The sequence below is a fragment of the Bemisia tabaci genome, chromosome 1 (assembly GCF_918797505.1).
Source record: "Bemisia tabaci chromosome 1, PGI_BMITA_v3".
Lineage (NCBI taxonomy): Eukaryota > Metazoa > Arthropoda > Insecta > Hemiptera > Aleyrodidae > Bemisia > Bemisia tabaci.
Genome location: NC_092793.1, coordinates 20,726,405 through 20,868,775, shown reverse-complemented (window position 1 = coordinate 20,868,775; position 142,371 = coordinate 20,726,405). Strand labels below are relative to the sequence as shown.

The following is a 142,371-nucleotide window of genomic DNA, read 5'->3' as shown; positions in this document are numbered from 1 at the left end:
CTTTATTAACTGAAAAGCCGTCAGGAAGTTAGAACACGGGATGTTCTCGGATATTTCCAATCCAAAGAGAGTAAAGGAAATGAATTTGAAAAAAAAAAAAAAAAAAAAAAAAAAAAAACCTGAAAATCGAGTTACTTTAATTAATTTTTTGATGTGGAGAGGGATTGGAATTATACTTAGACCACTTCACTTGGATATGACGAGAGCCTAAAATGTTAGTTCCAAAAGAGAAAAAAGAAATAAAAAAAAATCGGAAAATATAGTCCAATTGTTCAATCTTCTTCGCTTAACCGCATACCATTGTGCTTTCGATTTGTTTGTTGCATTACGTTTCTTCATGATTTCTCGATACTTCACATTAGACACTAATCCCCGTACGTTTGACCGCAGAGCAGGCGAAAGGCGGACCCTCTGGTATTCTACTGTACTTAATAGCGAAGAGATAGTGACTGCAAACATGAAATTTTGATAGAACGGGCTCAGAAGCGTCTGACCAGAAAACTGTACTGAAAGAGGCCTCCGTTCTTTCTCAAATATCACTAATCGTCCGAAAGACTCCCAGAAATTGTTTGGATGATTAAAAATTGACCGATTTTATTTCAAATTCATAATAATAGGGTTTTATTTATTTTCATGTTCGGCTAGTTTTAGGCAAGAAAGCCGTAAGTGCTATGCGGAATTAATAACCGTGTTTTCCCCACGCACGGGAGCGTTGAACATCTACTGGGTTCCTCCCTACATTATGGATGTTGATAACCGCGGAACACCGAGGTAAAAACATTAAATAGCTCAACAATTTCCTGGTACACGTGCACCCCTAAAACCGTAGTATAATCACGAAATACACTCGACCAGCTGTCAAAGTTGCATTTAAAACTGAGAAAAATTGAAAAACTGCGACATGACAAACCCTTTAGTAAACCATTTCTATTCACCGTGGTTCATTTTTTCTATACATAGACATAATAGACTTTCTGATCATCATTGCGAATTTTACGAAAATGGTGGGCTCATTAATGAAATGTTCCGTTTAAACAGCACTAGGCCCATTTCCTTGATAACATTCAACATTTGGACTAACTGCTCTCTCCGGTGATCCAAAATAGCTCCTTGCTGGTACCTTTCCCAACCCAACAATACACTCACTTCCTCAAGCCATATCATCTCCCAGACTTGGATCCATTTTAGGCGTTGTGGTGGCAGGACAAAAAAAAATGGCAGCTTTAGTTCTGATAATTAATTGATTTGCTCTCCTCATAAATATTCAGAATACCAAACATTTTTCTCCTGGGTGAATAATTGACTTTTTGGATTTTTTTTTATATCACTTTGATTGAAATTTTATGCAGAATCCGAATACATTGAGAAAAGTTAATCCCAGAAAATGAGAAACAAAAAATTTTCCTTGAGCTTATACTTTAGTTACCCCGGTGCAAGGAGCAGTTCTGGGAACGGGAAGCGACGCAGGCTGAATGGAGCCTTGCCGCGGTGCGAATGCGAAGGGTATCGGCGAGGAGCCTGCCGTGTTGCCATTCACATTGTTCGCACATTACTTTCATCCCCTAATGACTGATGAGAGGATGTCGATTGGAAACTCCATCTTCATCCAATTCCAAATCTCTGGCTAGACCGTTGCCGTTGCTGTTTTTTGATATTGGGCTAGTGACAATTGATAAGTCCTTTAGAGGCATGAGTTCCATTTACAATGTCTCACCACTGTTGTATTGACCAACTTTTGGGTTGTTTATAGCGTCGCTTCTTTGACGTTAGGGTGTACCTCGGTTTCTATATGAGCCCCAGAAAGCATGAACTTATATGTGAACCGCAGCTCACGAGGAAATTGAGTTACGCCCTTCCGCCCGAGGAGCGGCAATATCTTCCACTTACTCAAATTTTCTAATTTTCCCCTTGAATTGATGTCTTTTCCGGAGGACCTCACAGAAAAAGAATGGTTTTAACATCATTTTTGAGAGTCTCAGGGTTTTTTTTTGGGGGGGGGGGAATGTTGGCTCATTGCGATTCCGCAAATTATGATTTCTTTACGATTTGCTATCGTCTGTTATGTGCCTACGACGCTGATTAGACAGACACAATTGCGTGTTCGGGCAAAACTTTTTTTGATTAATCTTACTGGAAGGCGACCAAAAAATTCTCAAATTGTTGACAAAACCTCGACCAATGAAGTAGGCTGAAAATTCTATGCGTTCAACGTGATTCGCAAAATTAAGCAATTTTTCGCTTTTGGTGCTCACTCTGAGTGATGATTCAAAATTCCCACGAAAACAGAGAATTGTGTTCCGGTGCACTTCTTTACGAACTTTTACGTGACGGCAACGAAAAATTTCTCAGATTTTTAACGAGCCTAGTGTATAATCTCTCAATTGGGCTCACAACAAAATAGGTAAGCCCAACAAGCTAGGTAGCATTCATGATTTTCCGTCATTCGGTGCCTACTTTCAGTAATGATAAACATCACCTCAAGAGAGGAATTTTTTCAGCATTTTCTCACGTACATTGACGCACACGGAAGCTACAAAATATCTTCATGATTTTTGAAAATCCCTTTTTTTTCGAGAACCAAGAGCAACTTTGACTTTTGTAGTGGGGGAACTTCTCTCCATAATCTTTAACAGGTTGCATTGAAAATACCCACCATCCTCACTTGAAATTCACTTTTAGTCTTCAATGACCTTAACACCTCGTTTTGCAACGTCATTGGGTTTTTTCAAATGGGAAAGAAAGCACTTAAAAAAGTGCCCTGATCTGTTAGTATCGGGAATCTAGAATAGTGCATTGTAGATTAGCACTGGGCCCATACTATTCTGCATGGATATATATCAAAGTCAAATGGACTACATTTTGCAATTTGGAACTATAAATTCTAGCCCGGTTTAAAAATAACGTATGTGCCAGTAGTTTCCCTAAGCACATACGTGTTTTTCCAGAAGAGGCAGAATTTATAGTTCCAAATTGCAAAATGCAGTCCAAATATTCGACAACATTTTCATTAAAGAGAACCTTTAATATGAGTATCAGTGTACGACTGAGACGGTGAATATTCAGCTCTGGCTGATACATTGGAATACAAAGCAAAGGTCACGCCGAGGGATCCATATTCGGGCCAGATTCCATATCGATTTGAGTTTTGTTATACTTCATCAGTTGGCCAGCTTAAGAGCCATAAATTGGGCTTCTCAATAATCTGTGAATTTGCCTTCTGTTATCGCGCTAGGGTCCACAAAACCTGTACCGAAACTTACGTATCCCTGTCCTTAGGCATTAATGATCATCACTTACAGCAAGCATCAAAGTGAAAAACTGCTTTCTTCGCGAATCAAGTTGGGCGCATAGGGGTTTTGGCTTTGGCCCATTTTGCCCGCCGCCGGATGCCGGGCTTTTCAAAATTTTTAGAATTTGTTGCAGTCTTGCCTGTCAATTTAGCATACTTGTCATATACATACAAAATACTGCGGTATATTTTTGAGGAATCAGCCAGTGATTTTTTAAGCAAAAATTAACAGCCAAACAATAGCCAAAACATATCTGCATATTAATCGACAGCCAAAACAAATCTTCGATTCATATAACAGACTATGGCAAATTCTCAAGAAACATACTTTGCGGAAACGAAAAATACAAAAATTGCTTGTAAGATACTCCTCAGACACCGCTAATAATCATTTTTCTCCATGAAACCATCTTCCCGAAAATTACTTATCATCAGTCATCGATTCAGCGGGTAATACCATGAGATTTTACACAACATGTGAATGAGAGTCACTAATACTTCCACGTGATGTAATTTAATAAAATGAGTCACGCACCGCGCCCCCTCCATTCCCTGAGAAGTTGTCAAAATTATTAAAATGAAATAAACTATCTTTATAATAACCAAGATCTGTCGCAAATGATTATCAGTAAAATATTTCTTTAAACTTAGATAACTGAATTCCTGATCTCTCGATCATGCGATGCAAAATCCGTCGCTCTGTCGCAGGCCCCTTGACTTGACCAACCAAGTCGCCAAATTGAGCCCAAAGATTGAACATACTATAAAATCGAGGATGGTCCACGAGCGCGTCGTCAATTAGAGGAGAGGCAGGACTTCATACTGCTTCGCGGCCGTCATTTCATCAAGATCGACGGAAACACGGAAAGGAAAAGTTAAAAGTGAAAGAGGAATGTATGCGGGATCGGTGCCACGGGCCACGGAGAAAGGGTCGCGACAAAGATCATTTGACTCAATTGCCCACCGCGCGTACGGGTTTTCCAGGGTGGCGTCTGACCAGATTTCGGCCAAGTCTAGCTCTCGTTCAGCAATCGAGGGCTGGTGGCTGTTCGCCTGGAATTAAAAGGCCAAACTGGCCGGTTGAATGCGGAATTAAATGCACAAACTGACACATGAGCAGCCGGCCACTGTCATTTGTTGAAGGGATGCATATCGTCACCTACCTGACATATGGGCGTAATTGCACTCTACAATGAACCCTGTCTTCCATACATTTCAAAGCTTTTTCGGGCTCATTTCAATGTGCAGTTACGCACCTATGTTAGCCAAGCGATGCATCGTCCTTGCATAGCCAAATCGTGCATTTTAATCCAAATTTGAACTGCCATTTTAGCTGTCGGGGAATATACCTAAAAATCTTTCTGTCGCAGAAAATATGCTGCCTCCTCAAGCTCTTGAGCTATAATATAGAGTAAAATAACAAGAAAAAAATATTTGAATAATTGTGTGATCCAGTACCGGCAAAAACTTCAAATTAAGCGCAAGAAGAAAATATGAACAGAAAAAGCTCTCGAAAAAAAGAGTTGCCTCAAATTATTGTTTAAAAAAACTGTCGAAAAAGAGGAAAATCCACGAATTTGTGTCATGTGCTGACGTGTATTCTAATTTCTAATAGGCAGCTCACGTTGAACTCGATGGTTTAAGAAAAATCAACCAAGGACTGGCTGTGCGATCAACCACAAATTTTGTATATTTTAGTCGTTTGCCAGACATAAATTAAGTTAAGATTTGTTATTGTTCTGTGTTCACCTGCTCAGAGACTACATATCGATGCCTAAAGTGCGAGACCGCATATATCTGTTTGCGAGATTCTAGACTCTCAGTCATACATTATTTTTTTCTTGTAAACTTATAGTCAACGTAATTTTAACAAAACTTCTTTAATTTTTTTCTCTGTTGTTTGGATATTCTGTATGGATATCAAGCTATGAAGCTGACTTGTTCCTCCTTAAAAAAATAAATTATAAGCGAAGACACCGCGATGGAGATACGTGCTGTCACACTTTAGCCGTCGATATGATATGCCTCGATATTTCAGAGATAAGTGCATCACGTCCGGTAATGGGGGCGGAGGGCTGATCTGATGGAGGACCCGTCTGATAGATTTTTTGTGAAGCGAAAAATTCGATCAAAATACTACACCATGAGAAAATAAAGAGAAAATGTCATAATCTACGATTTAATACGCTTTTGCTGATTTATTTAATATGGTATCGCCGTCGAGAGGGAAGTGCGTCTACAGTTTCTCTTGCACATTTCTTGGGCCATGAAATAGTCTCAGTGGTACTATTAACGCCAAAATTGTGTGTATTTGATCACTGTGCGATTAGGGATTGTTCAGAAAATACGTAACGCTGAACTCGGAGTTTCCGAACCTCCCCCTCCCCGCTTACCTAGCTTTAGTGACGTGGGCCCCAATCCTTTAAGATGTAAAAACAAAATTGTCTAACGCTCTCCTCACTGCTGTCATAGCGTAGAGAGCAGTAAGGGTCAAATTTTCGAAATCAAGGCTCCTTAAAAATTCGTCTAATCCATTTTAGATGAAATCACAGAAATAGCTAAAATAGCAAAATTCATCTTACTTTCATGGAAACGAGACATATGAGAAAGCCGCAAGTGCGCAAAAAATGACGTAGTTTCAGGCAAGGTAGCAGTTCTGCCGTGATAGCGAAGAGAGCCGTAAGTGCAACATTTTCGAAATCGAGTTTTCTTCAAAATTCGTCTAAATTCTTTTAGATGAAATTACTGAGACAGCTAAAACAGCAAAATTCATCCTAATTTAATGAAAACGAGACGTATGTAAAAGCCGTAAGTGCACAAAAAATGACACAGTTTTTTTTCAAGACAGCCGTAGATGCATGAGAGCCAATGAGAACAGTGCTTTCCAGTAAAGTGCCGCCCTCTTCTGCCAATTTCTAACCTGAAAATGTGTTTGTTGTGCGTCCAAAACGCAACCACGAAAGCATGCAGAAGATAGCACTTACGGCTGTCTTGCCTAACAATAACCTAGCATGAAAATGAAAAATACCCTTTTTATGTAATGGAAATTAAATCAGTCGATTTTTAATCATCCAAACGATCTCTAGGAATCTTTCGGACGATTCGTGATAATTTGAGAAAAAACGGAGGCTTCTGTAATAAAATTTTCCGGTAACATGCCTCCGAGCCCGTTTTACCAAAACTTCATTTTGGCACTTACTGCCCTCTTTGCTGTCAACGGCCCATCACGTTGACACACATTAATCACCGCACCTGTGGGTACTGAAAAGCAATATCGTGATCTATTAACTCAAAGGCTCCAATGAATCATCATTTTCGGAAGTGGCTGAAATCTCGGGGATGGTACTTAATATATTAAAGGGAGTAGTACTATTATTGTGGGTATAATTAGGCCGGGGAAATAACCCGAAAATGACGCGAGGTAACAGTGACAAGGAGCGTATTGAGAAAGGTGATTAAGTGATGGAGGTGTAAGGTTTTATTCCTCCGCGCACTTCATTGTAAAAGAAAACTTTTAATTTCTGTGTTCGCAACGAAAGTTTTGTTTCACATGTATGTGAATCTACAAGTCGGGAGAAAGAAGAAACGCAAACCTACCGGTATCTTTTCTAAAACAAGAATTTTTTTTCCCCTAGGCTCTGTCAAATTTTTCGCAGGAAATATCGATGAGACTTTTCTTCCCAATAAATTAAAACCAATAATTCCGAAATGCGGTCAGGGTAGAGAGGAGGGTTCTACACTTCTACAATCAAAAGTATAAACAACACTATGAAGATGATTTGACCTAGTAAAAGCGAATACGTGAAGCTTTTTTCACAAACTCTTAAAAAATTTGTCAAGAAGTATTAATTAGAATAACACTTTTGGTATATTTTTAAAGGAAAAATGCTTCAGGACTTTTACATAATAGATCTCTGAAAAAGAAGCCTCCCGTGTTTGAAGCATTATTATGATTTTTTTCTTTCAATTCTTTCAATTCTGGTTAAAACCAGATTAAGTAAAAAGTTACAGTAAAGTCACATGTTTCAATTTCTTTACTGATGTAATTTCAATTATTGATATAATGGTTCAAAATTGCACACTAAAAAGGGCTTTATTAGAACTACTTTTAAACAATTTTTCTTGTAATTGTCTGTTTAAAATTTACGAGTTTCTCGATGCGAAGATCATTTGAGAAGAAGAGAAGGAGGAGGAAGAAGAAGAAGAAGGAGAAGAAGGAGAAAAATAGTAGGATTGTAATAATAGTTAGAATAGATAACGCAGTAGGAATGGAAGCGCCGCGCAGCGAGGTAGCGGTAGTCTGATTTACGCGGGAAATTCAAATATCGGATAGGTTGAGCGAACTTGCCGGGGCCGGCTAGTTAACTCCAAAGACTGGATTTCGTATATCATTGCCGGGCAATGGTATTTAACTCAGGATCTAATGATCACCCCCGGATCGATCCCTCAAATGTCAAGATTTCAACCGCATTGCCGGCCCGTCCCATCCGACTACCTGAATTCTGATCGCAGAACAAAAGAAAGGGAATCCCATTCAGATTTGAAGCCAGTGCCCGCGATGAATCGATCCGGCCTCTCGACACTTGACGTGATACGTGCCTTTATGAGCTATCGAAGCATATCATATGCAGTCTCTGCCCCTAGGGGCGAACCTCCCTCATACTTAGCCCTCCGCAAACTGAAAAAAAAATGAAAAATTCGCTTAAAAAAAATATGTTTAAAAAAAAAAAAAATATAAAAAAAATAATCTGGAAAAAAATGAAAATTTCTCTTTTCCAACCCCCCGAAAACCTACTTAAACCTCTCTTGCCACCCGCTCGCTACTCAAGCGTCCGACCCGCACCCGCTACGTCAATCCGGCCCACTCTAAGGCCACGTCCGACTCGAGTGATCTACTCACAGACACATAATAACGACTATTTTAAAAAAAAAGAAGTAAACAGAGCAGTCTACGCGGCAGACCCCGCTCCGCGGATGGACGTGGGAGCATCTTCCGGGGGGTTTTATATTATCACGATAGAGTCTTGTAGAAGGGATTTCCAAAGTGTCGACCCCGAGAAATTGTCCGACCGATAATTACGGGGTTGGATCGGATCCCACCGCGTATACGCGTAGACAGGTATCCCTCCTCGATAACGGAGCTTACGCCATTTTTTAAAATTCGCCCCTAGGGGCGAACCTCCCTCATACTTAGCCCTCCGCAAACTGAAAAAAAAATGAAAAATTCGCTTAAAAAAAATATGTTTAAAAAAAAAAAAAATATAAAAAAAATAATCTGGAAAAAAATGAAAATTTCTCTTTTCCAACCCCCCGAAAACCTACTTAAACCTCTCTTGCCACCCGCTCGCTACTCAAGCGTCCGACCCGCACCCGCTACGTCAATCCGGCCCACTCTAAGGCCACGTCCGACTCGAGTGATCTACTCACAGACACATAATAACGACTATTTTAAAAAAAAAGAAGTAAACAGAGCAGTCTACGCGGCAGACCCCGCTCCGCGGATGGACGTGGGAGCATCTTCCGGGGGGTTTTATATTATCACGATAGAGTCTTGTAGAAGGGATTTCCAAAGTGTCGACCCCGAGAAATTGTCCGACCGATAATTACGGGGTTGGATCGGATCCCACCGCGTATACGCGTAGACAGGTATCCCTCCTCGATAACGGAGCTTACGCCATTTTTTAAAATTCGCCCCTAGGGGCGAACCTCCCTCATACTTAGCCCTCCGCAAACTGAAAAAAAAATGAAAAATTCGCTTAAAAAAAATATGTTTAAAAAAAAAAAAATATAAAAAAAATAATCTGGAAAAAAATGAAAATTTCTCTTTTCCAACCCCCCGAAAACCTACTTAAACCTCTCTTGCCACCCGCTCGCTACTCAAGCGTCCGACCCGCACCCGCTACGTCAATCCGGCCCACTCTAAGGCCACGTCCGACTCGAGTGATCTACTCACAGACACATAATAACGACTATTTTAAAAAAAAAGAAGTAAACAGAGCAGTCTACGCGGCAGACCCCGCTCCGCGGATGGACGTGGGAGCATCTTCCGGGGGGTTTTATATTATCACGATAGAGTCTTGTAGAAGGGATTTCCAAAGTGTCGACCCCGAGAAATTGTCCGACCGATAATTACGGGGTTGGATCGGATCCCACCGCGTATACGCGTAGACAGGTATCCCTCCTCGATAACGGAGCTTACGCCATTTTTTAAAATTCGCCCCTAGGGGCGAACCTCCCTCATACTTAGCCCTCCGCAAACTGAAAAAAAAATGAAAAATTCGCTTAAAAAAAATATGTTTAAAAAAAAAAAAAATATAAAAAAAATAATCTGGAAAAAAATGAAAATTTCTCTTTTCCAACCCCCCGAAAACCTACTTAAACCTCTCTTGCCACCCGCTCGCTACTCAAGCGTCCGACCCGCACCCGCTACGTCAATCCGGCCCACTCTAAGGCCACGTCCGACTCGAGTGATCTACTCACAGACACATAATAACGACTATTTTAAAAAAAAAGAAGTAAACAGAGCAGTCTACGCGGCAGACCCCGCTCCGCGGATGGACGTGGGAGCATCTTCCGGGGGGTTTTATATTATCACGATAGAGTCTTGTAGAAGGGATTTCCAAAGTGTCGACCCCGAGAAATTGTCCGACCGATAATTACGGGGTTGGATCGGATCCCACCGCGTATACGCGTAGACAGGTATCCCTCCTCGATAACGGAGCTTACGCCATTTTTTAAAATTCGCCCCTAGGGGCGAACCTCCCTCATACTTAGCCCTCCGCAAACTGAAAAAAAAATGAAAAATTCGCTTAAAAAAAATATGTTTAAAAAAAAAAAAAATATAAAAAAAATAATCTGGAAAAAAATGAAAATTTCTCTTTTCCAACCCCCCGAAAACCTACTTAAACCTCTCTTGCCACCCGCTCGCTACTCAAGCGTCCGACCCGCACCCGCTACGTCAATCCGGCCCACTCTAAGGCCACGTCCGACTCGAGTGATCTACTCACAGACACATAATAACGACTATTTAAAAAAAAAAGAAGTAAACAGAGAAGTCTACGTCGCAGACCCCGCTCCGCGGATGGACGTGGGAGCATCTTCCGGGGGGTTTTATATTATCACGATAGAGTCTTGTAGAAGGGATTTCCAAAGTGTCGACCCCGAGAAATTGTCCGACCGATAATTACGGGGTTGGATCGGATCCCACCGCGTATACGCGTAGACAGGTATCCCTCCTCGATAACGGAGCTTAAGCCATTTTTTAAAATTCGCCCCTAGGGGCGAACCTCCCTCATACTTAGCCCTCCGCAAACTGAAAAAAAAATGAAAAATTCGCTTAAAAAAAATATGTTAAAAAAAAAAAAAAAAAAAAAAAAAGAGTCCACAAAATTTTTCAATAGTTTGACCTCCTCTACAAACTGGCACAGATTGGGCTCCCCCCGACCACTCTATCAAAAGTTCCACTTTTTTTTCAAAATCACCGCTTCACCGTGCCAGCTTTTCAAAATCGTTCCGCGACCTCTAGATACCTTCCCAAGGGTCCCCTCTACCCTCCATTGGCCGAATCTTCCGCCTTCTGACCCCTACTCCCATCGCAAACTACTCCCGAAGTCGACTACCTCGCAAAGTGCCCTCCAGGGTGATTACAGCGCCGTAAATTCGCGCCCGAAGTTTTTTCCAAAATAGAAACGCCTCCCAGCCCTTCGGCTCCGGGCCCGCTGGATACCCCTACCGGTCCCCTAAAAAAACTCAAAAGGGACATCCCTCCGCAGACCGACGCAAAAGCCCCTACGGCTTAAAATAAAAAAATCCCACGCAAAATTGTTCCTCCGCCCTCGCCCTCCATCTTACCTTCCCCAAATAGCGCCCGCGCCCACCTAGCGCCCGCGCCCACTTAGCGCCCGTGTATCGCGAATGCCGCCGCAAGCCTTCCCCGAAAACCTTTCACTACCTCATACTTAGCCCTCCACAAACTGAAAAAAAATGAAAAATTCGATTAAAAAAAAAATATCTTAAAAAAAAAAAAAAAAAAAGTAAACAGAGTAGTCTACGCGGCAGACCCCGCTCCGCGGATGGACGTGGGAGCATCTTCCGGGGGGTTTTATATTATCACGATAGAGTCTTGTAGAAGGGATTTCCAAAGTGTCGACCCCGAGAAATTGTCCGACCGATAATTACGGGGTTGGATCGGATCCCACCGCGTATACGCGTAGACAGGTATCCCTCCTCGATAACGGAGCTTACGCCATTTTTTAAAATTCGCCCCTAGGGGCGAACCTCCCTCATACTTAGCCCTCCGCAAACTGAAAAAAAAATGAAAAATTCGCTTAAAAAAAATATGTTTAAAAAAAAAAAAAATATAAAAAAAATAATCTGGAAAAAAATGAAAATTTCTCTTTTCCAACCCCCCGAAAACCTACTTAAACCTCTCTTGCCACCCGCTCGCTACTCAAGCGTCCGACCCGCACCCGCTACGTCAATCCGGCCCACTCTAAGGCCACGTCCGACTCGAGTGATCTACTCACAGACACATAATAACGACTATTTTAAAAAAAAAGAAGTAAACAGAGCAGTCTACGCGGCAGACCCCGCTCCGCGGATGGACGTGGGAGCATCTTCCGGGGGGTTTTATATTATCACGATAGAGTCTTGTAGAAGGGATTTCCAAAGTGTCGACCCCGAGAAATTGTCCGACCGATAATTACGGGGTTGGATCGGATCCCACCGCGTATACGCGTAGACAGGTATCCCTCCTCGATAACGGAGCTTACGCCATTTTTTAAAATTCGCCCCTAGGGGCGAACCTCCCTCATACTTAGCCCTCCGCAAACTGAAAAAAAAATGAAAAATTCGCTTAAAAAAAATATGTTTAAAAAAAAAAAAATATAAAAAAAATAATCTGGAAAAAAATGAAAATTTCTCTTTTCCAACCCCCCGAAAACCTACTTAAACCTCTCTTGCCACCCGCTCGCTACTCAAGCGTCCGACCCGCACCCGCTACGTCAATCCGGCCCACTCTAAGGCCACGTCCGACTCGAGTGATCTACTCACAGACACATAATAACGACTATTTTAAAAAAAAAGAAGTAAACAGAGCAGTCTACGCGGCAGACCCCGCTCCGCGGATGGACGTGGGAGCATCTTCCGGGGGGTTTTATATTATCACGATAGAGTCTTGTAGAAGGGATTTCCAAAGTGTCGACCCCGAGAAATTGTCCGACCGATAATTACGGGGTTGGATCGGATCCCACCGCGTATACGCGTAGACAGGTATCCCTCCTCGATAACGGAGCTTACGCCATTTTTTAAAATTCGCCCCTAGGGGCGAACCTCCCTCATACTTAGCCCTCCGCAAACTGAAAAAAAAATGAAAAATTCGCTTAAAAAAAATATGTTTAAAAAAAAAAAAAATATAAAAAAAATAATCTGGAAAAAAATGAAAATTTCTCTTTTCCAACCCCCCGAAAACCTACTTAAACCTCTCTTGCCACCCGCTCGCTACTCAAGCGTCCGACCCGCACCCGCTACGTCAATCCGGCCCACTCTAAGGCCACGTCCGACTCGAGTGATCTACTCACAGACACATAATAACGACTATTTAAAAAAAAAAGAAGTAAACAGAGAAGTCTACGTCGCAGACCCCGCTCCGCGGATGGACGTGGGAGCATCTTCCGGGGGGTTTTATATTATCACGATAGAGTCTTGTAGAAGGGATTTCCAAAGTGTCGACCCCGAGAAATTGTCCGACCGATAATTACGGGGTTGGATCGGATCCCACCGCGTATACGCGTAGACAGGTATCCCTCCTCGATAACGGAGCTTAAGCCATTTTTTAAAATTCACCCCTAGGGGCGAACCTCCCTCATACTTAGCCCTCCGCAAACTGAAAAAAAAATGAAAAATTCGCTTAAAAAAAATATGTTAAAAAAAAAAAAAAAAAAAAAAAAAAGAGTCCACAAAATTTTTCAATAGTTTGACCTCCTCTACAAACTGGCACAGATTGGGCTCCCCCCGACCACTCTATCAAAAGTTCCACTTTTTTTTCAAAATCCCCGCTTCACCGTGCCAGCTTTTCAAAATCGTTCCGCGACCTCTAGATACCTTCCCAAGGGTCCCCTCTACCCTCCATTGGCCGAATCTTCCGCCTTCTGACCCCTACTCCCATCGCAAACTACTCCCGAAGTCGACTACCTCGCAAAGTGCCCTCCAGGGTGATTACAGCGCCGTAAATTCGCGCCCGAAGTTTTTTCCAAAATAGAAACGCCTCCCAGCCCTTCGGCTCCGGGCCCGCTGGATACCCCTACCGGTCCCCTAAAAAAACTCAAAAGGGACATCCCTCCGCAGACCGACGCAAAAGCCCCTACGGCTTAAAATAAAAAAATCCCACGCAAAATTGTTCCTCCGCCCTCGCCCTCCATCTTACCTTCCCCAAATAGCGCCCGCGCCCACCTAGCGCCCGCGCCCACTTAGCGCCCGTGTATCGCGAATGCCGCCGCAAGCCTTCCCCGAAAACCTTTCACTACCTCATACTTAGCCCTCCACAAACTGAAAAAAAATGAAAAATTCGATTAAAAAAAAAATATCTTAAAAAAAAAAAAAAAAAAAGTAAACAGAGTAGTCTACGCGGCAGACCCCGCTCCGCGGATGGACGTGGGAGCATCTTCCGGGGGGTTTTATATTATCACGATAGAGTCTTGTAGAAGGGATTTCCAAAGTGTCGACCCCGAGAAATTGTCCGACCGATAATTACGGGGTTGGATCGGATCCCACCGCGTATACGCGTAGACAGGTATCCCTCCTCGATAACGGAGCTTACGCCATTTTTTAAAATTCGCCCCTAGGGGCGAACCTCCCTCATACTTAGCCCTCCGCAAACTGAAAAAAAAATGAAAAATTCGCTTAAAAAAAATATGTTTAAAAAAAAAAAAAATATAAAAAAAATAATCTGGAAAAAAATGAAAATTTCTCTTTTCCAACCCCCCGAAAACCTACTTAAACCTCTCTTGCCACCCGCTCGCTACTCAAGCGTCCGACCCGCACCCGCTACGTCAATCCGGCCCACTCTAAGGCCACGTCCGACTCGAGTGATCTACTCACAGACACATAATAACGACTATTTTAAAAAAAAAGAAGTAAACAGAGCAGTCTACGCGGCAGACCCCGCTCCGCGGATGGACGTGGGAGCATCTTCCGGGGGGTTTTATATTATCACGATAGAGTCTTGTAGAAGGGATTTCCAAAGTGTCGACCCCGAGAAATTGTCCGACCGATAATTACGGGGTTGGATCGGATCCCACCGCGTATACGCGTAGACAGGTATCCCTCCTCGATAACGGAGCTTACGCCATTTTTTAAAATTCGCCCCTAGGGGCGAACCTCCCTCATACTTAGCCCTCCGCAAACTGAAAAAAAAATGAAAAATTCGCTTAAAAAAAATATGTTTAAAAAAAAAAAAAATATAAAAAAAATAATCTGGAAAAAAATGAAAATTTCTCTTTTCCAACCCCCCGAAAACCTACTTAAACCTCTCTTGCCACCCGCTCGCTACTCAAGCGTCCGACCCGCACCCGCTACGTCAATCCGGCCCACTCTAAGGCCACGTCCGACTCGAGTGATCTACTCACAGACACATAATAACGACTATTTTAAAAAAAAAGAAGTAAACAGAGCAGTCTACGCGGCAGACCCCGCTCCGCGGATGGACGTGGGAGCATCTTCCGGGGGGTTTTATATTATCACGATAGAGTCTTGTAGAAGGGATTTCCAAAGTGTCGACCCCGAGAAATTGTCCGACCGATAATTACGGGGTTGGATCGGATCCCACCGCGTATACGCGTAGACAGGTATCCCTCCTCGATAACGGAGCTTACGCCATTTTTTAAAATTCGCCCCTAGGGTGAATACCTGGTGAACATTTTTTCTCCTGTTAAACTTGGTGCAGATTTTGCAGTGCTGAAAGTCCTTAAGATATTTTCTGTGATGATTATGTACTCTCTCTAGGCAGCCGATGAATTTGTTAATGAGGAACAAGAAGTTTCATTAACTTTCAGCAGACCTCAACTGGTAAATTCTCCTTTTTATTATCAACGATTTCCATTCGAACAAATTTTCATCTGCAGTTATCTCTTCTAAATGACTCAAATTCCTGTAATAATAGGATCTTTTAAGCAATGGACCGCTGGAAGGAACCCGTGGTGGGCCCCTGGCCCTCTTCATGTGTTTAATGTTTACATTCCGGCAATCTTTAATGTCTCTATCAAAAATCCTTTTCCAGATTACAGGATTCTAAATTAGATACTGTACCTGAGTTGTGAAGTAAGACCGATATCGCATAGTAACAGATTTTTCCAGCCTCATGCTCATTATGGATGTAAAAGTTAGCATTAGGTAATCAAACGTATTCATACCTAGTGGGCAACGTTGTTCTTCCCATATAGAACTTTACTTAATTTTTGGTAAATGACGTCTATACTGAACCGGTTAAGGAGTCAAGTACAGAATTTTTTTAAGGCTAAAATTGACGAACAGGTCGCATTTTGAATCAAGGCCAGTTAACTTGAATCATGATGCCAGAATAGTGTATTAATGATATGATATTTACTTCTTCCAAATAGATGACTTACAGAATCAAATGATATCATGAAGCAACTCCCATGAGTTTTGCTTGTGTGGTAGTTCTACAGGCATGCACAGGAAATTAATGTACAAAAGAACATGAATCTGATTATCAAAATGAGCTCCTACAGGCAAAGCATGGCGACGGTGAAACTACCAAACCACGTATCTCGGTTTGCGACGTCGCAGACTTCCTGTCATACTTTATTTTTTAAATGAAAAACTACTTAACATCCAGTCTTGAAAATTCCTGTGATTTTTCCTCTTTGTGCGGAAAAAATTCCGTGAAAATTTCAAGGAATGATATTGATTTGGTCTATTTAAAAAAAAATGAAATGTGAGCGTAGATTTTTAAACACCGCAAACGAGATACGTGGTTTAGTAGTTTCACCGTCGATGGGTAACATCCCCTATGTTACTGGTTATTATTTGACTGTAGAGATGAATCTTTTTATTTAAAAGTTTGATGATAAAGGATTCAGTCTTTGTAAGCCAGTTCTACCATATCATAAGTAAAAATCTACTATCTATCTTATTTCCAGGGTGTTCGTTTGCTCTTGTTTAGGAAATACTGAAGCAGACAACTTGATGTGTCATAAATTGGAATTATCAATTTTGCTACAATGAGCTTTCCTATTGACGCTGAGAATTTGATTGAAGAGTTAGAGGAGGACGCATGTGAAACAGATGAGGCTCAAAATTATGGAGTCATTGAAGAAATCTCAACTGTGGAAACTCTTACTCTTGAGGACAAAGCAGCGCCTGCCTCCGAATCTGAATCCAATGCTAAACTTGAGACCAAAGTTGTAGATAAACCAATCACTCCTGAACTTAACTCCACCTCAGAAGAAGCGGTAGCTCCCAGCACCGAAGTGGAGGAGCAAATATCTGACATCCCTGACCACAAAGAAGGTTAGTGTTAATAACTTCAGTAGTTGTATCCATATTCTTATTTCAATGCGGGTTAAGTATGTGTTTCACAATCCAAATAAAAAAATGTGCATTAGAAACCTTGAGTAGACGCTGTCATAACACGTCCCTTTAACTGGAATAATCCCTCAAGTGTACTGAATTACATTCCATGCCAAATAAATTTACACATTTTTAGACAGCAATAGAAGATCCACCATCTAGATTCTTGCAATTACCTTCAATTCTAAACTGAAGACACCTGATCTTCTGTCCTACACTAAAAGTGCGTCAACTCATTTGGAATGGACTCTAAGCAGAGAGCCTCCATGTCCTGCATTTGAAAGAGAAAAAATAGGTAAGAAGTAGTTTTGAGCCCAAGGAGTTGCACAATTTTTCCTTGGAAAAATTCAAAGTTGAGAGAAAATAATTTGAATATGAAAATAAGTATGGAACCTCGTCTGTAACATTGAGCCTTATAGAGGAATGAAGCTTCATACCTCTTTTTTCTGGTTTGATCTTAATGTGAATCAGCTCCTTTCTGTTTAGACTTTGTCCAAGTTATTCGCCAACTTGCGCAATTGTGTTTCAATTTTTCTCCTCTTTGTAATCTACTATCTTTTCATTTTGGATACAAAATTAAATTGAAAAGTAAGTGTTCATGTTTTCTCCCTTTACTCAATCCCAGTAAAATCAAAGTGAAATAGGATTTGAAGCATTTGTGATGCTGGAATGTGAGAAACTCAGGAATTGAAAGCAGTAAAAATCTTAAGTAAAGGTTGCTATTATGACCAATTAAATTTTGTTTATTTGATTCAGAAGACGAGCAGACACCAAATCTTGGCGCAAACACCTCGACTGACAATGAAGAAAAATCAGAGTGTCAGGAGGACAATGAGAAGATGGTGGACACATCGGAAACTATGTCTGCACCTAGTTCACCACCTGTTCCAGAAATTGTACCAAACTCCGAAACTCATGTGAGCAACGTTACTAGAGATGATGATTGTAGCATAGTCTCAACAAGCTCCACAGTTCAAAATCAAGAGTTAGAAGCCCTTCACACTGTATTAATCAAGGAGGAGGAAGAAGAAGATGATGCTTCACATGTTGTGGATTCAGAAATGACCTTCAATGTTTATCCAGAATTTGAAGAAAACTTGGACCCTAAATTTAAGCCAACAATTCGTCTGGAAAAACTTGAAATGCCTAGTGGCACAATCAAGGTGGCAACTGATGCTCAAGAATCAGGTGATGAAGATTCAACCGCACCTCGACCTAAGCGGTCATTAAAAACACCCTCCCGCCTAGCCAGTGGAGGTTTTATATTAGACCCTAAAGCACCAAATGCAAAGACATTACAAAAAACGCCAGCAGATAAGGTAGTCAAAAACTTTATACCCATTCGTCCAAAACCCGCTAACCCTAATGACAAGGGTACAACAGTAACCTTGATCAAGTCAGGACAAACTCCAGTTGCCAAGAAAGGTGTGCCAAGTGAAACAGCGAAAGAAATTGTTCGTAAACTGAATGCTGATTCAGTTCCCTCAATTTTGAAAAGAAAATTGCAAAAGCAAAGCGATGAAGGTGACTCAACATCAAGCAATACAAGCAGCTCAACTCCTGCTAAGAAAGCAAAGGTTGTGCCCCCCAAAAAACCAACCAGGAAACATCGGAAGGTCTTTGACTATGAATCCTACTTAAGAGATCATTTGGAGGCAGAGGTAATTGATTTATGCTAATTCCAAACATCTTTTTAAAGCTTATTAGTTTCTCATGAATATTAAAAACAAACATCTTTTCATTGGCTCTGAATGCTTTAAAAATTATAACTAATGCTACCTAATTTTCGGTTTTTCATCTAATACGTAAAGTGCAGGACCATTTAAAATTATGAGAACATGAAAAAATGAGGAAGAATTCAGGCAAAAGCTTTCAATTACAGCATATTTTAAGTTTCTCAGAACTACATATGATATTAAAAAACGAACCCTCTTTTCAGCAAAATTCAGAATTCCCGTGATTTCCCACTGCGGGAACTTAAAAATCCGGACGGACAGCTGTCATAAAAATGTGTAAGAAGAGTGCAAAGAATGACTGTCTCTCATCAAACTGAGCATTTTAAATCATTGTAAATGATATTAAAAAAATGTACATATGTGATTCGCCTGACTTTTTTATTCATTTAGAATGATTTGCCGGACCTATTTTGGGCTTGTAGCTCATAATCAGCAATAAGCGCGACTCCATTTATTGCTGAAGATGGAGTGCATGTCCAAAACCAGCCAGGAAAATTTTTCTGAAAATGTGCATGGGTGTCGATTCATACATAATTTTTTCCTTGCTAATTTAATTTATCTTGTGCAGCCCATATGTTGTCACGTTTTCATAATGATCAGAACTTTGTATTGAAGAAAACACATCTGCACCATAATTATAATCATTATATCATAAAGATGAAACTTTTTATTAAACTTTCCATAGGTATGCTCACATTTAGGTACCTAAATGCTTAAGCCTTAAACTTCTCTGGATTCCAAGTGAATTAAAGTGTACCACTATTTCATTTTTTCTTTTTAGGTGAAAGACAAGAGACCTAAGAGCAACCGTTCAGAAACTCTTACGCGGTCTTCACTAGTTGGAATCAACGTCGCCCCATCAAAAATTAAAGTTGTTCCCTTTAACCTTCAAGCAAAGTCCACACTTTTAAGGAAGAGCAATGAAAATGATACAAACAATGTTGTTCGACCTGGAGAAAGAACATTGTATGACTTGATGCAGGATGTGTCTCGCTTACTGCCAAGCTGGAATTTGCATGTCTTACCAGATTCCAACTCTTTTTGCATAGCGCAAGTTTGCCGCGGAAGGTAAGGGTCTATTTCCTCCCTTGTAATGAAACGCTCTGAAGGTTTATGGTTTCAAATTTTTTGTTTTTTTATTTCGTATTATATTTGTGTCAATCCTTAAGATTTCTCTGAAGTTAAATACTTTGACTGTTTTTGACGATTTTGGATGGGAAGAAGGAGCAACCTTCAACCTCCAAAGTAATTGCCTTTGCTTGGCATATTTTTGTCACCATGTGGGAGAGCTAGGTATGTCTGCCAAATTAATAGTCGTAATATTTAACTGTCTGAGAGCCATTTTGAAAGTAATCAGTTTCACAAGTTTCTGAACTTTAATTCTTACTGAAATTTAATGAAGACTTTGATTTGAACCTTTATGTCTAAGGTTCAAATTTATCAAAGGAGATTAAATTTTGGGCATCAAATTCTCTGTTTCAAACTCTTTAAAAGCATGCTTATACTTCCTTTTAGGAAGAGTGGTGGGGGACAAAATATTTTCCCTTTTGGGTTCATGTGCTGAATTCAGGGAGAGAAAAGTTAGGTTTGAAAACTCGATGTATATCTTTTGATTACAATCTTAATAAAATTGGTTTTACTTTTCTTTACCAGGTCTGGAATCCCAACATTGAAAACCAGCATCGAATTGGATGAGGAATTCAATGCCAAAGTGTTCATCCACCAGTTGCATTGTAAACGCTATGATGGCATATATGATAGCGAAGAAAGTATATGTGCACTAATTCAAGAGATAGACACCCTATCAAAGTGAAAGGTTATTGTAAAATGTTTTCATATTTACATAATTATTTTTTCCCCCTCTGCTTCTTACCTTATTTTTTCTTTATCTAAAAGCTTTTTTTTGCCCACGAGATAAATTTTTTCAATTCAAATTTTTTTAACATCCTGATCGAGGGTACCAGAATTTGTTTTCAAGTGAGATCAGACAAAAATACTGTACAGAAATTTTAAAATTTCTCTCCGATAGGTTAAAGTATCTAATTGTTTATACATTTTAATTAAAAAGGTAAGGACAGTTAACGACCCAAATTTTACAAACTGTTTATTTTAAGAATTTTATTGTCTTTTGTATTCTCTGAATTCCAAGACATTCTTAGCATGGTGATAGTTTGTATTTACCAACACACCTTCATGTCACCTACTACCTTCAGCTTTTTTCTACATAAAAAGAGGTTAAATTTAATTCAAGTATTAATTACGATAAGTATCAATAAATCAACAACAATTTTTGTTTTCAGCCAAAAAAAGTTGTATATTTTAATATAACATCGACTAGTTCTCAAAAAGTATGGAAATATGGTATGTGTGTTAATGAAATCTTTTAAGAAAATCATTAAGAACGCTGAGTGTTTTCATGAACATTCTTCTTGTGTCAGTTAAAAAATATGTCTCTTTAGAAAGGTGTGCAAAAATTGCTTTTCATGTTCCTAACAAAAATAACTAACTTCTCTCTCTTTTTGAAATCAATAGTCTTAATTTTTAGATGTTTCAAAAAAAATTGAACGGATTTTGATCAGTGAATTCCATTAATTGGTTCTCCCACTAGAATTAAAAATATTGACAAAAATTTTAAAATGTTGCAATGTGTGGAATTGGTATCCTTTGTTTCTGTGACCTTTAGCCAATGGTAACATATGATTGATGGTTTTTATTTGTGAGTGTAATTATAGGTCCGTTTCAATCTTAGAGTAGAGCAAACAATTCGCTCTTTACCTTTTACTCTGCTTGCCAAATTTGCGCATTTCTAAGTCTCTTGCTTTAAAAAGTATAAATAAGAGAAGACCTGATTTGATATCAATGATACACCTCGATTTCATGATTCTGTGCTAAACTCAAAAAGACCCCTGTCATGTACAGTCCCTCAAAGTAAAACAAACAAAAATATCTCTTTTTATTTTTAAATTCAACTTGGAAAGCAGCAAAGTAAAGCTGTTGGTTGTGAGAAGTTTGACATGCTATGTACTTTTACTTGAGGAGGTGCAACACATGACAGCGATCATTTTAAGGTTCGCATGGAGTCATGAGGTTAGAGTGACTCGTGTACGTCACATTAAAAATTTCGATGTTGCTGCTCTCTACTTTTTGAAGTGGGAAGCTTCAAAATAAGCAAATTTGAATTTGAAGGAAGAGGTAAATTTTAGAGCATGCTTAACATGATTTTTAAGATATTTTCTTTCAAAAATAGTTCTTGCTGTGTCCGTAGGCATAAGCTTTCAACAGACCCATCGTTTTTAGAATGCTTTTAATTTCTATCATGATAATGTTACAATATGTCAAAGGACCCTACAACAAAACGGCCAAATCGGCCTAAACACGGAATCGTACGATTTTCTCAGGGATGAAAGAGGGTCTCCCCGGACACTCAAAACTGGTCATATTTTTTGCCTAACCCCCAGGGAAAAGGGGGGATGGGGGGTCAAAGTCAAAAACTTTAAAGTAGCATAACTTCTCAACGGTTTGTCGTAGAAAGATGATCTTGGTGTCAAAATTTCCAAAAAAATGAGAGCTTTCAGAATATATGTATGAAATTAATAAAATTTTAAATTGTGACCCACTTTTGGGGGAATTATACAAGGTCCCCCTTTCGTAAATTTTCGTTTTTCGATATTTTCGGTCGTTCGGTTCGCACGGAGCAAAACAAAAATAACCCTAAATGAAAGTAGAGGGCATAAGGTTTAAAACAAGCCCAAGTTCATCTTGGGGAAACGAATAGAAGCGGAGTTATGAGTCTTCAAAGTTGACGCGGCGCGCGGGAACCTTGTACGTTCCGAGTCTCAAGGTCACCTGCGCCCCCCGGATTGCCTGCGGGTTGCAAGTTTTTGTGTTTTTATGCTTCGGTAGGTCGCTTTTCATGTAAATCATTCAATGAAGATAGTATAATCTGAATTTTTTAATTTTACGGAAGGAGCGAGAGGGGGCTTAGAGTATCAACCATTATGTCCATCATACCTCATTAAACATTTGCTGACGATGACGATTCTGCTCTTATAATTTAGAAAAAACCATGGACCCTCATTTCAAATATACATATGATCCATACAGAACTGAACCATCTAGAAATTATAACCCATTGATGCCAAATTTTGGGGTACCCCTAATTTTAAATTTTTTAATGGAGCTATAAGCTACAGCGCTTCACGGAACTCACTTAGTAAAGCCAAATAGTTTCTCGTAGAAGCTTTGACAAGCTTTGAGCTTCAAAACAAGTCTCAGTTATTCTTGAGGGGGCAATTTGAAACGCAGTTAAAATTTTTTAACGTTAATGTGGTGTACCTCACCGAAGGCCCATTGTGTAAAATTAAAAAATTCAGTTTATACTATCTTCATTGAATGATTTACATGAAAAGCGACCTATCGAAGCATAAAAACACAAAAACTTGCAACCCGCAGGCAATCCGGGGGGCGCAGGTGACCTTGAGACTCGGAACGTACAAGGTTCCCGCGCGCCGCGTCAACTTTGAAGACTCATAACTCCGCTTCTATTCGTTTCCCCAAGATGAACTTGGGCTTGTTTTAAACCTTATGCCCTCTACTTTCATTTAGGGTTATTTTTGTTTTGCTCCGTGCGAACCGAACGACCGAACATATCGAAAAAACGAAAATTTACGAAAGGGGGGCCTTGTATAATTCCCCCAAAAGTGGGTCACAATTTAAAATTTTATTAATTTCATACATATATTCTGAAAGCTCTCATTTTTTTGGAAATTTTGACACCAAGATCATCTTTCTACGACAAACCGTTGAGAAGTTATGCTACTTTAAAGTTTTTGACTTTGACCCCCCATCCCCCCCTTTTCCCTGGGGGTTAGGCAAAAAATATGACCAGTTTTGAGTGTCCGGGGAGACCCTCTTTCATCCCTGAGAAAATCGTACGATTCCGTGTTTAGGCCGATTTGGCCGTTTTGTTGTAGGGTCCTTTTATCTTAATTCATAATTGAATGGATATAATGAATCCCAATAGTTCTGTGGGCAGTACCTGTTCATCAATGAGTTATTTTTTAGGATTTACTTTTTAATCTTATCTCTCAAGAGATACAGTACATGTATTTTTTCTCACTTTGAAAAGAAAGCATTACACTTACAATAAAATTTAAACAAATAGAATGTAATACAAAAATAAATCAGGTATACAAGAACAGGAAAGAATGCTGGACGTTCTGTCTGTTTTTTCTCTCCAAAAATAGGAAGAACAAGAATTCTTTTTACTTTTTATTTATCTATTCACTTATTTATTTATTTATTTATTAAATATGATTATTTGCGACCTCGAGGTAAGGAGAAATCCTCCCACCTAAATATAACTAAAAGTTCCGTCTCTGGTATCCTTTATGTGTCATATTTTTTGTAAGTTTTTCTTTGTAAAAAATTGATTGTAGTGATTTCTTTAAGAGCTTTTATCCTCTGTTTAAGACTATGACAGCTCTTTTTGTTTGCTTAATACTATTTTCCTTTTGGAAGTATTTTATACCTCCTTGGCCCTTACCTTTGTACATTATATTAAATATATTTTATCCTTTGCGGAGAACTTTTTACAATTTTGAAACCTCCCCCACCCTTTTACTTTTGTACATAAATCAAATAAATTTCATCTATTGCTATTAAGTTTTTACATTTTTCTATTTGAATCGTAAGTAGTACCGAAAAACCTGGAAATATAGCTGTCGTTAAAATCAACCATAAACAAAAAACAATAAAAAAATATCCATTTATGATATGCATAAATATTAATGTAAGACGAATATGGAATGAGTAACCTTCACTTTACTTTTGCCTGTGCCAGGACGCACTATGGTCCACAGACTGGATTTAACGGAACTTCATTCGAAAATGCACTGCACCGTTATAAAAGGTGTTGGATCTTATGTTTTTTGGGTCGCTGATTTCATTTTACATCTTAGTTTAACAAAATAGTAACATCCTGACCGAGACACTTAACTTCAAATGTGATTTCTGGCGCTTTCAAGACTGAAGATTTTTTCCACCCTATTTTGACATGTATAAAAATAATAACAAAAGTGTCTCTCGGTCGAGATCAGATAATTCTCATGTATTTTTAGGCGATAAATCCGAATATGACCTCCGTCTTGGTCCATCGCCCTTAAATTTTCCGGAAAAGCCGATTTTACCCGGAAAAATGGACATTTTTGGTGTTTTTGCGACCGTTGACCTCTGCAACATGCAGGTAAAAAATTTTTCAGGTACTAAATAGTACTATTTCGATGTATTTTGTTCTACTGAGTCCGAAAATGACCTTTGTTTTTTCTTATCACCTCTCACTTTTCCGAAAAAGCGACTTTTTCCCGGGAAAATGAGCAAATTTGACGTTTTTTTGTCATAATTGCAATTCATGTTGATAAATTATACTGGACCCGTGGTAAAGCGATTCTGTCATGTATATTAGGCTGCTAAATCCGAATATGACATAGATTTTAGTTTATCACCCTCCAGATCTCCGATAATGCCGATTTTTCCGCGCCTTTTGAGTAAAACCTTTTCCGGACTCTTGTGATAAAAATACGGTTTAAAATTGATTTCTATGTTTGATATATCGATTCTTATGTATTTTGACTTGATAAACCCGAATATGACCTTAGATTTTTCCTATCACCCCTCAAGATCCCGGAAAATTCAATTTTCCTTGGAGAACGAGCTTTTTCGGTATTTTTGCGCCAATTTTCCTATTCTATGGAGTTGTAGCGATTTTCCAAGATTTAGGTCTTCTCTGACGTCTTAAGAAACATTCAACCGGAGTTCAACCTCAAATTGCCTCTTACAACCCCCCGTTTTCCTCAGAATACGGAAAATCGTCGCAAAAATACCAAAAAAGCTCGTTCTCCGAGGAAAATTGAATTTTCCGGGATAATGAGGGGTGATAGGAAAAATCTAAGGTCATATTCGGGTTTAGCAAGTCAAAATACATAAGAATCGATATATCAAACATCGAAATCAATTTTAAACCGTATTTTTAACACACTTAGAGTCCGGGAAAGGTTTTACCCAAAAGGCGCGGAAAAAATCGGCGTTATCGGAGAACTGGAGGGTGATAAACCAAAACCTATGTCATATTCGGATTTAGCAGCTTAATATACATGACAGAATCTCTTTATCACGGGTCCAGTATAATTTATCAATATGAATTGCAATTATGACAAAAATACGTCAAAATTGCTCATTTTCCCGGGAAAAAGTCGCTTTTTCGGAAAAGTGAGAGGTGATAAGAAAAAACAAAGGTCATTTTCGGACTCAGTAGATCAAAATATATCGGAATACTTTCATTTTGTACCTAGAAAAAATTTAACAGCCGCAAAAACGCCAAAAATGCATGGAATATTCCACATTTTGATGTACAGAGGAGCACTCCGAAAAAAATTGATTTCGACCGTTAGGCGCAAAAAGGCGCAATTTAAATTGGCATCATTTTAAACTTAAGGATATGTTGAACAAGATTTTTCAATCCGCAAAGCATTAACTAGAATTAAAAAAAAGTTAGAGCTTCCTAAAAATTACGAATTTCACTGATTTCTAGCATTTTTTGGCGTATATTTGGAGCGTTCAAAAGCATACAAATTTCGGTTCAAAATTAATGAAACGGGGTGAAAAGGAAGTCACTTGCCATCAGGTGGATCCATGTTGCCCAAAAATTTACATAGATGAGGCGTAACTCGGTAAAATAAACACCCTGTAACGCACCACCGAATGCGGCTTAGAATCAGCTAATGAAGACCTGTCGCGCGCTCTGTTGTTAGGGTCCGTCACAATCTTATAAATCATTATTAGTCGATGAAAACTTAGGTGACGATCCATGAGAGTGTGTAGTATAAAACTGTAGTGCCAAACTTTAATTTTTTCCACCCTCAAAATTTGACTAAAGTTCCGTTAAATAGGGTCTGTGGACCATAGTGGGACGTTAGTATGACATTGAAGCCTTGCTGCAGAATCGCCCCCATCAAGAAAAAAATAAGGAGGAAAAGAAGAATACTAAAGAAGTGGATATTTATGTGGTGCCATTTTGCACAGAGCTTCAAATCATCTTTCATCGAATGTTACAGCCTTAGTTTGCTTGGGAGGTCAGAAATTGAAGTAAAATTCAAATTAATTTGTTCAGAGTCCTTGCAGGGCAGAAGATTCCCACACTTGGAATTCTTCTACTCTGAAACATTTTCAGAGACGCCTATGAAATCTCTCGTTGATTTAAAACGACACGAAATTCCTGTTCGAGTAGTAGGAGTCAGATGTATTTTGTTGTATCTGTACAGGTGCTTGCTCGCCGAGTTTAAAACAGAAAATATTCAACCTCCTCTTCTCCGAGGAGTGTGATTCTCAGAAAATGCTGTGCCTTTATATTAACTGTCTCTCGCCCGTCTCTACTTTCTCTTCAGTTATTCTCGTTTTGGATCCCAAGCTTAGAATCAAACACAGAACGGTATCCCTCTAGTGGCGCATAGAGGGACGAGAGGGTTATGCAAAAGGCCGAACATAAAATTTTTGACTGAAACTGCGAATAATGATGTTAATTTTTCCACACTTTACATTAAAAGGGGTGGTTCGTACAGAATATTGTATGAGAAAACCAATGGAACCTCTTAAAAACCATTACGTTTTGTATTAACGAGGATACAAGTTTTTAAACTTTCTACATCACGTCCAACCTCTCTTATCGACTCACTACACTGTGAATCTCCGTAGCTTCACACTGACATTGCGTTAGCCTTCGATTCGATGTTTATGCAATTTGAGTTACCTACGCTAAAATTTTATCACAGCGCGGAGTGAGGACCTACTCTAGTGTTGTTTCATCAGCGTCCTAGTACAGGGCCGGATTAATGGGGTGGCCACATGGGACGCGGGGGCAAAATGTAGGGGGCGGCAAATTTTGCAATCTTTTTGAATGTAGGTATCAAAACAATGAAGAAAAAATCGGATTCAGAAAATAAATTACAAACAAGAAAGGGCGACAAAATCTCTCGTTTCCTGAGAGTAAGAATATAGTAATTTCTAATTTTGTTTTTCGGTGATACAAGAGACAACACATTTAATTAATCGAGTTAAGAGAGAAACCAAACACGCAATTTGACCTTGAGCGGGAGCGGCGCAGAGAGCAATGATAACGAGGACTGAGATAAAAAGGAGAAGCCCGCGGCGCGCGGCGGTCGGCATGGAACACATAGCGCCTACAAGACTGCATGAATACTTCACGCATTGCGGCAAACACACTGCGGTCAGCAGCAATCGGATTGAAATGCATAGCGCCTACAAGACTGCATGAATACTTCACGCATTGCGCCAAACACAATGCGGTCGGCGCAGCGGCGGAAGTTAAAATTAATAAAGCACATTTATTTTGGTTCTTTCATAATTTTTTCGTTCGTTTGTTGGAAATAGAAGGCCCTGTCCAAACAGGGATGGGTTTACGGAACTTAACTTTGGCGTAAAGTTCCGTGAACTTTTGTTAGTGTTGACAGGGCTTTCACAAGAAATGTGCCCAACACGAGTAAACGCGTCTCATACACCCCTCCCCCAACGGGAAGTTCACTTAACGAATGAGAAGGGGGCGAAAAAATACAGGCAGCCCATGGGCGGCAAGTAGGTAAATCCGGCCCTGTCCTAGTAAATAGCTTCTCTCCTCATATTAGAATGGGCATGCCCACAATAACCCCTCAATAGGTTCTTAAAAAGTTATTTCTCCCCAAACAAGAATGAAAGGCATCTTTTTTCGTGTTGTTACTATCACACCAAAAACACTTCCGTGTAAAAATGACCCGCCAAGCTAAAAATATAAATATTCGTCGCCTCAAAAGCAATGATATCAAATGAAGTAGACGCCAAGCAAATTTCCTGAATATAAATTGTAAGTTTCTCCTCCCTTCAACATTATTACCGGAAAAACGAAAATTATAGACAAAAAAAAATAATTTAAAAAAGGGATACAAATTTATCACCTTTTTTTGTAGTACAATTGTACAAAAAAAGGTGATAAATTTGTATCGGTTTTTTTAAATTATTTTTTTTTGTCTATAATTTTCGTTTTTCCGGTAATAATGTTGAAGGGAGGAGAAACTTACAATTTATATTCAGGAAATTTGCTTGGCGTCTACTTCATTTGATATCATTGCTTTTGAGGCGACGAATATTTATATTTTTAGCTTGGCGGGTCATTTTTACACGGAAGTGTTTTTGGTGTGATATCATGAAGTTTTTCGTATAAATGATCACAAACAAATAAAAGGAGCAGAATAGTCTGATTTTTATACCTACTTTTATTTCGTTTTCAATCTAAGAGAGATTTGAAAACTTCTGCAGTGTCTGATAGGGTATAGGTATTGATGAGCACTTGAAAGGTACCTAATTAATGAAATATAATGTAATTTCTTGACATTTTTAAAGCAAATTTTTAATAAAAATATTGGCCCGAATTTTAGCATCTTCCTCGATTCGAGACCTCGTTTGGATCACCTCCAACTTTCACCTCCAACTTTCCTCAAGGGACTATCGCTGGAGGAAGTCTCGAGATTTTCGTAAGGGAGGTCCTGACGCCCCTTTAGGGAGATCTGAGGAAACTTTAAAAAAAGTGATGATTCTTTTTTCTGGCTGTAATTTTTTCACCAGGTGGGCGAGAAAAAAAAGCGTAGAAGGAAATTTTTTCTCATTGTCTTGATTCTCCTTCTTTTTCTAGAAACATTTCCATAAATTTATGCTATATTTCCCTTTAAAGAGAGACTAGAGGTCATGGATGTCCACTTTTATCCGAGCTGTCGATCATTCATCAAGTCATACTGAGCTGCTGTGTTCTTATTTCTTTTTCAAAAAAGACTTAAGAGAACTCCAGTCTTGCTTCTGAAATGACTTGAGTGACACGCTTTTGGAGACGACATAATTATGCCTTCATTGTCATTTACGCACTTATTTCGTCAAAAAGGATGTGAGCGGCCTGAGGCTTTTTGCCTCATAAACCTATGTACATTCTGACAAGAAAAGACGTACGTGGCTTTCGGTTAATGTTCTAGAATGGCTTAAGGGGCATTTTTTTTTAAATGAGCTAAGTCATCCGATCCTGTATTTTTATTGTTCAAGTAAGATTTACAAACTAGGTTTTTTTTTTTTTTTTTTTTTTTTTTACATGACTTGAGAGCCACGCTATTCCAAAACGACGTAAGTTCTGATTGGTCTGTGGTTAAACTACCCAACACTGAATTTTCGGTTTTTTAGTGAGAAAAATTTCTGAGTAACTCATTATTCCTCCATCCTTTCCTCTCATCTCTAGGTGCCTCTCTACAAAATAAACACAAAAATTAACACATCGGATCAAACGTGGCCATACTTTTTCAGTCAAATGAAGCCAAGAAAGGATAAATAATGGATCTCAGATTCCCAACAACTGAGAAATGAGTCTTACAGGAACATACTTAAAAATAATTTCCACTGGTTAGGCCTCCAAAGAAATGAACTCCTTGAGAAAATTAGAATTTATGTATCAGGCAAAATCCAGTGATAGCATGGGTACCTGGTATTGCTAAAACAGTGATGAACTATTTGAAAGCATGCACAAGGACACTAACAAAAATATGGACACGCATCCTTTGACATTGTGCACCTTGACCCTCAAAAAATAAAATAAAATTACCATAAAAACTAGAAAAGAAACGAATTAATGAGAAATGTTTTTAAGGCAGGGTAGAATTAAATGAAAAAATAAGTATTACCTACTTGAGTAGTCTATTCACAGATCCTGAAGTAACATAGATCAATTTTGTATGTCAAAAAAAATTATTTGATTGAGGAATTCAAATGTTACTGAGGAGAGGGAAAGAGATCACTTTTAACTTATGCGCACCTTCACCAAACTTATTATAGCAAAGCAGGTACTCAAACGAAAATGCATGTTTCAAGTCAAGGTTGACAAGGAGCTTAAAAGAAAAACTCTGTGCTCTGGAAGAGGGAAAGTTGAAAAGCATGATGTCATAAATACTCACAGGAAATTGAACTCTTTCCACGCGATATTGTAGAAGATTTGAAGGATGAGAGCGTATATGGATAAGAGAATTCAGAGGCTGATGTGTTGCGTTGAAATTGACAGCTGTGGACAATCAATCCATGGTCTCCGCAAATTTTTGAATATCAAATCAGCGGAGAACCATGATTTTTGAATGAGACAGCCATTAGCTACCTATGCAAACTGACAAGGTAAATTGCTTTCTGAAAAGGCAGCTAAGAATTGGCGATCTTGGTAATTTCTTGAATATGACGCTTGATGAGAATAGCATTCAAACCATGTCCCTTTGCTGCGACGAGATAGGATTAGCGAATATGACTCAGCAAGTACAGATTCTGGGTTCACTTTAATAACTTAGGGCCGGGATCAAACCACGCACATCTTGATTTCAAAGAAGTTTAAGCACTTAACATACCAACCCAAAGAAAAGCATCATGATAACAAAGTCCTTGATTATGCAATCAGTTCGGCGCCTGATGCTGTTAGAGCTTGCTCATCGCATGTTGAGACTAATGTCAATTTTCTGATCAGCTCTGAATCAGCACCACTTAATAACACGTTAATACATGATAACAGATGGCACCATTGGCGAGTTGTGACAAGAACAATACAAGAGCTTTATAGAAACATTACACTCAGCGAGCTCAACAACGCAACGCTTACTAGAATAAGACAGATTTTCATGAGCGATACGAAACACTTTCAATGCAGACAATGATCATGATTTTAGAGGCCACGTTGAAAACTAATAGTAAATCATGTTCAGTATCTGGAAGACGAAGAAGAATATCATCGTCATAGTCACAAATCAGTTTAATACAGTGTCGAGTGCTTAACATTGACTCGATAGAACTTGCGCTTGTGGAAACCAGCTGCCAACTCGGCGAATCACAATCAAGTGAGGGTATCGTTTATAATGCTTGATAAGTTACCTGAGAGAAAGAGATATTCCTTTCCTATAAATCACATGTAGATAGTACAGTAGGAATGAAATAATAAACCATGGGGTTTTATGGCTAGTACCTAGTTGAGATTGAGACGCGGATGTTTGGATGTGGCTACACCATCAACTTTTTCCGAAGAATAGGTAAACCACGCACTTCCGAAAATTTCCACTCAGAATTCATGATGGTATAAAGGTACATGATGATGATGAAAATAAGTAAGAGAAAACAAAGGCTTAGTCAAAGCATAGCAACAGTATAGGTAAAGGGGCTCTAGGTTTGTAGTCTGTATCAGCTGTTTCCTCAAAGACGATTGGGGTCCGGTGGAAGCTTCAAGTGCTTGAACTATGATTATTTAGGACTAAATCACATTTAGCAACATATGAACTACAGAGAAAAAGAATTAATAACTTTAAAACGATTACAATTCACACGTTTTTTGACAATAATTGACACTTGACACTGAACACCTGTGATAACAATAACAAAACCACGAATGGCCGCCGTGCCGTAATGGCATGCGAACTCTAGCGTCAGAAATAACTTACGACCCGGGAACTTATGAAAGAAGCCGCTAAACTTTAATATATTCCGAATAAATTCCCAAATTGTTCTTTTATTGACACTGAATGAGTTTATTCAAGTGTTTTTGTTTTGGTTTGATAAAAAAAGCGCGCTAACAATGAGAATCGGCAGCTATAACCAGGCCAGGAGTTCTAGAAAACGAAGGAAGTCCGGTAGCGTTTTATAATCTTTAAAACGTCATATCTCCGTTAATAATAAGTTTTGAAACATCAGACACCAAAAGATTGTGACCTTTGAATCTTGAAGAATCATCATGCCAAATTTCAACATGATCCTTCGAGTAGTTTTTTTGCTACGGGGTGATAAAAGTTAAAAAGCAGCGAAAATCGGCAATTAACGAAGGAAGTCCGGTGGCGTTTTATAATCTTTAAAACGTCATATCTCCGTTAATAATAAGTTTTGAAACATCAGACACCAAAAGGTATGGCCTTTGAATCGTGAGGAATCATCATGCCAAATTTAAACATGATCCTTTGAGTAGTTTTTTTGCTACGGGGTGATAAAAGTTAAAAAGCAGCGAAAATCGGCAATTCCTAATATTTTCTGTAATGTATACCGTCGACCGACGGTTATCGGGTTATCGCCCCGCGTGTGTGTGGTTGCTGCAGAGTCGTTTGAAGGCGTTTTCCGGTCTTACTCTGGGAGGTTTTATTTGGTTGTTCTCCTTATATTTATATTTTTAGCTTGGCGGGGAGATCTACCGATCTCCGTGATCTCGCTAAGACCAGTTCGCCTTCAATATTTCGCTAGGCAATGTGAGCGGCTTGGGAGCAGTAAAAACTGCTTCAAGCAGTTTTGCCATGTTTGTTCATTGGTACCACGCATAACATTAACAACCCGCAAAAAAAGCGGGCGAGTTTCATCCGGTTTTTACGATGTTCAGCACTCATTCTGATAAAGTTTCCGTTGATGATTAGTCTATAGATAATTCAAGAGGCCGGGAATAAAAGCGGCATCGCACTAAAATTAAGATGCAATTTTCTCAGCATTGCCAATTGCTTGTCTTTCTAATACATGCACCTAACCCATCTTATTGATTATTGTTTGAGCTCGGCATTTGTTGAACAAATGATGTACCTAATAATATTGCAATTTAATGGTAAAATAATGCAATTTGATCGCATTAAATCATAATTTAATCGCAATATTTTCATTTGCTTTGTTCTACTCGGGTCAGGGGTCTAGGGTCCATCCCTTTGACCTCACTCTTTCGCTTGACTATGACTGTCTTTTTACAATATGTTAAATGAAAACCCGGGGGATAGCATACTCTGACAAGATTTGAGGATGGAGGCTTTGGTGAGGTTTGAGGGTGGACAGCCTCTTCGACTTCGAATTCGGGGAGAGGGGAGGGACCTTGTAAAGTTGGGGGGGGGGGGGCGTCCAGTAAATTTGAAGAGGGGGTTTTACACAACTTGGAGGCAGGAGCTTCTGTCAACCGAAGTTTCGGTCAAAGAAACCGAATTTTGGACAGAGATAGGCAACCGTTCGGTTTCTGTGACAGATAAATTTGATTACTTGAACTTATAATACTGAAAGATTGGTATTTTCAGGCCCAAGAATTGATAAGCAATATAGTTAAGGGGACTTTTGGAAGCTCAAGCCACTGTTTCATCGCAAGTGACAGCCTTCATGTCAGATTCTAACTCCTTTTTGGACATCTCGTCGTTTTTGATTGGCCTGAAGTTCCTATATTTGTACCGCACCGACAATAATATGAGCAGTATAACGTCCAGAAGCATGAGGCCAGCATAAAATAAGAATTCGAGGGACTGAAACAAAAAACAAGTCTCTTTATCATTGCATTGCATGCGAAGTCTTAAAACTTTGGTTAATACGCTTATTTCGATGGTGAAACTCCCAAACCAGGTTTCTCGGTTTGCAATGTTGCAGACATTTTATATTACTTATCTTTTAAATGAAAGACTACCTACTCAAAGTAAAATCTTTATAACTTCCGTGATTTTCCTTCTTTGTGCGAGAAAATGTATGTAAATTTCAAAAAATGATGTTCATTGGTTTCTCCCCATAAAAATAAAATAAGAGTGGAAATTTTGAAACACTACAAACGAGACACGTGGTTTAGAAGTTTTATCGTCGGCATGTGACTGTGTATAAGGAAGAAGGGTCCGCTCAGTTCACGAAAACTGAAAACTGAGATGTTTATACCGAGGCATATAGGAGTTATCTACAGACATTTTGGAACACAAAACGCTAAAAAAATTCCAAGGAAAAACACCGTATGAACCTTCAGGCGTGGCCGAATTTCCTTTGATAAAATACGAATAATCAGGGAAATCTGTGAATATTCTTCCTCCAATTTTCCACAGAATTTCATTCGCTATGAGATCTAAAAATTAGAACGGTATCTGAAAATTAGAACGGTTAATATTCATTACTCTCCTTAAAAATACTTATTTTACTGGAGGAGATTTGGCAACTCTCGAATTTGTATACGGCGCTTATCCTCAGTGCGGTAGAATCAACCGCCCTTTTTGATTGATACTTGAAATTAATTTTAACATTCTGACTTATTTTTTGTGGAACTTTCAATAAGGACAACAGGTTATAGGACGTTTCGTCAACGATTTTTTGTCCGCGCACCTGTTTTTCCAGTGGTTTACGTCCACGCGTTTTTTCGGCACGGAAGTTTTGGTCCACGTGCCAGTTGAGACCCAAAGTTAATTGGCCCACATGTAAATACAAACGACAATTGCTCACGACGTTTTTGGATGAAAATGTATAATGTCTTGGAGGAATGAGGGTTTGCTTGTTTTTTTGTTTTGTCTGTTTGGTCCAACGGAGAATAATATATAGTTGAGAGTTTTGGTAAAAATGGAGGAACGTCAATTCCATGAGACAAAATTCACTAAAACTCTCTACACCTCTTTGGTGTAACAGGACTTAATTATCTTTCATGAAATTCCCACTTTGTTATACCTGAATCGGATAAATATTTGCCTCAGCTGAAGGCTCTTAGATTTTTCCTGTTTACGATAAGTATCTTGATTTATTTTGCGAGGAAAGATCTGTACTTTTAAAGGATGCCTGTCATTCATCATACGTTCAATTTCGTATAATACTGTGCAACACCTCTGTTGTGAAATAGTTGCTTCAGGCGCCGCCGCACGGCGGGCGGGCGGCTAGCGCGAAACGCGCATTGGCGCCTACAAACCTAAGTGGATACTTCAAGCGTTGTGCAATGCGTGAAGTATCCACTTAGGTTTGTAGGCGCTAGTGAGCCTCTCGCGCTGGCAGCACGCCGCTCCGCTCTGTTAGGCTTTAGTATTTATACTCGCATGGTCAGCGTTTTTTAACTCATGATTTTGAAATGTTTGCACACTCTGCATTGATTATTCTCATTTAAATTGATGGGGAAAAATATGTATGGGTGATTTCACGATAACAGGAATAGTTAAAATGTGAAATACCTGAGAAATAAAAGTGCACCAATTTTAACAGGATTTCATTACCTCATTCTAAAGGTATTAAACTTCCTTTTTCCAGCTTTGGCACGCTCTATTTTGATTCAGTGCAAAGTTAAAGTGATTGATAAACAAGCCATTGAATCAGGTATCAGCGCTTTCCGCGGGACTGCTGGAGGTCCACGCAAACATGGCGGCCCTGCCAAATTGTGTCGGTTACGTAACAGACACAGCGTAACCGACACTCAAAAATGTGAGATTAAAGATGATACAAAAGATGAAACTTGGCAATTCTTGAGTTATGAGGTGGAATTAATGCTGCCTTAAAAGTTTTCTAAACTTTGGAGACTTCGTTTTAGTTTAATACTATTAAATTGAGGTTTTTGCGTAGTGAGGAATTAGTGCTACACACGTAAAAATCACTGGTTTTCATAATAATTTAAGTTTTCATTGTAAAAAAAACTGACTTATCAGTAATGGTTTTGTCAAGAAGACTTCAGCGAACAATTTGATGGCAGTTTTGAAACTCCTGACTCCATCTGGCGAGATAAACACTGCACTTAATACAACTGCAAAAATTTGTTGCCAAATGTGGCGACACCTCTTTCTTATGACTTTTCTCGCTCAATAATAAACATTTCACAATTTATCAAAGGAGAATAATAATATAGTGTGTGTTTTTTAAATATTGGCGGTTTCGTGTCAAATGTAATGATTTCCAAAGCACTTTAATTTTTTATTTTACATTTTGTGCTTTTATTGTGCTGCAGCGAGGTGTACGCGCAACCAAACGCTCAAAATTTGACGTATTTAACTCTAAAAGATCGATGCACAAATGGGTTAAAACTAAAGATTGCGTGCTTCTTGGTTTTTTCCCCTCTTTTATTAATTTTTGCAGTTTCTGTCGGCACAACTGCGGCTCATTGAGATTAATGTCGCTTGGAAAAGGGTTTACAAATATTTGTCACGTTTTAAAAATATAAATGTTTTCAAAATGAAGTAATAATTTCGTAAAGAAAAAATTTTTTAAAAAAAAAGTACCCATACATATATGTATAAGGTATATTGTACGTCAAATATTTTAAGGATGGAAATAAAACCAAATATTTACCAATGACAATTTAAAAAGATGATTCAAAAGGAGAAAGTAATAACATTTCATTTAGAAAACGAGCAACCATAACAACACCTCCTTCTCTCTCAATTTCTCATTTCCATATTATCAATATAATTTTACATACCGACTAAAATTTAACACTTGGACCAAGTCATCGTTGCTTATTACGTGTGGGCGTAAACTACTGGACAAAAAAGGTGCGCGGACAAAAAATCGTTGACAAAATGTCCTGAAACCAGATATTTGTATAGTTTCAATCCTTTAAATTTACCTGTCTATGGAACAGTCCAGCTCGTGTGATCAACACGACTATTACACTGCCAAAAGCCATGCTCAAGGAGAAAAGAGAGGACATTATGCATTTCATTTTCTCTGGAGCCTACAGGACACAATGAAAACGTAAAAAATTATAGGGAACACAAATTTGATAATAATATTGATGATGATAATACACAAGTAATCAGGGATCAACAAAAATAACGGTATGGAATTAAAATCTGCAAGGAAAATGAAGAGGAAATACGTCCGATGAGAGTCTCGCGTACTTATCTTTCAAAAGACATGATCAAGCAGTCTGAAGCCGGACAGTAATTTTTGTTTTGATCTCATTGGTGTATTGAAGAGTGTAAAATTGCGTTTCATTTTTTTTCGAGCATGATGCTTTGTTGATTTCCATACCTTGTTGCTTCGGTATTTCTTATTTTCACAAGTTATCTAACATGAAGGATATCGATGAAGAAGGCAGCCGTATTCAAGGACAAAGAAGTAAGCTTAGGCATCTTCTTAATGAATTGTGCAAGTGCCGTTCTTTGGAAAATTAATTTAATTTTCAAATGAGATCTTCTTTCCATGATGATGTACTGATTAAAGTGCATGGACAGTAAAGAGAGGAAGAAAAAAAGATGGAAAAGAAACGAAGAAGTTGCAATAATTGCATGACACCTACAGTGTCATATTTGAGATAGGTACTGTTCAATTGAAGAACTTACCTCGGTGAAAATAAAGGATAAGTAAGTTATTTGAAACATAAGTTCGGCAAACGCTAAGATGATAGTTTGCGGCAGCATCCACAGCATGTGTAAAGTAGCGGGAGGCGTTATTATGTGAATACTCCCCGTCTGAAAAGAAAAAAAATAGAAATAAAAAAAAAGTAAATATAATTCGGTGATGGTGCATTCAACGAAGGAATTTGGGGAAAAGTAAAGAGATCATTAAAATGATTATAAGAATGACTGTATTTACTCACTAGCTTTGTTGGAGACAATGGGGTGATACAGCAGGGGTGCATGAGTTGCATGACTGATCGCTCATACTTCGCGATGATAGGGATCAATTTTAACAGAAAGAAACTACTTAAATCACATGAAGATCAAAGCGAAAAAAAGGGGTTTTAAGTATTGTTCCTCCCGTAAGATTCAATTTTAGGGATGAAGTTTAAACTCTTATTTTCAAATGCAAAATTTTGTATTTTTTCTCAGCAGGTCCATCGTTGCCAGATAGTGGTGATTTTCAGGACTCGTCTCATTTAAGCTCATGTAAACTATCTATACAGTTTATCGTCCAATTTGGCAACTTTGGCGAATACTTTAAACGATGAATTGGGTACCTACCGCTTTAGTAAAGTCGTAAACTTTTCATCCCTAGGTCAACGATTTTTAGAAACCCTTCAACAACTTTCCTCGGTTTTAAACAGTGGCTTTTTTCAAAAAGTCAAGTAATCTAACTAAGCCAATTATTTTCCAAATGACGCAAGCCTAAGCATAATTTGAAAAAGGATACTGTTTGATTCGACGGTCATCGATCTGTAAAAGTCTTAACTTCAAAAGCTACTTCAGGGCCTTAAAATTTGATATAGCTACACGTTGTTTTCAGTAAGGTGCATTTCATTGCATGAAAAAATGTTGAAATGTTGATGCAAAATGTTTGTATAAATAGGAAGATGCCGAGAAAAAGGAAAACAAAATTGGCGCTCACGTCATTCAAATATAATTCGGTTCCATTTACCCGTAACATTAACATTAACATTAACATTAACATTAATTTTATAAACTTGTGTGAGATGTTGGAAGGAACTTACGATTTTGGAGTCGATCTTTTGAAGCACCAGTGTGTAAACACCTCCACTCTTAATTGGTAAGTCGGATAAAATTATTTCATTTTCGTAGACGACCTCGTAACTGGAAAAGGTACATATCCGTGGTATCTATTAGTTATGCATTGTTAATTTACATCAAAACTTTTAACACATTTGGATAATACAATATTAACCGAGGATATTCCTTAATGATTTTTTGGAATTCTTCCTCTGTAAAAGAAATTCAGCGTCTAATCGTTGAATCCTCGAAATATAGAATTGTGGGATGTAAAATCAGAAGTTGAGGACAGGCTGTTTAACGACGATTGGGGGGGGGGGGGGCACTTAGTAAAATAGATAAATGTAAAAACAAGAAATCTAAAAAAATCCCAAAATAAACACTGAATAATGTTATTATTTCTTCTTTACCATGGACAATAATGCTGCCGTGCGAAAAAGAAATGCCATAGAAAAAACTGACTTTTTGAAAACGATGCTAAATCTTAATCACAGTTCGTCTGAATACGATAAGTCACTTAGTCTAAGGCATTTCTCGTTGTCCTCTACTAAATCTATCGAAATTTCACTGTAGGGGATCGATTCTTTCCGCAAACAAATGTCCTACTTTTCTACTCTGCGCTGAAGTCTCCAAAGGCAATGATTCCTCACAATGCATTCAAGAGGGGTCGTTCAAGTATTACATAGGCTACTGAAGGAGGGGTGGGGTCTGAGGTTGCCTTACGCGGTCTTACGAGCCGGAGGGGTTTCTCCAGTCTTATCTAAGTCTCCCTTTTTTTTAAAAAAAACAAACAATATTTTCCATTAAAAATTATTTTTTTTAGCTCCTGTGCAGACTCTTTCCGCCATTTTTGGAAAAATTGGAGGGGGTCAAGTCAGTCTTACGAAATTCAAAACGAAGGGGGCGAAAGGTTGTCTTGAAGTGCTTTACAAGGGGAGAGTGAGAGGGGAAGAGGGTGCGTAAAAAAGTCGGCCAAAATGCTTGGCGTAATACATGGCGGACCTTACGTATGGGTTTTAACTTTAGTTCCTCCTTAAATTTTCTTTTTGTCTATCAATTTCAATAATCAATGCTAGAGTACCTATATTGAGAGAGTATGACCACTGGGTCCCATGGAGGGGCTTAGGACCCAAAAATGGCGGTGCTTTGTTTTGGTTTTTGATGATGCATGGGAGGGGGGTCATTGCCAACTTTTGACGGTTATCACCAACCGCACTTGCTGCCAGCCTTACTACATCTAAGATAATTTTCTCAAAAATTGCACACGATTAGCCTTAAAAATATGTAAAAAAGTCGCAATAGTGCATTAGGGTAAAGTTCTCGTTACGATAAGCAAAGACAACTACATTTTGAATCATTTTGCATTACATTAACTTTATGGCGTCCGCCATTTTTGGGTCCTAAGGGCTCCATTCAGCCTAAGATGGCTGAGTCAATCAGAGGTGGTAACTCTAGTGGCCATACTCTCTCAATATAGGTACTCTAATCAATGCATTCCTTCCGCCTCTCCCTTCTCTTTTAATTTTCAGCCGTTCTGTAACTGCAGTGACAGAAAAGCATCTGTGGAAGAATCCTGGATGGATTCGGAGGAATACTCGTATGCATACTAACCTGGCAGAGTCCACCTCAATCATGGATGTTACTGGGTCAGACAATGAAAGTTTTAAAACGAATTCTCCACCGTACTGGTTCTTCAATACGAGATTTCCTTCCAAATTATGAATTACTCTGTGACGAAAAAAAAGCATAAGTAGAGGTAAGACATTAGGAGGACGAAAAAATTGACTAGGTCCCAGATTTTGCCCCTTACTCTTTTAAAGAAGTTTTCAACAAAAAATGGAACACTGGTATAAACAGTCGCCTGGATCTAGAGTCCAGATTCTTAATAAATTTGACAAGAAAAAAAAATCTTGATTCAATCGGATTGTTGCTCGAATCGATAGCTAAGCCTTTTGATTTAGGCGGATTTCCTTTTGATTCAAGCAAAGAATCCGATTAGGTAAAGAGGGTTTCTTCATGTTAAATTTTTTTATAGCCCGGACTCTACGTCCAAGAAACTTTTTTTTTAAAGACCCTTTAGCAACTATCCCCATGCTAATCTTGTCACCTCTGAATACAATTGATCTGCGTTTAACACTAATAATTATGAATATCTCGTCTCCGACAGGATTTTAATCAATTGACAGTTTTCAGCAAACAATATATTTGTATTATTTGTACTCCATAAACATTTTCTCTTTATTTTTTTTATTTTTTTTTTCATTTTTTAAAAATATTGTTGGATGTTTTGATAGAATAGATTACCTGAGAACAGGCACATTGCTTTGTGATTTTGAAACATCATCGTATCCCGGGATCCTTTGAATATCGGCAGTGGCATTTAAAACAGTCAAAATGTATGAAACGCTCTGAAACAAAACTGACGATGACGCTGCGACATAGTTGCATTGATGAAATTATAATGCTGCAGTGCCTATCTGATTGATATGAACACTGAACAGTGTAGGTCAATATTATAATTGAGTCGACTGGTGCAAAATTGGTTATACTAAATTTTCCTAACTTTGAGATACTGTATGAATCTGCACAGGCCTAGGATTAAACTGAATAAAAAGAGTTCACAGAGTAATTGAAAAAAGAAAACGGATATTAGCAGTAATCGCAGTTGAGTTGTTGAAATTTCTGAGTTATAAAACTGCTCAACCCATGAAAGAAGTAATTCATAAATAGTTATGAAAATTCCAGAATATTATCATTCTACGAAAGTTAAACAGACGAAACCTTTCACATTTGCGACCTTTTAAAAGTTTCACGAAAATATTAACTAAAATAAATGCATCATTAGTTTTTTCGCATGATATTTGTGTGATAGGTTATGAAGCCTCCCAAACACTGATTTATAGGCACAATTTTTATTTTAAATTACAACAAAATATCAATTTATTGTCAGACACATGAATGAGAGCTCAAACAAAGAAACGAATTTTAAAAGATTCTTCAATGTTTGAATGAAGATTCGTCATATTCGCATGATTTGCAGAGATGAGGCACGGTTTTTCTTCTTAAACAATTTTGCAAGCAAATTTTTTCAGCATATTCGGGCAGGGGTGTAACCTCAAAGAGTCTTAAAAACCAAAAATTACAAATTTGCAAAATTATTGAAATCAGCGACTTCCACACGAGTCTATAAATAAATTAGACAATACGATTTTTTAAAAATATTCACTTCGTAATTATTTACTGCCAAAAGATGAGCATCCACAGGGTAAAAGCAATGAATTTCTATAAAGCAAGTCGGAATATCCCCTTGCTCACCGAAGATTCACGGCGCGCTGGGTCATTGAATCGCTCAGAAAGTCAAAGTGCCTTCATTTTAGTGTGCATGCAACAATAGTAGTTCCTGAGCACGAATAGTTGCTCCGGGTGTTCTAATGACTTTGACACTCGCCCATGACGCCAATTTTGATTACATAATTTCTTTCTTTCGTAAATAGAATGCTAGTGATTAGTTTGCTTCTTTTTGTCTTGTTTTCATTGTCGATGTTATTTGTCTTCCGTATTTTGCGAGGACCACAAATCAGCAATTTTTAAAAGCAACTTTTGATGGAGCGAAAAAGATATCTTATTATTTGCAAAACGCAACTTATTACTTCGTGAAAAAAATAGAATGTTGATGAGATGCTAAACTGTTAACAAAGATATCATCATTTCGTTTTTGCTTTTAAAAAAAATTATTAATGAAAATATACACACAATAGTGTTGTGCATTGCCATGATTTCTAACAGTGCATATGACCATCTGCCTTTTCGGTATCTCAGCAATTTTTCTTACTAAACTTATTGCGATTTTGCAATGGCATTTTGCTGTCATTCTTTACATTACAATATGAAATCATAAGAGTATCGCGTAACGCATTCATAATAACGCCTAAGGAGCGAAGCACTTTGGGGGTATGTATCGCGCAGCTGTTAGGAGGCGTAGCTCCTTAGTTTAAACGAAATTCAATGTCTCTATTTTATCGATCAATGGCATTTCTTCGCAGATGAGCACTAAATTAAAGGACGGCCTTCTGAGTATGTTTAATAAATTGTTCATTACCTGATCAAAAGTGCAAAATTACCTGCCTAGATGCTCAGAATGGATGCTGTTTTGACACTTGCCTTTTCTTCGAAGATAGACAGCTCTTGCATCCAGTTTTTTGCCACAATAATGTTCCTACAGGCAAAATCTTCGTTTAAAGCTAATTTTGTGTTCAATTTCCGCGTGTTCTGCACATGCAAGTCAGTCCACTGAAGATCCCCGTGTGCAGGAATAACATGGTTGTTTTTGTCGGGAAAATTTATATCAACTGGACACGGCAGGCCGTTGAAAATCCTCAATTGTCCCTGACCGGGCGAGGGCAACTGGGCATAGCACGGCTGAAAATGGAGGAACCAAAAAAAGTTTCAATTTTAGATCGCACCATGGCGGTAAACGCAAAACCGCTGGAATTTGGCCCTACCTTCTCCGAAGAGGTAGCGTAGGACCGCATCATAGCGGTACTGCGTTGCCCCTCTGGATTTTCATGTGAGCACCCATCCAGAGCTACTCGAGATTCAAGAGAACATTTAAGATTTATGGATGATATGTACATGGTACATGTAACATTACTGATTAGACGTCATGTAAGAAAAAGCGAAGTCTGATTTCGCCATCGGACGTTATGCTGATGGTGTTGATTTCCCACTCACCTCTTGCTTATATTCAACGTAGGCTGCTAAAACAAACGACGATGCACATAATAATGCACCAATAGTGATATACTGCAAAGGTCTTTTGATGCCAACTTTTGCCAATGCCGGATATATAACGAGCTCTAGCAGGGGTATGAACAACATGCAACATATCGGGTTGAACGAATTCATTTGGTCTGCTTGAATAGTGAACCAGTTTGGTACGACGCCATCCATTTTAGACGCCTGATAAACCCAGCTAGAAATCTGTTACATTGGGAAAAAAGCGAATGCTAATGAATAGTTCAAATATAGTTGCAATCAATATTAACTCCCTGGTAAAAATTGGCGATAGGAGCTGCGTTTCAAAATACCATAGGAGTTCTTATAGCCGATTAAAGAAGGCTATTGAAAATCATATAGCTGGCTGTAGAAAGCGGAGCAAATCATATAGCCGGGCTATTTGAAGCTATAAAAAAGTATACAGTCGAGCTACAGTTCCTATCGCCGGGCTTTACACTTTATCGCCATTGGCTATAAAGGGCCAAATTGTGTAGAAATTCGTGTGCTTTGGAAATCATTAAGTTTGATACGGAACTACCTTAATATTTACAAAACACACATTATATTTTCCTTTAAAACATATTTTTTTTCATCAATTAATATGAGATGGTCCATACAGAGTGTGCAAACATTTCAAAATCATGAGTTGAAAAACGCTGACTCCGCGAGATTAAATATTAGAGCCTAACACAAAGCGGAGCGGCGACGCATTGGCGCCTACAAACCTAACAGGGATACTTCACGCATTGCGCAATGCGTGAAGTATCCCTGTTAGGTTTGTAGGCGCCAGTGCGCGTTTCGCGCTCTCTGCCCGCCCGCCTCGCCACAGCGTGCCACGGCGTCTGAACAACTATTTCACACCACAGGTATTGCACAGTATCATAAGAAATTGAAAGCGCTCCAACATATTAAGAATGACAGGCATCCTTCAAAAGTACGGAGCTTTCCTCGCAAAATAAATCAAGATACTACGGCACAAAAAGAGAGCGGTAGTCCAAAAACTAACTAAGTCCTAGTATCCGTATTTAGTAACGTTTAGCATAAACTTTATCGTCTGGCTGTTGCTTAATCGCCATCGGCTATAAAAGGCTATAAGAAATTGTACAGCCGGCTATAGAAGCTATTGGAAATCTTACAGCCGGCTTTAGGTCTATAGTATTTTGGAACACACATCTTACTGCCAGTTTTTACCAGGGCTGTAAGGAAATAAATGATACAGGGGAGTAACATCTTGCACCAGCTATATACTTGTTCTCTTTAATGGCATGAGCTATTTCATTTTTAGAAAAGCCCACTTAATTAGACGGGGCTTTTTGCATTGTGTATTGTAATACGTAATGGACCACTAGACAAGGTGCACATTTAATCATTCTGGTACGTGCTTTCCTAAACCAGAGTTTCACGAAACACGATTTGCGCGACAAAAATTACTGAATTCAATTCATAACTAAGGTATTAACGTTTTAGTTAACAAGAGCTAAGGGTATTTCGATTTCCCCGCTGACAGGAAAAACGATAGTCTACTTAAATCAAATCGTATACAAAGAAGGTTTTGGCATACTTTTTCAATCTCGCATTGCTCCCATCCGATCCTGAGTTGTTTCAAGTGTTACAAACGTGCAGCAGCGGAGCCGAAGCACTGAGATTGAGATTTTCATATTTTCCTACTGCAACGATTGTACCAGTGACGCTTAGTGCGCAAATCGACTCACGAAGACTTTTGTTTCTTCATGAGCGGGACGTTTGAATTTACGCGCCAAGAAACATTGAACGTCTTGGTTAGGAGTTGATTTCAGTAATTCTTGTATCTCGATTCGGAATCCATCCATTCCGATCCATTCTGGAAGTAAGCAGCTCTCTCTCTATTCCGCAAGTAAAATCCTGAGCTTTAATCAATTTAAATTTCCACAAAAAAGGAGGAGAAAAAATGATCAAATCAACTTCGATTGCAATCAAACAGTAAACGTACCAGGATAAAATTCTATTATTTTGAAGAAACAATATTTCTGATAGCTGGAAAATCGCATTATACGCGTGTTCTTAATAAAATAAAATGAAGGAGTAAAATGTTTACCTGAACACGCATATTAATAAAAGATGGAAAAATTGATTATTTATTTTCATGGCTGCATTTCGGCGAGATGCCATCTTCAGCGAGAAAATTTTTTTCACAAAAACAAATTTTCTTTTCTCTGTTTTGTGTTTCGTGAAAAAAATATTCTTGCTGAAGATGGCATCTTGCCGAAAATACATCCAAAAAAATAAACAGTTAATATTTCTATCTTTTGAACCGCCGCGTGTTCTGGTAAACATATTCCTTCATTTTAAAATAGATCTCATCAAAACGTCAAACCACCTACCACTTGGTCATGGAGAGCAAAGAACATAGGCGTCGGTATGTACATGACGAGCACATTTAGAACATCTTTGGCATTGGTCAATAGCTCAGGGTCAAATTTGTCTCCTGCGTACTCGAGCCAATGAGATACATTTTTCCGCGGTTTATTTGATGATATCCTTCGTCTTAGGGCGTACTAATAACGATAAAAAAAAGATCAATGGAAAAATACAAGTCAAGATATTTTTAGTCCGAGGTATAAGTCACATGTCATAGTCATACATTGGTATAAGTTGTATCAAATTAATCGAACGAACTCTCAGACGATTTTTAAAATGCATGACTAATTAGATAAAATAATTATTCTACTCGCTGATAAGATCAAAAAAAATTGATCATTCGTGAGCTAAAAGAGAAAATGGTGTGCTATACTTCCTGAGTGAAAGTCATGCTTTTCGCAAAAAAGTAGCCAAGCGTATTACAATGTTGTCAAGATTGTGCATCCGCTACTTTATCTTCCAAAAAATCCCAATTTAAACTTTGTTGACCTAACTTTGCACTTAAATTATTGGAACAACTAGTTCATGTAAGCTGATAGCTGTTAAGTCCAAACTCATTGCGGGTTGCTGGAAATTACACGGACCGCGCAAATTTCGCGGGATATCAAGGCAGCATTCATCGATGCGTTGCTGACCTCCTTTTTCAGCTCCTATTTTCGGCGTGTGAAATGGGTTTTATACGGGAAACATAACCGAAAAAACCTGCCATTGTTGGCCTGGGACACTCTGTAAGTATTTTATCATTAATAAATTTCAAAAAGAGAAAATAGACTCACAAAAATACATTTCAACATGTTAAGAAGGATGCTTTCCTCGGACTGTGGCACTGTGTAACGACGCCTTCCGCAAACAAGCAAAACTGGAAGCAATATTATGATTTAGACATACACAATACGACTATATACATAAATACAGAAGAATTAATATTTTGTATACTCGATGTATCGATAAATCGGGGGCGAAAGCATCTGCTGCAAGGTTTTATGCTCAAAATTGGATAGGGGCTACAGGAGTCATTCCAGCATTAATAAATGACGCATAAACGTACTCAAGAGCCATACGATCTATAGCCTAGTTTTAATACTAATGAAATTTGACCTGCGATTCTCAAAAGCTCATTTTTTCCACCTACAGATTTGAATGTGTAGAATGTATACACGCTTGTGAGAGATGAATGTGGATAACTTCGAATGATTTTGTGCATTGGCAACTATGCAAAAATATCCAGTTTTTTTTATCACGTCAATCTTATGAAAGTATTGGTTTAAAAAGAATGTTATCGTATTAATGAAATTTCTAAGAGGTGTTCTTGTGTTCCTCCTTTTAATTCGTGATTTGATTGAATTTGTGATGTTAATACTATTCGAGGAGGCATCTGCAGATACCTAGACTCTTTTGTCATATTTGCTCACATTTCCTATAAGCACGCGCTTGTCAAAATTTTACCTCATTCCATCGCTTTGCTGACAAAACGGCGTAACTATATTTAGAGATGACTAGATGAGCCCTGGAGCATTGAGTAGTATGGCCAACAGGATTCATCGCGAGGTGTGGTTACTTTCTAATGTTAAGAAAGAGACGATTTAATGTCAAAATTATGGGGGAGATTGTGGTCAGTTAGTTTATTGGACAACATTTTATTTTATTCTTATCTATGCGATCAGTGCCGCAGTACCCTGATTTGGAGTTGGCAAAAAGTTTAATAATTAATTTTTACAATGGAAGTTTCAAAGTTCAATTCTATTGAACCTTGTTTCAGATCTCATTAAGTTGTAATCAGCATTACAAGTTACAAGTGTAGACGGCACTCAGAGTGTTCTCTCTTCGTCTCTTTGAAGAAGATAGGTTCAATGTATCTATCACACGCCCTTACCCCATTCCTGAGCCTGATCAAAAGAGAGATGAATTTCTTACCAAAGCCTATAGCCATTACAATAGCAGGAATCCCAAAAGCCAAGGGGTAGCAGGATTTCTGACCAAAACACTTGACGTCCCTTCTGATAATGGGACTCGTAATGGCAGCAAAAACAGGGCCCACCTGGCAGCTGAAGTAAAAAATGGAGAAGTAGGTGGCAAGCTGTTTGGCTTGCTGCGGTAACACGAATTGCTCTCCTCCAAACGTGCTTAAAATGGGCCTCAAAAGTCCGGCCCCGATTGCAGTTAGGAACATTCCCAGTAATGAAAACTCCCTGAAGCAACGAGCAAACAAAAATAAATTTCAGCCATTGCCGCAGTTTAAAGGCAACTATAACCACAGGTACGCGATTAGACCGAGTTATTCTGACCTCGTGATGGAAGTTTCACCTCAGCAAAATCTCTCTCTACCTGCAACATTAGCAAGATCATCACAAGAGTCATTTTGGATAGATCTTGATAATGCCGATGTCTAAAATGACACCATCAACGCACGTCATCATATCGCTATGACGTCATATACTACGGTCGTGGTGTTGCGGAGCGGGTGCAATATCGCTGAAACAGCGAATGGATAGAATGTTGGATTCGCCGTAAAATTAACTTCCGGGCAGCTTCTGAAATTAAATTTTTTGATTAAACAAGTGCTTACGAACCCTTTTACGGAGTACTGAGTGGTCGTTGCACTTTTCAGTTTGTTTTCTGGACAAGACAAGACTAAGATGGGACGGAGTTACGTGATTGGTTGGTTGTTGGGTCGTTGTGCTTTCTATTTGCCGTGCCCTGCGACCATTCTTCATAGAGTACATAAGGTCGTAATGTAAGTGGGAGAGCTGGGCGCCACTTTTGAGCATTTTCCAGGTCCCGAATTCCGAAACTCCTGTGAGACGCCGGGTCACTTCTTCGATATAAAATCGATTGTTTTCGATACATGAATACCCGGCTATCCGATGTAAACAAAGAAGATAGGATTTATCACCTATTGCAAATCGCTATTTTAGGTCGAACGTGTATCGAAGAAGTGACGAGGCTCGGCGCACACCAGGCTCCGAACTCGTCGAGCAGAACATGGCGCCAGCTCTCCCATTTTCATTACGATTCTATGTACTGTATGCTAGTCTTGCAAGTTAGTAATCATGTTTACTCAGCAGAGCTGAATTATGCAGCTCGGTTAAATTTAGCTTTTTGGTGATTTTTTTCAATATAAACAGCTGTAATATTATTAGTAAAGTTTTTTGTGAAGCATTATCACACGAGATTGAAATTTACCTGAGGGTGATGAGCCATGGCGTCGATGCAAAAGGTAGTATCGTGTTACCTATTAGGTGTATGAAAGTAGAAGCAATTATTGCTCTGCAAAGAAAAAATATCAGATTGTTAAATCAGGAGGGCACATTAATAAAATAGCACCTACTTTCAGCTGAGGCGATGGGGCGAGTAAAATTTTAAAAATGTCTTTGTTGGCTTTGTTGGGATAACATCAGTATGTTATCTCAGCATAGGCTGCTTCTCCTTTTTCTGCTTAAGAAAGAAAATTAAAAAGTAATTGATTTATTTATATTTTTTTCTCAGGAATAAGCGTTGGCCCAATCAGTTGCACTGTACCAATTAAAACACAACCAATCATTTCAGTGAGTAATCCATTTGCATCGTAAAGATAATGTTATATTGATATGCAATTCATAGTGTACATGATGTAACCCGTTCACTACACGTACCTGACTAATGCACAAAATTCATGTGAAATACATATATACGTATTTGGTTAGTTTTTTTCATACGAGAGGTAACTTAATCGCGCACAATGGTAAAGTTCCTCGCTATTTACGTACAGCCCCATTGCTTGCTTGGTTAGATAGTAGCTTGTAATTAGTCAATAAAAGAATTGCCGGAGCAATTTTACATCAGGGTACCTACATACATCATTTCTACACACCACGGGATAAAATAAACTCTTATCACATTGGCATTTTCGATTTTCGTAATAGATAATTTGGACCTAATTTGTGAAACTCATTTTAGGCACTTTAGTAAAATATAAGCAATCCCGTCCGTATAAGAAGTATGAATACTAAATGAAAAAATACGTACTTGTACATTCCTATGTTGGAATCTGCTAAGGTTCCACCAATAATTGGAAGAGCACTAAGAAGAAAGTAAACCACATGGAGGATCTGTGTCGCGGTTCCCTCCGTATATTTTAAGTTATCTCGCAAATAAAGGGCTGCAATGTCTGAAAGATAAGCCAATAGATTCATAATAAAGATCAATATTAACAACGTCACGCACATGCATATTGCCTCGTAAACCATAGGGATCAGTTTACCTCTGTCTCCCCAAACGGTGCTGTTATGAGGTAGTTCGAGGTATTTTGATTAAAAAATAAGCTGCAACCAAGGGGCATTGAACATACATTCACATTCCATCATCCCTTCATTAACAGAGACGCAGCGTCCGTCGTGGCGTAGAATAGAGCAAGGGAAAGGTCGCGCGTTGATGACGGCGCAGAGATACAACTAATCGTGCTTGATGAACGTCCGTGTTGCTTCTGCAAAAATGAAGGCGCCATGGCGCGAGGCGTGAACTCGCAATGCTCCGCTTTACACCGTCAGTGATGTGTAACTCAGAAAAGTTAAAAAACAAGGTCCCATTTCGCTTTTTCTATCTTTGGCTGTGTTGACACTCGAGTTTTTTCTCTGTTTTCAATTTGATGTCTGCTTCTTTTTTAAGATGTATTTGTTGACCTACATCTACGGGACGCGTGTTTTTTTAAGAAACCTCGGGTCACATTGACCCGGCTAATTGGCATCTGAGGATTAATATTTTAAGAGAAAATCATTTTGAAGGTATGCTTACAAGCTTGTGATACGACAAAAATTTAAGTTGCACAGTTTTGAAAGCACAAATGATTTATAAAGTTATTGTTTTCTTACATTCTTAGAGAATTAAATACTTTTAATTTCAAAGAAGTATTTGTGTGTGTGTTGCGAGCTTTTCTCCAAGAGGTTATAATTTTTTATAAGGGAGATTTGGTGACAGGATGCATTGAGAGGTTGCGATGAAAAATATGAGGCTGTGCACAATATCTTTGTTGTTGACAGTGAAAAGTAATAAATCAGGTTTGTAAGTTCAAATAATAATAGGTGGTTATCTAAATTCCCTGAAGTGGCTAATTTAAGAGGTTTGTTTCGAAGATAAAATTGCGAGAAATCTATCAGAGCTTTTCTGAGGAAACATGTAACTGAGAGGGAACCCGAGATGTGCTTTTTTAGAGCCAAATTGTTTTTTGAAAATAAGACTATAATTAGATCCAATCTGATACGAATATACTAACATTTCAGTTTAAATTGCCAAATGTAAAATGAAAACAGTACAAATTTATGATACCGTGTTCAGATTCACTTACAACAGACGCCGTAGAACGAATAACGCTGACAGAGTGCATGACTATTTATGAAAAATGTTGATTTTGGATATGGAAACGTCTCCTGTGACATAAACAAAATATTTTCAGTTAATCGTGAAATAATAATTGAATATTATCGTTTGAATTACTCTTCATTGTTTGCTCAACAAACCTAGCATGTAACGTCTAATACGTTGATGAAATTTCAGGCAAAACAAGTCACGGTAGTATAAAGTTCAAAATCATTCAGTCCAACAGTAAGTGTAATTTTTCCCTGAGAAAAATTGGAACTCTGGAACACTGGCAGGTTCTAATGAGGTTCACTTTAAATTCACATTATATTTTCAGCTGATTTGAACGTTATATGAACCGCCCATACTAGCTAAGATTTGAAAAAGCTCCAAATTTTGAATCCTAATTAAAATATAAAAGTATTTGCCAGATAATCAAGCTAGAGAAGGTAATCAAGGTTAGCTGCTGAGTGATCTACAATATTAGGCACGAGTATACATAAACTCTCTTGTCACAGAATGTGAAAAATAGGTATGGATTGGCGATGCCTACCTGAGCGGATCTGACCGTATGCTCCTCTGCTGTCATTTCGTCTGAAGATGCTACACACCAGTATTTAACGAGAATTCACAACTGTTGACTAATAAAGACTTCGCAGGATCACCAGAAAATTTTAGTTTCGGCAAATTTTAAATCTCTATGAAAGTTAATTTCGAAGTTGAAAGTAAAGTCTAAAACCTCAAAAAAAAAAAAAATAATAATAATAATCAAAAGGGGTTCGTTTGGACACACTGTAGTTTTCGCATCCTAATTACTACCCTTCAAAGAAGAGACTGATATTTTTTTTGTATTTTTAAAATGATTACTTCTGACGATGTTCTTTCAATTCTTTCTTCATGCACTTAAGTGTCCCTCCAAGATTGATACTAAGACGATTTCTATAAACCCTCTGGTTATTTTAACAAAAAGTCATACTTTTTAGAGACACACCCACCCACATCACAAGTCGAGACACCAGACACCGCACTTAAAATTCACGTGTATGCTCACCGGAAAGCCGCCTCTATCGGTATTGTATACTATCTTCAACAGCGTTGATCACAGCCACATCGAGAGATGAGAAGTACTAAATGCTTTTGCACGATCATTTCGCTACACTTGAACTTTCGCTCCAACTGGTTTACATTTGTTTAGCACTTAAACCTGAGTTCAATTAAATACTTCAAGAAATCGGGAAAAGTAATTTGATCACTTATTGATAGGTATAATGTACGTCGGCAACGGTTAATTAAATTATTAACAGACGAGACGCAATGATTTGTCAAAATTCGAAGAGTCGAAATTTGTTCGAGAAACACGAGTCAACGAATTGCGACATTCAACAATTTTCACTCTTCCTTCACTCCATACGTACCCAATTTGTCTTTTTTGTGGGGGGAATACCAATGCAATGAAAATTATTTTTTACGAGTAAATGATTGCTTGAGCAAGAAGTAGAGTTCCTAGGTGTGTAAGAATCCAACCACAAATCTGATTCTATAATCAGTGGCGTGGCGTGAATTGCGATATATCGATTCTTATGCCATTTAAACCTATGGAGAAGGATCGATAAACACGGTGTTCGCAGCGAACACCTTAATAGTCGATTATTTACCATAGGTTTAAATGGCATAAGAATCGATATATCGCAATTCACGCCACGCCACTGATGTGAGAGTAACGCGTAACGCGTAACGACGCGTAACGTCTAAGGCGCAAAGCGCCTCGTGGGGCCGGATCGCGAAGCGGCCAAGGGGAATATCCCTCAGTCTCATGAAAGTCGCAGTTAGAAAATGATTGAGCAACTGATTTTATCTGAAAGTAATTCAGAGGCTCAAAAAATGCTTTAAAGTAAGACGCCTTGAAAGTAAATTACAATAAAATTATTTTTGCAGAGAGAAAGCTGAGCACTGAACAGAGTTGCCTCTCACCGTGTGGAATTACTAAGAGTTGATGGATGCCATTTTCTATTGTATATATTTTGGCAATATTAATGACTCAACAAAATACGATAAATTATAGGACACCTGCCACCAATAAGTACATCTTTAATAATCTGAGCTGTAAACTTTCCGCATGAGTTTGGAAATTGATCCTTAATAAATACAATGACACCGTTTTTTCACTTAATTTTTCAAAGATAAGGACAATTAAACTTTAAAAACAAGTGCTAGTTAAGAAACTCTACGTATTCTCCTGAATCCTCAGAATAGGTACTAATTCTAATTGCAAGCAAAAAGCCAGCGAGTCTATCTATATGCCCCAAAGACCTTGTGGTACAGTTGAAAAATCAGGTAATGAACAGATAAAATTTCTCATTTCATGGTTTATTTTCACTTTCAGCGCTTGATTTTCCCAGACCTGTTTACGTTAAGGTCCTCTTTCTTTAAGATGGCCTTGTCAACTGTTGACAAGCATCCATTTGTAAGAAATGAGCGGAAAAATTATGTAAAAACAAACATTAATATGGTTTAATAATTTTAACTTCCGTCGCCGCGCCGCGCTGGCCGCATGCGCACTGTGTTTGGCGCCGTGCGTGAAGTATTCCTACAGTCCTGTAAGCGCTGTACGGTTCACGCCGACCGCTGCTAAACGCACTGTGCACAAAGACTGTGCATGGTGCAATGCGTGAAGTATTCGTGCAGTCTTGTAGGCGCTATGCGTTTCACGCCAACCGTTGCTGACCGCTCTGTGTTTGACGCATTGCGTGAAGTTTTCATGGAGTCTTGTAGGCGCTAATATGTGTTACATGCCGACCGCCACGCCGAGGGCTTCTCCTTTTCATCTCAAGTCCTCGTCATTATTGCTCTCTGCGCCGCGCCGTTCCAGGCCAAATTGCGTGTTTCGTTTCTCTCTTCACTCGAATAATAATTAAAGGTGCTGTCTTTTGTATCGCCGAAAGGCGATAAAATTAGAAAATACTATACTCTCAGGAAACGAGAGATTTTGTCGCCTTTTCTCGATTGTAATTTTTTTCTGAATCCCTGTTCACGCGGAAGAAAACTTTCAATTTTTCTTGGTGCCTGCCTGCTTAAAGGAATCTTATAGCCATCATCGAAGGCAGTCAGGTTAACGATGAATAGATTCATTTCATACAGCTGAATAACTGGTTGTAGTCGAAGCAGAAAGGGTCGTTGATTACAGGTGAAAAAAAATTTAAGAATACTCTTTTAATATTGTAAAAGTTGTTTTGATTTTTCTTTAATATTGTTAATTTTTTAAAACACTATTTTTCACATTAAAGCGATCGATGTGCGCTTTTGACCTGAGCTTTTTGTTTCGAACAAAAGATCTGGTCTGACGATAATGACTTTGCTAATGGCGTAAGGCGGAATTAGCCTTCGACCTTCTTAGGTTTTTTTGTGAAAAAAAGAAATAAAAAAACTGCTCAATACATCCCTCACCAATCATCACTGGCCAAAAAGGAGTGGTGATTCAATGATTTTTTGCCGGAGCTGGCTAGTTGGCCTGTAGTGAAAGGGTCTAAAAATCCCGGTGGGGGAAAACAATCTCACAGAACTGCCAAGTGGGCTTGTTGAAACAGATTCCTTCCATCCTTAATCTCTAAACAATTGAAAAGCCCCATGTACGAATGCGTCCATCACCTTTGAAATCTAAGAGGTATAAAAATATCTATTGATCGCTGCAGATCATAAACAGAAAAATATCCAAAAACCAGCGCAAAGAAAGAAAGAAAAGAACGAAAAATTGCCGCTCTCATCAATATTGCTTAGATGGCTGTTAGGAGGGTCTATGAAATATTTTGTCTTTAAAGTGCAATTCAAATGAATAAAAACAAATTTTTAACTGCATTTTAATTTATTTCATGGTTCACGCGATAATTTACAATCTAGGTGACCTCTCATGACACATAAAGACATTAAGTACTCGTACTTGTAAGTCACCGACAGTCGTTTTATAGTTTTATGGAATCGGATATCTAAAAAATATCGTCAAACATGATGACAAAAGATGTGTGTCAAATGACTTTACACAAAGAGATTTTTACAATACAATACTTTTGCCGCTCTATATTTAGGGCATAGTTTATGTGAACGATGAACAATAATTGACCAAGTCAAGACCATCAGGGAGCTGATAAGGAGGAAAACAGAAATGGCGAGGCAAATTGCAATCACTTTCAGAGCATCGTGATCGAAACGCAGACAGGGTGTACTTTTGGCTGTTGGTACTTGATGGTAACTTTATTAAATGATATATATATCATACCACTATGACAGTGATACGTTGCATATTATGTCATAGTATTATTAGCTAAACACGCAGATACATATGGTAGTAGCCAAAAGAGTCCCGTCGTGCATGTTGCTACAAGACATACTCGGCAGGCATTGGAGCTCCTTTTAAAACAGCTATGGCGTTATTGGCTGCCAGGTGAAACATGTCCTCTTTTGATTTGGATGAGCTCCATCCCATATGAGGTAGTAATACTGAAACATAGTATAACATAACTAAGTAACTGGATAATATATGCCATCTTTGTTGAGATATTTGCATTTACTCCAAGCCCATTCAAGGTATGAACTTAAATCATGGCCCCACCTTTTTGGAATAATGTAAAATATTAATTTTTTTAAAATTATAAATAACCTTTTTTTCGGTTTCAGATTAATGAGACTCTTGTATGCCGTATAGATTTCCTATTTTAATGTGTATCCTTTCGGAAAATTTCACGAAAACACGATGATACCCACCAGTCTTAAGCCAGTCAGTAGGCGATTCCCTACATTATATGCTTAATTTTGAGAGCTGTTTTGGAGCTTCGGTGTTCGTTCCAGAGAAAACCAATAGCATCATCATATTCTTCGCAAAATTCTATACAGGAAATAGCACCTAACGCCGCAAATCCCCGTGGCATCCAATCGCTGAGGCTGATTTGATTTTGATTTGGTCAAAAGATTTCTACACGTATGAAAAAAAATGAAGAAAAAAATTGTAGGTGAAAAGTAATATCGTCATGACCAGGCAGTTAGTGTGGCATGGAAAGGAACTATGAGGCACGCAAGTCCTATGCACAATGTACCTATTGCTTTAATTCACTTGGACTTAGTTCACTTAGTGCCGTTTAGCATAATTACGTTCATGTACTACTCATTTGTGGTTTGATCACTTCTGTTTGTCTCCTGGTGATAATTGAGAAATAGTGGTGTGCATAAGCCTACTGACCACAATTTTCAAGCCTTTGCAAAGGATGGTCGAGGGGGAGCGGTTCAGGAGTCATGACATCCAGACCTGCACCGAAAATTTTCTTTTGCTGAAGAGCCTCCACTAGAGCGTCTTGATCAACAAGTGCTGAAAAAATTAACAAAGAAAAAAAAATTGAAAATGCGCCTACAAATTAATTAATAATTATAAATGATAATGAAACACTTAAAATGTGGTTCGAATATTGGATCTAACGGAATGGTAGAACAAGGCCACACGTCCACACCATTCTGCTCAAAAATCAGAGCTAAAATAATCAAATAATTAGAATTAGAGGTGAAAAGTAAACTTTCGTGAGTTTCAGTGCAAAACTGAGGGGGAGAGTAGTCAGCCCAGGAACATGCATTCGAATATTACCGATAACCGGGATAGGTCTCTCGGCGTCACTCCAGCTGATTATTCCAATACATAAAACATCTGCCGCAGTTGAATACTTCCCCCCTCAGTCTTGCACTGAAACTCATTAGAGTTCATGTTGAGACTATAATTATAATTTCAGGATTTTTTTGGCTTTGACTCGCTCAAAGAAAACTATAAACCGTGGGCATAACACCATTCTACCATCGTGGTTTTGATTATTGTATAAATGAGCATTTGGTGTTTTGTTTATTTAAAAACTAACTCACACAAAATAAGGCAGTATGTTGTAGCTTGAAAAAGTAATCAAATCAAATAACAGCACCTACCAATTGTTTTTAATTTTTTTAATTTTTTTTATGTCTTAGCCTTTTTGCATGGTTCATAGATTTTATACTTGCGGATTTTGTAACTTTTAGGCCCAACATGGTGAATATGTAATGTGGAAGTTATAAGATCTGTAGAGAGAAAGGAATAATTTTACAAACCACCCCTTCCAGTATTCACAAAAACAGCGTTCTTCTTCATAAGAGCTATTTTACTTCGACTCATGATGCCTGCTGTCTCTGGAGTCAAGGCAATGGTGAGGATGACAAAATCACTAGATCGCAGTAAAGTATCGAGGTCTGTGAACACAGCACCTATCTCAGCCCCTGTGAAAATCAAATAATTTCCTAGATATCTTCAAAAAACTTGCACAGATTTCATAGGGTGGTATGCCGAGGTGTGGAAGCAAGCATTGTCAGATCGCCTAAATTTTTATGTGTATGCAACTCTATAACATCTATAGAACAGGAATGGTTGTATCCAACCGTTATAGCTGCAGGTATTGTTCAGCATGTTCCTTTCATCGTGAGGTTTTTAAGGGTGTCGCTGTACTCTGAACACCTTAAAAAGAAGTTGAGGAAGAATAAAAAAAAGAAGAAGAGGAAGATGATGAAGAATAAAGAGACGAAGAAGAGGAAGAATTCAAGAAATTAGCAGCACTTACAGAAGAGAGGATGTTCAGCAATCAATATACTGTCTAATTTTCTGAGTCTGATATAGAAGGCAGCATGCGAAAAATCAATCAGAATAACTTGGGCAGGAAGAGTTTTATTCGTTTGATTGAATACGAGGACGATGAAACTTGTGACGTATAAAACGATGTAAGTGTGTCTTTGACAGATACGTGGTAATTTAATGGGAACCAGAACCTTACAAAGTTTGCCTTTATCTCACAAGGTGTCTCTTTATTCTTACAAGGTTTCCCCTTTTAAGAAAGGAAATTCAAGGTTCATTTTTGCAAAATATAAGAACATTTTGAACATGAAACACCACTCCCTTGTTTGCTGTTCCATTCCCTTAACTTGACCTTAAATTAAAATACACAAAGTCCCCTGGTAAAAATTGGCGATAGGGGCTGCGTTTCAAAATACCATGGGAGTTCTTATAGCCGACCAAAGAAGGCTATTGAAAATCATATGGCTGTAGAAAGCGGAGCAAATCATATAGCCGGGCTATTTGAAGCTATAAAAAAGTATACAGTCGAGCTACAGTTCCTATCGCCGGGCTTTACACTTTATCGCCATTGGCTATAAAAGGCCATAAGAAATTGTGTAGAAATTTGTGTGCTATGGGAATCATTAAGTGTAATACGGAACTACCTTAATATTTACGAAATACACATTATATTTTCCTTTAAAACATATTTTTTCATCAATTAAAATGAGAATAATCCATACAGAGTGTGCAAACATTTCAAAATCACGAGTTGAAAAACGCTGACTCCGCGAGATTAAATATTAGAGCCTAACACAAAGCGAAGCGGCGACGCACTGGCGCCTACAAACCTGACAGGGATACTTCACGCATTGCGCAATGCGTGAAGTATCCCTGTTAGGTTTGTAGGCGCCAATGCGCGTTCCGCGTTCTCTGCCCGCCCGCCGCGCCGCTGCGTGCCACGGTGTCGGAAGCAACTATTTCATGCATCCTTCAAAAGTACGGAGCTTTCCTCGCAAAATAAATAAAAAAACTACGGCACAAGAAGAGAGCGGTAGTCCAAATACTAACTAAGTCCTAGTATCCGTATTTAGTAACGTTTAGCAGAAACTTTATCGTCTGGCTGTTGCTTACTCGCCATCGGCTATAAAAGGCTATAAGAAATTGTACAGCCGGCTACAGAAGCTATTGGAAATCTTACAGCCGGCTGTAGGTCTATGGTATTTTGGAACACAGATTCTACTGCCAATTTTTACCAGGGTCATTGAGCGTGTCATAAGTTTTATTACTGGCACCATAGATGACAATGTAGGCTCTCGTCTAAACTAAAATATACAGCCCAAAGCAATAAAAAACATATTAAAAATGTAAAAAGTACTTTTAATGAAAAAAATTAATTATCATGTTTGTTGATCGTTGTTGAGTGAGCTCTCGCCAACTACTAGGAGAAAAGCATAAAAGAATGACGTAAGAGGAAGAATATATGACTAAAACTCAACAAGTCAAAACACTATTCCTTTGGTCTGTGGGCGTTAGAAATTACCTTAAAAAATGCCCTAACACTAATCGCCACATGTTTTAGGCATTTAATCAAGTTGAAATGACGGTTGAATCTTGTGGAAACGAAAAAAATAAAAACAAATACCAGTAGGTTTTTCTTCTCTGCTTGTGTATAGGATCTGTTTTGGCAGAAAGCTCTTCAGCTTCATGGCTACAGAGTGACCGATTCGACCATATCCTATAATACCGACGGTGGAATCGTGTAATCCTTGACCGTTCAACCATGGATGATTTAATGTCGAGCTCCAGCCACCACTGCGTTGGAAACATAAATTAATATGAAATGCATTAATCAAGTTAGGATGATATGCTTCTATATGATGCTGGTCAAGTTGAGGCATTGGAATTTTAATTTTAAAAATTAAAATTAAATTAATTTCGTCATCAAATTAAATGAACTTCATCATTAAGTTTCCACAGCAATTTCATAATGTACAGGAAGAATTGGTGAAAAAATCCCCATTTTAGTAGTGGTAGACATACGCCACCGGCACTATCATGGCGAGTGAAAAACAGGAAAATCTAGAAAATGAGAGTTACCTAGTCACATCTTCTTGACTCAATCTCGCTCCCTCTCTCTGTCTCTCCTCTGCAATCTCGTATAGTAATTTTTTATAGCTTCACCCTTTAAAAAGGAGAAAATGCACATAGCTCTTTAGAATTTTGCTGTGTTTTTTTTTTTTTGAACGATAATGGAACGAGTTCAACGTTGCGGATTTTGAGCTCCTTTGAAACGCACATAGCTGAGAAAGCCAGATAGCGTCCGGAAATATCCCTTCCGTCGCGGTCACGATACCGATTGCGCGTTGCGTCTGCCGCAATACATGGTTTGCTGAACCGTCATCAATGCACGTCTGCACATTTCAGCAGAGGCGACAAGCGACCGAGGTCATAGCCACAACAAGAAGAATATATTCGGACACTACCGTTGCTTTCTCGGTGATGGTTTAATGGGAGCTCAAATTACGCAACTTTGAACTCATTTTTGTGAGTTAGTGATAAAATAACATTCTTTTAATGCATAATAAATATTGCAATACAGAGTGATCCAAAAGTCCCACACCGTTAGGACCATGCATCAGCCCTGTAACTTTTGAACGAACTGAAATCGAGATTTGAAATTATTTTTGGGAAAATATTTTGTTATTACGATTGTGAGTGCTCTTGTGTCAGAGGCAACGGCTTTTGGACCCCCCCCCCCCCAAAACCAAAAAAAAAATAATAAATTAAGGGGATCCTCCTGAAAAGGGACAAGAATCCTAGGGGTTAAGTAGGGGTGGTGCGAGACTTTTAGATTACCTTGTATGATCGCGACACACTGTAAGTTGTTCTACTTAAAATTTCGGCGCTAGGTGTATGTCGCGTGTTACGAAACGCTCTCTTCTGTATTCGCGATAGATTTTTCTCCGTCTTTTTCTCCCTAATTTCTTCTGTCTCTCTTTTTGTTTCTCATGACAAGCATTTTAAGACCTTAAGCCGATGCTTGCATACATACAATCAAACGCACCAGCACATTTCTTTAATATCTTTTTTATCTGTGCATCGGCTGGGTGATGCAACACAGCCTAAAAGTTGCTTATTCTCTGGCCCTACGTGCCCTGCGATGTAAGCTACAAGACTGACTTTTCGTTGACTATCTTAGCTATGACTACATGTCCTCTTATAAGTTCTCGCAAGTCATCCTATGATATTTTATCTAAGTGCAGAATTTCCAACTCTTGTGATCCGGTATGGTGAATAAAGTGCGTGTCTTCTTCAATCAGCAGGATCTAAGTGTTGTTCTTCCATAACTGTTCACCTAATAATTAACTTTAACCATTTGCTCTCCCACAACAAAAGGACCGTTAAAAACGTTAGTTGTTTTTAGTCCGTCTAAAGTGACATGGTACCATAAATCCGTGTCACCAATGCATCTAACGCAACAACGTATACGCACTTTTTAACGGCGTCTATGCCCTGAACAATTCTCCGTGACGTCACTAATAATAATGCAACGGTGAGTTCAGCGGTTGCCTCTAAGTTGACACCGGAGGCGGAACCAAGCCGAACGCGATGCCTTCTCAAAGCCTCAAGATCCACATTATCCACGCCCGTAGAAACAGTGCTGACTACACGCAGAGTCGAACCTGCGAGAAAAACATTCTTTAGCAATAATAGTCATCCGCAGGAAAAGGGCACAAGTCAAAAAAGCCAATTTTTTCAGCAATCACAGAAAACTGTGCAGTCATTACATTAAACAATACTATTTTGTAGTAAAATTAATTAAGATGCTCAATTAAATCAGTATTTTTGCGAGATGGTTTTCAAAAAGCAGCATTTTCCCCCATTGTTACCCTTGCATGCGTGTAATGTCCACATTTAATCGCAATAAAAAAGGCAACCTTGTAAATCAGAGGGTACAAGGAATAGCATTTTTTGACAGCCGGCCAGGTTGTCCTAGCGGTCAGCGAGTCTGACTCTAGACCAACAGGTCCCGGGTTCAAATCCCGGTGTTGGCGACAAATTTTCACGAAATTGACGAGTGGATCTGCAGAAACACCACCTACTCAATCTTAACCCCTGAAAATTTGAAAGCCGGAGCATAGATGTGCCAAAATCCCCCTGATGTCTTCTGACAATAAAATAATCTCTATGTTAAAACTCATGTCTATAGATGGCTGTAGATTCCTGAGGCACCAATAAACATGAATAGAAGCCAAATTAACTGCAAAAAAGAAGAAAAAAGAGTTTTAGAGGTATCTCTATGTTAGCCCAAAAATAAAATGACTAAGATTTTTTAAACTGGTAACTTTCTTGTTATGTTTGACCAATTGCAGCCACCATACGCAAGCCGGCTCGAAAAATTGTACATCATAAAATGACTCAAAATCGCAAAAAATGCACTTATATTCTATTCCCATATCGAAAGGTAAAAGCTCTCTAACCACATATCTCGATTGTGGTGTCTTAAAATCTCCTCTCTCAATTTATTTTTTTGAAGGGGAGCAAATCAACATTATTCCTCGGAGTCTTCACAGAGTTTTGTTGGCACAGAGAGGAAAAAACTCGGACGTTTTAATGAGTCGACGTAAAATAGTTTTCCATTAAAAACTAAGTATGAAAGGAAGTCTGCAACGTCGCAAATCAGGATACGTGGTTTCGCAGTTTCACCGCCCCTATGCCTCTTCATATATGAGCGTTCTATTTGCTCATATTTTTTTAGCTCCTTCCATCCTTTGCAAATAATATTTTGCGACCAGCTCTGGTCAAAATTACTCTACCTCAAGAGTTTTCAATGAATTTTACTTAAGGTGATTCGATGGACGCCATATTTTGTGTCAGAACGGCATGCGATATATCGCATCAATTGGTTCTATTTTTTCAGCTACTCGTCATTTTTCTCCAATTTTGAGATCGCAATTCTGTTGTCAGGAGACTAAAGCACTCACTCACCAATTGTAACAAAGAAATTCAACGTAATATAGGCGTGGTTTTTTTAGAGAGAAAACATCGCATTCGAGTGCAGTTTCGGTATCAGTATCGAATGCGATGTTTTCTCTCTGAGAAAACCACGCCTTTATTACGTTGAATTTCTTTGTTACAATTGGTGAGTGAGTGCTTTAGTCTCCTGACAACGGAATTGCGATCTCAAAATTGGAGAAAAATGACGAGTAGCTGAAAAAATAGAACCAATTGATGCGATATATCGCATGCCGTTCTGACACAAAATATGGCGTCCATCCAATCACCTTAACACGTTCATGCTTAATGTCCCTAAATTCATTATTGAGGCTATTGGGTTAGAAAACTAAAGGGATTATGCCTACCCTGGTAAAAATTGGCGATAGGAGCTGTGTTTCAAAATACCATAGGAATTATTATAGCCGGCTAAACAAGGCTACAGAAAATCATATAGCTGGCTGTAGAATGCGGAGAAAATCATACGGCCGGGATATACGAAGCGATAAATAATTATGAAGCCGGGCTATAGTTCCTATCGCCGGGCTTTACACTTTATCGCGTGGCTGTTGCTTTCTTTCTTGCCATCGATTATAAAAGGCTATAAGATATTGTGTAGAGATTCGTGTGCTTTGAAAATCATTAAGTTTGATACGGAACCACCTTAATATTTACAAAACACACATTATATTTCCCTTTGATACATATTTTTTTCATCAATTAAAATGAGAATAATCCATACAGGATGTGCAAACATTTCAAAATCATGAGTTGAATAACGCTGACTCCTCCAGATTAAATATTAGGGCCTAACACAAAGAGGTGCGGCGACGCACTGGCGCCTACAAACCTAACAGGGATACTTCACGCATTGCGCAACGCGTGAAGTATCCTTGTTAGGTTTGTAGGCGCCAATGCGCGTTTCGTGCTGGCTGCCCGCCTGCCGCGCCGCAGCGTGTCACGGCGCTTGAAGCAACTATTTTACACCAGAGGTATTGCACAGTATCATACGCAACTGAAGGCGCTCTAATATATTAGGAATGGCAGGCATCCATCAAAAGTACGGAGCTTTTCTCGCAGAATAAATCAAGATACTACGGCCCAAAAAGAGAGCAGTTGTCCAAAAATTCACTATGTCCTAGCATCCGTAATTAGTAACGTTTAGCATACCCTTTATCGCCTGGCTGTTGCTTAGTTGCCATCGACTATAAAAGGCTATAAGAAATTGTGTAGCCGGCTATAGAAGCTATTGGAAATCTTACAGCCTGTAGGTCTATGGTATTTTGGAACACAGATTCTACCTGCCAATTTTTACCAGGGTAAGGTTACGACCCCTGCAAACGGGAAAATGTACGGAAGTCCTGAGTAAGAAGGAAGAGCATGTTGACCACAAAATATTAATCATCAAAGCTCCAATTGGTATACATTTTCTTGAACGTTCACATCATCTTTGAAAGTCTCACCTCCAGCAGCGATGATGTCGTGGTCGATTTTTTGTTGTGAGTCGATGACCACACCAAATTTTCCTCGGATAAGCTCGACAAGTTTTTCCTTAGACACGTCTCCATTGTTCACGTTGTCCCAGCACTCCACTTCAAAACTAAAAAACAGTAGCATCAATGAAGAAATGGTTATCGAGGCAATTTTACTCGATCAGCAATACATCAAAATAAGATGTAGTAGGATAAAATTTGCTTCAAGGTGAAAACTTAAATTACAGCGGAAAACCAGTGTGAAGTTAAAAAAAAAAAAATAAGTGTTTTTCAGTTTTCAGTTTTCAGTTCTCAGTTCTGAACGCTTTCTAATACCATCAAGAACGTGGAGTCAAAGTTTCAAATTAAAAATTGCATTTTTATTGATATTGTAAGCTTTGAAAGTGAGTCGTTCCCAACTCTGGCGTCAGCGCTGGCAAACTTTAAAGACCGTTATCTCGAATTTCAAACAATACGAAAACTACAGACAGGCAAACGGTGAGTTTCAAGCCTCACCCCAGGCAAAAGATAGTTTTGTTTTGTTAGGACATAGGTAATCGTTTTTCAAGAGACTGTTCCTGTTCCCGGACTTTTTCAAATCCAGAACAAACTATTTGATTTAAAAATTTAACAGATTTAAAACCTAGGCATCTATCAAGTGAGTCTACGATGAGAATTTCAACGTCATCATGAATGATGAAAACTTCTCTAAGGATCCTTAATCAAGGTCGAGGACGAGAATAGATCCACCCCCCGCCCTCCTTTTTAACGACCGCTACATTTGGGCACATGGCACACATTGGCTACCATCCAATCGTTGCGAACCCCCCCCCCCCTTTTTTTTTAATCTTCGAGTTTTGGATTGCAGTCAAAGGATCAGTTTTTAGAATTTTCGGGTGTTCTGTCTGCCAAATGATGTAAAATTAACCCCTTTCGGCTGTGGTATACTTATCTCGATTTTCTTTCATCTGAAAGCACATTTTTCCTGCTACGTCACATGTATCAATGATTGAAATATAATACTGATAATAATGTTTGAAAAGAAAATGCTCACTGTTGTCTTAATAATTCAACTGCTGATTCCAAGTAATCACATCGCGCTAAAAGAACTTTAGGTTTATCGACATAGCTTGACAATTTCACGCAGCGGGGAAGCAAAGAAGCACCGCAACACTTTAGCATAACGTCTAGTTTCAAATAGAAGGTTCGACTGGAGCATATTGTTTTGGCGAACCGTGACCAAACATGATTTGAGTGTCGGTGAGCTCATGATCTAAATGTTATCATGAAAGGTAAAATAGATTTGATTAACATTAGACCACATTACGCCCTCATCTTTTTCGGCAGCGCACTTCTTTCTAGCTTGCGATGTTTCAAGTTTTCAATTAAGTGTCAATGCCTCGGGAAGATATGAATTTTATACTGAAGTAAGAAGAGGAAAAAAGAGTCTCAACGTTTTGTTATCACTGAAGTTGAACACAATTATCTACATTGATACTATTTCTGAAGATACGATAATGACAGTCATTGTAAGAGACGTCTCAATCCTCAATCTTATGAACGCAAACGACTGTGTTAAGACATGAATCCGGTGAGCATTGACCCACTACACCGTCACATGAATTTTATCTGTAGTGGTGATTCAACTCGATGTTGCCAGCTCCATGTGAGCAAATGAGTGTAGAAACTTTATACCTTGAACACTTATTGTTAGTATAGCAGGAGCGGACTGACATCGCAAAAGTTAGGCGGCAATCATGAATCTAGCTCCTGTAAGGGGGAGGGGGGTTCTTAGGGATTTCCCTAGAAGGAGAGGGAGGTCGAGGAGTCCTCCCCCGAAAATGTTTCGAAAATTAGGTACTTTAACCAAAATAAGGGGTTTTGCGATTTTGCTACTTTTTCGATCATAGATAGCAGTTCGCTTGGTGCGTGCACAGATTTTCCCACTTCAGTATTTGACAGAGACGATTTAATCTCGGATTAATGAAAATTTACATAGTCTTATGCTTTTTCTGACGTTGACAGGCTCTTGAGTGTGCAATTTAGATTTAAACATATACTTACTTACGTTGTTCATTTGAGTGCGGTGCAGGCGGTCACGATAATACCACAACATCGCTAGATAAGTACAATCAAAGGATTTTTCCCTTTTCCTGGTCAAAGTTACTTAGTGTCAACAATTTTAAGGTGGCCGTCAGAGATGTGAATACAATTTTGAGCCCTGGCAAAATTACGTTTTGAAATTAATTATTGAGTGAGTCAGTGGACAGTGTTCGGCGCGACTTTATTTCAACCGGAAAATTAGTTTCCTTTTGCCGCCAAACGAATACAAATTGGACACATCGGTGTTGCGATGTCTTTAAATTATGTCTTATTTTGCCATGTTGAATAAAAATTTTAATGATTAAGTACCAGTTAGTCTTGGAATTAAACTCATCATTTTTTCATTACTAATATCTGCTTTTGCAGTTCATGTTTTGTTCAGTAATCAGTCGTCCTATTTTTCAAATGGAAACTCTTGTTTGATTTGTCTATATGTACCTTACCTAGTGCTGGTATTTCAGAATTTTCAAATATGGTTGCCACTGATGCTCAATCTCAAATCGCTGCTAAGGTAGTTAATGATGTTTAAATTTTAATCTTCACGAAGTTCTATATTTTAGTGCTTTATTCGGGTTTCGGACAGTCTAACTGAATTGAGGTGCCAAATTGCAGATTATTTCGATGAAAGTTTTCCTGCTGCATATTAAAACTTGACTCATTGTCATTCAGATACAACGCTCAAAATTTACAATTTTGAATTTTAGAAAGTTCACTTTAAATGTACGTTCAAATAAAATAAAATAAAATAAAATGAGCTGAATTGTCTAAAAAGTGCAATGTTTCTGGTGAGAAAGAAAGTATGGAAAAACGTACAGTTGTTTTAAATTGAATAAAAATATGTCATATGTAATATACTATTTGTCATAAATAGAGCCTTATCATTGGGGATAGTTAGACGTATAGCAGGCAAACGCATCGCACTCTTTATATTAAATAATGTTTCCAGGGAATTCTGATAATAGTATACAGAGCTGAATTTCGAAACTTGTGATGAATATACCAGATACCTGTTGTATCGATGAATAAATTAAGAATATCGATAATTAAACTCCTAAATCGCGTATCCTTCGGTTTGAGATGTTGCGGACTTCCTGTCGTACTTTATTTTTTAAACGAAGAACCACTCTGCGTCAATTCTAAAAACTTCTTTGACTTTTTCTTCTCTGCGCGAAGAAAATTCTGAGGAAACTTCAAGGAATGATTTTTTTTTTAAAAAAAAAAATAAACCAGGAGTGGAGATTTTTTAACACCGCAAACGAGATACGTGGTTTGGGAGTTCCACCGCTTATATTGCAACATGACTTGAGTTTCATAATATTTCTATAATTGCAATATTCATTCAGATTGCATTTTATGTTTTTTCTTTTTTAGCAATTGAAATATCCGAAATCTACGTTTTTCATAATCGGCAATGAGTTTTGTGAACGCTACTCTTACTACGGAATGCGGGGTAAGTGAAGTATCAACTAATTAACAGAGGCGGTAAAGAACCCAACCAAAAGGCAAAATGGTATAGCAATCAAATGATGATAAAACAGTTTAAGGATAACAGGTTGCACATTTCTGCTGTCACAAATCTCATGCATGGGCTCCTAAGCCAGAGATATTAAAGAAACGCTATCTATCAAGCTAGCAAATTAATCCAAATCGTATGTTTATTCAGTTGAAACGCAATGAGTAATACGATACAGTAAGATTTAAAAGGAAAACAATCGAAAAATCAATCGTGAAAATTCTCGTCCTCTAAAGTACCTGGTGAAAACCTTTAACGAACGCAACATATTTTGGGGGCAACTGAAATGGATTTTTGGTGGAGGTTTGCCAGCACCTCTGTGAGATAATGTGTTATGAAGGAAGGAATGCGGTGTTAAAGATCGCTGAAGGGCGCAGTAGGAACTTCATGTACACGTATGTGTAATATAACCATTACAGCCAATTTGTTTTTATCCGTATGCCAAATAAAGACTTAATGGAATCCTTTAAAATTAGGCAAGCCTTCATCCAGGGCATTCATTTTTACGAAGAATTTATTTTATGAATAATATTTCTCTAATTTCAGCGATTTTGGCACTTTATATGCGAAATGTGTTACTCTATGCGGAACGGGAGGCAACCATCATCTTCCACATTTTTAACTTTTTATGCTATATATTTCCAATCTGTGGAGGAACGTTGGCGGATGCCTACATTGGACAATATAAGTACGTATCCTCACTTTATTCACATATTAACAATGTTAGAGTTATATTTACAGTTATGGATTATGAGAAACATATCTCATGATCCAGACAGTGATAGGTAGCTTTATTAAGTATCCAAAAGGCAAATGATACAGACTGATATTTGATTTACATCCGTCTAATGGTTAGGGGCACTCAAAAGGTTAATAATTAACGGTTATGATTGAGTGGGTTATTATTATTATTTTTTTTTTTTTGAAAAACAAGGAATAACCATGGGCGTCATTCTATCCGACTCTATAGGGAAGGCACCAATTTTTTGAAGATGTGTAAAATTAGTCCGAGGGGGGGGGGGGGAAATTTCGAAAAATCCCAAAAATGCACTATCTGAAAAATATATAAATCTCAGTTCAGGGTATGAATATTGCCCCCTTTACCAAAATGACGCCAATGTATACAACCAATTCTGAAGAAGGGATCCCTACGCAGCTGTGAAAATCATGGAGTGAAAATAGTTTTTATTGCAAAGACACAGCTGAGAGAGGAGAGGAAGAAGAAATAATGCATTTTTGGAGGCCCTACATACTTCAAATTATTATCATTCAATGATCCGTTAACATCTTCTCAAATGAAAGGGCATCATTTCAGTTGCCACAATGAACGTTTCGAAAATGTATCGCGCAGTAAGTCTCCATATCATCAATTCATTTTAAACTTTATGGTAAAAGTTTACGATTCGTTCTTAATATCTAAAGGCAAGATTTTAGAAATATTTTCGTCCCAATTCCATTTAAAAAATTATTAAAATTTCAGGACAATAGTTTATTCATCAATAATTCACTCGGTTGGGAATGTGCTCCTGGCGCTTGCAGCAACACCATGGTTCTTCTCTCCAAGGTATATTCCAAGCATTATTCTATATAATTTATGCATTTCTAAGCGATATGTGCTTCAAAGATGAAAACCCCAAACTGGGCAACAATTATGAGGAGTTCCATACTGACAAAAAACGATCACTAGTCCAACTTTTGCCCTGAATAAAACAAATTACGGGAACTCCATTCCTCGTACACTTAAAAAAGTCGTAATAAAATCAATCAATAAAATGTTAGCAGTACAAGTTTTTCAACGACATCGTATTTGCATTGCGTAAGGTCTCTTTCACACGAGGAACGGTTCGTGGTCTCGTGGAACTTTGCCGGAGCCAACTCGCGGATCTTTCATCTGCGCGTAAGTTCCGGAAGCTCTGCGAAGAGGCCTAACGACTCAGATTATCCACCACATTTTAACACTTACAAAGGGAATCGACCCTGCACAGTCTACATTAAAATTTTAGATAATGTTTCCATGCCTCAGACAGGAGCATCCCTAATTTGAGTGCACTGCACCACTTTCCTCTTTAATGTCTTTAACTATTCTCAGAACCCTGAAAGACCTAAGACACGCGATGTCTAATTTACTGTGAGATAAGATTTGCAGACAAGATATGAACGAAATCCTAGAATAGACGATTACTGCTGCATGGATGATGGTTTCCAGCCAAAGTTTAAAATTAAAAGCACAATACCAAAGTACATGGCCTGCATGACCATTTTCTTGTCAATTATGCTCTCTCAGAATTGTCAGTCCGAGAACGCAACGGAGTACGTGAGGGATCTTAGGGCCTGCGGGCTAATTGTTGAAATTGATGGACAAAGCTATAGACAAAGAAGATAAAACGGATATGGAGGGATCCCATTGGAGGAGGCGGGTGGTTGCGATGGACATAGGAGGTAGGTAATAGACTAACTAATGGCAACACGAAAGACCCTATAGTTAGTCCATCATTAACCACCTTAGTCTTTAAGAACCACCTATTTCAACCAACATAGGATCGCTCCATACTCCCTACGTCTTCTTTGTCTGTATCTTCCGATATCAATTTCAACAATCCGCCTGCTGGAATCATATTGTGCGACGTTACTAACGGCAAGGAATATTTTCTGTTGATCGACACCAGAGTTTTTTCTTTGCTGGCGCTGATATTGGTGGCGGCTGGGGCTGGACTCATGAAACCCTGCATCAGCACTTTCGGGGGTCAGCAGTTCGTGCTGCCGCAACAGGCCAAGCAACTAGCTACGTTTTTCTCCATTTTTTACGTGAGTTGCAACGTGGGTGCGTTCTTATCCGCCATTACGAGTCCTATCATTCGACAGGACATCAAGTGTCTCGGTCAACAATCCTGCTACCCTCTTGCCTTTGGCGTGCCGGCTATCCTCATGCTCCTTGCACTTGGTGAGACAACTTTTAACCCTAGTCTCATATTCATCTTGGTAGTTATATACGGTTTATACTCCAGTTGAGGAGCCTATCGCCAAATAAAGACAAATTTTGGTTTTTGGATTTGTGGGTTGCTTATTGGGATGAGATAAGGATTAAAAATCATTACAAGGTTTTAGGGTAGTAGATAGAACTAGAAGACCAAAACCGAACTAATTTCTTCCATAACAATTGATTTTGCAGTGCTCTTCATTTGCGGGAAACCCTGGTATAAAATGCTGAAACATGGAGGAAGTATCCCTTTAACTGCTTTAAAGTGCATTTTTGTAAGTTTTATTCGTATTCATTTCTTTTTCCTTTTCTTTTTCTTTTTCATCTGGATTACGAATTCTTGATAAATCAAAATGACAAGTTTTTGAGCCGATCAAAATAACAATACGTTTCCTGAAATTAAAGAGAGGGAAGTGAGAAACACACGTCCGATGAAGGATGATTACAATGTAAGAGGTCAATACCCTCCTTGAATTTAAGAATTAAGGAAGAAGAGACGTGACAAAGAATTGCAATCCTCCTGCTCCTATAAACGAATGATAATTTCTCAAAACTTGATAAAAATACCGCGTATATTTTTGAGAAAATAAATAAAAAAGCGGAAAAACGGCTATCCGTTGTTGTCGATAGGCATAATCACTTCAGTTTTTACCTGGGAGCATAAACCTAATTTATTTTGCAGAGTGCTGTGAGTTGATACCAATAATTGAAGAGGTGAGGATCAAACAAATGTTGTTGCATTGCTACGTTGCATGAATTATTTTAACACTTACTCAAAGTTGGGAATGGTAGTTTTCCTTTTGTAATTTTTGGTGACTTAGCCCCTATATGACTCTTGCCCCTTCAATTCTTTGATATTCATAATTCAAATCGCGAGATTATTAATTTTTATTTTGTCGAATCATCTTTTTTTAAAATTTCCCCATTTTCAATCTAATCACGGGGATGTTTATTATCTTGATTTGTTCTTGTATTTTTTCATCAGCACGGGTTAAGAAGAAGGCTTTTGTCAAATAAGAAACAAGAAGTCTCTTCACACTGGTTGGAGTGCGTAGCTGACAAATATGACCCACAAATGCAGGCAGATGCTCGTGACGTTCTAAGAGTGCTTGCCATGTATATTCCAGTGCCCATGTTCTACGCCCTGTATGACCAAGTGGTAAGCTGATTGGTAATGATGGGACGGGAGAGGAGGGGCTGTTTCTTAAGATGAGACATAGCTCGGTAAAATATGCCTCAGGGTGGAAACTTAGATTGTTCAGTTCAGCAAAAAAACAAAAAAAACAGGTTCGGGGTTAGAAATATCGCTTTTCAGTTTCCGATACTGAGCACTTTCTAATACTTTTAAGAAAATCGAGCCAAAGTTTCAAGCAATAATTTGCCTTTAGGATGCTATAAGTGTTTGAAAAGACCTATCCGAAGACTGGCAACAGAGCCGGCAAACTTTAATAGCCGCTTTCTCAAGTTCATGCAAAGAAATATTGCATCCATTAATTAATTTCAACCGTCCTACCAAAACAAGAAGAGCCCCTTCGATTTGAAGGTAGGCAACATACACAACACTTCGATGCTCTCTATCGCAATCTGATCTTTTCATAGGATCCTAATACCAAGGGAATTTTTCTCCTCACACTTGACGCGATGAGTTTTTGACCATGGTTACATTTTTTGGACGAGTTTAGGGCTCCAGCTGGATTTTTCAAGCTTCTAAAATGGACGGTGTTGTACCAAACTGGTTCATTATCAAACCGGACCAACTGGCATTTTTGAACCCGCTCGTTTGTATGTTGTTTATACCAATGCTCGAGCTCTTCATTTATCCGGCGCTAGCAAAAATCGGGATCAGGAGGCCTCTGCAATACATCACCGTTGGAGCCGCTTTATGTGCATTATCTTATGTTATGGCGGCTTATGTAGAGGTTAAACTTGAGGTGGGTAAAAACTGCAGAGATTACTCTTTAAATTTAAACATACGAGTAAAGTCAAATTGTAGTTAATGGATAAATTGGGAAAAAAAGTTTTTCATGGCGCTTTAAATATGAAACGCTAAAGAGGGGTGGCAGCGGCAAGAGCGCTCCTGGGGGTTAATAGCTACCCATCCAAACAGTGAATTTAACTCTCCGTTTCAGAAGCCGCGGCAATAACTGCTACCACAGGTATTGCGACCTCTGAGCCCATAGAGTGGACGGTAGTTCTACATGGCCTGCGAGTACGACTTCCACGGCTTAAGTTTTTATTCCAATGAAATATTAATTTTTCCAATCATATATTTGAATTTAATTTTAAGATGCTGCATACATACTTAAGTTTCTTTCCTCTGTGAGAAGGAAGGGTGTCGTGGCAAATGTCACGTAATTATTTTGAGGATGTCTGGAACAGCGTTCCGATCGCGTTGTGAGGAGTGAGTAGGTGTTATAACATCGAAAAAATTGAGTTGTTTAATTTATGGACAGCCACTAAAGTGAATTGAACCTTACGCACTGAACGGAGCTCTTTTTACTGCATGATGAACACTTTTTCGTTATTCGCTTTTCAAAGTTTCTCAGTCAAAAATCAAATTCTAGTTTTTAAAAAAAGTGACTATCCCCTGAAAAAATTGCCTTAGCGCCATTGGCGAGGCGTGATAATCGACTATCGATAGTGTCCCATTTAAAGCTATAGGGGGGAATCGATTATTAAGGCGAACACCCTGTTTACCGATACTTTTCCATGGGTTTAAATGGCAGATCAATCGATATATCGCAAAGCACGCCACGCCACTGCTTAGCGCACAATGGTTTTGCAAACGATCATGGACAAAGATAATTTTCTCCTTTCCTTCCCACTTTTAGCCATGCTATGCAAAATTGCCGTCGCCTGAATTAGGACAATTGAGGATCTTCAACGGTCTTCCGTGTCCACTAGAACTGCAGCCACCGATTGATGGTGAACAGTTTATTTCACCACTTGGGGCGTTGCAAAGGACTGAACTTCAGGTGGAAAAAACTCGAATTTTGAGAGAGGATCTAATTTTGAATGCCGGTTTGCCTTGCATGAACGTTGGTGTGCCCGAAAACTGGACGAGGGAAATTTCTCTTTCCGAAGAGGAGGTAGGTATTTAAGGAACCAACAAATCAACGGTTTTTCACGGGTAACACGGGCCCTGGTACCAGGGACCCAGTATCCCCCCCTTTGTGGCGGGCCTGCGGACATCCGTGGAGCCGAATAGTCGTATCAAGGCGCCGTCGGCCACAGTCAACTCACAATCAGTTTAAGTCTTTGTAAAGCGAGAACGCCTTCAATTTATGAATATTTAACATGCACATCCAAAATACTGTTATTAAAGCAAAATTAAGAAACAAAAATACCAAACTGGGAAATATTTACCGGAAACCCTCAGAAAGAATTAAACAAAAATACATTTTATTTATTCGATCTTTTAGGTTCCTATTTTGATGATTTTCTATTTCATGAAAATTATCGCGAAATATTCCTTAGAAATCGGTAAGTGGGGAAATTCATAGATTAGCATATGTATTACATTCCAAAGGGTAATTTTCAAACTTTTGACCGGTCAATCCTTGGACTGGCTGCTCAGTTCATGGACGGAGCAAAAACATTTACTAGTTCCCAGACTGGGCAATTTTGCCCATGGAGTGTAATTTATTGTTGCGCGTTCAGATCAGAATATCTGCAAATGATTGGGATGACTTGATTTACCAATAATTTCTGAATTGTAACGCATAACGCATAAGCATAACGTTTCTTCTGAGTTTGAGGTAAAAACTGAATAAAAGTATCAATGCAAATTATTTTACAGAGCGTTTCATACATCATAACCGATTTGGGTGGAACTATTGATCTGCTGAGAGTCCCAGGATTTGACGATGTTTCAAAATCTCAAATCAATGCACCGAAGCTAAGGTAATACGTCTTATATTTTCTTCGACTGTAAAAAAGAGAGAAGTTAAATAGGCGAATAATTTTTTATTCTCCTCTTCGTTTTTTTTGGTAGACATATTTCACCTACGAATTCTTGGTTGGCTTCTTGATGGACCCCGGAGATGGACACAAACCCAAAGTCGTCTTTTACAGTCTAAAATGAGAGAAAACCTCATGAACCATAGTTTTTTGGCCACAGTTCTTATTCTCTTACAACACGCCCCACGGTACCGCTCATTGGGCAGCACTATGATTACATAATTTAGCTGGATTAAGAACAATATGTCTTCCCTATTGTTTATTATACATATAAGAGAATATGATAAAGACCAGTTAATAGAGACTTTTAACAGATTTGGATGCTTTCCTTAGAAATTTGAAACCATCTCTAGCGATGGAAATGAGGAAAGAAAGAAAGCGGGAAAAGCATTGATAATGCGTAAAGCCCATAGTTTATTACCTTGCTCAGAGCCGGGGTTTTCCTCCGGGTTTGCTAGTTTGGGGCAGAAAGTCTAGAACTCCTTAATTAGACGTTTTCCTTTTTTCTAGTAATAATTGCGTGTTGTTTAATTTTAATCCGCGATAATCGCTCTTTTGTTTCAGGGTAATTCATAACTTTGCCGGACCTCTAACTTTGAAGAGTCAGTATGGGAGTGAGTTGACATTCAAGCTTCTGGAGTCAGACGTAGTTACACCATTGATCGAGGTAGACTCTGGCACGTAAGTCATTTATTCGCTTATCCGAAAACCCAAAATTTTATGTAGGGGAGAACAAAGTGCTGGCCTTCAGAGGCCTGCGGAAATGATTTGACGGTCTCTCTTAGCAGAAGGTTTCAATACGTAAAATTCACTGGAAAAATAATCGTAAATACTTCTAAAATATAGCGAAGACCGATTTAGAGGGATCCCCCGTTTTGATCCCATTTTGATTTTGTACGTGCGTAAAATTTCTTACGCTGGATTGTAAGAGAAGGCGATGCGAGAGCTTTCTGAACCTGTTTATGGATTTAATTTTCAATGTCCTTTTTGATACTGAATTTTTCCCGTATTTTATATTTTGTGTTATTGTTTGTTTCAAATTATAAATTTAGTTATCAATAATATTTCAGTTATGATGCCATGTATGGAGATCAAATGGTTCTATCGAATCTTCAGATTGAGAGTGGAGGGGTCTATACATTGGTCATACAGAAGATCGATTCCAGAATTGTGAGTTGGTATATCACCATAATTTTTCCTAGCTTTCTTTCATGATATATTTATCAGTATTATTGGCTCATCAGGGAAACAGGAATGGTTAGGTCCATGAGCTCTGTCAAAATTCGACTGTCGTATATGAGTCCACCTAGAAGGGCTTCAAGACTTAATGATGTATGAAAGTGTTGTCTAAGTGATTTTTCATATTTTTTTTTAGAATGATAGCAAAAGAAATGCATAAATTTTTTTTTCAATTCAAAAAATCGAAAATTGGGTTTTGTAAGACGTGAAAATGACTTTGATTGGTCTCCTGAGACTAAAGTTAACTTCTGATATTCCAATTTATCTAATTATTACTTTGAGACTAGCTCTAAGCTCTACTCCAAATTATAGTATCTCAATTTTTCCAAAAAAACTTACTTAAAATAATCGTGATAGCACATAAACTCGGATCGTATAAACGCATCTCGTCAGCAAAAGCCTTCGAGGTATTTACATTCTTCTTTAATTTTATGAGCAAGTGGCAATCGAGATAATGCCCTCATAGAGTAAGTGAATATTATTGTAAGAAACGCCTTGTATTTCCAATTCTACAAATTTTGACTCCGTAGGTTGGTAATCTGCACACAATCACGCCACCAGCTACATTACACTTGCTGTGGATGATACCTCAAAAAACCGTCATGTCGATCGCTGAAGTATTTTTTGCAATGACATACGTGTCATTCACTTTCACTCAGGTAGGTTTTTATTTATTTATTCTTACACCAGAATATTAAAGTTTAGGGGAGGGGCTTTATTAATGTATTCAACTGACTTTTGGAGGTGCTCCTTCAAAAGTGCAGTGTCAATGTAGGTTTGCCATGTGGACAAGGGATTCAGGCAGAGCTGATGTATTTCGCTAAGTTTGTTTAAAGTTTTCCTGGAGCATGCTTTGAAGTTAGAATGCATGGAGAAGACAGTTTTCTGGGATATCGACGGTAAGTCCGCAGCCATGAATCTCGTTTGCGATGTTTGAAAATCTCCGCTCCTTCTTCATATTTTTAGGGAAGAACAAATAGGCATCACTCCTTGAAGTTTTCGCAGAATTTTCTTCACACAGAAGAGAAAAATCACGGCAGTTTTTAAGAATTTCGTTTTATATAATTTTTCTGTTAAAAATGAAGGGTGACAGGAAGTCTGCAACATTGCAAATTGAGATACGTTTTTGCAGACTTACACCGTCAATATGCATCCCTTCGCATGTTACAGGGACTCTTTTCCTTTAATGTTTACACGGCCGGATTAAGGGGGTGGCGGTGGCCACATGGGCCGTGGTCCATGGCGGCAACTTTTGCAATTTTTTAAAATGTAGGTATAAATTAAATCGGATTCAGGAAAAAAAAATATCAAACAGAAAAGGGGACAAAATCTCTCTTTCCTAAAAGTATATTAATTTCTAATTTTGTAGTTTTTCGGTGATGCAGCAGACAGCATCTTTAATTAGTCGAGTTAAAAGAGGAACCTAACACGCAATTTGGCCTGGAGCTTAGCGCAGAGAGGAATGATGACGAGAACTTGAGATGAAGAGGACAAGCCCTCGGCGCGGTGGTCGGCATGTAACACATATTAGCGCCTACAATACTGCATGAATACTTCACCCATTGAGCCAAATACAATGCGGTCAGGTGCGGTTGGCGTGAAACGCATAGCGCCTACAAGACTGCAGGAATACTTCACGCATTGCGTCAAACACAGTGCGATCAGCGCGACGCAGCGGCGGAAGTTAAAATTATTAAACCACATTTATGTTTGTTCTTTCATAATTTTTTGGTTCATTTCTTATGAATGGAGGACCTTGTCAGCACAAAGGTGGGTTTACGGAACTTAACTTTCGCGCAAAGTTCCGTGAAATTTTGCTAGTAGTGTTGACAGGGCTTTCGCAAAAAATGTATCTAACACGAGTAGGTAAACGCGTCTTATGCACCCCTCCCCCTCCGGCACGTTAACTTGATGGTTTTTTCTTCAGAGGAAAGTCTTCAGAATGATGAGCATGAATTTTCTTATCTTTAGAGGATATATCGAAATATAATAATAATCAATGTTTCCATCACTTAAGATTATGATTTTCCAGGTCAAAGTTTTCTTGCTCGTGCTGTACAAATATGTACACTTAAAGTTGTTCCATTCTATTCCGTCCACGCAAATAATACAAGATTTTTACAGAGGGTAAAAATGGCGTCTCTTATAAATGAGTTTACTTGTCTGCTCCTTTGCCAACTTCCATTTCAAGTTTTTTTAATTTAAGCTTTTTCTTTGTATTTTAAATTCTGTAGACTCCGGCAAAGATGAGATCAATCATGCAATCATTTTTATCTATGAGCATGTCATTGGGCAGTGTTGTCGTAGTTCTCGTCGCAAGTGTTGGATTCAAAAGACAGGTTTGTACAAAAATTGCTGCTCTCCTTTTTTCCTTTTCTGATGGAGTACCTACATTTTTGTTGTGTACTGGGCTCAAGTAATTATTTTCGATATAGTGAATATTTTAGTCAGATTTAGTGAAAAATCACCGAAAATCGATGTTTATAATGAATTTAAATGGAGAAAAAATGATGTTTTTCCAACTTGCATCCCTAAATCCTGATTCGAGGATACCCCCATATGTCTAAAGAAAAAGTTGTCATTGTTCTTTTCTTTTTTTCTCTCTTCAGGCATATCAATTTTTGTTATACGCCGGACTCATGTTTTTGGACGTCATTTTGCTTATACTGCTGTCCTTACGGTACAAATACAGAGAAATCTCCCCATCTGAAGATATCGAGCCGTTCCGAGTTGAGGGAGCTCCAAGCCCTGAGGACGTACCTGGCCAAGACGCTACAAAACCACAGCAAATGCCAGAAACTGCGAGGGAAAATTTGTGCGACAAGAGTTGAAGTTCATTGGTGGAAGGAATAAAAGTTGATAAGACTTCGTGATGTGGATCGCTAACAGTTTAGTAGAGACATCAAAAAATTAGTTTGTTACTTTAAAGTGACGCGACGGTTTGATCCATGCAAGGAAGGCGGTGGGAGAATACGGAATCGAAGGAAAAAATTAAGTATACAACCATCACTGGAAAAAAAACACATTGGATTTAGAGTCCAGACTCTTAAAAACATTGACAAGAAAACATACTCTTGATTCAATCAGATTTTTGCTTAAATCAAAAGGAAATCCGCTCTAATTAAGAGGCTTGGTTCTTGATTTAAGCAAAAATCCGATTGAAGCAAGAGTACTTTTTCTTGTCGATGTTTTCAAGAGTCTGGACTAGATCCAATGTGCTTTTTTTCCAGTGATGCAGGCAAATGCAAACTGATTTTATTTCAGAGTGGTGTCTCCAAATGGAGACAGGTGCAGTGCAATCCTTCACCGGCCAGTGCCGCCGCCGCCACTTCTCATTGGCCCACCACGCATCTATCACTTACTAAACCCCACATGGCGGACCAACCGCTTGCTTCTGGCCCATGATAACTGATTGGTTAGGGACGGTCGCCAAGTATGGACCGGTCGGTGATGCGAAGGCCAATGAGAAGCGCCACCGTCGCGGGCGATGCAACGTCGCGTCACTATTGTCTGGCACAGCGTTGCCCTGCACCTGTCGCCAAGTAACCATACAGATTTTGTATTTCAAAGCACATTCATTATCAGTGGTATAATAGTAAAATAATAGCTCCTCAGAATCTCATCTTCTAATCATGCGGAATGGAAATATGAGCAAATGAATGAAATTAAAAGGAATTGCGTTCACAGGATTGGCGTGCTCTATAGTTCCTTTTCATTTAATTCATCTGTGCACAGTTCTTTTTGGCATAAATACGTCCATTTCACTGATATTTTACAAAGTGAAAAAGAAACTAGTGCTTTTCTATTCACTAGAAATCCAACATTATATTTTTTAACCGAAAAATGTATTTCAAGAATAAAAATTAATGGTCCGAATCCTTGAAAATGCTTAATCTTATTATACAACTCTGCGTATACCTACAGCAATAGTTCCTCGATGGGAATAAAGAGCTCAAAACGAATCCTAAATTTCATACACCTGTAAATTTTTATCACGGCGAGTGGGTCATGTAATACCAAGTGCAAGTCCACTTAATTAAGAGTAGGGGTACCTACGCTATTGGAGTTGACGCAAGAAACAGATCGATCTTGTCAAGCTGGGATATTGTGACAATTTATGTGGCACGACAAGAAATCGAAAATCAATGTAATACATGGCTTGGATATGTGGCTGTGTCTTGCCTTGCCTTATCTTGCCGATGTAACAAAAGTGTATACTTTCAACAATCGGTCCGCTAGTTATCTCATTTTATGCACAAAATTATATGAGCTCGATGAGCAAACACAAACTTTGGCATTGAATATTCCAGCTGATATGCTCAATTTCTTCTCAGTCTTCCACCAGAGTGTTCTAACTAGTGCAAGTAATTACATGATAATTCTTTCAAGTAAGAGTCTACTTGTGTACCGATTTTCAAAATTTTAAATATTGTTTCCACGCGAGAAGGCACTATAGACGTCAAAGTGAAATTGAATAGTGAGTATTACCATCATTATTTTATTTTCACCTACTTATCTGTGTAGGCACTGTAATGTATAATCGAGGACTGAGGACCGATACTGTCTAATTTTGGCGAAAATGAGTGAGCGACTTCGCCGCATTCTACAGTTTAAAATACGCTAGCTGATGTTTTGAGTTCTCTCCACTTCCGCTTGAAGGCGCTGTATCTGTAATGTCACTATAATGTGAGAAAAAATCGTAAATCGAACCTCATGATTACAAAAATGGTAAAGTTTTTTCCCCGTCATGTAAATTGCCAGTTTGCAAATAAGCGGCATTGTTCATTGGCCATCGATATAGGAATATGAATTTCTTTTTTTGTTGAATCATCCCCCCCCCCCTTTTTCTGTAATAAACCTTGTAACCTAACTAGAGAGGTGTTAATGTCCACAGTTGTTGGGGCACCGCTTTAAAATAAACGAAAATTACTACTATTTACTTATGTTTTTTTTTTTTTTTTTTTTTTTTTTTTTTTTTTTTTTTTTTAAATACCATTCTAATGAAGAGCTAAATAAAATTCGACTTTGTAAGAACGTATTGCTGATTTTACTCAATTAATTTAAACTATGGTTAGGTTCTTTTTCTTCTTTAATTGGATTTGAATTAGTTTGATAATAAAATGAAGCACCGCCTTTACGTTTCAGATATTGGTTTCAGGCTGAAACATGCAATTCGAAGGGAAAGTAGTGCTTGTGACTGGAGCGAGCAGTGGGATTGGTGCGGCAACAGCTAAACTGTTCGCCAAATATGGCGCCTCACTTGCCATCACCGGAAGAAATTATGCAAACCTTATAAAAACGGCTGAAGAATGCAACATACACGGTAAAAAGGACCCATTACTGATCAAGGCAGACTTGACGAATGAGACTGAAACCAAGAGGTTGCTCGAATCTGTTTTGCTACACTTTAACCACCTGGACATTCTCATTAATAACGCCGGAATCGTCGAGCTAGGCGTCATTGAAAACACGTCACTTGAACAGTATGACAGGATATTCAACACAAACGTGAGGGCTGTGTACCATCTGACAATGTTAGCAACACCTCACATTATTGCAAGAAAAGGTGCGATTGTAAACGTTTCAAGTGTAGCTGCTTTACAATCTTACGTGGGCACCCTCGCGTACAACATGTCAAAATCAGCCATTGATCAGTTCACTCGCTGCGTGGCGCTGGAGCTCGCACCAAAAGGCGTCCGAGTAAATTCAGTGAATCCTGGTGCTGTTCTAACGGAAATGCAAAAGCGCGGTGGTATGGCAGGAGGAGATGGCGCTTTGGAGCAGTACGTGGAACGCTCCAAAAAAGCGCATCCACTGGGACGTCTCGGAACCACCGAGGAAGTTGCAAAGGCAATAGTTTTCCTTGCCAGTGAAGATGCTAGTTTTTCAACGGGCGTAAACTTTCCTGTGGATGGAGGAAGGTATGTTCTGGGCTCCACTGGTATCTCGATGTGATCTCAATATCAATAAATGTATGTATGAAATTTTGCATTGTTTTTTGAATTTAATTCTGTCGGTTCCTTATACACGCATGCGACTGCTTCTCATAGAATTGTATGCAGTTTATGACGGTCTTGGTTATTTTTAAAGTAAGCAATTTTCATAGACAGGGTGATCCAAAAGTTCTGCAACACCGGCAACAGGCATCACACCTTAACTTCTGATGAGGTTGAGATACAGACTTGAAATTCTGCGAGTGCTCCTAGGTCAAAGGCAACGACTTTTTGGACTCCCGAAACTTTGAGGGGCTCGCCCTGCAGAACGGCAAGAGCCTTAGGGGTTTCGGACGGTGATGCAGAACTTTTGGATTGCCAGGTATGTGCAAATACTCAAATCCTCAGATTGATACAGTTTATTCTGCTATTTTTTGATGTCCATTTCTTTGATTACTTGGACGTGATTCTTTTTGGCACAATGGACAAATGGGAATAGACATTAAATAAATAAGAACTAAAGAAAACTTATATAAAATATAAAAACTAACGAGCGCATTCCTTCATTTCCACCCGTCTCTTCTTTCTTTTAGCATAAATACGTCCGCTCTGATACTCATACGTTCGATTATCAGGAATAGATCGGTTCTAAATGAGATCCCATTTTGATTGAAGACTGGGAATTCAAAGCCTGTCTGGAAGCGCCATCAACCATTAAGTTAAAAATATGCGTGGAGATGGTCACTGTAAAAGAGCCTAATTGCATTCGTTTTCAGAACTTTTATGAAGAAATTCTCTCAAATTCTATCATTTTTTTTTTTATTTTAGAGTGAATAAATTTGTCCTTTTAGGCCACTGGATCCCGGTTGAATGAGCGGAATAGTTGCTCATAAATTTTCAGACCACCCGATAGCGTTAACAAAATTTTGATTTTCCAATCCTCATTAATTCATCTGAATAAGCAGGATTTTAGATCAGCGAAAATAAAACAGAGATCCTCAAATTTTCAATTGTTTTAAAGGCACGGATGCCTTCTACAGTGGCAAAATGATATTAAAAATAAAATCGCGATATTTTCGTTTGTTCCGTTTTATTTGTATTGAACCAAAATTAATTTTACAAGGATCAAGTTTCAGAATTGCTGCATCGCTTAAACATCGTCTGAACCGTTGCAATGATACATATTTACCCTATAATTAAGGTAAAAACTGGACAGGGACCGTCAAAAGGAAATGACGCATGGTCCTAGTTTTGCGACGATTTTAGCTTCGCGCAAGCTAGGGAAGGAAGCGCGGTCGAGTGTCGAGTCATCTTCACATACTGTGATATGCGCCTTCAATTTAGTCAGCGGCGATGTGCCCGTATCTGTAGTCGAACAGGTATTGCAAACAACCCTCGCATTGCTTTTGGTGCAATGCGAGAAGTATTCATGCAGTCTTGTAGGCGCTCATATGCGTTCGACGCCGACCGCACCGTTTGGCGCAATGCGTGAAGTATTCTTACAGTCTTGCAGGCGCTAATATGAGTGTGACATCGACCGCACCGAGTTTGGTGCGATTATTCGAACTCGCGTTAGGATAATCACGGCATCGAACAACGGGGCTTAAAAGGCCCATGTTATGTTTCGACGCCGTGTGAGCATTCCAACGTTGCCTCGTTTCTCCCGATAAATTTATTTTTCTGAGAAAAGTAAGGGAAGCGCTCTATATTAGGTTTTTTTTTTATTGAATCGACCATTAAACAAAGTACGAATTTAAACACTCTAATACATGATTCTTCACCAAAATTTCACGCAAAACACGATTCGCGCAACGAAAACTACCGAAATCAACTTCTACCTTAGATATAAACGTTTTTATTGTCCAATGGTTACGGGAACTTTAAATTACCCGGTTACAAGAAAAACAAAACCCTACGTGAGTCAAATTGCGCTCTACATATACAACGGCTTTAGCAGACTACTCAATCGAACACTGAGTTGTTCAACACAAAGCGTGTACAGCTTGAACTGAGAGTCAAGATTGAGATTGCCATATTTTAACTGTCATAGTGACGTTAGACGTGCAATTTGACTCAAGTAAATTATTCCCTCTTCCATGAGCGGAAAGGTTAAATTTATTCATGAAAAACGTCATTACCACGGTTAGGAGTTTATCTCGGGTTAGGATTTCGATCCCTTGAGCTTGACGTCCAGCGATCGATATCCTTGTTTCCTATTGGTATTCACACCGCGAGCCTGGAATCCTGGGATCGAATGATCGTGGATTTTTTCCTGCTTTTGATTTACTCATTTTTCCATTTTTTTACAAATGAGAAAGAAGCTAGCCTTATAGCTTGAAATATTTATAGAATATTCTGCCGAAGGAGAAGAAAATTTAAGATGGTTTTAAATAAATTATGTTGAGTAAGGCAGGGAGTCGGCTTCTGCAACGTTGTAGAAGGAGATCAGTGGCCTCACAATTTGTTCATATCTCGTTCAAAGCTGATCTCCGAACTTCTCGGTGTGTGAATATTCAGTTTCTTTAAGAGAATTTTGGACTTTAAAAAATGGACGGGGGAAAAGGAAGCGATACAATTCGTAGAGAAAATTACCAACGTAGAAGCAGTTGTATTTTTCCTATTTTCAACGAGGTCTTTCATAAACATTTTTGTTTAATAGTAGTTCCCTCAAGCATAAAAATTGACCCCTACGTCTTTAGGTAATCTTTCACTTATCGTTTGTAAATATGGTCTCAATTAAATCCAAAGGAGCCAAAATTCATTCGGACATGAGCCCCGGTACGCATGTATTCTTATGGATCTCAAGGCCCATGGCTCAATGCACATAGTTCCTTTTGATTTAAATGCGTCCAATTAGAAGTAGTTGCTAAGGTTCTTGCTTACAATATAACTATAGTATTAAGGCAGTAGAGCTCTCAAAGTGGCGTCACATAAGGTCACGTGACCCTCCATTGCCCTCAAAGATTGTCGGCCCGACAATCTTTGAGGGTGACGAGACTCCACGTGACGCCACTTTGAGAGCTCTGCATTGATCGTCTGAAACGGGCTTAGAAAAATAGCTACCAGAGGGGCAGCAGTCGGCCATCTTTGCTCCGATTCTTGAAATTCCCGCGACCCCCGCACAGCCTGCCGTTTCAAATTTCGTGGGGAATCGACTCCAAGTCCGCTTCGAAAATATAACTATACCAGAGGCGGATCCAGCAATTTGGCAACACTAGATTTCCTTCATTTAAATCTATGCTACATAATCGATTCTTGTCGGAGCACTTGGCCCCTCCAAGAATCGATACATTTTAATAGCTTTAAATGGAGAAAAGGCAATGTTGCCAATTTGCTGGATCCGCCGATGAACTTTACGCGATCTTATGGGAGAATTTGACAATTACCTTTCCGGTAGCTATTATTCTATGACCGGGCCGCCTATTCATTTTTAGCCTGCTGAGCACGCTGTTGGTCGAAAATATCGTAAATCTCGTCGCTGTCGACTATATGCGGAGTGACGGGCTCGACGCAGATGGAGATCAAGCGGACCCGATCGAGGAAGAAGGACATGGCAGCGTCCTCGTTGGTGAATGTCTCCTTGTAGAGGGTGGTGCCGCGCTTCGTCGTGCGGAAGACGATCCAAGAGCGGGTCTGGGGGTCGTCGCCGCGACGGATGGCCACCGTGTTGGGGCCTGGCGGCTCCTTCTCATCCAACCAGCTCCAGTTGGTCAAATGATCCTCGCGCAGTGTCCGCAGCACGTCTTTTTCCCTCAACGGCTCGGCGGGATAAAAAGTCGGTTGGTGCAAGTCGAAATTGGCCGAGACGAGCGGATGCATACGATTCTGATGGCAAAAATGGAATAACCCGAGTAGCAGCGATCTCGATAAATAGCGATTTTATCGGTCGATTACCGGTATCACATCGGTGGCAATTTATCGCGATATTATCGCAACAAAAATCGCGATGTATGGCGATTTATTCGATATAATTTCGATAATATTATCGAATAAATCGCCACATATCGCGATTTTTGTTGCGATAATATCGCGATGAATTGCCGGGCAATAAAATCGCGATTTTATTGCAACAAGATCGAGGATTTTCGCTCAGATGTTGATGATCTTAGCGATTTTATCGCCGACAAAATCGCAACAAATCGCGATTTTTCCGTTGAAAAATGCTACTTGGGAACGAGGATACTTACGAATAATACGGTCGTATTAGAAAAATGTAACGTAGTAGGGCAAAATGTGCTATAAGGTGGAGAAGAGATGCAAGAACTATACCAAAGCTCAAAGGACTTAAACGCGGGGACTGGAGGACTGGGCGTAAAACTTATAAGTGCAGTGTTTCGATGGTGATGTAAGTCGGCAATCACATAACTCGGTTCGCGACGCCGCTGACTTCCTGTCATACTTTATTTTTTAAACGGAAAACTACTCAACGGCAATTCTTTAAAACTGTCGTGATTTTTATTCTCTGTGCGGAGAAAATTCTGCATAAACGTAAAGTAATGATGTCAATTTGTTCTCATTTAAAAATAACATAGAGGCGGAGATTTTCAGGCATACCGCAAACGAGTTATGTGACTGCGGACTTACGCCGTCGGTTTGCTGTTACGAGATACATGTCTAAAGTCTCAAAATTACGTGGAGCCATATGGTGGAAAGAAAGTTCAAAACATTTTTGATGTTTAAAAATAAAATACTGATATTTTCATGGAATTAATTTAAGACTAGTTTTGGTTGAAATCATAAAAGGATTGGAATTTTGAATCATGGCTCGGCATTGCGTGTTCAAAATTTCATCCAAATCTGAGGAGGTCACTTTTTTAAAGTGCCATTAGTTGGTATGGAAGCACCCAGTTATTTCATTTCATTTTTTCCCTTGGGTGTCTTTCACCTGTTTTCATCACGAATCATGAACACTTTAAAAAAGGGTTTTCATGTTATTTATTTATTTATTCATTTGTTTATTTTTTCAATTCAGTTATTGTAAGTCATGCTAAGGGCTCACGAATACCTAAGCCGGAGATTGGTGTACTGGGCGTTTCTCCTATGTATTAGCAGCCCCTGGTAAAAATTGGCGATAGGAGCTGCGTTTCAAAATACCATAGGAGTTCTTACAGCCGACTGAAGAGGGCGACAGAAAATCATATAGCTGGCTGTAAAAAGTGGAAAAAATCATACGGCCGGGCTATACGAAGCGATAAAAAATTATGCAGCCGGGCTATAGTTCCTATCGCCGGGCTTTACACTTTATCGCCTGGCTGTTGCTTTTTCGCCATCGATTATAAAATTCGATTATAAAAGGCTATAAGAAATTGTGTAGAAATTCGTGTGCTTTAGAAAATCATTAAGTTTGATACGGAATCACCTTAATATTTACAAACACACATTATATTTTCCTTTAATACATATTTTTTTTCATCAATTAAAATGAGAATAATCCATACAGATGTGCAAACAGTTCAAAATCATGAGTTGAATAACGCTGACTCCGCGAGATTAAATATTGGAGCCTAACACAAAGCGGAGCGGCGGCGCACTGGCGCCTACAAACCTAACAGGGATACTTCACGCATTGCGCAATGCGTGAAGTATTCCTGTTAGGTTTGTAGGCGCCAATGCACGTTCAGCTGGTTGCCCGCCCGCCGCGCCGCGCCGCAGTGTACCGCGGCGCTTGAGGCAACTATTTCACACCTGAGGTATTGCACAGTATCATACGAAATTGAAGGCGCTCCAACATATTAGGAATGGCAGGCATCCTTCAAAAGTACGGAGCTTCCCTCGCGAATTAAATCAAGATACTGCGGCCCAAAAAGAGAGCGGTAGTGCAAAAACTCACTAAGTACTAGCATCCGTAATTAGTAACGTTTAGCATACATTTTATCGCCAGGCTGTTGCTTAATCGCCATCGGCTATAAAAGGCTATAAGAAATTGTGTTGCCGGCTATAAAAGCTATTGGAAATCTTACAGCCGGCTGTATAGTCTATGGTATTTTCGAACAGAGATTCTACTGCCAATTTTTACCAGGGAGAGTATTAGGGCATTGCATCTTGATTCATGCTCACCATTTGTAACAAAATATTTGAAATGAAGAGGAACTTGAAGCATCCATCCATGTTGATCAGTTTATGGGCTTCCGTACATTTTAAATTGACGCAGTTTCAAACACATAATTTACAGTTTGTACAGAAAATTCACGAAAAAATACCTGCCACGAAAAAACAGTTCGGATGCCGTTTCTGAATTGTAGAATAAAATATTAAGAGTAAAAATGCACTACATGGCTAGATGCTCCCGTACGATGAGCAACGGGCAGCTCACAGTCAGAGGTAAGGCGTCAGTCACATTGAAACGACGCAAATGGTAGTGATATTCTCTTGTCAAAGATTATCATTAGTGATAATCGTAAGGCATGGTTGTCAGGCAGACTTTTAAATGACAATTGACTGAGTTAAGCAGAAAGGAACCAACCCACATTTTGGAAAAAATTGAGTTATGAGTGGTTTTGAACTCAACCACTGCTCTACTATCTATCGCCAAAAATTCTAGGTTTTTGTTGGAGAACATTTTGCAGAAATTGAACTTGAAGTTTATCTTTAACATTGAGTCTTATGCAGGAGCCAAACTTTAAACCTCATTTTCTCGCTTCTATCCCGATGTGGCTTGGTTCCTTTCTGTTTAACTCCGTCCAATTGCGGTTGTACCAAAGCAAAAATCCAGGGTGTAAGGGAGACCAAAAACTGGGGAAAAAATCGCATATATTTTTGGCACATCCATAAAAGCTCGTGCCTGCATTCAAGAACTAATGCTAGGTACAAGTGTTTCTAAAATGAGCGAGAAATAGTGGTTTTTCGTTGGTAATCTATAAGAAATCACAAAGTATTTCTGGCTCAATTTGGAAACAACTTTTGGATAGATAGCATTATGTAAGAAAAAACAAGAGGGCGCGGGGTGAATGATCTTTTCATTTTTCGAACGACTGCGCTAGGGGAAACGGCGCGTACACACTCGTAAGAACTCGCTCGCAGACACGCGGAGATTCGGCAGTTTGTGGTTCCTCTTTGCGGAGAATACAACTCCGATAGTGCGTTTATCGAGAGAGAGCTCCATGATCAGCGTCTCTATCAAGGAGTTCCTATATTATAGGCACTTACGCGCCGTTTCCTAAACACAATCGCCTCGAGGCAGAAACCAGGGTTCTTCAACAGCTTTTTTCCCGTAATGTCATACCTTCGTTTCATAAGTCTCGTGTCATAAGTGCAGATAGATGCTTTTACATGTAGAGGTGAGCCAGATCGAAATGGTGATTTCTTCTCCGAAACGTAGTCTACATCAGCCCAAAGGGTGCCTACGGGCTGCCGACCTGCGTCCGAGATACTGCTTAGACGGAACTCAAACGAAGACGAGACATGGTAGTGCGCAAAACAACACATCACCGAGAGCGCCTTCATTTAGCTCTGAATGCAACACGCACATTCATTGAGCTCGAATAGTTGCATCCAAGCCTGGGTTTCAAAAAGGTCACGCCCTACCATCGTAACCGCCAGTCACGAGACTCGAATACCAGCCAAGAGTGTCTCGTGTTTCCGACACAGGTGTCCTCTTAATGGTGAAACGAACTTGCATACCTATATATGTTTATTTTTTTTTTTCATTGGTTCATGAAAATGTGTAACTGCTGTAATTAGGGTTGATGGGCGCAATTAGTTTAATTTGAAAATGGTCAAATTTACACACTAAAATCTTAAGACAATAGAGTTGGTAGATAGAGTAACTATTGTGTGGAATAAAAGTGGGGAAAAATCTCAGAAACTACAAGAAAAACGATTGGTTCACTTTCTCCCAGGAAGATAAAACATGAGCAGAGACTTGCAACGCTGCAATCGGAATTGTGCCTTTTTCTACGTAAGCCACCAAGTAAATATAGGTATATTATTTAAAGTATTCTGAAAGTAGTGTACACTGAGGAATGTTTTTAAGTGCCTGTAAAAACTCGACGACTATTTCCTCCAAAGGCCAGAGCCGTCGAGAGAGGGGAGAGATAGGATTGACAGGACCCGACGCCGAAATAAAAAGGAGATGGGAAAAAAAGGAAGAAACAGAGAAAAGGAGAAAGTAGGGAGGAGGAAAAAAATAGAAAGAAACGAAAGGGAGAAAAAGAAAAAAAGAAGGGAGAGAGGGACTGGGGAAAAGGGGCGAAGGTGAAAAGGTTTCTATTCACACATATTAAATGCGCTTGCTTGACATAATACTCTGATGAAAACTGTCGATACATAAAAAACGCCTTCACTGAGAAAAGATACTTCCTAGCGTGGCCACGGAGGCCGAATAGTTGCATCATTTAAAAACCCATACAACAGTGTACCAGCATATAGATTAACGAGTAATGCGCTTGCGTGAGATAATACTCTGATGAAAACCGTCCATACATAAAAAACGCCTTCATTGGGAAAAGATACCAACTAGTATGGCCTCGGAGGCCGAATAGTCGCATCATTTAAAAACCCATACAACAGTGTAGCAGCGTATATTAAGAAGTGAGTAATGCGGTAATAATTCCATGAAGAAGAGCGTCGACGCATCAGTGACAACATCATTGCTAGAAGATACTGTGGGGAGGTCGGAGGTGAAAACAAAACACAACATTTCCGGGGGAACATTTTCATATCCCAGTGGAAAGATCACTTTTTGCCATACAGAGCAAGCATCTTGTACCAGGCCCGCCACAAGGGGGGGGGGGGATACTGGGTCCCTGGTACCGGGGCCAAGGCCCCGAGGGGGGCCCGTGTTACCCGTTAAAAACCACTACGAATTTACATGCAACCCTTGTTTCGTAAGAAAAAGTGAAAAATGGACCCTAAAAATTTCGCAAAATGTGAATAGATTTTCAGAAACACGCTGGGGCACTGTAGAATTCTTCTTTTTGAAAATTTAAGAAGAATTCTACAGAAGAGAAGTTACTTCTCTGAAGAGAAGTATACTTCTTGGAAAATTTCTATCTATTTTCAAGATTTTCAGTACAGAGGGATATATTTAGTAACTGCGTTTCATTTTCTTCCGTCGTCAGATGCTAAGGGTCTCCAGTCTGGGCATCCTCGACTTCAATGGCTCATGGCTCAACTCCCTTGCCATAGACAAACGAAGGGGGAGTCCAGGGGGGCCTGGCCCTCATACAACTGAAAATAGTATCATATGCCCCCCCCCCCCCGAAAAAAAATAAAAATTTTCCAGATGTTTTGAGTGCAACAATTCGCAAGTATTTTGTGCTGAAAGTAGAAAAAAAAACCATAATTTTTCCGCAGAAATTCATGGAAAAATTCTTTATGGAAGCTTCAAAATGCGTCCAATTAGTCGTATAAATTCTAAAATTTCTCGGGGGATTCCCCTCGGAACCCCCCCCCCCCTCCGTGCTTGGGATCCGGACCTTAAAACTGGTACCAGGGCCCGAGATGGGATGTGGCGGGCCTGTCTTTTCCCATTGATTTTAAACTTTGTTGTCCAGTTCGTTCATCTTTCCTGAGGCTGTAATCCAACGTTTTCCGATCGGTGGTCTGCGAGGGCTCGGCGAAAATGTTTTCAAAAAGCATGATACCGAAACAAAGGTTGTTCAATTTTGTTGTTGGTTCGCGGCCTTCTCTCTCGGGAACAGAAAAAGTGGTCCGCGGACAAAAAAGGTTGGAAACCACTACTCTCATTTCTTCCCAGTATCTTAAGCATGGCTCAGAATTTGATTATCTTTATGAGAAATTTGAAAATTATTAGGGTTGCTTCTTCATGCATGAGAGTTTGCTTTCGGGTGGGACTTCCCCCTCCTACAACCCAAAATCAAGGTACAGTATTCTCTGGTTTAAAATAATCAATAATACCCTCTCTACATTATTGTGAACTAAATTAGAGAAGGAATACAAATATATTATTTATGTCGCAGAATGGAGAGCTTCCATATGAGAACTTATTGTTCCCAGGATATTCACAGCCAGAGCTTGAAATAAACCTATTTTAAAAAAAATTAAAGAGTCCTATTCAAGAGTTTGCAAATCAGCAAACTTGGGCTTGCAGTATTTTCAAGTAAAAATGACTCTCACCAACAGTCAATGTCCAGTAAAGCTGATGACTAGGACAAATAATTGTCAAATCCAGTCTTAAATTTCATAGTTCTTTTACTTTTAACTTTTGGACAGTATGGCAACAAATTTTAAGTTGTGTTGTTCCAAATTATAAGTTGCTTCACATTTCTAGGACACAATCTCGCTTAAAAGCTAAAAAAATTATCAGTCCATGACCTTCATTAGTCATTCAGAATGTTTTTTAATTTTCATATGTTCATCGGTCTAAGGTAAAGTTATGATAGTTGGATGGACCATTGACATTTATTTAAACCACAAGTAATTAATAAGACCTTATTTTTTTAAAACAAAAATTTATTTGGCATCAACTAAAACATAAGGCTGCAAACGGACATGCATGTTAATATCACAGGTTATGCGGACCGTTTTTACACTTTTCCCGATGAAATTTGAAACACTCGGTACCTACTTATCAACTGAAATTTAAAAAACTTAAGAAAATTTAGAATTAATGGGTCACTAAACCTTGTGTATTTTATTTGGACGTATTTCTGCCAAACGGAACTATATCCATTAAGACATGAGCCCTGAGACCCATAAGAATATATGCATAACAGGGCTCACGCCATGATAATGCACATAGTTCTGTTTGGCAGAAATACATCCATTTAATATTCTGGAAGTATCTTGTGAGTAGATTACGTCGTGATTTATACTGATTTTTTGGGGCCAAAATCCCAGAAAAGCCGCTTTTAAGAAGTCCAAAGACTTGAAGGAATTTAAAACACGCCTGAATGGCAGGAAATGATGGAAGTGATGTACTGTGGCGATCAAATCGCCATCTCCTTTATTTTTCCACTCATGCTTGTTGAAATAAATCGTATTTCAATGTTGAACTTTTGCTTGTTTACAACAGATAGCGTGAATGAAATTTGATTCTTTGATTCTGAAGATTTAGTTTCGAATTTTCTATTGTTTTCATGAATGAGGAGTAGAATGACATTTGAGGGGAGACGCAGAAACCCGCGCATGCTTCTGATTGGTGTTGGATAACATCATTAGGTTTCGCGCAAAACTGGGGCGTTTTAAATTTACGAATAAGTTGCGTTTTTTGAACAACATATTTCTCCATTTCGGAATAATTTTTTTGCGTTTTGAATGTGCGCATTGTATTCTGCGCTTCATTTACCTTTGGAAAAATATATTTGCAAGTCAAGAATTGTTCATGGTTTAGTGACTCATAATAAGTTTTTAATTTATAAACTGACTGATTTTAGCTCTCATCCTTTCAACACTACCTTGTTCCATTGTTAACATTCCCTCTTCAACATTCACAGTTTGTAGAAAAATGTATAATTTTAAATGCACATTGATAAAAAAATAAAAAATAAATATCATACACACTTATTTTTTTACTTGATATGAGATCCAAAAATTTTCACATCACTTTTCAAAAAGACTGTTTTTGTAAAGGAATCGAATAAATTTGAATCCGTTAAAGTAAGTTTTTTATGGAGATTATTCGAAACTTGATTTCTCATCACAAATATTCAGCGGGCATGGATGTTCCTTTGAAGACAGCAATGATGTTTTCTGCTGCGAGCTGAGCCATGTCTCCTCTAGCTTTGATAGAAGCACTTCCAATATGAGGTAGCAGAACTAACAAAAAAAATTGAAGGAAAACATATTTAGAACAGGGTTGCGGGCCAGACATTGAAGTCAAGTTGTTTTTCCCTGAACATGAGCATTCAAAATGGAATGCTTTCATGATCAGGAAGTAAGGTACATTTATCAAAGCTTTAGTTACTTAAATCCTATTCTTTCATGAGGGAACGTTGGCACGCATTACACACTCTAAAAAAATCGACCCATTACCTCTGTAAAGATATTAGAGAAAGAAAAAACATATATATTGTCAAAATTATAATTTTTCAGGGAGACGAATCTGTAGGGAGCAATGAGGCTTAAAAATGTTGGAGACCCTTCATTAACAAACACAGCATAGAAAAAGCTCTGAAAATTTGGATAGCCTGACAAAGGAATTTTAGTTTTTATAGAATTAAAATAATGTTAAAAATGTTCATTTTCCTTTTCTTTTTTTCTTTTTCTTATGACGTTTTCCCTGTAAATAGGATTCTACCAAGTGACCAATTTGGATCTTCCCTAAGAAATGTTTAAAGCACTTATTATTCGTTCCCATATCTTCCAGAAGTTACTAAAACTTCTATTCATCGTCTAAAATTATTTAGAGGTTGAAAATGAATTGCATTTTGATTCTAGTTCAATGACTGTGAATAGCACATCTTACCACAAAAACCTGGTTTTGCGGTGCTAAATCTTGAGGAAAATTTTTTTCTCAAAATTCGTAAAATTCACTGTTCTTGCCTTGCTAAGAAAAAATGCCGATGAGCCTTTGAACGTTGCCAAAGTTCTCAGATAAATCACAAATTTTCCGGAAAACTGAAGTAGATTTTCTCCCAATTTTTCAAAGAATTTTGTTTATAATTTTATTTTAAGTGTTTGAAAAGTTCAAGGAAACTAATAATGACTATCCTCGAAAATGAACTTTTCCTGAGCAGATATTTGCCAACATCGAATTGTTCATACGATGTTCTTCCTGAGAATGACAACATAAAGGGCTTCATTTAGGGACCCTGGACCGAAAAAAAGTGTTTTTGATACATAGTGAAAAGAAATACATACCAACATTATCAAGTTTCATCAAGGGATGATCAAGTGGTAAGGGCTCAGGTGTCATGACATCTAAACCTGCTGCAAGAATTCTTTTCTGCTGAAGAGCTTCAACCAATGCATCCTGGTCAACCAGTCCTAAGAAACAAAGAAAATGAGATTAACCACATGATTACGTGAAAAATCACTTATGCTACATGGGAGCAATCTGTTGAACTGTCATAAAAACGATGTGAAGTATTCTTTTTTACTCACATGAGAAGAAATTTTGTTTAACAACACGTCCTGCCCGTACCCTAACAGCCCTCTTGTCATCATCAGATACATACCTCGACTGCCTTGTATTCTGCTCCTTTGCTTCAAAATGAATACAAAGCAGGCACAGACCGAATCTGATGATGGCCACAGTGCCAAGACGTGTTGTTAATTGACAATTTCACTGTTTGGCGCTTCTGAAAAGTTTTACGAGGATAAAAAATGATTTCTGATGTTAAATTTTGTAGATTATCAAAATTTTAGTAGAATTAATCCAATTACTAAGTTTTATGGTTAATACTAACCAAAGGGATGAAAACCCAACTTAAACCCTTGAAAAAATAATGTTTTCACAGTTTTTGCCTCCTTTAATCCATCAATCAGTGATGCACACATTTGAATTGGTTACTTTAATTCCATTGCTGATAAAAGCAAGGTGAAAGATATTGGTGACTAAAGTGCTCCACATATGTATTTTCATTGCAGCATCTCAATATCTCTGCTCCAATTGGATTTTTCAAAGAAAAACAAGTCAACTCCAACGCTTGAAAACACAAAATATTCTGTTATCAGAGAGGAAGAATCAGGGAAGTTTTCAATAAATTACAGCGACTGTTTTTCCAAGGAAAGAATGAAGTATGACAGGAAGTCTTCAACGCTGCAATTGGAGATACGTGGTTTCACACTGTGGCCATCTATGTGAATTGCTGCAAGTGAAAGATTTTCGCAGCTTGTGTTTTTCAGAGGGCAATATCTACACCTTGAGCAAAAACATTTTTAGTCTGATAGAAGTTTAGCTCCTAATTAGTCCAAAACTGAGATGCTTCTCGGCCAATTGAAAAAATCAAAGGTTACTTTAAAAATAAATGTTTATTAAAGTTCCTATCTCCCCTCCCCCCCCCCCCCCAAAGAAAAACATGGTTTCCTAAGAAGTGGACTGAATTAAAACAAGAAAAAACCCAAAAAAGTGGGAAACTTTCTGCGTTCAAGCTAAGATTTTATAAATCTTAAAATGTGGAAAAAAGTGAAAGCTATACACGGATGAATACAAAGTCTGCTAACCTCCTCTACCACTGTTGACAAAGATTGCATTTTCCTTCATGAGGGCAATTTTACTGCGACTAATAATTCCCTTTGTTTCAGGAGTCAATGCAATGCTGACAATGACGAAGTCACTCCTCTTAAGCAATGTATCAAGATCTGTAAGGGTAGCGCCAATTTCAGTTCCTGTAGATTATTAAAAAAAAAAAAGAGGACACACATTAAAACAATGTTAATACATAAGACGAACTAGTGAACTGGAAAAAATTCTAGATTTTTAAAAATGCCAAATTTAGAATCTGTCACAGGATATTTATAAGATCTGCTGAGAGGCCCAGTTGACCATTTCAATGAATTGTCCGGTAATATTGTTTTATAGGTCACCTTTCTTATCAACTTTTAATTTCAAAATTTACAGCATCGAAGAAGCAAGTTGCTTAAAAAGAAGTCTTCAAAAATTAGGGGAGTTTTTGGCTGCTTGGATAAACATATGAGAAACAAATGTAGTCCTCCCCAAGGTCGATAGACCGAGGTCATTCCGTTACAAAAGTTGAGTGGGATAATAATACAAGGATGAAGCTGATTGGGATCTTGACTCTTTTTTTTTTTTATCAATTTAATAATAGTGCTAAATTTTAAAGCCTACCCTCTGGTTTTTCTTTCCGACTTGTGTACAGGATCTGCTTGGGTGAAAATCCTTTTAATTTAACTGCGATTGAATGCCCAATTCTACCATAACCGACAATACCAACAATAGAGCCATGCAGTCCTTGACCATTCAACCATTGGGGTGACCATGAGGTCCATCCTCCGCTAAAATAAAGAAGAGAAAGGTGATATTACTCATGAAGGACAGTCTTTCGGAAACAACTCCTTAATTCATGCATGGTGGCAAATTTTTAAACAGAATGATTCACTTCAAGAGGGAATAAAGTCAAAATTTGAGTTTTCAATAGAAGTTACCCTATTGTGCCCAAAAGAATAAATTGCGAGCTGCTCTTTTCACTTTTATTCATTGATCACTCCTAAAATTGCACTAAGACACAGATGTAGTCCCTGCTGTGCAGTTTATTGTCAGCCACGTGGCGACTGTCTATTTTTTCTCCAACTGTCTCTCAAAATGTTTGTATGACAACAGCATTAGGCATACGCACATTTGAAGTCTAAAATTGGCTTACTTTTTGACATTGGCAGCAGCTTCCATCAGTCTTCGAGAGGTTGCCAACAGCAGGGCCACAGTGAGTTCTGCTGTAGCTTCCGTTAAAACTCCAGGAGTGTATCCGAGTCGCACATTGTTAACTTTAAGGGCTTGTAGGCAAACATGATCAACACCAACTGACATCGTGCTCACCACCCGCAAAGACGGAACTTGATGAACAAAAAAAAAAAGGAGTTTGTTCACTGATACATAGAGGCATTATTCATCCTTTAGCAAAGATTTAAAGTTGGCAGGGATTCTGGAAACTTCATGGAACATATTTTTTCCAGCCCTTTTGAAACACTTTTCATTAATGAATATTATCTGAGACAAAAAAAGAGGAAAAAGATTGGAAGAACAGTTTTAAAAGAGCATGTTTATTTAATTTTAAGGTCCCTGTAGGAGAACATAAGGGTAAACATACGTTTCTCTTTTGTGATAATTTTGGCATACTTTCTGATGGAAATCTACCACACAAAAGTAACATTCTGTATGAACATTCCGTCATCGCCAAATTTCCCAGAATCATACACAAACTTTTCAGGAAACTTGCAAGTATTTTTGCTCCAATTTTTCAGAGAGTTTTTATTTGCAATTTGAACAAAAGTATCCGATAATTTCAAGTAAAAATATTTACATCTTTCCTCAAAAGTACAATTATATAGGGGCAATATTTGAATGATCATACACGTTTTTCCTTAGTGCAACAGCACAGCCAAGGGTTATATTTTGTTCAATCTAAAAAGATATGGTAGGATACACACATCCATGCTTTAGGCCTCTTAAATTTTCTTATAACAAGGCCATAAGAAATATTTTTAAGCAGTTCTCATAGTCAGTTCCGAGAAAATTTGTTGTCACCACCAGAATTCTAGCACAGGATGTACTATTGTCAATGGGGAATATACTCCTGATCTACATGGCTACACACCATCAACGTTCATTGTTAAAAGGTCCTGGGTACAGATCCTAGCAAAATAAGGGAATGCAACAGTGTATTTTATTCATAAAATACAATAAAACGATTCATTTGGATACATTAAGAGTAAAATATAAGAATTATGCGAGTGCAGTAGATATGGAAATCCTTTAAAAGCTGTTTTCGAAATCTTTATCTCTGTGTACCCTAGTTCCACCAGTAATTGTCAAAATCATGTGGGTAGGGAGGAAGTGCCATGTTTAGATTACTTAGTAGGAAATATTTACCTATAATAGGCAGGTACTTCATAATTACTGACAGAACAAATAATTTTTATGTATCTATCTGAGATATTATCAAATGAAGAGCTTACATCGAACTAAGGTAGGTGCTCAACTTTGCCAAATTTCATTGGGAACCATTATAAGTTTGATGGAAAAAAATTTATATAAAGTGGGCTAATCAATGAAATAAAGATCCTCTTACTTGACTGATGATTTTTTTCTGAGTTTTAAGAACAGGATTAGAAACTTAACACAACACTTACAATTAGAGATAACTAAACGATTTATGATTTTATGGTCTGTCAATAATACCCGCGCTTCCCATAAATTGATTGCAGCAGAAAGAGAGGATTACAGTTGAAGAGATTAGTGCAGGAAAATTGAAGTGACATTATTGTGATTAAAAGAAAACAGGTATTGAATATGCAGGGTATCCATAATGTTGTCATGTTCCCATTCCCTGAATTTCCCCTGACTCCAAAATGTTTTAATCTCCTGACCTTCGAACAAAACTTCCACTCAAATTTTTTTCCTTTCAAGTATGAGAGCTGACTTCTGGTAAATGCGGCTCGCAAAATTCCCTGATATTTCCTATTGATTCCCTGACTTTTAATGTTTTCATGATTGCGCCAAAAACTCTAATGTGAAAAACTAAGAAGGTGGTAAAATAGGGCTGGGTCCAGCTTTTTTTGTGGGGAAAACAAGGCCAAATGGTTTGAAAATTTCAATTGAGGTAAAAAAATTTCCGAGTGTTGAAATTTTTTTTTACCTACCTGGTCAAAAAAATTCAAAAATTGTTTTGGTGATATACTCTTGAAAAAGTACGTAAATGGCACATTATAACATCAAAAAGCCTTGACTTGCAGCAGGCCATCAATGAAGGTGTTCTAACATTACATTTGTAATATACTGTTCTTTGAGACCAGCTCAACTTATTGAATTAATTATTTTAAAATTTCAATTTCTTACTAAAAAAAAGAATCATTTCACGGAACCCTCCAACCTTCTTTAAAATGACTCTTCCATTAATTCAGACTTGAAAAGTTTGTTTACTTACAAAAAATTTTCTGACTGTCATCCACATAGATAGACATACAAATGGAGCTATATGCATTATGCATAAGGCATGGCATGATGAAAGAATCTTGTAAGTACATATTGAAAAAAGAAAAAGAAGATGCAACAACCTATCATCTCCGCACCTTTTTTCAGTACCTATCCTCTTATTATGGATTGGATTATCCAAGCAGTGAAAGTTACAAAGAAGAGTATACTTAATTCTGATTAGTTTTCTTGTACTTATTATGCATTATTTAAAATCTTCATGGTTTCGCAACGATTACTTGAAATTAAAATTTTTTCCCTAGAGTCAGCACCATCTTTTAAATGTCTTTAAAGTGCATTCCTTGGTGATTTATGATTTTAAAATTCTTACCTCCAGCAGCAATCACATCTTCATCTACAGGTTCACTGGTGCTTGTGTACACGCCAAACTTTCCTTTGATAAGCTGCAAAAATTTTTCCTTCTTCAATGGACCATTGTTGACATTATCCCAACACTCAACATCAAAACTGAAAAAAAAAACCAAAGTAAAAGTAAATAAAAGTATGTGAGGGTTCACCAAGGCCAATCATTCCCCTCCTTCCTTTACCCTCCCTCTGAAAAAAAAAAAGGAAAAAAATTTGAAGTATCACCCTTATGGAAACATGCTAGTAAAAGATTGGAAACTTAATCAACACGACCCTTCATAGTTCTCAATTACTCCATACTTTCTTACAAGCAGCAAGGCAACTGGGTTCAGAAAAATGAGAAATCTGCTGAACATGAAAGTTGACATCCTTCAACTCCAGACATAAAAGGATATTCGTTACCATAAACTCAGATAAATTTTCGGCTGCACAGATAAATTGATGATGAAACTGCAAATCTCCATTTGCAACACATGAGACATCTTGATATAGTTCATTGATTGAAAAGAAAAATACTCAACATCATTTTTAAAAACTTTTGATATTGTCCTCCGTTTGAAGGAATTCTGTGAAAATTTCAAGCAAAAGTGTGGATATATCTTCATTAGATAATAGGAAATGGGAGCAGAGATTTTGCAACTTTGGAAGCAAGAATTGTATTATCGCAGTTTCTCTGTAAGAATAAATGACTCTATCGGTAGTGTCAACAATTCGGCTATCACATCATTTGAAATTGATAGGCACTTGAATATTTCTGAATCATATAATGAATAAATAGCAGAAGAAAGGGCAATATTCCAACGAGAACCTCAGAGCATGGGCTACAAATTTTGGTACCTCTGATCATCCTTGGGAAGAAAACTTATTTTTCAACGGTGTACTTAAGTCGGCAATCACATAAGTCGGACTGCGATATTGCAGACTACCTGTCATACTTTATTTTTTAAACGAAAAAACTTCTCAATGGCAATTCTTTAAAACGTCCTAGGAAAATTCCACAAAAACTTCAAGGAAAGATGTCAATTTCTTCTCCTTTAAAAAATAACAGAGACAAAGATTTTCAGACACCGCAGACGAAATATGTGATTGCAGACTTACGTCATCGATAGCAAGAAATGTAATGTTCTTCCCAGCCAGCAAATGTAAGAGGTAGAGCTACTGGTGAGTTACTACGGTTGGATCTGTTTTATCATTGTTTGTAGAGCATACATTTGCTTTCAGGTACTATAATGTGTGCACTACAAAAGTGAAACTAGATATACGCATAGTCCTTAGGCTCAAATTAAAGTTTTAGCCCAAAATAATATGTGATATTTTTGAATGAGATTTCAAGAGAATGTCAGTGTACATGAATGCAAATCAAACCTAAAGAAACTCTGAGTGATAAATGACCTTGCTTAAAGAAGTGAAGACAACACGGAATCTAAATATATCATGAAATACTGCATTACAGGTTTCTCAAAATGCTTTCTCTATTGCACACAGGGAAAATGAACAATCATCGATTAATAAGATGTTACTTAAAATCGCATTTAAAATACTTAAGTTTCCAAGTGTAAAGCAATGTTGGCCTAAGTAATTACTGATGCAGAAAATCCCTAACTCTAGGTTTGATCTCCCAACAACATGATGACGCTTTGTCTTGATACAAATACCTGCCTTACTACATTCCAACTGTGAAGATCAGCACGCAGTATGATCATTCGGTAACAGGAGCAGAACTTAGAATGGGTCTGCCTTTCATCCCATTACCTAAACAAAAACACAGGTAATGGTTTAAAAGACTGAAGCACTCACAGTCACGCCCTGAAGTGACACCCTTTCTTGGGATTTTATCGTTTTCAACCTGGCGATTCCCTAGCCAAGTCAGAGGACATCCTTCAGTTTGCCGCAACAAATACTGGCAAAGTCTGGACAAATTGTAACCCAATGATCACTTAGTGTCTTTATTTACATATCAATCCTTATCAAAATTGCCTTGCAGAGCGGAGACAAAACCTAAACCTAACCTCTGAAACTGGCAAATCCCCCTTTATACAAATTGATAAGGAAACGAAGTAAATTATACTTTACTGTTGTCGTAAGAGTTCGATGGATGATGGTAAGTAGTCCGATCTTGTGACTAGAACTTTAAGCTTTTTGCTTGGGCTAGAAGACATTGTTCTTTCCGATGCAACTGGGAAAAGAAAACGAGAAACGCTACGAGGATCGATCAGTGACGCGGGCGGACGACGAGCAAACTGAAGCACCATTGTCTCAAACTCTCGACCACTGATGATATTATGATTCGGCCCACTGAAGATAAGAGTTGAGAAATATTATCACTATAATCCACTAAAACTCCGAGGATAACACGATTCGATTCCAATGTACTTAAATTTGTTCCAACAATTACACTTATTCCTTAAAGTTTGACCTTATTTATGTTTACATCTGCACTATTTGAGGATTTGAGGAGCACCGAATAACAAGAACAAGAACATTTATTATTCAAAGTGCGGACTAAAACGCTTACAACACAGCATACAGCTTGCTGTCACATTTACAAGCACAACTTTAGACTTACATCATCCGAAATTCCAAAGTGAGCCAGCAGAGCGCGCTATTGCTACGGCGCTAAAATGGCATTATCACTAATCTGTGGGCATCAAACCCATTGTGTTCGATTGCGGTGGGTGCGCGTTTAATTTTAATCCTCGTAGAAAAACCACCCATTTGTAAATACAATTCTAGTTGAAACGCACTTCAGCAATGCATTCACCACTGCAAAAATTTCAGAGGAAATCGACAAGCCCATACCGTGCATGGAGGCTATTTCCATTTAAATCTTCCGTCACATTCTTACGGCGCAATGCAACAACTATTTGAACTCTCCGGAATGCGTGAGGTATCACGCCGCAGTAGAAGGCGTTTTCAAAACAAGCAAGTTCCGTTATCGGAATAATCGTTTTGCATAGTTCATATTATTTTGTTTCCATTTCTAACCACTTGTTTAATTATAATCCTCCTATAAAAACCATCCATTTGCTAAATACAATTCTAGCTGAAGCGCACTTAAGCGCATTCATGACTGCAAAAATGTTAACGGAAATCGAAACGCCCAGCGTGCATGAAGGCTATTTCAATTGTAATCTTCCGTCGCATGTCTAAGGCGCAATGATACAACTATTTGAACTCTCCGGAATGCGTGAGGTATCACGCCGCATTTGAAGGCGTTTTCGAATCAGCCAAGTTCCGATACCCGGATTATCGTTTTGCATAGTTCATATTCTTTTGTTATATTCCGTGCCACTTGTTTAATTTTAATCTTCGTAGAAAAACCACCCATTTGTAAATACAATTCTAGTTGAAGCGCACTTCAGCAATGCATTCACCACTGCAAAAATTTCAGAGGAAATCGACAAGCCCATACCGTGCATGGAGGCTATTTCCATTTAAATCTTCCGTCACATTCTTACGGCGCAATGCAACAACTATTTGAACTCTCCGAAATGCGTGAGGTATCACGCCGCAGTAGAAGGCGTTTTCAAAACAAGCAAGTTCCGTTATCGGAATAATCGTTTTGCATAGTTCATATTATTTTGTTTCCATTTCTAACCACTTGTTTAATTATAATCCTCCTATAAAAACCATCCATTTGCTAAATACAATTCTGGCTGAAGCGCACTTAAGCGCATTCATGACTGCAAAAATGTTAACGGAAATCGAAACACCCAGCGTGCATGAGGGCTATTTCAATTGTAATCTTCCGTCGCATTCTTACGGATTATCGTTTTGCATAGTTCATATTCTTTTGTTATATTCCGTGCCACTTGATGTCTTTCACATTTCTTGTCTTCTGTCACATTTCTGTGTTCTTGTCTTTACATTTGTCTTTCCCGTGTCAAGTAACCCTCGAGTTTCATGTTTTCGGTAATTCCTATGATATGAAGCCCTGAAAGTCCTTCGAAACTAATAACTAAACCGCCATCGTGTCAAAAATTGAGATATCGACCTGAACTTTGCGCCAAAAAGTTTCTTTTTTAATTATTTTTCCAACGATGTGTCATATGACAGGGGTTCCCATTTGAAAAAAAAGTTAGGGGCTGTAGCCCCCCCCCCCCTCAAAGGGGGGCCCAACAATTTTGGGGGGTCAAAAAGTAGTTTACTTTGACACAGGAGCACTGTCAAAATTTCAAGTCTCTATCTCAATTCAATCAAAAGTTACAGGGGTGTCTTTTAAGACTTTTGGGTCACCCTGTATAAATTTCGAGGTATGAAGTTAGCTTCTTCCTAATTTGAAAAAATTGGTTAACAAAACGCAGGAAAAAGATTTGCAGGAAAATTTACACAATCCTTCGATTCTAGGATTACAGGCTCGCGGTGTGCTTACATTGGTCGGATATCGTGTGAACCGGGGGCAGAAGGTCTACAGCGGCAAATACACATGTCAGCAGAACGCGTGTGTTCAAAGTGAAACACCGATAGGCAAAGAAGATTTTGATCACAAAAGCGATTGAAATCCTAACTCTATAGATTATCTCCTAACGTAATTGGTAATCAAGTTTTTATAAATAAATTCAAACTTTTGCTCATGGAAGAAAGAATAATTTACTTGGGTTAAATTGCACGCTAAATGTCACTATGCCAGTCTCAGCAATATGAAAATATGGCAACTTCAATATCGACGCTTTGGCTCAGCTATAGCAAGATGTACACACTTCGAACAACACAGGATTGCGGTAGACGCACGGGTAGTAAGACAGTATGTTGGAATTTTTTAGCCCACGTGCGATAAAAATCAGTATAAAGCTGAAAATCTCAATGCAGAGGAAAAAAGCTCTTATGAGCACAATTTTCCCTCAAAGAGATACGCTGTTTGGTGCACCACTAGTACCGAGCTTGGTATCAGGAAAGAGGTGTGTGAAAAAACGGCCAAAAATGCCTCAAGGCATTTTCGAAATTTGATCACTTAGGGTGATATAGTAGCTTTCGAGACGCCCAAAACCGGTCACCGTTTTGCTTAGAAGTGCCGGGTTGCGACGTTGCCATTTTTTAAAGTGGAAACCTTTAAAAATTCATATCTCCGCCGCATCTGAACCGATTTCAATGAACTTTTTTTTAAAATGTTCCTCTTAAATAGAGCTTTCTAGTGATGTATAGTTTCTTGGGGTTTACTTGGCTTTAAGTGGCACTTACGCGGTTTTAGCAGTTTTTGATAGACACAAAAATTTAGTTTTTATTTTACCACGATCGTGGAATCGACGGAATCTAAACAAAAACCAGTCTAAATGAAAGTTCAGATTCTCACCTTTCTACGAGCATAAGATCATCCCGGGGAAACGTTTAGTTTCCGAGATATGACCGCTCAAAGTTGGTCACATGCGCTTTTGCGCAATGTGAATGCGTGTTATCACTAAGTCATTCGCGAACTAGGGGTCCCTTACGTTCAATTTACGTTGAAATAATTACACAGAGCAGTAAAGTGTACAACACGAGCCGTATTTTCACCTTCGACTGCCGATGTGCAACGTTGCCATTTTTTGAAGTGAAAACTTTTAAAGATGCATAACTCCGCTGCATTTCAACCGATTTCAATGAACTTTTTTTAAAATGTTTCTCTTAAATAGAGCTATCTAATGGCATTTAGGTTTCTGGATTTTATTTACCTTAGGGAGGCACTTAGGTCGTTTATATGGTTCTTTGCAGAGATTTTCATACAAAAAATACCTAGTGTTGCTATTTTTTTTTTTTCAGCAGGGGGTCTGTATTTCCCCCGATTTTTTTTAACATTCAAACTAGATCGGAAGATCACCATCGCTTAAAGTATAATGTAAAAATCTTGGTAAATTAGCAACACCACCTTCTCCTGTACAATGAGAGCGTTGCTTTCAATATTTGTACACGTAAGAATAGTGATTAAAAGAATCCCTTTTTTAAAAGTTCTTTCTTTTAAATTTTGCCGTTTTAAACCCTCCCACAATCCGCCGAGAAAAAAAAAAAAAAAAAAAAAATAACAACACTATTTTTTGTATGAAAAATCTCTGCAAAGAACCATATAAACGACCTAAGTGCCTCCCTAAGGTAAATAAAATCCAGAAACCTAAATGCCATTAGATAGCTCTATTTAAGAGAAACATTTTAAAAAAAAGTTCATTGAAATCGGTTGAAATGCAGCGGAGTTATGCATCTTTAAAAGTTTTCACTTCAAAAAATGGCAACGTCGCACATCGGCAGTCGAAGGTGAAAATACGGCTCGTGTTGTACACTTTACTGCTCTGTGTAATTATTTCAACGTAAATTGAACGTAAGGGACCCCTAGTTCGCGAATGACTTAGTGATAACACGCATTCACATTGCGCAAAAGCGCATGTGACCAACTTTGAGCGGTCATATCTCGGAAACTAAACATTTCCCCGGGATGATCTTGTGCTCGTTAGAAAGATGAGAATCTGAACTTTCATTTAGACTGGTTTTTGTTTAGATTCCGTCGATTCCCCGATCGTGGTAAAATAAAAACTAAATTTTTGTGTCTATCAAAAACTGCTAAAACCGCGTAAGTGCCACTTAAAGCCAAGTAAACCCCAAGAAACTATACATCACTAGAAAGCTCTATTTAAGAGGAACATTTTAAAAAAAAGTTCATTGAAATCGGTTCAGATGCGGCGGAGATATGAATTTTTAAAGGTTTCCACTTTAAAAAATGGCAACGTCGCAACCCGGCGCTTCTAAGCAAAACGGCGACCGGTTTTGGGCGTCTCGGAAGCTACTGTATCACCGCAAGTGATCAAAATTCGAAAATGCCTTGAGGCATTTTTGGCCGTTTTTTCACACACCTCTTAGGAGGCTGCGCTGAAGATTGACCCAATATTGCCGAAACGCGTCTGCAGTTGCCTTCCTGAATGGTCGTTACTAGTGTTCCACTAAACAGCGTATCTCTTTGAAGGAAATTGTGCTCATAAGAGCTGTTTTCCTCTGTACTGAGATTTTTAGCTTTATGCTGATTTTTATTGCACATTGGCTAAAAACTTCCAACATACGGTATTGTTTTTCTTGTGACCGGGCAATTCAAATTTCCCTTAGCCAATGTACAATAAAAATGTTGATATCTTTGCTAGGAGTTGATTTCAGTAGTTTTCGTCGCGCGAATCGTGTTCTTCGTGAAATTCTGGTGAAGAAATATGAATCAGAGTGCTTAAATTCTTACCTTGTTTAATGGTCCATTCAATCTAAGAAAGGGAACATAGTGAACTTTTCTACCTTTTTTCGGAAAAAATATTTTTGCGGGAGAAACGAGCAACGTTGGAATGCTCCCACGGCATCGAAACACAACATGAGCCCTAGCAGCCTCATCATTTGATGCCGCGATTATTCTAGCGCGAGTTAGAATAATCGCACCAAACACAGGGCGACCGGCGCACACTGTGGTATTTGACCGAAATACCTGGCCAAAACCTCAATTTTAAATTTTTTTTTATTGGAAAACCAATGTGATATTCGAAATCTACACTGTTTTTTACTCTGATAGACATGTATTTACCATTTTTCGAGTGGCTCAATTTCCCGCGAAGAGACCACGAAGTTACCTAATTCTCAGCGATTATTTTGATATGTTTTGGCGCGCTACTCGTCGATCAGTTTACTTCAACTGTGCGGCCATAAAAGGGAACTTCGGCGATAAGCAATACATTCTTAGGGGTATGTTCTACACAACTAACCACAGTATTTTCGAAATTTCCTTTTTTCGTGATTTTCACAGGAGGTTGAAAAGTGATGTAAAAGTAAACGTTTTTTTCGAAATTCAGAGTCCGATTTCTTTTTGCGCTCAACTGCGCTCAAGCGGTTTAAGGCGGAATGTTATAGTCCAAAGTGGGTATTTTCAGGATTCAGGGGTGACAGACTGAGGAAAACTGAGGAAATTGAAATTTTCGACCTTAAAGATGGACTTTTGAGCGATTTTCACAAACATGAATGGGAAAAATTATGTCGATACTAACGACTGAAATTGTATTTTTCCAACAGCTCTGACCCATTTAGTACCAAATTGGGTGACATTTGGTCACGCAACCTGTTTCTCTGGCCCCTACGCCCTCGAAAGAGAGGGATAAAAAAAATAATTTGTAAGCGGATGGGCGGGTCACTTTAAAGTCCCGCAAAAGTGTTAAATCCGTTATCTAACAATCTCTTCGTGCATTATCCTTGAGTATAGACATATTTATGCCATGTTTTACTTTTACAGACAAATTTGAGTCCATGCGGCCGGGGGGTGGGGCTCTAAAAGTGGCCCTCTGGCACCATGAAATTACGCTAAGAGGCAAATATGAAGCCTCGTAAAAGTGAGATATGTGGTTTTGTTACGAATTTCGCAGTGAAGTGCCCTCACTTTGAGATGTGGACCATGAGTTAGGAAGGAACCCATCAAAATGAATCATTTTCACAGGTGCTTTCTGCCCTTACAATGGTTCTTATTACGATAAAACTCATTTTCATCTTATAATTTAACCTCAAGTCATCATATGGAGGTCCCGGCACTTTCATACTAGCACTAATTTTGATTCAAGACTTTCAAAAATCTAATATCTAGAATGATTCATATTAATTTTTTTGAGAAATTTACAATTACTCCTCAATGTGAGAGATCGGCTGTTTCGTCAAAAATTTTGAGGTGACTTACGCTGTTTTTAAAAAAAACCATAAATGAGGTAATAGAAAGTCCGTATTTTGAAAAGTAGACCATAGGTAAAGGAGAAACTCGTCTGTATGCACCGCTTTAGTCAGATACTTTGCGTCCTTTTAAAGGCTTTTTGGAGGGCTTCTTGCATCCTCTTTAAACTCTCCACAAATTGTCATATGATGTGTTAGGTGGTTAAATTGTGCATATTATCACTTACAAAGAAGTATTGATTGTAAAATATTTTTAAAACTCGGCGATATCTGGTGATAAATAGTTTTGGCCAGCTTTTCAGGTCCAATACCACAGTGTGCGGCGGCGGCGGCGCGGCGCGGCGCGGAGCGGCGTTGAACGCATATTAGCGCCTGCAAGACTGCATGAATACTTCACGCATTGCGCGCACAACACGGTGCGCGCTTTAATCGTAATTTCTTGGTATTAGACCACCACCTGCGGTGCGGTGGACACAATATCTAACCAGTGTCTTTCTACGTGCTCTAATTTTGCTGCACTGGGCCGAGTCTGTTTACCTTGTAATCAGTATCGGTCTCGCAATAACAACGAATCAACGACTCATTTTAACTTAATTAATTTTTGTTTCCGGTTGATAATGGAATGGAAAATTTGCAAGTGTCTGACATTTGGTGAATTTTATGTTTAAGATGAAACCACAAGAGAACTGAGCACGAGAATATCCTTGATCTCTAAATTGAACAAGTATTGGAGGAGATGTGACAAAGTAACTCAATCTGGTAAAATGCACTTGTTCAACTGGGAAATGCCGCCAGATGACGTCACAAAGCGGTACATTTTCTCACTTTAATATCTCAATATAGGAAAAAATTATGAAAAATACTGTGAATTCAGCTCATTGAGCATTCTCAGGATGAAGCAATAAAATATTTTCGTGCAAATTCTCTATTGTATAATATGTAACTATTTCGAAACTTTCCGGGTTTTTCTTTTGATTTGTCCCCCTTTTGCAGATTTTTCCCAAAGTTGTTATTTTATGATGTGTTTTTGGCTGATTAAGTTGTTCTTCATTCGTTACCATCTCTATTGTAAGTCATCAACTGGGCGTTTTAGCTGATTTTCGGAAGGAACAAAAACCGGGGAAATGCGTATTGGAAAAAGGAGGTGCAACTCTTTAACTCAACAGTAAGCAATGCGAAATAGAGCTGGTAATAACTTCACAGTCATAAGACCAATTCAGAACCGAATGCCCAAGTAGCAAAGTGGAACGAAATTATTTCAATAATGAAGTATTAAATAATTTTTTCCCATGAACTTGCAATATTTTCACATAATGGGCCTGTTGCAAATTTTTGCTGAAGCAAAAATAAGAGTTGTTTCTATCAGTAAATGTCTCGAAAATCACGATGAACGCATTGGCAAAGTCTGATGCACACCTTACTTCACAACTTCCATATGAAATTTGCGTCTTTTCGAGCTTCCCGCTTCAAAAACGATACCATGGCACGGGTGAACATTTCGTTAGAGAAGTCATTCCATCCAACCCCACAAGGATTCTCACAAGGATACTACGCAATATTCAACATAGCCGACGCCAATCCGCCAAAACACTAATGGGACGATGATTTTAACAGCCTGATAACAATCAGCGTGTTTATATTCACATTTTTCTCGCGTAGATATATGTCCGCCTTGATTGACCTCGTGCTCTCTTCAACTTGCGCGCGGAAGCGTCGATCATGTTGAGTAGGGATTGAATGGAGCGACTCCTCTTACGAAAAGTTCACCTGTGCCGTAGTCCGTGGTATCCTTTTTGAAGCGGGAAGCATAAAAAAACGCGAATTTCTTGCGCAGATTATGAACTTAGGAGTGTATTTCAGTCTTTGCCGATTCGCTCATCGTAATTTTTGAGACATTTTCAATGAGTTACAACTCTTATTTTTGCTCTAGCAAAAGTTTGCAACAGGCTTATAAATGCCGATTTCAAACGATCAACAATATGCGCTCCATGCGTGAGAAAGTCAGGCAATTTCCGATGCAAACAAAATTGGAACTTTCTTATTTAAAATTTATTGCAATGAATTTCAATAAAAGGAGCCCTTTCAATCAGTGAGTAGACAACGCACGTAACACTCCAACACACTGCTGGCAATAATTTTAACATGTATTTTCAACTAATAGCAATCTACGCTACTTGGGTGGTAGGATTTGAGATACTTGGAGATGAGACAATAAGGTAAAAATTAACGTAAATTCAGCGGATACAAAGTGTTGTACCTTTGTTGACAGCGAAACTCCCTAACTATATGTATCTCGTATGCGGTGTTTCAAAATCTCCGCTCGATTTTATATTTCTAAAGGAACAAAAATCGACATTATTTCTTGATGTAATTTCAGAATTTGCTTCAAAAATGGAGGCAAAATCACGGAGCCTCTCAAGAATTAACGCTTTTAGTTAGCTGATTTTATTAGAGACATTCAGCATCTCAGGCTATTATAATAATGTCTTACAAGTACGTTAGATGTATACATTTTTAGTTTTATAAACATTATTAACCCTAGTCTGCCTGAGTGGGGTCAGATTGACCTCACGGGAGTTTCAACTCTTTGCCATTTCTCGTGGTATGCACGAAATTTTTTGTCCTTCACAAATTGCTCTACAAAAACATCTAGGAACACGATTTTGAAGGGGGGGGGGAAATGTGCATGAGAGATCAAAAAATTCACGAGTACCCCTAGAAAGCCTGAGCGGGGTCAGATATCCTTATAACATATATTTTACCATTTAGCATCACAAAAGCTTACTTTGAAGGTGTATTCATTTTTCTCTTTTTAATTTTTTTCAGAAACTTATGAAACAAGCCAAATTTTTCAGATTTTTTTCGTTTTCAGTATTTAGTAGCCCTATGATTTTTTTTCTCATGCTGAGAACAACATGGCAACATGTGTATGATAAAATGGTTGTATACCCTGCGCCGTGTTTTTTAAAACTTAGATCTGCTTTATGGTTAAGGCCTGTAAGGTTAGTGCACTGATATTAACTAAAAACATGAAAAAAACATAGCTAACTAATTGATTTTCAGCTGGGGTCAAATTGACCCCGCTCAGGCTTTCTCGTTGGTTCAGAGGCTCAGGCAGACTAGGGTTAAGCAGTGCATGGATAAAAATGGAAGGTTCAGGTTACAGTTGGATTCGATGGGACGTCCGGGACGGGAGTCTCAGACGACGATGGGCCACCGCCGACGGGATGAGGATCTCCTGGTAGAATTTTCACTTTGCCATTTATATCCACGACATCAATTCTTGGAAATTTCGCCTCTCGCACTTCTTGGACATATGGCGGGACGCCAATCCCACCAGTTCTTAAAAATTTAACACCCCTCTCGTAGGAGTACTCGCAGGCCTTGAAAAATTCATCCCAATCCACATTGCGGACGAGAAAAAAATACGTGAGAGGTTTTACATTCAACCAGCATTCACAGTTATATTTGTCATCCGACAGTTCAGGTTTGGTAAATGGGACACGCGTCGGATACCCGAAGACGAAACCATGACGCGTATTGCAATACACTTCGCATTCTCCAAGTTTGTATTGTACTGGCCTGAAAAATCTTTTTTCTGAAACAAATATATAAATAGAATTCAATACCTACGTTGTTCTTCATACCTGCATTTCAGATGAAAACAACAGACCTATATGAGTAACTCAGTCACAATTGGACTGCATTTTGCAATTTGGATCTATAAATTCTGGCTCATCTGAAAAAACACTTACGTGCATAGGGAAAATAATGGCACATACGTTGTTTTTAAATCGGGCTGGAATTTATAGGTCCAAATTGCAAAATGCAGTCCAATTGGACGTATTTCTATCAAACAGACCTATGTGGAGGTGAGAAATATGAGGTGTGCTCGTTAGTTCTTTGGCCGTAAGAGTGAATGAGAATAATGAAGCGCCAGTGACGTCAGCGGCAATGATCAATCCGACTCGCGAGGAGGAGATCGTTGTCGGGGCGCTTTAACTCATGAGCCCTGTCCACAACGCTCTCTTGCCATGCCCGCGGCTCATGAATCCCGCATTTAGTTGGCACATAGGTCTATTTGATAGAATGTAATATCCCGCTTTTCCAATTCTTCAACAGGAATCACGCCCACTTTTACATTTCTTCTTATGCAGCTTCGACGAGCACACCCCATATTTCTCATCTGCACATAGGTCTGTTTGGTAGAAATACGTCCAATTGCTATTTGATTTTCCCTCAATAAAATATGCCCTCGGCATTATTCCAATCAAGTGTTACTTTCGCAAAGTATCTGTCGTATTTCTAGTGTTTCTTTGTAGTGACCAAATAGACCGTATTATCTAATTCAATATAAATTTTTGAAGTGCGACGCACTCATGGCATGTCAACATGTCAAAAATCTAAGTCGAGAAAAATATTTTCAAGATACAGTCGTTACACTCTGTCTTAAACATTGAGTCTTATGTACAATTATAACCTCATATATCTTTTTCAAACTGGTTTGTTTATGTTAAGCCAGTGGCGTTATTTCACCAAAAACTGGAGGGGGGGGGGGCGAGGCAAATGACCTTTTTTTTGCTCGCCATAATAACATGATACCAAATTCAACCTCTAATCATCCGGAAAAAAATTAGCTTGTCTTACGCTATTACTAAAAACCTATGAATTAGTTTTGAAAAAAAATCCAGTTTTCGGCACGTTTGATTCATTTTTGTGTTTGTTTTAGATTTAGGCCATCTGAAACGCAAGGGGAGGGGGATATGACGTCACTGCGTGTTAAACTCGGCCAACTTTTAAAGTTAAGTGTGGGGAACAGAATTCAGACTGACCTTTTCGGTGAACTGCCATTCGAAGTGCTCTCTTCTGTTCCGCGTCGACTCTTCTTTTTGACTGACGTAAGCGCTGTCTCTCTTCAGCGGTCAGCGCATTTCCAGGCTCGATCTTCAATCCGTATTCTTCATGCGTGATTAAAAAATTTATCACCGCAAAGTATCCATTCTTAGTCTTACAGATTTCGGAGAACTCTATCCATTTATGCTTTCGTCCAGCTAACCTTTCATCAATTTTCTCCTTAATGGGCTCAACATTCACGAAACACTTGCATTTAGACCAGTCGATGTTCAGCTCTCCAATAGTGAAATGTGCTTTATACGTATCATTCAAATAAATGTAGCCGAAATATTCATTGCATTTTTGTTGACACATATCATGCGTTATTCTTTTTTTCCATACTCCTGGAAAAGAACAAAAGTATTACTATGAGATGCCTACTAAACTGCGCAAGGGCGCATTACGGGAGGGATGGGGTTTAAGTGTGAGCGTCAGCAAAATCGTGCGGAGGAGATAAAATTTGTTTTGGGGGGGGGGGGGAACACAAACTTTGTGTTCACTGTGTGAAATTACCAACAAAAAGGTCTATTTTAAAGCACAAGGATGAGAGGGGAATTCTCATTTCCTGCTCCCTCAAAATAACGCTGCTGACCACATGGGTCTCTATGAGCAAGGTACACTCTACTACAGGTATGGACAAATGGAATTTTAGAAAGTTGTCAAAACGCGTAGATTTGACAGCATCGAGAGTACGACTGCGAAGACCTGCGCGGCAAATGGACGGTACGACTTCATACGTCACTCGATCGCCGATTTTCTCAGCGCTGCCACTTCGGCACCCCGTTTGTCCATACCTGTAGTAGAGTGTACCTAGAGTCCCTTTATACTGAGAGTCAAGACAATTTGAATCCATTTCTGATTGGTTCCCGTATTTTAGGCCTCCACAGTGTCACAAACGGGAATAAAGATTACATTTTCACCAATTGCAAAGATTATAATCTGGAATGGACCAGGGAATTACGGGTTCGGCAAGGAACAAACGGAATGAGAGGAGGAACGGAGAAAGGCATTTGAGAATGGGCCGATCAAAGATTACGAAAAACGTTCAATTTCTGTAATCTTTATTCCCGTTTGTGACATCCATGAGCCGAATTGTCTTGACTCTCAGTATAAAGGGACTCTAAGTGTACCTTGTCTATGAGTCGCGCATTACGGAGACGAGAACTTATTTCTGAGGTGACAGTTTTTCTTATTTTTACTCGGAGGTACGTGCATTTTGTGTCTATTCAATTCAATTGAGTTGTGAGAAATGTTGAAGAGTTGTGAGTTGAAGTTACATCACAAAAAATAAAATCACGAAGATAAAAGAAGAAAAACAAAAAAACTGTTGTCACTCTAAATATACAGGGGCAGCAAAATCGTTAACATCCTGCAGCTTCGGTAATGTAAGGGGACGGCTAATGAATAAATCCGCCTCATAAACTTTGATGAATGATTTGACTCGATAATTCCGAAAAGAGGTCAACTCCACTTTCTTGAATTTGATAGGAAAGCAAAAGAACTGTTGGAAAAGCGAGGGAACAATGATATTTGATACTGATGAGATTTTATACATCGTCGTTGAGTTGATGGCAGTCAGTAAATCCAGAGCAAAGCTGAGCAACTCAACCCTGGTAAAAATTGGCAATAGGAGCTGCGCTTCAAAATACATAAGATTTCCTTACCGGCTATAGAAGGCGGTAGAAAATCATACAGCCGGGCTATAGTTCCTATCGCGGGGATATACAGTTTATCGCCTGGCTGTAGCTTTATTGCGCCATCGGCTATAAAAAGAAATGTTATAGCTGACTGTAGAAGCTACTAGGGGGCTATGCCCCCTGGCCGCTACGCGGCCCAACCCCGGAGGACGCTTCGCGGTCTCTTGGGCCCGCGTCGACAAAAGAACGACCAAAAAAAATAAGAAGATTTTCATAATCGACTCTCATTCATCCAATAATTCCCTGGCCGGGAGCTATTGGATCAATAAGAATCGAATGAAAAAATCGGCATTTGTTGCACTTCATGCAACTTCATGCACGCCAAGACTGAAACGAAACGGAGCGTTTCGTCGCTTTTGAATAGTCCGTAGCAAAGGCAGTGCGTAACGGGCGCCCCGCAGACCTGCTATGCAGGGGGCCCAAGCGCCTGGGGGGCCCTCCGGCCTCCGACCGCCGACTTTTTTTCTCTCGTCTCTTTGATGCTTAGCTTTGGTTTCAAAACTTTAGGCCTTTACTTACCGAGGGGCTTCTTCCGCTGATTTTTATTGTTAGCTCAGGTTTTTCATACTTCTTTTGGACTGTTCCTAACTTTTTTTGCTGAGGGGCCCCTGCCTTCCATGTCCACTCAGTGATTACTAAATTTTTCTCTTTTTTGTCACTTTTCGTAGGTATTTCGGGCTTTGGGTGACCCATGAATCTAAAGGGCCCAGAAGGCCCTTGGAGGCCCTTCGATGCTTGGGCCTGCATGGGCCCTTTTTGGATCCTTGGCCTGGGCTGGGCTCCCGCCACCCTTTAGATCCTTGATCCTTTAGGGGCCCCTTTAATGGTACGGGATCCGGGACAGTGAGGGGAGAGGCATTCCAAGTCCAAGTCCGTGATTTGAAATTTCTCGGGCCAAAAAACGGGAAGGGTGAGGGAAGTAGAGGGGCGGGAGGGGGGATGATTTTGGATTTTATCGACATGGGGGGGGGCTAGAAAAAATTTTGCAGGGGGGCCCTGCGGAAGTCCGTTACGCCACTGAGCAAAGGAGCATACTTTCGATTCACTTACCCTACTAACAGACCGTGATTCAACATTTCCTGTTTTATTCAATTTCCCGCTACTTTTGAAATTCCCGCCATTTTTTATTGGCGGGAATTTCAAATGTTGCCTCCCTTTCTAAGCTTTTTGGGCTCCTCTAATATTAAAAAACCTGGGTCCTATTTTCAAATTCTGATTACAGTGGGCTCATTTAGGGACTATCACCTGTCGATAACCGCAAAAATCATGGAAATTGGCCCAGTAGAACGCTCAAACGAACTATGACAAAATTTAAAAAATTACATTGTTTAAATGGAAGAATTCGCAACTTTACCACGTAATATACAAAAACCTGGATCATATTTTCAAAATCTAAATAAAGCGGGCTCATCTAGAGAAAATTGCCTGTCATAGCCGCAAAAACCATGAAAATCGGCCCGGTAGAACGCTGGAACCAAGCGTTACCAGATACGCAAATTTAGGAGGTCTCGGAGCTTATATATATGATGAGAGGAAATCTTGCGGCCGGCTGTAGGTCTATAGTATTTTGGAACACAGAGCTACTACCAATTTTTACCGGGAAATACATGCTGGAGCTGGGGAATAAGGCAAAAATATTGAAATGAAGATGGTACCTCTTCGGAAAAATTGACACTTTTTTTTGCTTAATCCCGTAATTCTTGTGCGAAAATAAATCTCGAATGATCAGCATATTTAACTGTCCCCGTTGATTTACTCCTATTGCTTACAGAGAAACCGTTGTTTACTCGTGTCAAATCGAGCACCAAACTCATTTCGGTACATTTTACGATGGAGGCATTTTCCTGTGTACTGATTTTTTTGGGACATAATTAAAGATGCGGTTTATCAGAAGAAGAGGAAAATGTGTGGTGAAACAGGTCCTTGTTTTCCTAAGATATAGGTCGGTTATAGGAGGGCCTGGTTAGACCTAGGTTGACAATGGGTTTTTCGTAAGGAGAAGATTTGAATTAAATGCAAACTATATGCGGATGTTTATGACTCACTAATACATTCAATGGCGTGACGTGCTTTGCGACACATCGATAAACCTATGGAAGCAAATCGATAAACAGGGTGTTCGCAACTAACAACTTAATAATTGATTATTTATCACAGCTTCCAATGAGGAATTGTCGATGATCGATTATTCACGCCTCAACACTAAATGAATTAATCTTGAAAGTTTTCGATACGTTCAACGCATTTTGCGTAAAATTTTGATGATAATACATGTGTGTAGTGCTAGATGACTTATGTGCCTTAAAAAACTTAAGAGGTACTTTTTCTTTCAAAATCACATTTTCAGAACTGCAAACTTCGAACCGTCAAAGCTCAAGTTTAGTTTTGTATTTTTAGGGGTTTTCCTGTTCACAATTATTTGAGTAACTACAGGTACCCAAATATGCATGTAGCTCAATTTTGAGTCTGTCGGCACTTAAGTCTTCCTCCCCGGGAACGGTCGTTTGAATTGAACCCGTTCGTCGACTCACCTTTATCAAAAGTCCTCATGATAATGCTTGGTTCTCCTACTCCATCAAATCCAGGGTTCTGGTTCTCATGCTGCTCATCAAGGCCTACTGAAACCCGAACATAGTGGGGTTTTTTGTCCTTATTCTTTTTGTGTGGCGGACGAGCAGCCTGTTCGTACTCAATCTCGATATTCGTTTTTGGTCTTGTGGAGCTCTCGATGTATACCTTTCCGGCACAGAAGAAGTGTTTTTTAATTTTTTTAACCAACACACTGTAACGGATGTACTTATCATAGCAGAATGTTGGAACGATAGATCGCAGCACACAGTTGCAGGTCTTTCCATCCGCAGTCAATTTTGCCTTGGTGAAAGGCATTCTCATTGTATAGGCAGATTCGGGGCTGAGAATGTTTCCAAATGCTGTGCGGCAGGAATCGACGCACATATCCATCGTGTAAGAGCCATCTGGAATCACGAAAAACCAATGCGAAGGAATCGTTCAATTTTAAAAATTCCAAACATGTATGAACCTCGATTTTCCTTGAAATTATTACAGCTTTCGAACCTCGAGATGTATTTGTGGTTTAAGGATCGTTCATAAATGATGTCAGATACGCAGGGGGAGGAGGCAGGGTGGCATTTCATGAAATTTCTCTTGAAATATTTTCGGAAATTTCAAAAATTTATGAAATATAAGAAATTCATAATTTGAATTAGGTGCTAATACTCATGTGAAATGTAAAAGTTCGTATACAGTAATGGTGGAACTTTCTTTTCTCAATGATTTCAGCTCAAAAATGATCAATGGGCGATTCGAATTTGAGTTGTAAAAGCTCTGGGGAGAAATTTAGACAAATCACCGATAAATAATTAGTGTATTGGATGATACCACGTGAGGAATCGCCGTGTCAGGTGCCATAATGTCTCTTCAAACCATTAGTGTACGTAATCTAATATCCAATTTGTAACCGATCGAATTCAATATACCGATATCAAAAGTTGACTGCAGGAGACAGTAATTTTGACATTATTTTAGGATTTTGTAAGTTAATTTTCAGCAAAAATATTTCTTAATAATTTTGATCGAACTATTGAAACAGATTTTTTAAAAAGATCCACCTTATGGTTAAAATTTGGAAATCATCGATCACTCGCGGATGTAAGTAATTTCGTGAAAGTTGAAGATAGGTTTTAAATTTTATTGATGCTTCATCAATTAAAAAAGTTTCCACTGACCTGCTGTTGTGAAAGCCCCCACAAGAACTTCCTCCGGTGGTGTCCTTACAGTATACGTTGATGCGTCTCCACCCGTAAAGAATCTGTCCGGCGTTCCAGGAGCTGTTCGCATAGGACTTCGATAAGGCGTGCCAGGTGCTATCGCTGTCCCTAATAGTACACCAAAAACAAGACTGTCTTGGAAACTTTTTATTTAGATCTTTAACAAACAAATTTCTATAAAATAATTAAATAAATGATATATAGACTATTTTAGAAAACCATTTGAGCATTTTCAGTTCTGAAAATCTTTATTGAAATGTTATAAAAATGTTTTCTGTGTTACATTTTAACATTTAAAAATAGAGATATCCATTTTAAAAATGTTTTTAATAGAGCAACTGTTACGTTTGTATTGGATTTTAAATAAACCCAATTTTGAAGAGGAAACAACTATTTAATAAGAATTTTTACATGAGGCCATATCTGTAAAAACGGTGGATATCGAACATCCGCCACTTTTAGTGATAACGCTTTGTTAGAATCCGCAAAACTTCAAGAGTGTTATAATACCAAGTTTCAGACCTCGAGCATAACCGTTCATTAAAATATGAATAAAAAACCGCGTTTAATCTAAAAATAGCGGATATCAGAATTCGTTGAAATAGTAAGTATTCAGCAAAATAATCCCCCCCCCTCCTTGTTAAATTATATTAGTGTGAGCGTGTCAATGACAAACCTTGACGTGCTCTTTCATTCTAGGGATAAACATTTATATACGATATTACCAGCCTTCGTAGCGATATTGGCGAGAAATCGCGGCGAAACGGTCATTTGCGCGGGAAGTTGAGATATTTTGACATTTTAAGGCCTTGTGGGATTGCCGTGGGTCAAAGTCACTTACATATTTTCCGGAAAAATATTTTACGAGCTTTCAGATTGGTCACGCAAAATTTTGCTCTAAAATCAAGTCTTTTCGAGGAAAATGGGAAAACTTGCGGATAAGTCGGAATTCTGAGTAATTTGGGGGGGGGGGGGGCTTAGAGTGGGGCTTCCGCTCCCCCCCCCCCAACACGATAGAATTCGCGATGGAAATCTTATTCTTCTAGTCGAGAGCTTCAAGAAAATAATCATCTTCAAAATTCCCACCGGGGGGGGGGGGGGTTACCCCTTACTGGCCAATAGTCTAAAAGGCTTCATATATATTTCAACTAATAATTATGAAATTTTTTTTAATTCTTTTAAAATGATTAAAAAGTGCCTTCAAAACTTTTGATGTCTTTAAATGAATTTTAATGGTGTTGAAACATTTAAAAACGCACTTTTGTCACCAGCATTTGTCATCTAAAACATTTCAATGTTTAGTTTGAAATGTTTTACTTGATTCTTCGTCTGAAAGAGACATCTTTGAATATACTGGAATTGAATTCAAAGTTATTTTGGAATTATATTTTAAGAGTATAGTGCCATTAGGAGTAGTACCAGTTGATGACTTCGCCACGCCCTTGCTTTTATCAACCCCGCCAGAATATTTCGATGTCTGCATAGAGAATCTATCCGGCGTTCGAGGAGGTGACTGAAAAGGTGACTGAAAAGGTGACTGAATAGGTGTCCGAGAGGGTGTCTGAGTACGTGACCGGTCTGGTGTATTTGTCGTTGACATCTGTGGTGTCACCAATGTTGAGGCTGTGACCGGTGAATTTTGTTTCTTAGCTTCCATCTCATACTCAATCTCGACTTTGAGTTTTTTATCCTTTAACCAAACTCTTGCAGCGCAGAATCCGTCGTCGCAAGCAAGATTGAGGAAATCGTAGAAGTCCTTCTCAGACAAACGATTTGTGATGTAATCTTTAAGTCTATTGTAATTAAAAGTGCAGCGGCATATTTGTCCTAGAGTTATATCGGCAAATTTATATATCCCGGGTTCAGTAATGTCTATTGAGTCTTCAGGGCTTGAAACAATTTTTCCGAAGTGGGTCTTGCAATGAACTTCGCATTCTTTTTCCGTGATCTCACCATCTAAATTTTTGAATGAAGTTGAGTTTAGTTGAACATTTGCGAGAAAAAATCTGAGTGTGAATAGAATTAAAAAGATAAAAAATAATGGCAACGATAAACTGTTTAAATGGAAAAAGAGAGGACAGTGTTAAAGAATAATTACCTACTATTCAACGTGTGGAGCATTTTATTCCAGCATGTAATGTTGTCTTAATAAGTCCACGCCAATGTGCTGCTCCACACAAATAAACCATAGGTAAATAAAAGAAAACACACAAAAAAACGCAATTCACGCGTGAAACTTTCTCTTAGAAAATGCAAGAATAATAGTTAGTGGGCATGTCATTAATACTCTTCCACGTGCAAATATTCATGGCTGCTGAATACGAAAATGATTTTTCGTAGTACTCACCAGTTTTCCGTAGTACTCACCAGTTTTCCGAGAAGTTCTGTTCTTCTCAGCGCAATTTTTTGGAAAAATCCTGATAATGATGAGAAAATACACGTGAAATTTTCGGACTCGGCGCTAAAAATGTCTCTAGAAATAGCTTTGACTGTCGACTTGTATGACTATAAGACTGGAGACTTGTGCCATTCTTAAACCAGTCCTATTTTTTGTCGAGCATTGCAAGGTTAACGTAATCTTATATCAAAAGAAATGAGGGATTTTCTGTGGGCAATTTTTTCGATTAAATGGGCATGTGAAATTGTTTAATTTGGGTATTTGTATAATTTGTATCTAGAATAGGTCGATATTTGAAATATAATTAAGTGTTCTCTAACCTTCTGTCGATGGATAGAAAATGCCTAGCCTACAGACAGCTGTACCATCCTTAGTCTGTTCCAACTTCTCGTATGATGCTGTTATTGGCTCTGGTGAGTCTGCAAAAAATAATCGAAGAAATAAATAAATCCGTAAATTTAAGCCAGATATGAGGGATAAAAAAAAAAAAAAAAAAAACCGGAAATAATTTTGCGAAACATTGAAACCATTTCAGGAAGCGATTCAGTGAACTGAGGCGGAATCGATCGTCGTGGTCACTTTCTTAATGACTACATCGTGATTCATTTTTCTCATTTGCATTAATAACAAAACAGTAGTATATATAATCCGATCACCGTAGGTGATAGGCTGGTACAATCGTGCCAGATCCACACTACCTACGATAAGGAAACTCAAAGCAAGAAACGCCAAAAACTACGGATAGAGTCAAAAACTCAAATGAAACTCACCACAACATAGTTCATTTCGTGACCCTATGCCTACTTTTTGGTATTTTTGACTTTGATTTCCCCTCAGAATAATATTACCCTGTTATTTGTAAGAATGTACTTACGATTATAGTATTTAACAAAGAAATGTCTATAAATCTTATTTGAATAACCTTGAAAGGAGGTCAGATTGATCCTGTTCTTATATCTGGTCTTAATCTATAGAAAAAATATATTCAGAAAAATGAGACGAATAAACAGATCTCTGAAATAATAAAAAAGATTATCCCATTATCCCAGCCGTCATTGCAATCCTTTTTACACATCGACGGCGTAAGTCCGCAATCACAAATCTCGTTTGCGGTGTCTGAAAATCTCCGCCTCTATGTTATTTTTTTAAAAGAGAACAAATTGACATCATTCCTTGAAGTTTTTGCAGAATTTTCTTCGCACAGAGAAGAAAAATCACGGTAGTATTAAAGAATTGGCGTTGAGTAGTTTTCCCTTTAAAAAATGAAGTATGACAGAGACGAAAGTATGAAAATGAAGTTTGCGACGTCGCAAACCGAGTTATGTGATCGCCGACTTGCACCGTCGATGTGGAAAAAGATGAAACCCTCCTAATGCTTATACTGCCGTGCTAAGGAAACACGCTGTATGAACATTCGAGACTTGTCAAAATTCCTCCCTTAAAATTTGCATTTATTAGGAAAGTTATGAATATGTTTCCTCGAAATTTTCAGGAACTTCAGGTAAAATGCGAATAAAATTATCTAAAAAATTGGAAGGAAAATATTCATAAGTTTACCCGGAATTTCGTGTTTTATCGAAGGAAACTTGGCAGCGCCTGAAGGCTCATACGGCGTTTTTCCTTAGCACGACAGTATAAGTAGTAGAGAAGTCCGCTCACGCGGTTCAGTCTTGTTTGTCTAATAAGAAGAATGCACGGGCAATATATCGATTGTGAAAGTCAAAAACAACCTATAAAGCCGCTTTTATAGCGCTCTCTGGCGCTCTGCGAACCCTAGCCGCCAAAGTCCCCTATCCTCCTAAAGCCCTCCAGGGAGTTGGCAAACCCTCATTTCTTCCAAAACCCCCTGTCGCCATCATTTCACTGGACGTCCCCTTCGTCTCCTCCCTGGAGGAATCTAATCAAGCAACTTCTTTGGCAGCCTTTCGTCCGTCATTCTATTGACATGACCATACCAGACAAGCTGTCTGGTCATGACGTCGAATATGATGTCATTTTCAACTCTTATGATCTGACGCACTCTTTCATTGCGGACCCGATCCCTCCTAGAACCTGTCATACTTCATTTTTTTTAAAAAAAAAACACTAGGTACTCGATGTCAATTCTCAAGCACTTCCGTGATTTTTCTACCTTGTGCATAGTAAATTCTGACCGAATTTCATAGAATGATGTTGATTTGTTCTCCTTCAAATAATACTATAGGAGCGGAGATTTTTAAACACCGAAAACGAGATACGAGGTTGGGGAGTTTCACCGTCGACGTGTTTATATATGTCAAAGTCCCCTAAAGTATTGCATTTATAAGATTTTCTGAGCTCCGTTTCACAGGTCTTAAAAAAGTTATTAAAATAATGCTCGTTATTATAGCTTGTGGATCTTCTAGCATAGAGTGTCTTAAAGGTCTTGTCACCAAGCCCAGCGATCCCCCCCCCCCCCCCCGTAAAATCTTTCCATAAGGGCCATCAGTATTTGCGTCAATTCATTCGACCATCGCGGAAATAAACACGGTCGGAGCTGCACGGAGAAAAAACCCTCGTGCGGGGGGCCCGAAGTTTAGGTCATATGGATCTCTGAAGTTTTCGGATTGAGCATCTGAACACTTTAGGTCTAGCTGTCGAGGAGAGGATCACACATCTGAAACTTTAGTTCTTACATCTGAAGTACTTCGGTTTTTCGGATGTGAGAACCGAAGTTGTTCGGATGAGAAAACCGAAGTACTTCAGATGTAAGAACTGAAGTTTCAGAAGTGTGATCCAAACCTCAGCAGTTGGACCTAAAGTGTTCAGATGCTCAATCCGGAAACTTCAGAGATCCATAAGACCTAAACTTCGGGTCCTACGCAAGAAGTTTTTTTCTCCGTGTGTGATGTAGGATTTGCATTCTAGCTCTAACACGGGGACAGGTTTTTTGGTGTTACACCATCATCTTAGGGCAAAGCCCTAATCTTTAGCAAGCTTATCTGCAGGACAAACTGACACACTCAAAATGCGTGTGAGATGCAGTACAAGTATATACTTTTCTAACTGGCTTGTGCGTTGGACAAGACTGAATTGTGGTTTCTGACAAAATCTACTGATGAAGGAGGCGTTGATTTTGATAGAAATTTCAGATTTGTTTCTTCCGCTTTTTACTATCATCTTAAGGAACGTTGCAAGAACTCTACGGCTGAGATATCAATTTTCTAAAAAAAAAAACCTGTGAATGTTTTCTGTGATTTTCAAAACTTTTACTTCTTGTTTACTGGGACGTTTATGCACGAAGAAAAATGTACCGTCATCACCAGGAAAATTATCGCGTCGTGGGTGTGGAGCAATGGGAGCGATGGAACCAGGCGCCAGAATAAATGAGGAAGGGTAGAGGAATGGTGGAAGAGACAAAAAAATGGAAGAAAAGGAAGAAATAGTGAAGGAAAAAAGAAAAAAAGAGGGAGGAAGAAAAAAGAGAAAGAAAATGAGGGGAAAAAGAGAGCAAAGAGGGAAGAGAGGGGCACAAAAAATGGAGACGAAAATGAAAAGTCATACACGTGGGGAATACAGGTGCCTCCTTAGATAAAAAATTACCCTTTAGAGTTTAACTTTCAAACAAAAAGGCGTTTTTTTTTGGCGGCGAGGGCGTCTCACGTCTCGATTCGAAAAGAGGGCCCTGTTGTTGGCGCCTTTTTTGAAAAGGAGGCAAATTTGGAGATGGTTCGAGGCCTCGCAGGCCGAATAGTTGCATAATTTCAAAACTCAACTAACGCAGTGTAGCAGAGTTGATTGGCGAATGAATGCGGCTATTCGAGATAATTCATTGATGAATACTGACGACGCATAAGAAAAGCCTTCATTGTCAAAATATACTTCTTAGCGTGGCCTGAAAAACGGAATATTTGCATGATTTAAAAACCCATTCAACAATGCAGCAGCCGGCGTATCAGTGAGAAACACGGCTTCTGTATATAATTCTTCGAAGAAAACTTCGATAACCAAATCGTAATAACTCAAGATGAAGAAGATGCGGATTACATGCTGCGGATGTTGGCAGAAGAATATAGAAAATGGGGCTTGGATGTTAGTGGGTCGTAGAAGAAGAAACTGGTTGGTGTTTGGCTAAATCTGGATGGAAGGATGGATCGGGCGATTTAAGTTAAAGAACTGGGACTAAGAACTTGAGCCCTGTTCAGATCTCGTTAGAAGAGTAGATAACGTAAGTCTACGAACCTTCTTTTACCGGAGCTTTTCCTGCCCTCCGCCGTGGCATCTCTGAAGTTGTTTCGGTAGGTGGTTCCGTTTCTTCCCCCAGCAAGGGCCTCTGTGATCCTGAAAGCTCTTTCGGCTTTTCTAATTTTTCATTCAATCTAGTGTAACCAGCTCCCTCACCAGGCCGGGGGAAGGTGAACTCTGCGGAGAGAAAAAATCCATAAAAACTCATTCGCTGAATCCTCTGCAGCAAATGTCGAGATGAGTTGGCTCAATACTCGATAACTACCATGCAGAGTTCTTTGCTGAAAGAATTCCCAAGCTCTTGCCAAGGCATTCAAGTTGCTTTGATCTTGACGGCGATTAAGTTAAACAGCAAAGGACGACGGACCGGTCTTATGGGAAAAGTGGGCCCGGTTAAATCGGCTGGCGTTTTGATATGTTGTAGGTCTTAACCTACTGATCAAAAGTGTCAATGGGCATTTCTCCCTATCTCGAAGTTTTACCCCCCATTTTGGGGGTCAAAGTTGCCAATTCGGCGTATAATTGGCAGTTTTGACACCCGGGTTTATTGGTCGCCTATGAGATTCTTTGATGGTTTCTTGAGTCTTTTGTATCCTCTGAATAGGCTAGAGACCATCCGAACTCAAAAACTGACAATTTTGCCTTATGGGTAAGGGGGGGGGGGGGTGTTCACGCCACCGATTTCAGAGTCGGCGAGCCGCATTAAACCGATTCTTTCGCCATGTTTTGGAGAATTTTTTATGCAAATGATTGCGACTGCATCTTGAAAGGTCGACCAAGATGCAGCTCAGAATATACCACCGGGCGGGAGGGGGGGGGGGGGTGCGACCGAACTCCTATCTTTCCTAACCTATCCTTCTATTATGTTTTGGAGAACTTTTTTGCAAGTGACTCAGGCTGCTTCTAGAAAGGTCTACTAAGATGCAGCTCAAAATATACCTCCCCCCCCCGGGGGAGGGGGGGAGGCGAAAACTGGGCCGAAAAGCCGACCGAACTCGGGCAGCGAAAGTTGCCCGAGTTTGATTGTTGATCGGTTGATGAGTTGATTGGTTGATGAGATTGAGTTGATAGGTTGACCGATGATTTTGTCATGTTTTTGAAATTTTTTTTTTTTATCCCAATGAAACAGACTGCATTTCGGAAGGTCGACTGAGATGGAGCACGGAATATGCTGTATTAGAAAGGAGGCTTCTCAATCCGCACCCTCCCTCGCAATAGGATCTCTCAGCATAGGTCAGTGTGGCACTGACACTAGTAATGTGACACTTTTTAACGTGGCTAGGACGATTAAAACTTCATACCATTTAACGCATCATTCAATTTTCAGCATATCCTGATGCATTTCAGAATTTCGACGAGGGGAGGGGTTATTTGCTTTTGAAAAGAAAAAAAATTAAAAAGAAGAAGTACATGACCTTGTTTTTTTCTTAGATTTTCTGATTACGTAAAAAAATCTCAGCGAGCTCGCCTCACTTTCTGCACTGAGAGCTTCCAGGATTTGATCCATTACTTATGGAGCACCAGTAGAAAGAATGAAAAACCCAGAACTCGTCAAATACCTTCAGAACTGATTGGATTGCATATATTGCCTTTCTGCGAATGCTTTGCTTTCATCCTTGCCTTTCTTGACATTCTACAAAACTGTTTAATGCTCGATAATAATGTGCGATTTCATTTAAAAAAATCACCTAGATGATATATTTCTGAAATCAACCGACGTTATATACGTCTCAGCCGTAGGAATCATCTGCACCATTAGCTTTCGCTTATAGAAATATTGGGCTCAGTCGGTAATGCGTGTCAGCTAAAACGACCCTCGGAATTATGTATGAGTGATGGTGGTGGTAAAAAATGCCACTATACTAGTGTCAGTGCCACACTGACCTATGAGAGATCCTATTGCGAGGGGAGGGTGCGGATTGAGAAGCCTCCTTTCTCATACAGCATATTCCGTGCTCCATCTCAGTCGACACTTCGAAATGCAGTCTGTTTCATTGGGATGGAAAAAAACTCCAAAACATGACAAAATCATCGGTTTGATGCAACTCGCGAGAGCTAGTTTCGCTGCCCGAGTTCGGTCGGCTTTTCGGCCCAGTTTTCGCCTCCCCCCTCCCCCGGGGGGGGGGAGGTATATTTTGAGCTGCATCTTAGTAGACCTTTCTAGAAGCAGCCTGAGTCACTTGCAAAAAAGTTCTCCAAAACATAATAGAAGGATAGGTTAGGAAAGATAGGAGTTCGGTCGCACCCCCCCCCCCTCCCGCCCGGTGGTATATTCTGAGCTGCATCTTGGTCGACCTTTCAAGATGCAGTCGCAATCATTTGCATAAAAAATTCTCCAAAACATGGCGAAAGAATCGGTTTAATGCGGCTCGCCGACTCTGAAATCGGTGGCGTGAACACCCCCCCCCCCCTTACCCATAAGGCAAAATTGTCAGTTTTTGAGTTCGGATGGTCTCTAGCCTATTCAGAGGATACAAAAGACTCAAGAAACCATCAAAGAATCTCATAGGCGACCAATAAACCCGGGTGTCAAAACTGCCAATTATACGCCGAATTGGCAACTTTGACCCCCAAAATGGGGGGTAAAACTTCGAGATAGGGAGAAATGCCCATTGACACTTTTGATCAGTAGGTTAAGACCTACAACATATCAAAACGCCAGCCGATTTAACCGGGCCCACTTTTCCCATAAGACCGGTCCGTCGTCCTTTAGAAGTTAAAGGTGTAAGTGCGTTGTATGTTATAAGGTTCTATTTGTAAATTATTTGGATTGAGCCTGATCCGTTGGGAAAAAAGTATGCTTCATCATTATCCCTGCAATTAGGTTTGGTTTGGTTGGTTGGTGCCAACAATGGTTTTGCATCCATACATTCAAAAACTGAGGGAATCATCATCCTTTTCGGAAGAAGCTTCGAGCTAGGTACTCGGATCTGGCAGTGAGAATGATGATGGTGGCGCTGGCTCGGAAAATTGCTCTCCTCATTAGTATTCTCATGATTCCGTTCTAAAAATTGAGGGCTCACATAATAGCTGAGAGTATACTAGGTAACTGATTTTTGTTCCTCTAATTCCGTCGATAAATCTTGCTTTATAAATTAAGTTGATATTTTTTTTACCATTTGAGTGGTTTTTTACTTTAAGGTGATTCGATGGACGCCATATTTTGTGTCAAAACGGCATGCGATATATCGCATCAATTGGTTCTATTTTTTCAGCTACTCGTCATTTTTCTCCAATTTTGAGATCGCAATTCTGTTGTCAGGGGACTAAAGCACTCACTTACCAATTTTAACAACGAAATTCAACGTAAATAAGGCGTGGTTTTTTTAGAGACAAAATATCGCATTCGAGTGCAGTTTCGATATCAGTATCGAATGCGATGTTTTCTCTCTGAAAAAAACACGTCTTTATTACGTTGAATTTCTTTGTTAAAATTGGTAAGTGAGTGCTTTAGTCTCCTGAAAACAGAAGTGCGATCTCAAATTGGAGAAAAATGACGAGTAGCTTAAAAATGGAACCAATTCATGCGATATATCGCATGCCGTTCTGACACAAAATATGGCATCCATCGAATCACCTTAAGTACAAGATCCTCTGTAATGCCTTAGTGAATGATATTGAGCTCTTATCATTTATGAAAAATAAAGTATTGCAAGAAGTTTGCAACGTCACGAACCGGGATGCGTGGTTGAACAGTTCCACTGTCGATATCCCGAAAGATTAGGAGGCACGTTCTACTGAACAAGTATTTAGTCAGTCTGAGGTCATACTGCGCGCAGCACACTTACAGCCTGTGTCACATTATCAAATTACTCCATCAAAATGTCAAGGTCAAGCGCTGTGATTGGTCCAAGTCATCGAATAAGCCAATCACAACACCTGACCTTGATATTTTGATGGCTAGCTTTGATAGTGTGACACAGGCTTGTGACGCGCTGAACGGAAACTCCCGCACGTAGGCTTTTCCGTTCCATTTCATCCTATAACTTACTTCAATAGCCTGCGTCAAGTGCGTCACACTATCAAAACTAGCCATCGAAATATTAGGGTCAGATGTTGTGATTGGCTTATTCGATGGCTTTGACCAATCACAGCCCTTGACCTCGACATTTTGATGGAGTATTTTGATGTTGTGACATAGGCTATCGTCATCCTCACACTCAATCATTTATCGAAAGTTGGTGCTCATTGATCAACATACATTTCCCACTTAATCATATTGCACACTTAAAAATTTCTGAAGAATTTTTTTTTTTTTTTGTATCTAGAGAATATTATTTTGTACTTATACGTCATTATTTGCACTCGCAAAAGTATAGTTTGAAGTAAAATATAAAAATGTCCACATCATAAAGGGCCCTCGATCTATTTGAATCTATTCTTCTCATGAATCATCATATAAATGACAGAAATATGTTTATCAACGGAAGTTAACGAGCATGTTTTTAGATCCCACTCCTAGTCATGGATTTGGTCTTTCGGAAATAAGTGTGGCTTAAATAGTTTTCAAACTTCATACATCTTTTATGCAATGACAGGACAGTTTGTCACACTTACATGCTTATGGCCTGTGAAGCATTAAGGATACCGCTAAGAACAAAAAGAAAAGTTATGCAGATTTCAGTTAAATGAAATATATTAGGTCACGAACCCTCCGTGGTTACTGGAACACTCCCTGGCTTCTGTGGTTTCCCTGAAGTTTCTTTTGATGGCCTGCCTCCTTCCTTTAGCAAGGGCCTCTGCGAGATTGGGGTCGTCGATCCTGCAGGCTGTTTGGGCGTCTCGTCCTTTTCAGGTCTCAATTTACCGTAGCCTTTGCCCTCACCAGTCTTGATGGGTAAACCTGGAGGGAAAGGAGAATTTCCCATAAATTTATATTTTGCCCAAATCTTTAACTGCAGTAAGAAAGCTTAGAGCGTACACAGAAAAAAATAGATGGGGCTGACGAAAGAACCTTCCGTTCACAGGGCTCCTGGTTTTTCTTTGTTACACTTTCAGATTTGTTCTGTTGTGTGAACAGAACTTCGGTCGTGGGAACAGCGTACTCTGTCTTCATAACGGAAGCTTCTGTGACTGATACAAAAGAAGTGTTGGAGATCTGTGAACAGGACTATTTTTTCAGTTTATCCTTCTCAGGACCGTATTTACGCTCATTTATCCTGGAATTGAAAATTCTTCACATCCATAATTGCACATTTTAAAAGCAACCACCCCTATACTATTTTTTTATATATAACGAAGAAACTTTCATCTTGCTACATTTGCCTAGAGTATTCATCGCACGGAAGAAAATAATCACAGAAATTATAAGAAAATGAAAAAAAGGGAAACGAAATTTAGTAGCATGCATGCATTCAAAAGCCCCGTTAAGATACTAGTTTGTCTACCTTTTTTCAGCTTCATACGCCTTTTCTATATCGGCGAAGTGGCTCATCACAATTATACCCTTATGACCTTAGAGGCTCATAAAGTCTCATAAATTGCACATGTGCAGACTGAGTACCATTGTTCGCGGTACGCCCTCTTTATTGACGCGTCATAAAGAACGAAGTTACATTTCATGCAGTTCTGTGTCCGTTCAGCAAGATGTGATAGAGTACGAACCTTCCGCGGTTGATGGAACACTCCCTGACTTCCGTGGTTTCCCTGAAGTTACCTCTGATGGCCTCCCTCCTTCTTTTAGCAAAGGCCTCTCAGTGACTGGAGTTGTTGATCCTCCTGGCTGTTTGGACTTTACGTCCTTCTCAGGTGTCAGTTTACCGTAGCCTCCACCCACACCGGTCTTGAAGGAGAAACCTGAAGGAAAACGAAAATTACGTCATAGAAAAGACCCTCATAAAAAGGTTTTATTTTAACCCATGCGATAACCCTCTGCATCATGTTCGTTTCATTCTGGAACACCAGTATACGGTTAGAACCTTTTTTTTTAAAAGTTATTCCAGGTTTTTAATCTATTTGAGGATTCTGCAACCTTGAATAAGTATCGAGTCAGGGTTAGTACACATCCATGCTCCAGGCTTCCAAATTTTCAGGGATTAAGGCCAAAAGGAGCCTGATTCTGCAGATCTACTCGTCAGTTCCTTGAAAATTTGTCGCCATCATCGGGATACGAACCCGGGACCAATTGGCTTAGAGTCCGACGCGCTGACGCGATTCTTTACGCTGGTCAGTCACGAAAAATCCGGTCCATGCATGATTTGACGATCGCGTTTTGGGTATACACATTACAAAATTTTTAAAAAGCTGTGTTTTGCTCGGACACATGAGGTATGTAAATGATGTATCGACAAAACGTCATTAATTATCAATGTAATTACGAAACAGTGTCGTAACTCAAGGCTATTCAACGCTTAGTCTTCAATCGAGCAAATTTTACATGTTATTCTGGTCTAATAGATGACGGACGTACGTTCGTGAAGGTGATTTGACGGTTGCCATTTTTGTGTAGCGACGTGCGATATATCGCATCAATTCGTTCCATAATTACAGCTACTTGTCAGTTTTTTCGAATTTTGAGATCGCACTTCTGTTGTCATGAGACTATAGAATTCATGTGCCAAATTTGACAAAGAAATTTAACGTATTGAAGGCAGGGTTTTTTTTCAGAGGAAAAATATCGCATTTGAGCCCAGTTTCAATATCAGTACCGAATGCGATATTTTTCTTCTGAAAAAAACCCTGCCTTCAATACGTTGAATTTTTTTTGTCAAAATTGGTACATGAATTCTCCAGTCTCATGACAACAGAAGTGCGATCTCAAAATTCGTAAAAAATGACAGGTGACTGAAATTATGGAACGAATTGATGCGATATATTGCACGTCGCTTTGACACAACAAATGACAACCGTCAAATCTCCTTAAAGCTTTCCCTTATTTCTCCTCGATTAGTCTCGCATTACATGTATCGATTTGGTTATCTTAAAGTGCGTAACCTGCAACTCAGAGCTCTCGAAAATTCTCGCTCTTTTTTTCCCATTCACCGGATATCTCGTAGCTCTTCAGTCCAGGCAAATTATTTTGTGTGGTGTTTTATGACTATCGAGACTTTAAAGCCTATGATAACCACTCTCGTCATTGAGATTCTTCTAGTCTTTGCCGAGAAAAAACACACAACTTACGTGAATTTATCGAAAGAGGTTACGGTAGCTTACGGACCTTCTGTTAATGTAGCTGTCTCAGACTTGGGTGCCCTGAGCTTACTTCTGTTGATTCCCCGCTTGTGCTCAACAAAGGCTTTGTAGAATCTCCAGAAGTCCCCGTTGTCGTTGACTTTTTGGACTTTTCCTCTTCCCCTGCAGATGGCGCTTTACCCGTACCTCGCCCAGGCTCCATAGGATCTAAAGGGAAGAGAGGATTAAGAGCACATGTGTGCAATGGAGAATTTTCACGCAAATATTTTATAATTCTTTCTGATGTGGGAAACAGCATAAAAATAGATTTGAAAGTGAAAAAAGTGCACCGCCTAATGAAGTAATCTGGCAACATTTCCCATTCAAATACATGCAACTTTGTCATATCTCCTCCAGTAGTTGTTCAATTTGTTAACTAAGGGTATCCTCGTATGTTCAGTTCACTCAGTAGTTTCCACTTCAACAGGAAATTCAGCAAATTTCAGACACCTGCAAATTTTCCATTGTGCATGCCCGTGTCCTTCGGTGAAATATGTGTGACACTCTCGGAAATCGGTCATTGATGATGACATAAATGTCAAGCATGATACCTTCAAAAGAGGTTTACCTCAAAGAAGGAATTTCAGTTGTAACTGAAAGTCACTAACTTTTTTTTAAAACAACATTTCCCGCTTTCAATATCCCGCTTTTCAATATTTCAAATATCCCGCTTTTTCCTATTTTCAAAAAGGAGAACAAAGTAGAGTGGAAATGGCGACTTGCAAACACCTGAGATGTCGAAATGTAACCTAACCTAAGTTCAGTGTTGCCGTGTGACCTAACCCAAGTACAGCGTTGCCGTGTGACCTAACCTAACCTAACCTAACCTAACCCAACCCAACCTAACCTAACCGAACCAAACCTAACCTAACCTAACCTAAGTCCATTTCAGTCGCGGGTTGCGTGCCTCGCCGACCTAAGGTGCAGATATGCGGGTTGCATACCTTACGGACGGGAGGCGTCCTATGTTGGTCGCGCACCTCGCCGACGATCAGCGATAATTTGTGATGTGAATTCCTCACGACTCCTATGAAATGCGGGTTGCATACCTTACGGACGGGAGGCGTCCTATGTTGGTCGCGCACCTCGCCTACTACCTCCGCCTACCTCTTCTGTCAACTCCTCCTCCGGCCGCCGTTCAGGGTGCGACCAAGTTTAAAGTCCAGTGGCGTGGCGTGCTTTGCGATTTATCGATTGATCTGTCATTTAAACCTATGAAAAAAGATCGATTATCAGGGTGCTCGCAGCGAACACCTTACTAATCGATTCTTTACCATAGCTTCAAATGGCGAGATATCGACAATCGATCATTCACGCCACGCCACCGGTTTAAACGTGCATCAAAGGCGCAGAGCCGCGCTCGGATCGAACGCTGTCCGAACGAGTCTGAGCCTGCCGGGACAAGTCTGAACCTGTTCGGGTCTTTTTTCCTTCGAGCGACCGGGAACAAGTTCCGAACCTGCCCGACGTTGCCACCTCGTGACTCCTTCATCTCTGCGACGTTGCCGCTCCGTTCAGCCCCCCGGGTGTAATTTCACGGTTTTCCTAAATAAATAAAAATGAAGAAAATAGGAAATGAATAAAAAATAAATACAAATAATAAACAAGCAGAAAAATCCAACATGAATATGTTGGAAAAGCGTGCCGAATAACTAAAATGTTGGACACAAACCTACTATTTTCACGTTTTGTCATTTGCATCAATTGGTACTTTTTGCTAAATTTGGGAGAAAATATTGATTCATGAACGTTGAATGTAAATTGATTTTAAAGATTCCGTCCAATTATCTTGATTTTAAGCTGATATGCGGCATTTCGCACGACCGTGATTTGGGCGAACTGCCGTGCATCAAAATCGCGTTGAGTTAATCTCTTTGGATTTCGAACTGTAACTTCTCTCCTATTCGGCCGATTTTTACAAATGAGGTCTCTTTTTATTTGTACTTTAACGGAAAGTAAGGAAAAACTCGCTAAATAGACGGAAAACAATTTTTGTGAAAATTTGGTGGATCCTGGCGTCACGGTGAATGGTTAATCGGGCGTGGAAGATAATAGGTTCGACGAGGCGACCCTCTCCTCGCCGTCTTTTATTGCCTTGCTCGAAACCTGACACCCAAAGCTATATCGGGAGATAACTGCAGTGGTTTGAGTGGATTTCTGCAGGGGCCACGGTTAGTACATGGTATAAAGAGTCACGAGGCTCATCACAGATTGCACTTGCAGTGCAAGACGCTCATTGGCTAAACAGTTTTGGCGGGAAAGAAGGTTCTAGAGTTGAGTCCTCCGAGCGTAAGAAAGCTTCTATGAGGTTTTTGTCAAATGAAATAATACGGTTTTGACAGGAAAATGTTCTCAAGGGTTCCCAATTAGCAGTTCATTCGGTTTTTTGGTAAGAGACCATCAGGGCTTGACAGTATAATGGTTCGAAGACAAGAAAACGGGTCCGAGGAAAAAAATATTTGGACGGCCCGTTGAATAGCATTGGTTGATCGGTGTGCTGTACCATGGTACATCCGAGTGATTTCAAAAAGCGAGCCCTACTGGCACGCTTGATAGATAAAATGAAAAAAAAAGAGAAAATATACTTTTGTGTCTTAATGGACGAGACGCCGTTAAAATTCATGAATAAAATTTCAAAAACTTAAAGATAGACTCGCCCGTCTTAAGAATCGAACCCGGACCGTTCTGATAAGAACTCGATTAGAAATCCGGGCTTCTACCGACCGAGCAAGTCTATCTTCGGAAACGTAACGGTGAAAATACTCCTACAAATAATTTCCTACCCACCGGTGTTGGAGCTTTAGACACCACCCCTAACCTTATATCGACCCAGTTGAACAGATAAATAAACGTAAAAACAAAGTGTTCCGTTTGCAATTTTTATTTCTGAAACAAAAAAGATTACATGGATTTAGCTAAAAGTAAATAATAAACATTTTAAATTCTTGAAAATTATAAACTTACATTCGTTAACGTATTGAAGTCGTGAAATTATAAACTTACATTCATTAAATTATTAAAGTCTCGAAAATTATAAATTTACATTCATTAACGTATTAAAATGATAGGTACAATTGAAGATGTTATAGGTTACACGAATCCAAATAATAGTCTTTACATCAGATCTGGGAGGGATGAGAGTGACAGAGAGAGCGGTGGAGTGGAACAGCATCGTCCTACAGGAGGCTCGCGGTATAATTGTTCAGCAGCCGGTCAAATTTTACATGAATCGGGAAACCCAAGTTTAAAACCACTGAAACCAGGTTTAAAACCAATGAAACCAGGTTTTAAACCACAAAACACATTTAGGAACCACCATATTTCAGTTTAAAACCCCAAAAACTGAGTCTAAAACCGATATAACCACATTCCAAACCGGAGAATCTCTGTTCAGAACCAGGAAACTCGAGGTTAAAACCATTAAACACAATTGTCATCTCCGGAACCTTGTTAAAAACCAAACCGGGAAGCCCAAGTTTAAAACCACTGAAACCAAGTTTAAAACCACTGAAACCAGGTTTAAAACCAATGAAACCAGGTTTTAAACCACAAAACACATTTAGGAACCACCATATTTCAGTTTAAAACCCCAAAAACTGAGTCTAAAACCGATATAACCACATTCCAAACCGGAGAATCTCTGTTCAGAACCAGGAAACTCGAGGTTAAAACCATTAAACACAATTGTCATCTCCGGAACCTTGTTAAAAACCAAACCGGGAAACCCAAGTTTAAAACCACTGAAACCAAGTTTAAAACCACTGAAACCAGGTTTAAAACCAATGAAACCAGGTTTTAAACCACAAAACACATTTAGGAACCACCATATTTCAGTTTAAAACCCCAAAAACTGAGTCTAAAACCGATATAACCACATTCCAAACCGGAGAATCTCTGTTCAGAACCAGGAAACTCGAGGGTAAAACCCTTAAACACAATTGTCATCTCCGGAACCTTGTTAAAAACCAGAATAACCACATTGAAAATAACCAAATTTGAAACCGAAGGAACCCTGTTTCAAACCAGGAAAACCACATTGAAAACCGGGAAACCCAAGTTTAAAACCACTGAAACCAAGTTTAAAACCACTGAAACCAGGTTTAAAACCAATGAAACCAGGTTTTAAACCACAAAACACATTTAGGAACCACCATATTTCAATTTAAAACCCCAAAACTGAGTTCGTTTTGAACAAAGTTCTACCGGTTATAATTGTGGTTTTTCTGGTTTGAATCAGGGTTCCTTCGGTTTCAAATGCGGTTATTTTGCCTCCTTGACCCGTTTTTTGGAGATTAAACTGGATTAAAGTGGTTCCAAAGGGGGTATTCTCGGTTCTGAACTGGAGTTTGTCGGTTTTCCATTTGGAGTCGTATTTATATATCCTCGGATAGGAAGGTGACCTAACCGGACGGTATCTCGTTTTGAACAGGTGTTTTTTGGGTTCCCAAGTTGGTTTTTGCGGTTTTTAAACCTGGTTTCAGTAATTCGAAACATGGTTTTCCGGTTTTCCATGTGGTTTTTGCGGTTTTAAACCTGGTTTCAGTGGTTTAAAACAGGGTTTTCCGGTTTTCAACGTGGTTTTTGTGGTTTTAAACCTGGTTTCAGTGGTTTCAAACAGGGTTTTCCGGTTTTCAATGTGGTTTTTCTCGTTTTGAACAAGGTTCTACCGGTTATGATTGTGGTGTTTCTGGTTTGAATCAGTGTTCCTTCGGTTTCAAATGTGGTTATATTGCCTCCTTGACTCGGGTTTTGGAGATTAAACTGGATTAAAGTGGTTTCAAAGGGGGTATTCTCGGTTCTGAACTGGAGTTTGTCGGTTTCCAATGTGGTTCTTCTGGTTTTTAACAAGGTTCCGGAGATGACAATCGTGTTTAATGGTTTTAACCTCGGGTTTTCCTGGTTCTGAACAGAGATTTTCCGGTTTGGAATGTGGTTATATAGGTTTTGGACTCAGTTTAAGGGGGTTTTTAAACTGAAATATGGTGGTTCCTAAATATATTTTGTGGTTTAAAACCTGGTTTTATTGGTTTTAAACCTGGTTTCAGTGGTTTTAAACCTGGTTTTAGTGGTTTTAAACCTGCTTTCATTGATATTAAACCTGGTTTCGGTGGTTTTAACCCGGTCTCAGTGGTTTTAAACCTGGTTTCAGTGGTTTTAAACTTGGTTTCAGTGGTTTTAAACTTGGGTTTTCAACGTGGTTTTCCTAGTTTGAAACAGGGTTCCTTTCGTTTCAAATTTGGTTATTTTGGTTTTTTATTTCGGTTTTTGAGGTTTAAACTCGATTACTGTGATTCCAAAGTGCAGTTTGGCGGTTTTAGACTTGGGTTTCCCGGTTATAAACTGGGTTTTTCCGTTTGGATTCCGCTTCTGATTTTCAACTTTGTGAACGGGTTCACATAAGTGTTTTAAAGAGTCTCCTGACCAATCACAGCTCAGTCGAGGAACGGTATATAAGAAGTCGCTCGTGTTGTGCGAAACTTAGTTGACATCATGGCGTTGAAGAGGAAACACGGGAAGGGTGTGTTGAACAAGCTCATCAACTTGCTCCCGATCGAGGCGCACATTCCGGGAGGGTACCGGTACTGCGGGCCTGGAACGAAACTGGAGAAGCGTCTGGCTCGTGGAGATGCTCCGATCAACGGACTGGATGCTGCTTGCAAGGAACACGACATGTTTTACAGCAAGAACACTGACACAGCCGAAAGGAACAAAGCGGATCTGGAGTTGGCCGACAAAGCCTGGCAACGCGTCACAGCGGGAGATTCTTCACTCGGAGAACGTGCCGCTGCCTATGCCGTCACCAACGCCATGAAACTAAAAGCGAAAATGGGCATGGGAAGTCCCAAGAACAAGACCAATAAGAAAAATACACCGATCGTCGGTTCGTGCATTTCGAAGAATGCCAAAACACCTCCCAAGCGAAAGAAAGTCACTACCCGTGTGATTCCACTACCGAAAGAGGGAGATGCAGGTGTAAAAGTGGTGTTGAAGCAACTCGGCGTGAAGCCTGATTCTATCGATCCGACGTCCAAGAAAATAAAGTCTACCATCGCCAAAAAATCGAAGGAGGTTCGTGTCGGCAAAGGTCTCTATCTCGCACCTTACCGGTCCGGATACGGACTCTACCTGAGACCCTGGGCTCCTGATTTAAACTAATCAACGAGCTACCACTGAAACCGTTGACCGATATCGAGTTGAAACGTGTGGCGAAGAAACCCAAAATCCCACATTTTCGGGGTGTTTTTTATGCGCGATCAACTGATCAACATGAAACCCGAAGAAAACGAGTGTGCAATCATCAATTTGGATTCTAGTAAAGGATCTGGAACACATTGGGTCGCCTACAGCAAGAGAGGCTCTCGTACCCTCTACTACAATAGTTTTGGTGATGTTGCGCCACCATCGGAACTCACTCGATACCTCGGTGGTAGCTCGTTAATCGAGTACAATTTCAGCGCAGAACAGGCTTACGGAACCGTCATTTGCGGCCATCTTTGTCTCTCGTTTCTTATAAAAGCAGCGCGTCACTGGGATCCGACGTCACAATGAGTGAGACTATCCTGCTGAGTGGAAGGAGCAACATGCTCGAAAATGTTTTCTCACCACCTCTGGTGCTGGATCCCGGCAAAACCCATTATGTTGGACTCGTCGAGTTTGTCGCTTACAACGCGATACCGAACGTGGACCATACGAATCAAAAGTTTCGTTACGGGGCTGACAAGGAAGAGATCGTCATACCTCGTGGAGCCTACGAAATCACAGCTATAGAAGAATACCTGAAAGAGAAATTGGGCGCTGACAATCTCACGCTGAAAGCCAACAACAATACTCTAAAGTGCTCCCTCAAATGTGCATACGAAGTGGATTTCAATAATGAAGCTTCGATAGGTCGATTGTTGGGATTCGAGAAGAAAGTTTACGAAGCAAATACGTGGCACGAGTCTGCATTGCCTATCGATATTTTCACCATCAACACGATCAGGGTCGAATGCAATATCGCGACAGGATGTTATATGAACGGATCCATCGCTCATACGATTTTCGCCTTTAGTCCCAATGTCCCACCCGGCCACAAGATGGCGCTGTCTCCGCGGACAATCATTTACAATCGTTTAAATACCTCGACGATCGATCGATTGAGTATCAGTATTGTCGATCAAGACGATAAGCCGGTCGATTTCGGAGGAGAAGTGGTGACTGTTCATCTGCATATCAAATCAGATGGGTAAGCGAAGAGGCTTAAATAGGTCGTGCGCTTTGCATCTCAAGCTCAGTCCGAAACAGACGCGCAAGCGCTTAACACCTTACTTCAGAAGTGCTCTCCAGCAACTCGGATACATTGTTATCGATTGATCGTCGCCATGAATCGTTTCAAGGACATCAAGTATTATCAGGATCATAAATATCACCCGTACATCTCCAGTTTCCGGAACTCCGACGAGATCCGGATTCCGATCAATAGCCAGGATTTGTATACCGTGCCCGGTGATTCCAAAATCTACATTGAAGGAACTCTGACCTACACGCCAAAGAGGGCTGACGCGGCTGCTGACGATGGCAAGACTGTACTTTTATCCAACAACGCCTTCGCCTTCTTATTCGATCAAGTGCGTTACGAGTTGGACGGCAAGGAAGTGGATCGAGCCAAGAACGTGGGCATCTCCAGTACCGTCCGCACCCTGCTGACTTGCACCAAGGATGAAGTTGCGGGACTTGAAAACGCCGGTTGGGGCTCACCTGTTGTCAACGTGAGCGACAAGTCGTTCAGCGCTCTCATTCCGCTGAGTCTCTTCCTGGGCTTTGCTCACGATTACAAGGGCGCCATTTTCCGTCAGAAACAAGAACTCGTGCTCATCCGTGCTCGCACCGATAAGAACGCATATACGCTGAAGGAAGGTGCCGAATCTGATGCTGCATCCCTCAATCTCACCAAAGTTCAATGGCTCATGCCGCAAATCAAGTACAATTTGAGTGTGGAGAAAGCCATTCTGGACGAGATCAGACGTGACACTTCTTATCCGTTGTCGTTCCGCAGCTGGGAATTGCACGAGTACCCTCAATTGCCGACCAATCAAAGGGAGACTTGGAAGCTCATGACGACCAGCAATGTGGAGGCTCCGTCATTCATCGTTCTAGTATTCCAGACCAACAGATCCGACAACGAGAAGGTGGATGCCAGTAAATTCGACCATATTAAGCTGCGCTCTTTCAAAGTCCATTTGAACAACAATTCTATCCCGTACGAGAATCTGAACGAGGATTTTGACAACGACAAGTTTGCTTTCTTCTATCAGAACTACCTCAACTTTATAACGGACTTTTCACAAGAGGAAAAGCTGTGCGAACCTCCTCTCTCCAAGAAGAAGTTCAAAGAAGAGAATCCGATGTTCGTGATGCGATGCTTGTACGAAGATGTCCTGAAACCGGGCCCCCTGGATATTCAAATCGATTTGGAAGCACACGAAAATATCCCACAAGGAACATCCGCTTACGCTATTCTGGTTCACAACGTAACGTTCTCTTATCAATCACTTTCAGGAACTGTAAAGAAAATCTACTGACTTTTCGTGTCTTTAATATTTCCTCGAATTTTCAATTTTCTTTGAAATTTGTAATACTTAGTTTGTAAGATTTTCAAGAAGCGTCTGTACGATTAGGATGTAAGATTCACGATATTTCATTCTAATGCATTTTATGTAACGCTTTCTTTTTAACGGTAATAAATCACCAATAAACCGAACCCTTTGTTTCTTACTTTATTTTCCTGTTATCAGCATGGGTCGGGGGTGCGAACGATGGTGTAAAAGCATTAAATTATATCCGGGGGAGCGGCAACGTCGCAGAGATGAAGGAGTCACGAGGTGGCAACGTCGGGCAGGTTCGGAACTTGTTCCCGGTCGCACGAGGGAAAAGAGACCCGAACAGGTTCAGACTTGTCCCGGCAGGCTCAGACTCGTTCGGACAGCGTTCGATCCGAGCGCGGATCTGCGCTTCTGATGCAGGTTTAAACCGGTGGCGTGGCGTGAATGATCGATTGTCGATATCTCGCCATTTGAAGCTATGGTAAAGAATCGATTAGTAAGGTGTTCGCTGCGAGCACCCTGATAATCGATCTTTTTTCATAGGTTTAAATGACAGATCAATCGATAAATCGCAAAGCACGCCACGCCACTGGACTTTAAACTTGGTCGCACCCTGAACGGCGGCCGGAGGAGGAGTTGACAGAAGATCACCTGAATCGGCGCGGGAAAATCAAAGAGCGGGTGGGATGACGTCATTCATTTGAGGGGGGGGGGGGTGTAGAGGTTAGGCTAGGTAAACGCCGTCCTCTCGTAAGGTATGCAACCCGCGTATTAGCGCCTTACTTCCGTAAGGTATGCAACCCGCATGTTAACGCCTGGAGTATGTAAGGTATGCAACCCGCATTTCCGGAGATTCGTGAGGAATGCACATCGCAAATCATCGTTGAGCACCGGCGAGGTGCGCGACCAACATAGGACGCCTCCCGTCCGTAAGGTATGCAACCCGCAT

General features: G+C 39.2%; 10 protein-coding genes and 1 long non-coding RNA gene across 17 annotated transcripts; 5 read left to right on the top strand and 6 right to left on the bottom strand.

Annotated features, from left to right (window-relative positions):
• Positions 1–15,189: 15,189 nt before the first annotated feature.
• Positions 15,190–21,210, top strand: LOC109041213 (uncharacterized). Of its 4 annotated transcripts, none has more exons than XM_072297751.1 (5): positions 15,190–15,352; positions 16,470–16,816; positions 17,633–18,537; positions 19,394–19,680; positions 20,266–21,210. In XM_072297751.1, exons 2-5 carry the CDS (start codon positions 16,528–16,530, stop codon positions 20,423–20,425), a joined length of 1,641 nt encoding a protein of 546 aa, XP_072153852.1. In that variant the 5' UTR covers positions 15,190–15,352; positions 16,470–16,527; the 3' UTR covers positions 20,426–21,210. The 4 variants fall into 4 exon arrangements, with proteins under 4 accessions (XP_072153852.1, XP_072153847.1, XP_018913016.2 ...); XM_072297746.1 differs by having other exon boundaries at positions 16,447–16,816; XM_019057471.2 differs by lacking the exon at positions 15,190–15,352 and adding an exon at positions 15,587–15,676 and having other exon boundaries at positions 16,447–16,816.
• An 11,700-nt stretch (positions 21,211–32,910) lies between these two features.
• On the bottom strand, positions 32,911–52,831 carry LOC109041337 (peptide transporter family 1). Its single transcript, XM_019057668.2, has 15 exons — positions 51,886–52,831; positions 51,322–51,403; positions 50,007–50,148; positions 49,185–49,268; positions 47,916–48,190; positions 46,778–46,860; positions 45,965–46,138; positions 43,560–43,808; positions 42,990–43,247; positions 41,133–41,236; positions 40,440–40,556; positions 38,813–38,912; positions 37,725–37,853; positions 37,007–37,114; positions 32,911–33,965 (listed from the first exon to the last, which is right to left on the bottom strand). Exons 1-15 carry the CDS (start codon positions 51,919–51,921, stop codon positions 33,792–33,794), a joined length of 2,115 nt encoding a protein of 704 aa, XP_018913213.2. The 5' UTR covers positions 51,922–52,831; the 3' UTR covers positions 32,911–33,791.
• A 1,726-nt stretch (positions 52,832–54,557) lies between these two features.
• LOC109041249 (glyoxylate reductase/hydroxypyruvate reductase) lies at positions 54,558–65,784 on the bottom strand. Its single transcript, XM_019057517.2, has 7 exons — positions 65,461–65,784; positions 64,398–64,534; positions 61,433–61,622; positions 59,582–59,751; positions 57,444–57,608; positions 56,560–56,685; positions 54,558–55,823 (listed from the first exon to the last, which is right to left on the bottom strand). The coding sequence occupies exons 1-7, from the start codon at positions 65,586–65,588 to the stop codon at positions 55,702–55,704; spliced, it is 1,038 nt and encodes a 345-aa protein (XP_018913062.2). The 5' UTR covers positions 65,589–65,784; the 3' UTR covers positions 54,558–55,701.
• A 696-nt stretch (positions 65,785–66,480) lies between these two features.
• On the top strand, positions 66,481–80,084 carry LOC109038803 (peptide transporter family 1). 2 transcript variants are annotated; one of them, XM_019054000.2, is made up of 15 exons: positions 66,481–67,020; positions 67,881–67,959; positions 68,569–68,710; positions 69,503–69,586; positions 70,689–70,963; positions 71,192–71,274; positions 71,985–72,158; positions 72,682–72,930; positions 73,831–74,088; positions 74,799–74,902; positions 75,524–75,640; positions 76,030–76,129; positions 76,729–76,857; positions 78,433–78,537; positions 78,808–80,084. In XM_019054000.2, exons 1-15 carry the CDS (start codon positions 66,982–66,984, stop codon positions 79,027–79,029), a joined length of 2,160 nt encoding a protein of 719 aa, XP_018909545.2. In that variant the 5' UTR covers positions 66,481–66,981; the 3' UTR covers positions 79,030–80,084. The 2 variants fall into 2 exon arrangements, with proteins under 2 accessions (XP_018909545.2, XP_018909546.2); XM_019054001.2 differs by lacking the exon at positions 67,881–67,959 and having other exon boundaries at positions 66,482–67,020.
• A 106-nt stretch (positions 80,085–80,190) lies between these two features.
• On the top strand, positions 80,191–82,183 carry LOC109041250 (3-oxoacyl-[acyl-carrier-protein] reductase FabG). Its single transcript, XM_019057520.2, has 2 exons — positions 80,191–80,675; positions 81,357–82,183. Exon 2 carries the CDS (start codon positions 81,365–81,367, stop codon positions 82,151–82,153), a length of 789 nt encoding a protein of 262 aa, XP_018913065.2. The 5' UTR covers positions 80,191–80,675; positions 81,357–81,364; the 3' UTR covers positions 82,154–82,183.
• Positions 82,184–84,719: 2,536 nt separating this feature from the next.
• LOC109038806 (uncharacterized) lies at positions 84,720–88,484 on the bottom strand. Of its 2 annotated transcripts, none has more exons than XM_072297738.1 (2): positions 88,189–88,484; positions 84,720–85,956 (listed from the first exon to the last, which is right to left on the bottom strand). In XM_072297738.1, exons 1-2 carry the CDS (start codon positions 88,237–88,239, stop codon positions 85,552–85,554), a joined length of 456 nt encoding a protein of 151 aa, XP_072153839.1. In that variant the 5' UTR covers positions 88,240–88,484; the 3' UTR covers positions 84,720–85,551. The 2 variants fall into 2 exon arrangements, with proteins under 2 accessions (XP_072153839.1, XP_072153841.1); XM_072297740.1 differs by having other exon boundaries at positions 88,332–88,483.
• Positions 88,485–88,832: 348 nt separating this feature from the next.
• Positions 88,833–93,593, top strand: LOC140224189 (uncharacterized). The gene is made up of 2 exons (XR_011899442.1): positions 88,833–89,408; positions 91,626–93,593. It is a non-coding gene; the product is annotated as an uncharacterized lncRNA (long non-coding RNA).
• Positions 92,524–102,540, bottom strand: LOC109039985 (glyoxylate reductase/hydroxypyruvate reductase). Of its 2 annotated transcripts, none has more exons than XM_072297708.1 (7): positions 102,122–102,540; positions 100,014–100,150; positions 97,356–97,545; positions 96,824–96,990; positions 96,199–96,363; positions 94,894–95,019; positions 92,524–93,849 (listed from the first exon to the last, which is right to left on the bottom strand). In XM_072297708.1, exons 1-7 carry the CDS (start codon positions 102,298–102,300, stop codon positions 93,731–93,733), a joined length of 1,083 nt encoding a protein of 360 aa, XP_072153809.1. In that variant the 5' UTR covers positions 102,301–102,540; the 3' UTR covers positions 92,524–93,730. The 2 variants fall into 2 exon arrangements, with proteins under 2 accessions (XP_072153809.1, XP_072153812.1); XM_072297711.1 differs by lacking the exon at positions 102,122–102,540 and adding an exon at positions 101,708–102,013.
• Positions 102,541–109,030: 6,490 nt separating this feature from the next.
• Positions 109,031–117,354, bottom strand: LOC140224186 (uncharacterized). The gene is made up of 3 exons (XM_072297705.1): positions 116,332–117,354; positions 113,524–113,928; positions 109,031–112,289 (listed from the first exon to the last, which is right to left on the bottom strand). Exons 2-3 carry the CDS (start codon positions 113,897–113,899, stop codon positions 111,847–111,849), a joined length of 819 nt encoding a protein of 272 aa, XP_072153806.1. The 5' UTR covers positions 113,900–113,928; positions 116,332–117,354; the 3' UTR covers positions 109,031–111,846.
• Positions 117,355–117,416: 62 nt separating this feature from the next.
• On the bottom strand, positions 117,417–133,386 carry LOC109038808 (uncharacterized). Its single transcript, XM_072306590.1, has 9 exons — positions 133,343–133,386; positions 132,827–132,975; positions 131,275–131,466; positions 130,322–130,513; positions 125,668–125,847; positions 121,788–121,886; positions 120,489–121,025; positions 119,028–119,177; positions 117,417–118,256 (listed from the first exon to the last, which is right to left on the bottom strand). The coding sequence occupies exons 1-9, from the start codon at positions 133,384–133,386 to the stop codon at positions 117,736–117,738; spliced, it is 2,064 nt and encodes a 687-aa protein (XP_072162691.1). The 3' UTR covers positions 117,417–117,735.
• A 6,815-nt stretch (positions 133,387–140,201) lies between these two features.
• Positions 140,202–141,401, top strand: LOC140226100 (uncharacterized). The gene has a single exon (XM_072306589.1). The coding sequence runs from the start codon at positions 140,202–140,204 to the stop codon at positions 141,399–141,401; it is 1,200 nt and encodes a 399-aa protein (XP_072162690.1).
• The last annotated feature ends 970 nt before the right edge of the window (positions 141,402–142,371 follow it).

What these genes read in the sequence shown, in the direction of transcription:
- LOC109041250 (XM_019057520.2), top strand. Translation starts at nt 81,365, where the DNA reads ATGCAATTCGAAGGGAAAGTAGTGCTTGTGACTGGAGCGAGCAGTGGG.
- LOC140224186 (XM_072297705.1), bottom strand. Translation starts at nt 113,899, where the DNA reads ATGTGTCAACAAAAATGCAATGAATATTTCGGCTACATTTATTTGAAT. An exon ending in AATGGCAGTTCACCGAAAAG is followed by an intron (nt 112,290 to 113,523) that starts GTCAGTCTGAAT and finishes TATTTGTTTCAG; the next exon opens with AAAAAAGATTTTTCAGGCCA.
- LOC109041213 (XM_072297751.1), top strand. Translation starts at nt 16,528, where the DNA reads ATGAGCTTTCCTATTGACGCTGAGAATTTGATTGAAGAGTTAGAGGAG. An exon ending in CATCCCTGACCACAAAGAAG is followed by an intron (nt 16,817 to 17,632) that starts GTTAGTGTTAAT and finishes TATTTGATTCAG; the next exon opens with AAGACGAGCAGACACCAAAT. An exon ending in GCGCAAGTTTGCCGCGGAAG is followed by an intron (nt 19,681 to 20,265) that starts GTAAGGGTCTAT and finishes TTTCTTTACCAG; the next exon opens with GTCTGGAATCCCAACATTGA.
- LOC109039985 (XM_072297708.1), bottom strand. Translation starts at nt 102,300, where the DNA reads ATGGTGCTTCAGTTTGCTCGTCGTCCGCCCGCGTCACTGATCGATCCT. An exon ending in GCTGCTGCCAATGTCAAAAA is followed by an intron (nt 96,991 to 97,355) that starts GTAAGCCAATTT and finishes TCTTTATTTTAG; the next exon opens with CGGAGGATGGACCTCATGGT. An exon ending in GATGAAACTTGATAATGTTG is followed by an intron (nt 93,850 to 94,893) that starts GTATGTATTTCT and finishes TTTTTTTGTTAG; the next exon opens with TTCTGCTACCTCATATTGGA.
- LOC140226100 (XM_072306589.1), top strand. Translation starts at nt 140,202, where the DNA reads ATGAATCGTTTCAAGGACATCAAGTATTATCAGGATCATAAATATCAC.
- LOC109038803 (XM_019054000.2), top strand. Translation starts at nt 66,982, where the DNA reads ATGGTTGCCACTGATGCTCAATCTCAAATCGCTGCTAAG. An exon ending in ATGTAGAGGTTAAACTTGAG is followed by an intron (nt 72,931 to 73,830) that starts GTGGGTAAAAAC and finishes TCCCACTTTTAG; the next exon opens with CCATGCTATGCAAAATTGCC. An exon ending in GTGTTGGATTCAAAAGACAG is followed by an intron (nt 78,538 to 78,807) that starts GTTTGTACAAAA and finishes TTCTCTCTTCAG; the next exon opens with GCATATCAATTTTTGTTATA.
- LOC109038808 (XM_072306590.1), bottom strand. Translation starts at nt 133,386, where the DNA reads ATGCTTGACATTTATGTCATCATCAATGACCGATTTCCGAGAGT. An exon ending in AATGACCGATTTCCGAGAGT is followed by an intron (nt 132,976 to 133,342) that starts GTCACACATATT and finishes GTACGGGTAAAG; the next exon opens with CGCCATCTGCAGGGGAAGAG. An exon ending in GGGGGCTTTCACAACAGCAG is followed by an intron (nt 118,257 to 119,027) that starts GTCAGTGGAAAC and finishes TCGTGATTCCAG; the next exon opens with ATGGCTCTTACACGATGGAT.
- LOC109041249 (XM_019057517.2), bottom strand. Translation starts at nt 65,588, where the DNA reads ATGCTAAAGTGTTGCGGTGCTTCTTTGCTTCCCCGCTGCGTGAAATTG. An exon ending in GTTGAATTATTAAGACAACA is followed by an intron (nt 64,535 to 65,460) that starts GTGAGCATTTTC and finishes ACTGTTTTTTAG; the next exon opens with TTTTGAAGTGGAGTGCTGGG. An exon ending in GGCATAGACGCCGTTAAAAA is followed by an intron (nt 59,752 to 61,432) that starts GTGCGTATACGT and finishes TTTCCAACGCAG; the next exon opens with TGGTGGCTGGAGCTCGACAT.
- LOC109038806 (XM_072297738.1), bottom strand. Translation starts at nt 88,239, where the DNA reads ATGGATGGATGCTTCAAGTTCCTCTTCATTTCAAATATTTTGTTACAA. An exon ending in CAAATATTTTGTTACAAATG is followed by an intron (nt 85,957 to 88,188) that starts GTGAGCATGAAT and finishes TTTTGCCATCAG; the next exon opens with AATCGTATGCATCCGCTCGT.
- LOC109041337 (XM_019057668.2), bottom strand. Translation starts at nt 51,921, where the DNA reads ATGACAGCAGAGGAGCATACGGTCAGATCCGCTCAG. An exon ending in ACGTTGAATATAAGCAAGAG is followed by an intron (nt 43,248 to 43,559) that starts GTGAGTGGGAAA and finishes CTCCATTTTCAG; the next exon opens with CCGTGCTATGCCCAGTTGCC. An exon ending in ATTGAGGTGGACTCTGCCAG is followed by an intron (nt 38,913 to 40,439) that starts GTTAGTATGCAT and finishes TACCTTTTCCAG; the next exon opens with TTACGAGGTCGTCTACGAAA.